This window comes from Schistocerca gregaria, chromosome 7 (assembly GCF_023897955.1).
Source record: "Schistocerca gregaria isolate iqSchGreg1 chromosome 7, iqSchGreg1.2, whole genome shotgun sequence".
Taxonomy (NCBI): Eukaryota; Metazoa; Arthropoda; class Insecta; order Orthoptera; family Acrididae; genus Schistocerca; species Schistocerca gregaria.
In genome coordinates, this window is record NC_064926.1 from 465014009 (window position 1) to 465158187 (window position 144179).

Genomic DNA, 144179 nt, shown 5'->3' on the forward strand with positions numbered 1-144179 from the left:
CCTTCACCAAATGATAGTTCCTTAAGTTAGCATTGCATATTATGTGGTTAACCCCCTCAGACCTACAGCACACTGCAGTGTATGTAAATTTAATATTAAGTAAACTGAGAAGAAATTAATGAATCTTGTGCTGTTTTAGTAATTCTACATTATGGCCAACTGGAAATTGGCAACATCTGTAGGCATTTCTAATATAAAAAGTGACAAATTGTAATAAAAAATCTTTTATACAAAATTTCTATGAGCTCTTTAAAATTACCTCTAAAATTTAGGAGAAGCTACTTTTTTGAAGCTTGCATAACACAACTGTGATATTTTGAAAGGGGGCCTATTGTTGGGCCAATGTTATTTCCCCCATAATGAGAAGAGATCCGTTTACAGAAGACTGAAATGCTTTTAATGATACTACTTACTCCTGTTTGAACCAAACAATTTTCAAATTGCTACAGGCACTTACAGAATGATGTAAATTATTATAACATACAAAAACCAAAAATGGATATTTTAGACATTATAGGACTTTTTGCTTGTACTGATAATTTTACTTTTCTGACAGAAGGTCCCTTTTCCCCTTTCTGTCTCAAAAATAAAGATTTTTACTGCAACAGTGTCTATGTTCATGTTTTAAAATGGTTTTATTAACACAACTTACAATAGGCTTACTGAAGGACCACATAAACACTTTGTCAAAAAACTGCCTTATAATAATTGCAAGTGTTCACATAACAAGTAAATTTCTATGCACTGTGTGCTTTCCTCTTCTTAATAATGCTGCTGATAAAAAACTCTCCTGCCTTGTATGAACTGCGAACCAGTGGACCACTCGCAGTGTACAAGAACCCCATCTCATTTCCCACCCTCTCCCAGTGTTTAAATTTTTCAGGATGAACATACTCCACTACTTTTAGGTGACGTTTTGTTGGCTGCATATATTGTCCAAGAGTGACACAGTCAACTCCCATTGCCCGCAAATCTGGAAACAAACAGCTGGCATTAAAAACTTGCATTTCTGGAAAGCATTTAAGAACTGCTGATTGTTCATTCATTCAGGATTGGGGAATAAATAAAATTACATGTTAGCAGGCAAAAACAACCACTGTTGGCTAATTCTGTTAAGTATACCAGCAACAGAAAATAAGCATTAGTGCTAATTTAAAAAAATGTAATAACTATAGGAACTACATGTAGATTACTTTGTGTGTCTGAGGGGGTAGTACTAAAAGTTTTAATTATCACAATGTAATCAATTTTTTGTTTGTTTGCAGCCCTGGTACAAATTAAATGCTTGCACCAATGACACTGTAACGCATTCCTAGAGGAAACAAAACAAAGTGGAGATTGACCGCAACATTTTGCCTTGGCTCTGCTAGTGGCATGCGATGGTACTGTAGCACTGTGATTTCATTGTGTACAGGGACTGCATTAAGATGATGTGACTTACCAAACAAAAGCACTGACAGGTCGATAGACACACAAAATTTCTTGCTTTCGCAACCAGTGGTTACTTCTTCAGGCAAGAGGGAAAGAGGAAAGGATGTGGGTTTTAAGGGAGAGAGTAAGGAGTCATCCCAATCCCGGGAGCAGAAAGATACACACAAAATTTCGAGCTTTCGCAACCTACCGTTGCTTCGTCAGGAAAGGGGGAAAGACGAAAGTATGTGGGTTTTAAGGGAGAGGGTAAGGAGTCATTCCAATCCCGGGAGCGGAAAGACTTACCTTAGGGGGGGAAAAAGGACAGGTATACACACACACACACACACACACACACACACACACACACACACACACACACACACACACACACACACACACACACACACAAGCAGACATATTTAAAGGCAAAGAGTTTGGGCAGAGATGTCAGTCGAGGTGGAAGTGCAGAGGCAAAGATGTTGTTGAATGACAGGTGAGGTATGAGTGGCGGCAACTTCAAATTAGCGGAGATTGAGGCCTGGTGGATAATGGGAAGAGAGGATATATTGAAGGGCAAGTTCCCATCTCCGGAGTTCGGATAGGTTGGTGTCTGGTCATGACTATAGTGAAAGATGTGGTTAAATTGTTTCAGTACAGAGTAATACTGGTAGTGAAGGCATGCCCTCTCACACTCAGAGATCGAGTGTGGGTGGAAAATTATGGCCATATGTGCAAGGACAAGGCGTCGAGGAAGTCCACCAACTAGGCTGCTTCAATACATTTACAGATTATTATACAACCATTTAGTCTGCAAGAGTGCCTCTATTCAATGGCACCAAATGGCTGTCTTCCATCTTTAAAAAGCTCATATGTGCCCTACACATAATCAGGGTGGAATGACCACATAAACACATTTCTTTTGTTTTGTAAGTTAAATAAATACTGTACTGGTGAGGTAAAATGAGACCACCATCTCATTTGATTATAGTAATTTGATGCAGCCAGTTGTATTTAACATCCTCAATTAGTAATTGAGGGGAATTTTAGGAAACTTAAAAAATTACAGTACAATACCCATATGGTCATTTGGTTCTACTACTATTCATTTAAGGGCAATAAATTGCAGAAATCTAAGATTCCAAGATAAATTAGTGGGTTTGGAAGATGATTTATGTAAGAACAAGGAGTGGGATACAGTAATATTGTCAAAATTGTTGAGATAAAGCAAAGGCCAAATTGAATTAAAATCAAGTCAAACACCAGGGAAGAAATTATGGTCAAATTTATTGCAAACAAGAAAATTAAAAATACTTCTGATAGAACAGTAGCTCACTTTACAAATAAATGCCTACACTCTCAAGCCCCCCTAAGGTGTGTGGTGGAGAGTACTTATGGTAGCACTATCGATTCCCCCCTTCTCTTTTCCATTTGTGGAGACTGAAGAAAGTTGCTTGACTCTTACTGGAATGTACAGACCCAGACTTTCAGTCTACCTCTCTGTGATACACAGTGTCTCTCAAATCCTCTGCCACTAGACATTGTTAGAGGCACTGTATAAGTGCCTCTGTAATGCTCTTTACTTAGTGTGAGATTCAGGTGTGAGGTTATGGGATCATCATGGTAATGTTTGTATGCAGAGGTGATCTCATCCCAGATGACCAAGAGAACCTGAACACCTTAGGTCCAACTCCCCACACTGCACGTCATCCCACAGTGGGTGGGCACAGTGCTCCCACAAAACGAAACTCTGCCTTTGTTGACCAACACCTGTTGTCCTTCATTCCCAGTCTGCATTCAAGACACTGCTGCTTACTTCCTTTACTGCCTATTCACAGTTCCTGTCTCATTACCATCAGAGTCCTTGCTGTTCACTGTGGATATGATGGCCTTTACTTAGTGTGAGATTCAGGTGTGAGGTTATGGGATGACAAAGCTCCTTGAGGTCATGGACTTCTGGCATGGGATCATCATGATAATGTTTGTATGACCCACACCCATGGCCTTGCAGCCGAGAAACACTACTTTCCCAATCCTCCTAACGAATCGCATCCTGACCCACAATTTTTCACTTTCAAAGCCCAAATTTACAAACAAATCTATGGTTCTGCCATGGTTACTAGTGTGGCACTATCTTATGCCATCTTATTTATGAGCCACCTGGAAGAACCCCTCCTACCCTGTCAACATCTGAAACCTCTCATCTGGTTTAGAGATTCATTGATATTTTCATGGATGCATGGTGTGGACAAATTTTGCTCTTTCCTCCATAACCTCAATACCTATTCCCAAAGCTGCTTCACCTCAACTGATCAAACTACCATCCTAGATGTCAGTCTCCATCTGTTACATGGATAGTCTGTCCATATCAAGAACATCAACCAACAACTGCACTTCCACTTTGACAGCTGTCACCCATTCCAGGTCAAAAAGTCTCTTCCTTATAACCTCACCATCTGTGGATGCTGCATCTGCAGAGGAAAACAGGAGTTGTCGAAATACACCAATAACCTTATCAGGGCCTTTACTGACAGACAGCATTCTATCCACCACATATATAAACAAATCTCCCATACAATCTGCTCCTATACTCCAGAAACTTGTTAACCAACCACTGACCAGCACTCCCCTGATCACCCTGACCTTGAAAAGCTCAACTACATGCTCTGCCAGGTGAGTTGTATCCTGCCCACATTCCCCTTCCTGCAGAATATCATTGACCATTCCCTTGTGGTCTACCAGGTGCATGACTGGTTTTATACACCCATACCTTACTTCGTATCACACTCCAGTATCAGTTACAAATGAATGCAGCTATGTAATGTATCAGGTATGCTGTAACTACTACACAACATTCTACTGTGGATATGATAGGTAACCAACTGTACACTCCAATGAAGGGCTGCTGCCAAACTATAGTGAATCAGAAACGTGTTCCCACTGCATCACGTTACATTTTTCTCTTCTGTGCACACCACTCCTCTGTTCAGACTGTGCATTGCCTTCTCTCCACCCCCTCCCCCTCCCATGCAATAATCAAGCATGATTAATCGTCAGCCACAGGAGTTGTGTTGTGTCTGTGTACTTGTGCTACTAGAAACGAAGCTAGTGTGTTTCTGTACTCCACATATAGATCTGCTGTAGGTGAGTGGTTGACTTCCCCTTTTTATTTATAGGATTTTCATCACCAATAGCATGATATAATAGTAATGTTTTTTCCACCTATTTATGCAGTATATGGTGCACTCATTTACATTCAGAGTAAACGACAAGTCCATGAATAAATAATATCAATCTTCCTAAGTATTACTGAATCTCAGCCAGTCATTAAATACTGCAAGCTTCCTACAGACAACAGTGTCATCGAGCTTCTGACCTTTTATTTTGTCCATCAGGTGACAGTGCAGAAGTCTATCAAAAGTAAAGGAGTGGGACATTAACATGGACACCTTCCTGTATGGCACTTTCATGGATAAGACTAGCAAGCTGTATTTAGCAACATCAGTTCATACAGAATCCATGTTGACTTATGTAGAGGAGATTTTTGTTGTCAAAAAGTCAGTTTGAGTATAAAACATTTTATATTTCTAAAACAGACTGACATAACTCATACAGGTCTATGATCATGTGCATCTGTCCGGCAACTCTTCTTGAAAAGGGGACAGATTCTTTTTTCTCACTTGATATCCTTTGTTGCTCCAATGACAAATGAAAGCTATTAGAAGTGGAGCACGTTTATTTGCGTTATCTCACAAGACTCACATTGGATTCCTTTCCACTATGGAAAAAAACTGATTCATTTTTTATTCAGCAAACTTTCTCAACATCTTCCATTTCAGCATTTGTGCAATTGATGAACAGAGAGACCTATTACAGACTGAATTCAATAATTGTCATCTTTTTCATTGACAATATGATCACTGTCTGACTGAATAAATGTTTGATCCATTTACTGACTTCCTATATGACCAAAACTTCTTAGCACTTACTGATTGGTTGGCAAAATTCACCTAAGGCTTCTACCACAGTGGCTCTTTCCCATCCCTCATGACACGTACATTACTAAACGGCTGAAACAGTCATTCAGTAGAAGTTAAATGTTGCCTATATAATGGCTTCCCGAGGCAACATGCAACTTTCAATTTTTCATATAATTATTGGGTGAATGTAAATTGTCTCAAAATCTACTCAGTACAAAATGTATTCTTGTTATAGTTAAACCCCGAGGATACTTGGGCAACTTAAAGTATCTTTGAAAAAATAAAACCCTGCCTGTATCCATTTCAGCACTGATAGTGTTTGGCCACTGGGAGAACATCTGGATTGTTTGTTTTAAGGCACAAAAACAACTAGGGTCATATGTGAATGTGACCACATCAAAACCATAGAACATGAAGACAAAAAAAGGAGTTAAAAGTGTATACATGTTAAGCCCATTCAAAGGAAGGAAAGACAGCTAAAAACAGTGACTTGGAGAAAGGTCCATAAAATATGCTATAGAGACAATGGAGCCCTGAACTACAGATTAAATGTTCATTGCCATTTGAGAGCAGCAGGTGCTACATTTGAAGCACATTTACATTGTGCAGATTTGGATACTGGACAACAAAATGCAGGCTTTCAGACTCTTCATGTATTGTTGAGGCAATTTTTTTTTAAGGAAGGATATAAAGACCCTCAGTTTGACAATGAATTTAGAAGCTCAGAAAGTGAAGAAGAATGTGATATTTCAGTGGAACGAGAATAATACATCCACTGTGCTCAATACACAGAAGCTAAAAAATGACTTCAATTTAGTTGAAGTCCAGTGCACAAGCATACTCAGTTTTATTACTGGCGGTTTTCAAAATTTTTTTATTAACTTATTTTGGAAAAAAATGAACAGTTAATACATCAATTATTAAAGTTAGAAACTGAATATGTATTGAGGCACTGTAAATCGTGGTACGCAAATATCCATTATTTGACAATCCCACTACCCCTCAAAATAAGGAAAGGAAAAGTTTCTTTTGCTTACTAGATGTTCACTGTTCCTGCAGAAAACTTCAGCATCAGGCACAATGTTTTAATTTATTAGGTTTTTACTAATTATGCACAATACATTTTGCAGATACTATCCATATATATAATCTGCAACATTATATCACTGTACGGCATGTAGTTCATGAGAGATGACATCGACATTGAGATGCATGAAAAGCTAGCTTTTCTTTAAACAGAATTCTTTTATACGTACGAGTTTGATTCTTTAAAGAATCAGGGGTGGGGGAGTTACTGGTACTGCTCTACGGCAAATACTTCAATGCTTTTGAATTTTTATCCATGTCTGCACCACATCTTTCCCTCAGACCAGAATGTCAGTTGTGACTACTCAGATACTCTGATATTATTACTAAGCAAACATTTTCCTACCATTCCTCATTACAACCTGTAATCACAGAAGTCCTTGTCTACATTAATCCATTGAAAAATTTCTGTTCTGGTGGTTACTGGGAGGCTTAAGACATTGCCCTCAAGAGTCATTTCTGTTATATCTACTCACTGTAATGTGCGTACATGACAGACTCCCATGAAGCCCTCTCTCTGCCAGCAGTTTTGATTACATGGCTCTCCAATAGCAGGCAAATTTAAGTTACAGTAGCACAATGTGGAGATTTAAAACATGCTTCAGGTTTTCTCTGAAGCACTCTACTCCTACAGCCACTTCCTCAGGCAGGTAATAAAAGTGAAACCCCACTTTTACAATTCTCAAGGGCTTTAAAAAAAAGTAACATTTGGGAAATAACATTTTAAGTGGTAAAAATTACGTATAGGATACCCTCTTGCATTTTTTTTGCACTTATGTATATGTACAAAATATGGATTAAAATACCTGTTAGGAACTTGTTTATTATCCAATAAAGTTTTATTATCTAATAAAAACTGCAGATGTCATTGGACCTAATAACTGGGATTTCATACATCATAATCAATGTTTTTGGAATGCCTGCACTGTCAAAATAGTGAAATAATGCACTAGGTATGTATTTTTTTACTGCTTAACCTGATGCGTATTGAGAATTTTTTCTTGTTGTCAAGTGCAAATAAGTACATAAGTATTTTGTGAGGTGTTTCAGTATGTGTTATTCTGCATCTCTTACACTGTAGTCATCTTTTTGAAGTTATCACATACTGTGCCTCCTCACTTATGCAGAAAACCACCAGGGTTGCCAACTATCCCATATTTTCCCGTGTTCTGGTTATTTTTTGGTCAGATCCCGTGCCCTATATTATTTCAAACTCATCACGTATTTTTCTAACTTTTGCAATGGTCCTCCAAACAATTTTTATTTTGCCTGACACACCACGGCTTTCCCTATCTCCACCCCTGTGGTGAAGAAGTAAAACATTCTTAAAACTGTAATCCCCGTCATTTCTCCATTTCTGCAAAGTGAAGGGAAATTTTAAAGCTCCTTTTTGAATTTTAGATATAGAATGAAGTGAAATTCTCCTATATTTACCAAGCAGACGGCTTTCTTTAACAGGATCAGTTGTCAGAATCATTACAAATTGGGAACCCATTAAAATTCACATGAAAGTATTGATGGTTGTCCCAAAGCTCTGAAGTTTTTCTTTTAAATGATTCTGATAATAGTCAACCTTATACATTTATTCAACTTTTTCCATATTGGTGCAGACATGTGGTCAGTTCCTGTTTTCACCCTCTACCAAGAGATTCACAAACCCACCACTGTCTGTAACTCACCCTCTAGTTAGAATAACATCAGTCAGATGTTACACATCGGAAGACGCAGTGATTTCCAGGAGATTCCTGTGACACCAAAGATGTTGCAGCTTTGGCCATTGGTGCCCCACCTATTGACTATAGTCAATGCAGCTTCCAGCTGTTTCTAGACAGTGGCCAGTTCATTCTACATCTGCACACAAGCACAGGCTTGAACTGCTAAACAAGAAAAACAAAGCTACCTGTGGTGTTTTTCAGATGGCATTGAAATCAACACTACTAACTGGGAAAATGGAAGCTCCTATATGAGACTAACTGAGCATAGCAAACTGCCACAGTTCAATAACTATCAGTAATGGTGGCACACAGTTCAGACTACACTGGTAACTGCAAAAGACACTCTTACAGCGAAACTAATGACTCATCTGAAATCAGATGAACAGTTCAAATTCACTTCTCTCAGAAGCATGTAAAGTAATAATGTGCATGGAATATCTTCTCACTCTATGCATCAATGAGCACTCATTCTGACATGTTCAAAACATCTGATAAGTTAAAATGTGTGTGGATGATACAATTGCATGCGTCTGATTCTGGGCATAACCTCATATGGCGAGAGATGGGAACACACAATGTATCCAGGAACATTATCCAATATGATCATTTTGATGGTCCAGGTTTTAGGTGTCTGGATGAATAATGTTGCAGGGGTGCTCTGATTTCCAAATCTTTGAACATTCACCGGTCAGCATCATTGTGACATTATACTCCCTTCCCCATGTGTATCTCCTCAAGGGTGAACTCAGCCCTGAATTCATTTTTACAAATGACAAAGCATGAGCACATCGAACAGCAAAGGTGAAGGAGCTCTTGGAACGTGAGGATATTCATCGCGTACACCACTGGCCTGCCTGTTGCTCCTCACCCCTCCCCAACTTAAATCCCATCATGTAATGTGTTGGGATAGACTACACCTAAGACAACTGATTTCAAGACAGTGTTGTAAGAACATTAACAGAACTTGGAAGCATTGCTGAAGAAACTAAGTTGCAATTATGGAGGGCTATGACCTACCTTCCCCTGGCTGGGAGTGTGTTTCCACAACTCTTACCTCTTGGCTATGATGAAAAATGGATGAATTGGAAGTCCTGAATATACTGACACCTGGAGTTGGCAGATCAAAAGTCTGTGGGAATAAACCAATCAAAATGGTATTCTGTGCGACTGCGGAGAAGACCAGACTGTGTCCAGCCTCCTGCACAGAACATGATCATCATAGTGAATATAATCCATTGGAAGTGGCAAAGTTTGAGCAAAATTAGTATAGTCATAACTGTATATAATATTATATGTTTCTAGTATGAAATTGTATGTTTCTAGTATGAGAAAAATTGCAGCATGTCCACACTCACCAATGACCATACAGCAGTTGCCAACCGCACAAAGACTGATGGGTGGAACACACTTGCACGAGCACTCCTCACCAACCTTGCAACCAGTAGGGTAGCATGTTGCGGTGCTTGCATTGCCTTTCGTGGTGACCATACACCCCCTTAATGTCATGCAGACCACCACAAATCACAGCGACTTCAGTGTGATTATTATCTTTGAATGGAAGTGTCATTTCTGTTCATCCGTCGCTTATGTCTTTCAGCTGCCTTCTGTAGTATACTGTAGCAGTTTGTTTTATGTATCGTTAAAGTTTCATTCAGCTATGTTACAATGTCACATCATGCAAAAGGTACTTTCAGCCTTGTGTATAAATAGCATCCAAAAACTAAGTGTTGGTTGGTGAGAATTATTAGGAGAGAAGGCAATACAAACAAATGGATCAAGAACCAAACTGAAAAAGGCAGGTAGTATGTGCAGAATTCTTAAGCATAAAGCATTGGTAAGGTCATAAATTACTCAAGACACCATTAAAAAATTATGTTTAACATGGAAAAATGGGAAGGAGGGGAGAGAAACAGTTCAAGAAGAACTTTTTCATAGATTACAATTGTTTACCATGTCGTGCCCCAAATTCACAATATTTCCATCCCTAGTTACTCTTATGCACTAAATAAGCCAAACACATCTTATATCTCAAATCAAAGCTTCATTCTGCCAGCACGTACCTGTTAGAATTGTAAAAGTCCACAGAAGCTGTCCTGCACATATAGCTATACTAGCACACCAGGCAGAAAATTGTAAGTTGCAATGAAACTTGCTGACAGAATGTTACATTACCATTGTTAGATAAGGCAATGGCTATGTAACATAGGGCCTACTTATCATATATGTCTGGATAAATGCAATGTAATAATAAACCAAACATCTTGAAAAATTTTGCAGACCAAAACAAAAAAGTGCAGGTTTGAAAATCACACGGGTAACCAAACCATTCATTTAAACTATCCAAAAAAGTTTTATACCATCCTCATGACTTACATAGTTCATTTTTTATGGAAATGATCTTTCTCAATGCTTTTTGGATGATACAAAATTGCTACACAGCCACCTGTGTAATATAGGTAAATAGTCAAAGATTCTCAGTGCAGTGTGAGCTCTTTCAAATTGTGAACAGGACAATTTGCTTGTGTACATTTTTCTGTCAGCTACCTAAAATAGTCATTTGTAGCTTTGACCATGTGTGATTTTTGTCTTTATGGCAAAAAGGGTTGTTAGTAGGAGACATCACCCGCCTGCCGAATTGGTGTACAGGGCAAAGGTGTTATTCATAGACTCATCACACACAGTTAACAGTATAATCTGATCTCCCTTGACAAGTGCAGAATTTGTCTTACTCCCGATGATCATTACAGAAGAGTGTGGATGTGGTCTGGTCAGGTGCCAATCCACAAGTCAGATACACAGTCCCAAACTTTCAGGCAAAGTGAGAGGTCAGTCATTATTTGAGCCAATGTCATGTATGGATGTTTGACGCCCATCATTGTCAAGGATAATTTTAGGGCTTTGCAGTATTGAGACAGAATCCTTCAAACTATTTAGCCTCTTAGGCAACATTTAGTCAATAAGTTCATCTTTCACGATAATATTTCACACCATGCCCACCTCATGAACACAGGATAAAGTAATAAACCAAATGGAATGGTCTGCAGTAGCTGCTGTCATGAACCCAAATAAGTACACTTGAGATCAATAACAACTTGGCAGTTTGCTATCACAGGACAACTCCTGTCACACTGCATGAGGTACCCCAGAAGGGGCAGCTGTAAAAGAATCATCAGGCTTGAGCCACAACATTTCAACCAGCTTGTGGACAGCATGTCCAGGAGGATCCAACCACATCACAATGCACCGGGTGAAGTAACATGGTATCAAACTTTACCCAGCAGCAGATTATGATTTACAGTTGTTTCATAGTGATACACTGAATTACAATAATTTAAGGCTTATAATTCCTCACCTTCAAGTGTTTTACGAATTTCCTCATCAGTTTCCCCAAGGCCCAACATTATAGATGATTTAGTAATCAGATCTTGTTTTATTTCTTTGGCTGCCTTCAGCACAGTTAATGACTGCCTGTAACAAATAAAAACATCAAGAATTATCTGAGTTGTGGGGGGAGGGGGGGGGGTGAAGAGAGAGCACGCGCGCGCGCGCACACACACACACACACACACACACACACACACACACACACACACACACACACGTTTGTAATGGACAAAGCCACACTCGTTCATTTATGGCACATACGTAGAAAGAGAGTCTTGCCTACCAGTTGTAATGCATATCTCAAAATAAGATACAGAGATGTTTAGCCACCTGTGCAACAGAGTTATTCATTTTAAAATATGCTTTTATTAGAATATTTTATATCAGCATTTTCTGGAAAACACATCTTGTATACTTAATTTTTTTCATACGATTAAAGCTGAGAAACTCTGCAACAGTATGTATAATACCCAATTGCAGCTTTTAGCAAGTGCAGACAACATAAGTACTGTAGATGCATCATTAAAAATTGAAGACAGTAACTGTGTCACATCTAAGATATCTTGTTGTTTACCCTTGTGTGCAGCTGCTGACTGTTGGATGGATGAGGTACACATTTTTAGCAAATAATGCAAGGTTTAAAGGTAACAACTTGCCATACAGTTTTAGTGTTGAGTTTCTGCAAGCACATAAATAAAACTAAAAATCTTGGTGCATTCAGATGAACTGTTCTTCGGAGTTGATAGACTACACTTACTTGCATACACAAGCATGTATGTGTATTCTATTATTTATGAAGTGAGCCTTGTATAAAACCTAGCAATGTTATCATTCCTTGTATATGGCCTGCCAATAACTCAAAGCCTCAACTATATGGTGTGATCATACCTCTACCCCTTCCATTATTTATATTCCACCAAGAACTTTTCATTACCTTACTTACGTATCGAATAAAGACAGTCACACACAACCTTCAGCATTACCTTCCCCCTTATCCAAGTTATCCTTTCTACGAAGGCCTGTAAGGTACCCCTTAACGCAGTGTCAGTATGGTGGAAAAGATACATGAAACAACTGCAGTTCCAACAAAATAGTACATCGTTGTGATCTTCAGTCCTGAGACTGGTTTGATGCAGCTCTCCACGCTACTCTATCCTGTGCAAGCTGCTTCATCTCCTCGTACCTACTGCAACCTACATCCTTTTGAATCTGCTTAGTGTATTCATCTCTTGGTCTCCCTCTACGATTTTTACCCTCCACGCTGCCCTCCAATACTAAATTGGTGATCCTCGATGTCTCAGAACATGTCCTACCAACCGATCCCTTCTTCTAGTCAAGTTGTGCCACAAGCTCCTCTTCTCCCCAATTCTATTCAATACATCCTCATTAGTTATGTGATCTACCCATCTAATCTTCAGCAGCACCACATTTTGAAAGCTTCTATTCTCTTCTTGTCCAAACTATTTACCATCCATGTTTCACTTCCATACATGGCTACACTCCATACAAATACTTTCAGAAATGACTTCCTGACATTTAAATCTGTACTTGATGTTAACAAATTTTTCTTCTTCAGTAACACTTTCCTTGCCGTTGCCAGTCTACATTTTATGTCCTCTCTACTTCGACCATCATCAGTTATTTTGCTCCCCAAATAGCAAAACTCCTTTACTACTTTAAGCGTCTCATTTCCTAATCTAATTCCCTCAGCATCACCCAACTTAATTCGACTACATTCCATTATACTCATTTTCCTTTTGTTGACGTTCATCTTATACCCTCCTTTCAAGACACTGTCCATTCCATTCAACTGCTGTTCCAAGTCCCTTGCTGTCTCTGACAGAATTACAATGTCATCGGCGAACCTCAAAGTTTTTATTTGTTCTCCATGAATTTTAATACCTACTCCAAACTTTTCTTTTGTTTCCTTACTTTTCTTTTGTTTCCTTTACTGCTTGCTCAATATACAGATTGAATAACATCAGGGATAGGCTACAACCCTGTCTCACTCCCTTCCTAACCACTGCTTTCCTTTCATACCCCTTGTCTCTTATAACTGCCATCTGGTTTCTGTACAAATTGTAAATAGCCTTTTGCTCCCTGTATTTTACCCCTGCCACCTTCAGAATTTGAGAGAGAGTATTCCAGTTAACATTGTCAAAAGCTTTTTCTAAGTCTAGAAATACTAGAAACGTAGGTTTGCCTTTTCTTAATCTTTCTTGTAAGATAAGTCGTTAGGTCAGTTTTGCCTCACGTGTTCCCACATTTCTACGGAATCCAAACTGATCTTCCCCCGAGGTCAGCTTCTACCAGTTTTTCCATTCGTCTGTAAAGAATTTGTGTTAGTATTTTGCAGCTGTGACTTATTAAACTGATAGTTCAGTAATTTTCACATCTGTTAACACCTGCTTTCTTTGGGATTGGAATTATTATATTCTTCTATAAGTCTGAAGGTATTTCGCCTGTCTCATACATCTTGCTCACCAGATGGTAGAGTTTTGTCAGGACTGGCTCTCCCAAGGCTGTCAGTAGTTCTAATGGAATGTTGTCTACTCCGGGGGTCTTGTTTCGACTCAGGTCTTTCAATGCTCTATCAAACTCTTCACGCAATATCATATCTCCCATTTCATCTTCATCTGCATCTACATCTTCTTCCCTTTCCATAATATTGTCCTCAAGTACATCACCCTTGTATAGACCCTCTATTTACTCCTTCCACTTTTCTGCTTTCCCCTCTTTGCTTAGAACTGTGTTTCCATCTGAGCTCTTGATATTCATACAAGTGGCTCTCTTTTCTCGAAAGGTCTCTTTAATTTTCCTGTAGGCAGTATCTATCTTACCACTAGTGAGATACGCCTCTACATCCTTACATTTGTCCTCTAGCCGTTCCTGCTTAGCCATTTTGCACTTACTGTTGATCTCATTTTTGAGACGTTTGTATTCCTTTTTGCCTGCTTCATTTACTGCATTTTTATATTTTCTCCTTTCATCAATTAAATTCAATATTCCTTCTGTTACCCAAGGTTTCTACTAGTCATCTTTTTACCTATTTGATCCTCTGTTGCCTTCACTACTTCATCCCTCAAAGCTACCCATTCTTCTTCTACAGTAGTTCTTTCCCCCATTCTTGTCAATCGTTCCCTAATGCTATCCCTGAAACACTCTACAACCTCTGGTTTAGTCAGTTTATCCAGGTCCCATCTCCTTAAATTCCCACCTTTTTGCAGTTTCTTCAGTTTTAATCTACAGTTCATAACCAATAGATTGTGGTCAGAGTCCACATCTGGCCCTGGAAATGTCTTACAATTTAAAACCTGGTTCCATGTATACAGCATTCTGTCATGATTTTCTTTTTAAATTTTCTAACCTATCTGCCCAATTAAGGCGGCGGCGGGGGGGGGGGGGGGGGGGGGGGGGGGGGTAGTATGTCAAAATTTATAAAAAAGCAATTTTTCAAAAATATGCTTATTTTGTAACGCACATCTTCCTGAATAATTTGATGTAAGATACGTAATTTGGTCTTAAGTGTATGAAGGTGCAGCGCCACACCCCTCTGCACAGCATTCTTCTGTCATACCTAAGTGTATTTCGCTCTGTAGAATTCAAATGTAATATTTGTGCCAAAGATAGTCATACGTGAAACAAAGGACTTTCAATATCAATACTTTCTCTGCTGCTATCGACATGCATTGTTTTGATCGCTGGTTTTGTTTGTTCTGTTTTTAAAGGCGTGCAGTGATCTTCAACACAATTTTCATTTTGCTGTGTTGTTTTTTGTTTGTTTGTGGCATATTATGACACAGGATGCTTAGAATTTTTTGCTTCAACCGTAAACAATGTGACCACGGCAACAGATACACAGTAAAGAGTGTTACAACAAATGTTACACCAGTGGCTCAAGACCGCAACCTCTCAGAGTCAGTAAACAATTCATCACCGAGTGCTTCTAGAAGGACTTATTTTTGGTGCTAATGAAAATGGAGGCTGTGAATCCGAAGGTTCATGTAATATTATCGTTGATGTTAACATACTGTCACAATTAATATTGTGACAATGTTATGCGCAAGCATTGCTTTGGTGTTCAGTGTGTTTCTTTGATGGAAGATAAGAGTGCCAGGGAAGGCCTTGCCACAAACTTATCTGTGAAATGCAGCAAATGCAACATTAGTGGGTCTTGCATGACATCGCAAACAACGGTTATGATGTGAATTTGAGGGTAGCATATGGCATGCGCTGTATTGGTAGGGGACAGAAGGTAGTAAGAACACTTTGTGCAGTGAGGAATCTTTCTCCTCCTGCAGCAAATTTTGAGAGGTATTATGGCTTACTGATTGAGGCTGCAAAAGAAGTTGCAGAATCTTCAATGAAAAGTGCTGCAGAAGAATCTATTGTCGAAAATGATGGTGACAGGGAAGTAGTGGCTGCTTTTGATGGTACCTGGCAAAAAAGAGGGCACACTTCATTGAATCGTATTGTAACAGCAACATTTGTTGACACTGGTAAGGTACTAGATGTTGAAGTGCTGAGTAAATTTTGTCATAGTTGTGTGAAAAGGATTGCAGATCATGTATGTAATAAGAACTATAAAGGCTCAACTGGTAGTATGGAAGTGCAGGGAGTTGTAAGCTTGTTTACCGGATCTGTTGCCTCCCGTGGCCTGCGTTATGTGAAGTATCTTGGTGATGGTGACAGTAAACCTTTCCTTGAGGTTCAAAAGTGTGCACCATATGGAGCTGAGACCATTGTGCAGAAGTTAGAATGTGTGGAACATGTACAGAAAAGACTTGTCACTAGACTTAGAAGGCTCAGACAAGATTTGTCAGGAAAAAAATTATCTGATGGGAAGGGAACAAAAGGGAGAGGGCGACTGACGGATGCAGAAATTGACAAACTACGGACATATTATGGTTCGGCAATAAGAAGGAACACAGGGGACTTGAAAAATATGAAGCAAGCAGTTTGGGCCTTATACTTCCACAAAATGTCCACAGACAATAACCCTATCCACAACTTATGCCCAACAGGAAGTGAATCATGGTGTGGCTACCAAAGGTCAATTGCTGATGGTGAAGAATATAATCATAGGAATTCTCTACCAACTGCTGTAATGGAAGCCATCAAACCTATATTCAGGGACCTAGCATATGAAAACTTACTGAAGAAATGCCTTCATGGTGGTACCCAAAACCCAAATGAAAGTTTTAACTAATGTGTATGGGAAAGATTGCCAAAAACCGTTTTTGTGGGAAGAAATGCACTTGCTATTGGTGTTTATGATGCAGTTTCATGTTTTAATGATGGTGTGCAAAGCAGGAAATATGTATTAGAGAAAATGGGAATTAAGCCCGACGTGAACTGTATCAAAGCTTTGTATGCGATAGACAGAGAGCGTGTAGTGAAAGCAGATAAATCATTTTTGGAGGTCATAAAATCAAGAAAAGTGCATCATAGGAATGTGAAAAGGAAGGAAACTGATATATTGAAAATAAAAAAAGAACCTGCTTATGGCACTGGACAGTTCTAAAACTATGCCAATTACAAGCAGAAACTTTAACAGCCATTTTCCGCAAAACACAATTTTCTGTACGTAGGAACATGTAGCATCCAAAATAAATATCCTATTACTATCAAACTTGGTATGCTTATTAAACACAAACTCCTTAATGCAAAACTCTAGAACTTTCCAAAGCTATTAAAAATTGGGATAATTAACTATAAAATGAGTTTTTTCTAAACATTAAGTTTAAAATGTAATAACTCAGTCTTTTTTCATAAACTAAATAAATTCTAGAGTTCCATACTCCGTTAAGTATGATTTGTATGCTGTGGATAATTCATTGAAGACTCTCTCTTACTTATGAAGAAAAGTGTACCTAAAGCAATTAATGCAGCCCATGGTAACGAAAAAATTGGTTGAATTTCACATATAAAACAAATTGCTTTTTCAACATCCACTGCTATCAGTGTGAATCCTGAATACTTCTTGGTCATGCTGACAAATTTTTATGAATTTATTTGTAAAAGTATAGACAGTGGAAATTAAAATGTCCTGAGGTGCCTCTCCTGCTATAAGTCGGCCCGTTTGACGTCCTACCCCCTTAAGGGATCTGACATTCCTTGCTCCGATCCGAAGAACGCCAGTTTTCTTTCTCCCGATAACAACGTCCTCTTGAGTAGTCCCCTCCTGGAGATCCGAATGGGGGACTATTTTACCTCTGGAATATTTTACCCAAGAGGACGCCATCATCATTTAATCATACAGTAAAGCTGCATGCCCTCAGGAAAAATTACGGCTGTAGTTTCCCCTTGCTTTCAGCCATTCACAGTACCAGCACAGCAAGGCCGTTTTGGTTAGTGTTACAAGGCCAGATCAGTCAATCATCCAGACTGTTGCCCCTGCAACTACTGAAAAGGCTGCTGCCCCTCTTCAAGAACCACATGTTTGTCTGGCCTCTCAACAGATACCTCTCCATTGTGGTTGCACCTATGGTGCGGCCACCTGTATCGCTGAGGCACACAAGCCTCTCCACCAACAGCAAGGTCCATGGTTCATGGTGTGTAATACATTTTACTAGTTGTCACAAAGCTCCTTTATAATGTCTGTGGGAAGTGTAGCATGGGTAGTGAATCATGTCTGAAACGACTGAAGATAGCAGCCGGTAATGTACTATAGATTAAATTTTAGTACAATAGTCTTGAGAATTATTTTCACTTTTATTATTAAATACATGGAAAATCTAAGTTATGTAAACTTCTTGATTTTCTTACAAAAATATACAGAAGACTGACTATAGCTGTATATTTATGATGATTAAATTCAACTTCACATGTTGGCAAATGCTTACAAAAAGAAAAGTATTTCCAGCTTGGTTTGCCCTCCCCATGAAGCAACAAACAAGAGAAATTTTTGCTTTCTTACATACAGTTTTATGGTTTAATTCAACAACTTTTATATAAATTCGTTGTAAGCTTCCATTACTATGGTGATGCAACATTGACATCTTTTTATTTTCGACCTTTTCATCCATTAATTTCTGAACAATGGGTACAAATAAATCTATTGGTTCTTGTAAGCACACAACAATCGACCAAGTTAGAGTAATGCTATACTGTGGATGTAAGAGTGAGTTTTCTTTCTTATAATCATTGTAGAAAGAGAGCTTTTGATCCTTGCTTTGCAAGAGTTCTGTTGAAATCATGTTGATACTGATATTCTTAAAGACAGTTTTCAAAATATGTCACACTTAATAAATATTATATACAACATAAGAATGTAAAAAAAATAGAATACGGTACATTTACTCCAAGATTAATATCTGATATCAAATCACAAGTCTACATCTGGAAATTTTCTGCATAACTCCAGATTTCCTATTTTTGCATATTTTTTCACATACATATTTTGTAATTTTCCATCGGCAATTCAATGTTTGTCTTTTTAATTTCTCGGCCCATTATTTGGAAGCTTTAAAATCAAATTTTTCAAATTGACTTTTAACAATTGAAGGCTATTGCTGTAAGTTTCTTGTTGACACATGTTGATTTATTTGTCATGCTTCTATAAAACAATCATATGTCTACAAGTCAAGAACAGTTCCACCACTTTCCTATTTTATCAAATCCTTCACGTGTATTAATCTGAATTCTTTTATGTAATGTTTACAAACTCCAGTTTGTTTGAGATTTGGAACATTAAAATCTTATTTTATAATCAGCTGATATGCTCTCCAGGCTTTTTGACACACTCTCCTGGAAATTGAAATAAGAACACCGTGAATTCATTGTCCCAGGAAGGGGAAACTTTACTGACACATTCCTGGGGTCAGATACATCACATGATCACACTGACAGAACCACAGGCACATAGACACAGGCAACAGAGCATGCACAATGTCGGCACTAGTACAGTGTATATCCACCTTTCGCAGCAATGCAGGCTGCTATTCTCCCATGGAGACGATCGTAGAGATGCTGGATGTAGTCCTGTGAAACGGCTTGCCATGCCATTTCCACCTGGCGCCTCAGTTGGACCAGCGTTCGTGCTGGACGTGCAGACCGCGTGAGACGACGCTTCATCCAGTCCCAAACATGCTCAATGGGGGACAGATCCGGAGATCTTGCTGGCCAGGGTAGTTGACTTACACCTTCTAGAGCATGTTGGGTGGCACGGGATACATGTGGATGTGCATTGTTCTGTTGGAACAGCAAGTTCCCTTGCCGGTCTGGGAATGGTAGAACAATGGGTTCGATGACGGTTTGGATGTACCGTGCACTATTCAGTGTCCCCTCGACGATCACAAGAGGTGTACGGTCAGTGTAGGAGATCGGTCCCCACACCATGATGCCGGGTGTTGGCCCTGTGTGCCTCGGTCGTATGCAGTCCTGATTGTGGCGCTCACCTGCTCGGCGCCAAACACGCATACGACCATCATTGGCACCAAGGCAGAAGCGACTCTCATCGCTGAAGACGACACGTCTCCATTCGTCCCTCCATTCACGCATGTCGCGACACCACTGGAGGCGGGCTGCACGATGTTGGGGCGTGAGCGGAAGACGGCCTAACGGTGTGCGGGACCATAGCCCAGCTTCATGGAGACGGTTGCGAATGGTCCTCGCCGATACCCCAGGAGCAACAGTGTCCCTAATTTGCTGGGAAGTGGCGGTGCGGTCCCCTAAGGCACTGCGTAGGATCCTACGGTCTTGGCGTGCATCCGTGCGTCGCTGCAGTCCGGTCCCAGGTCGATGGGCATGTGCACCTTCCGCCGACCACTGGCGACAACATCGATGTACTGTGGAGACCTCACGCCCCACGTGTTGAGCAATTCGGCGGTACGTCCACCCGGCCTCCCGCATGCCCACTACATGCCCTCTCTCAAAGTCCGTCAGCTGCACATACGGTTCACGTCCACGCTGTCGCGGCATGCTACCAGTGTTAAAGACTGCGGTGGAGCTCCGTATGCCACGGCAAACTGGCGACACTGACGCTGGCGGTGCACAAATGCTGCGCAGCTAGCGCCATTCGACGGCCAACACCGCAGTTCCTGGTGTGTCCGCTGTGCCGTGCGTGTGATCATTGGTTGTACAGCCCTCTCGCAGTGTCCGGAGCAAGTATGGTGGGTCTGACACACCGGTGTCAATGTGTTCTTTTTTCCATTTCCAGGAGTGTATTTCATAATCAGAATCACCTTGTTCGACTTCTGTGAAAATGTTATCAACTTCATCAGTTATAAATTTTTTCAATCATATTTTGTGATGTACAATGAGTGTTCAATAAGTAATGCAACACTTTTTTTTTCTTGGCCAACTATGGTTGAATTTATTTTGAGATGTCGTGGAATATTCCCACTTTAGCCCTTATACTTTCATGAACTTCCGATAGGTGGTTGCACTATACATAGATTTCAAAATGGCATCTATAACAGCATCATTCCAAGCAGAGAGCTGTCATTGAGTTTCTTTTGGCCTAACACCAAAGCATCATGGATACTCACAAGCTTTGGAAGAATGTCTGTGGCAACATGGCAGTGAACAAAAGCACAGTGAGTTGGCTGAGGTGCCTGTCATCATTGCAACAAGATTGCACAAACTTGTCTGATCTCCTGCGTGCCGGATGGCTGCACACAGTTGTTACCCCTGCAATGTTGGAAGATGTGGATCCTCAGTTGAGGCTGAGAATGTTCTACTTCTCCATGACAAGTCTGTGCACCCCAGAACAGCTCGTAAAACTTCACTGGGCTGTTCTTCCCCATCTACCCTACAGCCCAGATCTTGTACCTTCTGACTTCCATCTGTTTGACCCAAGGAAGAATGCGCTCCATGGAAGCAGTACCTCGATAATGGGGAGGTTACTGATGCATCAAGATGTTAGCCCACATATACAGGTCCTCCCAGTAAGTTGGTATATGGCCAGCCCACTGAGCAGAGATTATGTTGAAAAATGGAGTTTTGTAGCCCACAGAGCGGGGAAAAATATGGTGTTCTGGAATCCTGAATAAAGTCAACCTGCTTTTAGAAAAATATGTGCTGCATTACTTATTGAACAGCTCTTGTATGCTGATCAGAATCTTCTGTGAGCATTATCAATATTTCAGTAATTGTTGGAAGAAGTAAAATTTATGACTGGATTGAAGATTTTTTTGGTGGAGAGAGTGCAGCATGTTATCTTTAATGGAGGGGCAGTGTCAGATGCAGAAGTAAATTAGGGTGTGCCCCAGGCAAGTGTGTTGGGACCCTTTCTGTTAATTTTATACACAGGGTGACACACGGGAGACGGACGGTTTTGAACTGTGTAGTACTGAGGGCGCGGTGGTGGGAGGTGGTCGTGGTGGGGATAGTTCTGGACCACACAAGACGCCATTTCATTTACTGTCAGTATGGAGCAGTGGGACTTGCAATGTCGAGTGTTTGTCTATGACAATTTCGTGAAAAGTGGTGAGTCTATTATTGCTACACAGAGATTGCTTCATGCGCGGTTTAATGTCCATCAACATGGAGCCGTTCTGAGCTGTAACACAATACTCAGATGGGTGGAAAACTTCACATCAACTGGAAACATACTGGATAAGAAGCATCCCGGCCCAAGACAGAGTAAAGACACCAGAAAATGTTGAAAGGGTAAGGCAAGCGGCAGTCAGAAGCCCAGGATGGTCAGCTAGACATCATGCTAGTGAGTTACGAATCAATCATGAATTGGTTAGACGAATTTTGCATAAATATTTAAAATTCCATCCCTACAAAATGCTGATTGTCCAACAACTTAAGGAAACTGATTTTGCTATACGAGAAGACTTCACTTACAGAATGCAAGTGATTTTGGGATCAAACGAAAATGAACAACCAAAACCTACCTTACTGGGCTCCAGAGCATCCACACCTTATCCACCAGCGTCGTCTACATTCAGAAAAAGTAACAGTCTGGTGTGCTCTTTGCTCTGTTGGCATTATTGGACCTTTTTTTTTTTAAAAAAAAAAAAAAAAAAAAGAGAATGGGGCCACAGCTACTGTTAATTCGGTGCGTTACATTTGTATGCTTGAAACATTCTTGAAACTAGAACTAAGAAGACGACGAATCCCTTTACAACGCGTTTCGTTCTAGCAGGATGGGGCAATATCGCACACCGCAAACACTTCAATGACAGTTCTTAGATGCATGTTTCCTGGCCGGGTTATCCAACGATTTGGCAATGTTCCTTGCCCTCCTGGTCTCCCGACTTGTCAGTATGAGACTTTTTTCTGTGGGGGTACCTTAAGAACTGTGTCTATAACCACAAACCACAAAATTTGGACGAGTTGAAGAGTGCAATCATTCAAGAAATTGCTACCATCCCTGCAGAGATTTTAGTCCATGTGATGGAGGATTTTGAGAAGAGACTTGAGTCCGGCATTCAAAATGATGGACACATCTTGACGACATTATTTTTCACAAATAACTTTGTTAACTAAAATAGCAAATAATGAGCTTTGCTATTGTGTAAATAAACATGCATTAATTTTAAAGTTGGCTGAGTATTATTTCATTAAAAACTGCCCGTCTCCCGTGTGTCACTCTGTATTAATGACCTTGTAGACAATATTACCAGCAACCTCAGATATTTTGCAGATGATTTAGTTGTCTATAACAAAGTAATGTCTGAAAGAAGTGTATATTTATTCATTCAGATTTTGATAAGATTTCAAAGTGGTGCAACTTATTGACACACTGCACAGGTGCCATTTATGGGCAAATACAACATCACCTGCAGGATTGGCTAGCATTTGCATTTACAGGGTCCTGTCACATCAATGAGATCACCGCCTACGTCTGACATCTCAGAAATCTAAAACTGTGCACTTCATGAAACAAAAAAAAAACATTGTGGATCCTATCACTATTCGTTGAGTCGCAGTTGGAATCAGCCAACTCATACAAATACCTAGGTGTAACACTTTTTAGGGATATGAAATGGAATGATCATATAGGCTAGTAGCAAGTAAAGCAAATAGTAGTCTTCGGCTTATTGATAGAATACTGGTGAGATGCAGTCAGCCTACAAAGGAGATTGCTTTCAAATCACTCTTGTGGCCCATTCTAGAATACTGCTCAAGTGTGTTGGACTCATACCAAAATAAGACTAACAGGAGATATTTTACATAGACAAACCTGTGCCCAAATGGTCGTAGGTTGGTTTGACCTGTGAGAGTGTGACACAGATGCTGAAGAAACTGAACTGGCAGACTCGAAGACAAATGTAAACTATCCCAAGAAAGCTTGCTTATAAAGTTTCCAGAACTGGCCTTAAAATGATGACTCTAGGAATATACTACAAATCCCTATGTATCACTCTTCTCGCATTTCATACGTGAATGGAATGGTGAGAAACCATAGTAACTGGTACAATGGGACGTAACCTTTGTCATACACTTGGCAGTGGTTTGCAGAATATAGATGTAGATACAGCAATGCTAATAATAAGCAATTGTAATTTTTACACACAATGTTAGATTACCTTTGCATGGATTTTATTCAATTCTCTCTCTTCAAACACTTGTGGAATCACATTCATCAACAGATTTCATGTCAACATTATTATTATTATTATTATTATTATTATTATTTATTATTTATATGGATGATAAATAACACGGGGTGGACAAAAATATGGAACCATCACAAACATAACACACTGTCATGCCTAATATGGCACAGAAAAACTGCTGGCATTCCAAACAGCTCTCCCAGTCATCTCAGAATGGATGAATACAGGTCCTGTATGGTTTTTGGGGGTATATTTTACCAATCTTCCTGCAAAAGAGTGAAATGTTTAGGCAATGATGAAGAGATGGAAATCAACCACACCCACTTTTTTTCCAAAGCAGACCACAAAGACTCAAAATATTGGAATGTGGTGACTAGCGAGGGGGGGGGGGGGGGGGGCGGAAGCAAAGTGACAATTCATCCTTGTACTCATAAAATCATAAAACCCATCCTGAACAACGCACACTGCGTGAAAAAATGAGTCTTGTCATCTTGGAACACAGCATTACAATTGCTGAACAAAGGCAGGAAAGGAGTAATTTATCGCATGTACAAGACAAAATGGCACTATCCAAAACTGGCACGAAGCCAACAGTAGTGCCTTAGATGACAAGGGTGAACAACGGCTGTGTATATGAATAAATGGTTCACTCTGAGAAACTGATCATCCAGGTGAACCAAGGGGCTACCTACAGCATCTCTTCAATGACTGTTCAACAAAAGTTGCTGTGTATGGGCCTCTGCAGTAGGCGACAGTTTCATGCAACCATACTGACTGCTTTTCATCAACAACAGGTGGGAGTTTGGATGCTAATACTGTAACTGGATGTCCACTGAGTGGTGGCAGGTGGACTTTTCATACGAATCACATTTCATGCTCCATCTGCATGCAATGTCTGAACACAAGCACCCTGCAACAATGATCAGATGGGCCAAGGTTGAAAGAGGAAGTGCTACCATGCTGTAACGTCTTTGTGACACATTAATCTTTTGAAACTGCCAAATTGAAATAAATTTTCTGGTTGTGCAACTGTTAGCAGAATTTTATTCCAAAATACACACCACAGTGGCTGAGAAAATAACAGCTCTGAATAAATTCTTTTAACCACCTTTTTACTGCACTAGACTGATTTTAAGAGAGAATTTACTTTCTGTCTTCAATTTTTATTGTAGGTCGTATCCAGATGTTTTTCTAAGAGTGTAGCTGACTCAGGTGAGTAAATAAGGAGAGGCACAAAAACCAAGCAATAATAATTAATTTTATGCAGCTTTAAATTTTAATTTAATTTAATTTTATGCAGCACCCCCCCCCCACGAACCATGGACCTTGCCATTGGTGGAGAGGCTTGCATGCCTCAGCGATACAGATAGCAGTATCGTAGGTGCAACAACAACGGAGGGGTATCTGTTCAGAGGCCAGACAAACGTGTGGTTCCTGAAGAGGAGCAGCAGCCTTTTCAGTAGTTGCAGGGGCAACAGTCTGGATGATTGACTGATCTGGCCTTGTAACATTAACCAAAATGGCCTTGCTGTTCTGGTACTGTGAACGGCTGAAAGCAAGGGGAAACTACAGCCGTAATTTTTCCCGAGGGCATGCAGCTTTCCTGTATGGTTAATGATGATGGCGTCCTCTTGGGTAAAATATTCCGGAGGTAAAATAGTCCCCCATTCGGATCTCCGGGCGGGGACTACTGAAGAGGATGTCGTTATCAGGAGAAAGAAAACTGGCATTCTACAGATCGGAGCATGGAATGTCAGATCCCTTAATCGGCCAGGTAGGTTAGAAAATTTAAAAAGGGAAATGGATAGGTTAAAGTTAGATATAGTGAAGTTCGGTGGCAGGAGGAACCTGACTGAGTCAGGCGAATACAGGGTTATAAATACAAAGTCACATAGGGGTAATGCAGGAGTAGGTTTAATAATGACTAAAAAATAGGAATGCGGGTAAGCTACTACAAACAGCTTAGTGAACGCATTATTGTGGCCAAGATAGACACGAAGCCCATGCCTACTACAGTAGTAAAAGTTTATATACCAACTAGCTCTGCAGATGACAAAGAACTTGAAGAAATGTAAGACAAAATAAAAGAAATTATTCAGATAGTGAAGGGAGCCGAAAATTTAATAGTCGTGGGTGACTGGAATTCGGTAGTAGGAAAAGGGAGAGAAGGAAACGTAGTAGGTGAATATGGATTGGGGCTAAGAAATTAAAGAGGGAAAGAGGAAGCCGCCTGGTAGATTTTTGCACACAGCACAACACTTGGTTCAAGAATCATAAAAGAGGGTTGTATACATGGAAGAAGCCTGGAGTTACTGACAGAATTCAGATAGATTATATAATGGTAAGACAGAGATTTAGGAACCAGGTTTTAAATTGTAAGACATTTCCAGGGGCAGATGTGGACTCTGGCCACCTGGATAAACTGACTAAACCAGATGTTGTTCAGAGTTTCAGGGAGAGCATAAGGGAACAATCGACAGGAATGGGGAAAAGAAATACAGTAGAAGAAGAATGGGTAGCTTTGAGGGATGAAATAGTGAAGGCACCAGAGGATCAAGTAGGTAAAGAGACAAGGGCTAGTAGAAATCCTTGGGTAACAGAAGAGATACTGAATTTAATTGATGATAAAAACGCAGTAAATGAAGCAGGCAAAAAGGAATACAAACATCTCAAAAATGAGATCAATGAGATCAACAGTAAGTGCAAAATGGCTAAGCAGGGATGGCTAGAGGATAAATGTAAGGATGTAGAGACTTATCTCACTAGGGGTAAGATAGATACTTTCTACAGGAAAATTAAAGAGACCTTTGGAGAAAAGAGAACCACTTGTATGAATATTAAGAGCTCAGATGGAAACCTAGTTCTAAGAAAAGAAAGGAAAGCAGAAAGGTGGAAGGAGTAAATCGAGGGTCTATACAAGGGCGATGTACTTGAGGACAATATTATGGAAAGGGAAGAGGATGTAGATGAAGATGAAATGGGAGATACGATACTGCGTGAAGAGTTTGACAAAGCACTGAAAGACCTAAGTCAAAACAAGGCCTCGGGAGTAGACAACATTCCATTAGAACTACAGACGGCCTTGGGAGAGCCACTCCTGGCAAAACTCTACCATCTGATGAGCAAGATGTACGAGACAGGCGAAATACCCTCAGACTTCAAGAAGAATATAATAGTTCCAATCCCAAAGAAAGCAGGTGTTAACAGATGTGAAAATTACCAAACTATCAGTTTAATAAGTCACAGATGCAAAATACTAACGCGAATTCTTTACAAATGAATGGAAAAACTAGTAGAAGCCGACCTAGGGGAAGATCAGTTTGGATTCCGTAGAAATGTGGGAACACGTGAGGCAATACTGACCCTATGACTTATCTTGGAAGAAAGATTAAGAAAAGGCTATCCTACGTTTCTAGCATTTGTAGACTTAGAGAAAGCTTTTGACAATGTTGACTGTAATACTCTCTTTCAAATTCTGAAGGTGGCAGGGGTGAAATACAGGGAGCGAAAGGCTATTTACAATTTGTACAGAAACCAGATGGCAGTTATAAGAGTTGACGGGCATGAAAGGGAAGCAGTGGTTGGGAAGGGAGTGAGACAGGTTTGTAGCCTCTCCCCAATGTTATTCAATCTGTATATTGAGCAAGGAAACAAAAGAAAAATTCGGAGTAGGTATTAAAATCCATGGAGAAGAAATAAAAACTTTGAGGTTCGCCAATGACGACAATTCTGTCAGAGACAGCAAAGGACTTGGAAGAGCAGTTGAACGGAATGTATAGTGTATTGAAAGGAGGATATAAGATGAACATCAACAAAAGCGAAGTGAGGGTAATGGAATGTGGTCGAATTAAGTTGGGTGATGCTGAGGGTATTCGATTAGAAAATGAGACACTTAAAGTAGTAAAGGAGTTTTGCTATTTGGGGAGCAAAATAACTGATGATGGTCGAAGTAGAGAGGATATAAAATGTAGACTGGCAATGGTAAGGAAAGCGTTTCTGAAGAAGAGAAATTTGTTAACATCTAATATAGATTTATGTATCAGGAAGTCGTTTCTGGAAGTATTTGTATGGAGTGTAGTCTTGTATGGAAGTGAAACATGGACGATAAATAGTTTAGACAAGAAGAGAACAGAAGCTTTCGAAATGTGGTGCTACAGAAGAATGCTGAAGATTAGATGGGTAGATCACATAACTAATTAGGAGGTGTTGAATAGGATTGGGGAGGAGAGAAATTTGTGGCACAACTTGACTAGCAGAAGGGATCGGTTGGTAAGACATGTTCTGAGGCATCAAGGGAACACCACATTAGTATTGGATGGCAGGGTAGAGGGTAAAAATCATAGAAGGAGACCAAGAGATGAATACACTAAGCAGATTCAGAAGGATGTAGGTTGCTGTAAGTACTGGGAGATGAAGAAGCTTGCACAGGATAGAGTAGCATGGAGAGCTGCATCAGACCAGTCTCAGGACTGAAGACCATAGCAACAATGTAGCATAAGCTTAAAATGCTATGACAATTATACTGAAATATGTAAAATTAAAAGTGAAATATATTGTCGTGTCTAAACCACAATCATGTCCAAACTTGAAGGCAGAATCATCAATGAACTACAATATCTAGCACTGATGGAACATGTTTTTTACCAACACCAACATACATCCACAACAGAAATAACTTCCCGGACACAGTGTGTAGATATGTATATAAACATCAAATATTCCTGAATATACAAGTATTATATACATAAGATATTTTAAGAACCATCCAGAAATGAAACATTAAATAAAAAATACCTGCTGGTTCGAATTGACAACTCACTGGTTACCAACCAGAGATGCTAACCAGTATGCCATAATTCAAGTACCACCTTCTCCTGTAGAAGCAGCGACACGCTGTTTCAGAAGTGCCGACTACAGTACCCTGGATCTAAATCTCATTAATGGTTCTCTGTATATGGTACTGGGGGATCCTCATGTACTGGTTGTGTTGTTAGATCCTCTGCACTATGACGAGCATCGACAGTAGCCCCTCAAGTCGAAGCTTTGCAATTGCACGATGGGTCCTCACTTTCTAACCTCCCATTGTAGGTCTGTACCTATGGACTGTAGTAGGGTTTCAAATGGGGAACATGGACATCTATGCACTTTTGTCTTTTTGCTGAAGGATTATAATCTTCAACTTCGTATACAAGATCCGAGAAATGACCAAGGATGCAATACAGCCCCCAACCCTTCCAGCACTACCAAAAATCAAGTACAAAGTCCCCCCCCCCCCTCCAAAAAAAAAAATCCTTTGATTATATCAATCCTGTCCTGAAATGAGGGCATCTTACCCAATAATTTTCCCACCTCTCCTGAAGTGGTGCTCCATCACTCCCAGCCCCTTGCCACAGCGATCATATCCCTGTGGCTGACCAAGGTTCAATCCAGCCACCCAGTGCCCCTACTCCATTCTTGTCACAGGCTCATCCTGCCCCTTCAGAGGCTGGGCCACCTGCGAAAGCAGCAATGTCATATATTAACTCTACTGCAAATACTGCACAGTCTTTTATGTTGGGATCATGACCAATTAGCTGTCCACCAGGATGAATGGCCACCATCAAATTGTTGTCATGAACAAAGTTGACCACTCAATGACAATATGCAGCTGAGCACAACACGTTCAATTTCAATGGCTGCTTCGCAACACGAGCCATCTGGATCCTTTCTTCCACCACTAGCTTCTCTGAAATGCAGATGGGAATTATCCCTCACTTCTGCAATCATCCTGGCCTCAACTCAGGTAACCGACCATCCCCACACTCTCCACCCAGCAGTTCCCCCTTCCTCTGTCCTGTCACCCTTCCCAATTCCTGTACCCACATCACCTTCACCTTCAGCTTGTGCCACTTCCCATCAGCCGGCCAGCAAACCCGTCTATCTCCAAGCTGTTATTCACCCAACCCCAGTCCCTCTCCCTCCTTCACACCTCTCTCCAGCAACATGTAAGTAGGTGTGTGTATTTGCTTTAATGTGCTTGTAAGAGCTCAAGTCTTTCACAACAATGTTCTCAATTTCTAAACACACCAGAATACATTGTCTAACAATATTAATAAACAATAAATCACACACATTATGGTAATGCTTACTGATAACGTGCTCGGCGATCTCGAACAAATGGAGTAAGTGCTTCCACAGTCTCTATGTTATGAGCGAAAACATCCAGGCCTGACTCCACAATTGTTTTCACAGCATTGAGGTCACCACGGAAATCCGGTACTAGACATTCAACCATTATCTCTGGATTCCTGTGAACATACATAAAATTAAAATGACAGAGAGTGAGAGAAGTTTGCTTATTGCATTACAACTAAAATTGTACCTATAGAAGTTAAAATGCAGAATGAGATTATAACAGCAGCGGGGTGGAACAGAAGGGGACTGTTTACATCTAGGCACCCAATCCATTCTCTCTTCTCACATTTCTGAAGAGTGTAAGTAATCTTTCTAAGTAGAATGCTGACAATATAGGGTAATTGGATAGATAAAAAACCTACTCACCAAGCTTGCATAACTGTAGTACTCTTACCGCCAATTGGTGAGCACATTTTTTACCTTTGCAATTACATTGTATTTTCAAAAACTGACTATTTTCTTTGTAATACTTGACAATGAATAACACTGACATGCTTGCTTGTGTGCAAAATACTGTTTCATAATCTGTTATAGACAGATCAACCAAAACATTATGACCACCGACCTACTATCGATTTAAACTCATCCAGATGATGTGTCACCTGGTGAAGAACGACACACACACACACACACACACACACACACACACACACACACACACACACACACACACACACACACACACACACACAGTGCATGTGATATCAGAGAGCATGCTGTTCATGTGTAGAATATAGAAGGCACACGATCTACCTGAGTTTGACCGAGGGCAGATTGTAATTGCCCAGAGGCTCGGCATGAGCATTTCAGACACTGTCTTGTCAGGTGTTTGAGGAGTGCTGCAGTGAGTGTCTTCAGCATGTAGAAAAACGAAGGTGAAACCATGTCCATATGTCATCGGGTTGGATGGTCATCCCTCATTGAAGGCGTCCGATGCTGTAGGTTAGGCAGACTGGTAAAACATAACAGGCAATGAACTGTGGCAGAGCTATCAGACTTTAATGCTGGGCAGAGTACAAGTGTGTGTGAACACACAGTGCACCCGTCACACCTAATGATGGCCTTCCGCAGCCAACAACTCTTGCATGTCCCAATGTTAACACCACAACATTGGCAACTATGACTGAAATGGGCAAATGACCATCAGCACTGAACATTGGCGTAGTGGCAGAACACTGTATGGTCTGATGACTCCTGATACTTTCTCATGATGCCAGTGGGAGAGAGTGAATCCATTGTCTTCCACGGGAACAGAGCTCCTTGACACCTGTACTGTGGGATGGAGACAAGTTGGCGATGGTTCCATTGTGCTATGGGGAACATGCACGTGGGCAAACATGGGTCCAGTGGAGTTGCGCAAGGCAACAGGATGGCCAAGGAGTATCTTACACTGGTTGCAGACCATATACACCCCTTCATCACAATCATATTTCCCGACGGCAGTGGCATTTTTCCAACAGGATAATATGCCATGTCACAAAGACAGGAGTATGGTGGAGTGGTTCAAGAAACGCAGTGGTGGGTTCTAATTGGTTTGCTGGCCCCCCAACTAGCCAGATCTGAATCCGACCAAACACAGCTGAGATTTGATTGAATGTGGCATCACAACTCCAGATTTTACAGGAATTAAGTAACGTGTGTGCAGATGTGGTGCCAACTCCCTCCAATGACCTACCAAAGCCTCACTGCTTTCATGCCATGATGCGTCACCACTGTTATCCATGCTGAAGGTGGACATACCAGCTATTAGGTAGGTGGTCATAATGTTGTGGCTGATCAGTGTATTGTCCAAGTTCTAAATGTAAGTCTGGAAAATTTCTTACATCAGAGACAGATACTTAAATTTAAAGTTAATAAATGAGGAAAAACATCAAATTACATTAATCTGAGTGACTACGCATTTTTACAAGCATAGGGCCACATTCAGAGGAGAAGAAATTGATGTTCAGATGGTTTCTTCACACCTTAATGCTGAACAGTCTTCTCCAGTTCACGGTATCTATATTACTGCCAATGATTTAAAAACAGACAAGCTGTGCTTAAAAAGTAACAGCAAGTTTTGTTTTTCCTAAAGAATATTTATTTATTCATCAACATCAACTCTGTTCCCTTCTAAGTAATCCCTCTCAGATATAATACACTTGTGCCAGCACTTTTTCCAATCTTTGAATTTATAACAAATAATCAAACTTGTCGGATTTTTTCTGGTCTTAGCTCTTCAGGTTGTTTCCACTGGGATGATTCGGTATTGGTTTCAATGTCATACCCATATATCCACATTTAGTCACCTGTTATAACCTCCTTTACAGGTGCTGAATCTTTGCTGACTTCATTCAGCAAATCCTGAGTAATTTCTATAAGACATCATTTTTGGTTGAAATTCAACAATTTATATGTTTCATGCCCAAATCAAAAAATGCTTGGCAAGAGCCAAAGAATATGCTATCATCATCATTAGCAACCTCTCTGATGGCAACTCAGCAATTTTTCAAAATAATTTTCTTTACCCCTTACAGAATGTCATCAGTAATTTATGTGCCACGGTGTCCAGGGCAGTCATTTTCAACATCATCTCTGCCCTCTTTAAAATTATTATGTAACTCAGAAACCCTTTCTTACTAATAGTATTTCGCCAAAGACCACAGTAAACATTTCAAATTCAGAGTTGCATTTTATTCCATTTTTCAAGCAACATTTAATACACATTCTTTGATACATCTTTTTCAAAAGTGGAAATTCACCAAGCACTCAAACACCTACAACCTTTGATCACACTTCACACGGTAAAGAAAGATAATGACAGGGGGTTGTGAAGACTGATGATGTCACTCTGCAACAAGGAACTTAACCCGAAAAGCAACTAACAAAATCACACAATTCATTCCCAACAGCTCATTTAAACTATTTCCTACACAGGGATGGGCATTTTGCTTTGTACTGCAAGAATTACAAAATGTAAATCAAGGACAGGCAACTATTTGAGCAACATGAGCTTGTTATTTTTCACCTCCAGTACTCCGCTTTTCATTCACACTAACTCATAAAAGGAAGACGACAGCTTACAGGGAGACAACATACTGTCCTCACCATGTATCCTTAGCTGCTGCTACTACTAGCTAATTTTGTTTATATACAGTCTCTGGCCAAAGTATTGGACACACTGCACATTTTTAATGTTATTTGTAATAATTACATATTGAGTACTATACTTAATGTGATTAATCAGAAAATTTATGACAGTTATTGAGGGCACTTATTACAGTGTTGAATTTTGTATCTATTGTTGCTATGTGACATTGTATTGTTGACTTATTGTAGGTATCAATGTGCAGAGTGCAGATTACAGTGTACAGGAAAGGACTTGTTCAGTGGCGTTCTCGCAAGTAACTGGTGTAGCACTTTGTTCGCTTTGATTATCAATTTCGTAATATCGACATCACAATTGATTGTTTAACAGCCAGATATTACTAATTGTGACCTTCAAAAATGTGTAAATGAGGGGACAGTTCACCACACAAAAAAGCTGAGGTCAATGCCCTCGTTAATACGAAAACGTATTCCAATCGGGAAATTTCACAAAGGTTGGAAATGTCAGAAGCTAGTGTGAGGTGCATAAAGAAGAAGATTAATAATTTAGGTGAAGAACTGAGCCCCAGAAGTAAGAATAAATGTGGAAGAAAACCAATTTTCACACTAAGGTCAGTAAGATTTCTCAAAAGAATTTGCCTAGAAAACAGGTGTGCAATAACGAAACAGATAAAATCTCAACTGGAAAAGGCTAATGTGACTGCTTCTGAATGCACTGTTCACAGAATGTGGAAGGATATTGATTTCAAGGCCTGCCGACCCATTAAAAAACCAAAGTTAACAGCCACAATGAAAGCAAAGCGTCTGAAGTTGGCTAAACAGTGGTGTAATAAGGATGTGGACTTCTGGAGCTCAGTAATTTAGCTTTAAAATTATTATTTACGAGATGATATAACCTATGTACATTTATTCATAGTATATTAATATTGTTTCTTGATTTTTATTGGTATGCTTGCGCAATGAAAGCACGTTTGAAATTTTAACTAACACATCTCAGTATGTGCACCATTGAACAAGAGAAAAATTTTATCCTGTCTGCATTATTCAGACCATAAAACACACAACTAAGGTGATGATCTGGACTGTCATCTGTAGCAAGGGTACAAGAAGTCTTTATATGGTTAACGGCATAATGAGGTAAGACCAGTACAAGGAAGTCCTGCAAAAACGGTTAATACCACAACTCAGAGAATGGTTCCCAAATGGGGAATGATTTGTTTTTATGCAGGATGGAGCTCCCTGCCACACAGCCAGGTCAGTTAAATCCTTTCTGAAGGAACAAAGCATCCCTCTGTAAGACTGGCCCAGTAACAGTCCTGACTTGAACCCCATAGAAAATTTATGGGAACTAATGAAGAGGGAGGTGGCAAAAGATGTCATCACAACAAAAACACAGCTTTTAAAGAAGAGCATCTATGTGTGCTATCATCATCCACAAATGCATTGACAGCATATCATTTCTTATTAAGGCTCTCATAGCTGCAAAAAGGTGGTTCAACAAAATATTAAAACTATTGTTTTCACTTTTAATTTTTGTTGTAATTACTGAAATAAAATATTTTCACCAAATACTACATTTCATTTATTTGTTATTTCACCTTGGTTATGAAGCAGACAACAAAATCATTTTATCACAATTTATGTATTAAAAAAAATTGTTAGACATAAATCAAAATTTGCTTAAAACTGTAGTGTATTTAATAAATTGGCCAGGGACTAAGTGTTCCATATTCAGTAGAATTATACTACCTACGCTTCCTTTTTGTTTGTTGGAGGAGGAGGAGGAGGAGGAGGACCTGGATATTTTAAAGAATTTTCTCTGCTGACTACATCTGTTTTGAGCAGTATTATGGAAATCTGAACAATTGAAAAATTTAGTGATCTGAAAGTACTTAACCTGTTTTACTATCTTCGTAACTGCATCCAGCGTGTAACACTAAACATTGTTCACTCATTAGGAAGGCAACAATGAAACTATAATGGGGGATAAAATTCAATAATAAAGGAAGGAGGATTTCAACTTATGTCATATCCCTGTGAATGAGTGAAATTACTGATATCTGAGTAACATTTTTAACTGTCACCATAAACACAGCAGAACAGCAGACCTTCCTAATTTCCCTGTAAAGTATATGCTTTGGGATTTTGATCTGTATTCATTATGTGAGCCACATGCATGGGCAATCATAACTGTTTATAACTGCCAGAGCAGCGATACAGGCCTACAAAGAAGAATATGAACGACCAAGAACTTTCGATATTTTTTATGCATCTTGACTAGCTCCACAAGAACAGTTTAGAGCATCTAAAATACTAGCAGAATAGTGTGGAGTATCTAAAATACTGGCATTTCAAAATCTTACAGGCTCTGGAACTTGGTATAACAAGCCTTTAACATACCGTAGACAGAGAGGCATGTTGAAAGTCTACGCTAATGTCATCTGCAACTCTTAATTAACACTTTTTATTACGTTTTCCACATCAATGATACCAGAAGCTTCCCAAGCTTCTTGAAGAACATTTGTTGTCAAATTCATAATGATTTTGTATATCACATCACCTCTGCTGTAGCTACAAGTACAGTGATTCTTCAGATTTCCCAGAGTAGTAGCCCATGGGTGTGCTGCCAATTATTTCTGCAATCAAACGTGTCACCATTGTCAGGCACACTAATGACAGCAAAATATCTCACCACCGGAATACTGTGTGTGTTGGGCACTTCGAACCAGCAGTACACAGGTGGACTGTTCGATCTGATCTGTGTCATAAGCGTTTATTTCTTGAGACACTTTTCATACATAAGCATTGTGGCCTGATGTAAAACAGCATTTATTAGTGGAAGTAATCTATCTCATGTGCCTCTTACTGCTTTAATAATAATAGTAATAATAATAATTTCAAAAGATTCAACATTTCTTGTGTAGTTAGAAGCAATGTGATTGATAACTGTTTCGTTAAAAAATCAAGTTAGATTTTTGCTGTTGTGAGAGCAACAGAACAGATTTAAGTTATACAAGCTAACAAAACACAAATTAACTGACTGGAAACTACATACATGAGACAGTCTAATACAACAGAAATATCAGGGTAAGACCGAAAGAAATGCCTCCCACTTGCGAGGATTAAAACCATATTTCTTAACTGCCAAAGCAATGGCAACAAAGTGCCAGAGTTCGAAGAGCTCCTGAAACGCAGCAAAGCTCACAGAATACTAGGTACAGAAAGCTGATTGAAACTTGAAACTGATAGCACTGATATTTTTGGGGACAATTTGAATGTATATTGAAAGTATAGGCAAATAGCAAATGGAGGTGGCATATTTGTTGCAAAAGACAAGAAACTCAAACCTTCTGAGATAGAAACTAAAGCTGCATATGAGATTGTTTGGGCAAGACTCAGTATCAGGGGTGGGCATAACATGATAATTGGATCCTTCTGCTGCCTACCACAGTAATTTCCTGATGTAACCAAAAGCTTTAGAGAAAACGTCAGTACACTTCAGTTAATTTGTGAGTAAGATCTCCTATTATACACTTGTATGTAAGTTCCTCTATCTTACTGTAACTATCAGTGGAGACTAATCATTTAACAATGAGTTGGGAAAATTAGTTTCATTAGTGGTTGGCATGATCCACTGAAACATTACTAAATGTCTTCTTTGAAAACCACCTAGAACAGATAGTTAGGAAGCCCACTTGTGACGAAAATATACTGGATCTAATGGTAACAAATACTGTCTACATCGAAACTGGTGTCAGTGACCATGACACGTTTGTGGCAACTATTAAAGTACAGAGGACAACTAAAACAAGCAGAAAGATAGATAAGTTCAGTAAACGAGATAAAAAGTCGGTAGTGTCATATCTCAATGACAAACTTGAAGCTTTCAGCATAGGGCAGGAGCATGTAGAGGAACTATGGCTCAAGTTTAAAAGAATAGTACAGAACTGTACAGAAAGTCCAAAAGAAACAGAGATTACCGCATAATAGGTGTCAAAAAAAACCTACTGTTATTGATAGAGAGATGTTGAATGAAACATGTTTGGCTGCACGATACCTTCAATGACTACCACAGCAGAGTATTGTCAAATGATATTTCACAAAACCCAAAGAAATTCTGGTCATCTGTAAAGGCTGTTACTGGCACCAAAGTTAGTGTCCAGACACTTATGGACAAGACGAATTGAAGTTGACAGCAACAAAGCAAAAGCAGAAAAGCTTAACTCTGTTTTCAAATGTTACTCTCAAATATGACATGTTTTCTGAGTGAGAAATAAATTTTAGAAGCCTTAGAAGAAGAATTGGATGATTCTTGTTCTGAGTGGGAAATGTCTGAATGTGAAGAGATTGAAGAGGATTCAGATACAAGTAAGGAGCTGTCTACTGCAGTATTTCTTCAGTATTATTATTACGACTTATATTGCTCAAGATGCTTCAGTTATCTTGTCTCGTCTATCTTTAACAGAAATATTATGAGCCTGCATCTATGCAGCCAGTGTTTACTGAATAAAGTACATCATCTGCAATACAGCTGTCTGTACCTCCATCAAAGAGGCAACCGAATTTCTGGAAAAAACCCACTGATGCCAAATTACACTGGAAATTTGCTGACAACTAGCATACTGTACCAAAATTTGTAGAGAAAAGTGGAGTAATGGCAGCTGTTCACGAGAATTCCACTTCTCTTAATGTGTTCTTGATCTCTTTCCCCTATTCCATAATGAAACACACAAAATCCGAAACAGATATGCAAAGTCTGTTTAGGACAAACTCAAAGCAGCTTCCAGGGTGAAGCCTCAAAGCTGTTTGTAATCTGTGGGTGGCAGTAAAGCTGCATGAATGTATTTGTTTTTTGGCATATTGATACACATGTATCTTGTGAAAAAACAAAAACTGACATATTACTGGTCTACCAACAATTTTATTTCAACCCCTTTCCCTGGCTCTGTTATGGCCAGAAACAGTTTCAAGGCAATATTATCAAACCTGCATTTCAATGACAATGCAACTTATGTTCCGAAAAGTCAACCTCAGCATGACCCATGCATAAAATCAGGCCAATCCTGGATCATTTCTTATTAGAATTACAAAAATAATTTTACCCATCAGAAAACCTCACTATTGACAAAGGCATGTGTGGTTTTCGTGGAAGAGTGGTATTTTGGGTTTCCATAAAAAATAAACCTTAGAAGTACGGAATCAAGATCTTTATTGTGTGCGATTCCAAAACTGGTTACGTTCTTAGACTGGAGGTATATGCTGGGAAACGAATACAAGACAACTCCATAATACCATTATTTGAGAGGTTGCTAGCAGATTACCTGGGAAAAGGCCACACTGTTTGCATGGAGAGATTTTATAGTTCACCAACCGTATTCGATTTTCTGTGGCAACATAAAACGAAGGCAGTAGGTACATGCATGACTAACCGGAAAGAACTACCAAATGAAATTGTTTCCAAAAAACTGAAAAGGTACGAGTCTGTGTTAATGAGGAGGAATCATCTCCTTTTTTTGAAGTGTAAAGACAATTGATGTACTATGCCTGTCCACTGTGTAAAAAATGACCAGCTCTGACACATCTGTTCATATAAATGAAGGTATCAAAATAAAATCAAAACCAGATGCCATCTTGACTATAATATTTACAAAATGGGGGTTGATAGGAGTGATCAAATGATTTCTTACTATGCATTTAGATGAGGTAGTGGAAGACATTGTACTTCCACATGATTATAATGGCTGCAACAAATGCATTTGTCTTATACCGGGAAACCAGGACTCCTGCTCAAAGAAAGAGTTGCTGATTTCCACTTTTCTACGACAAATTGGAGGAGGACTGATTCACAAGGCTACAAATTTGGCACTAGACAATGTTCCTAGTGAAACTTACAGCAACAGACTTCTAGGACAACACTGCAGGAAAATTCCAGCCACTGAGAAGGAGCATCCAACTGGAGTGTGTAAAGTTTGCTATGAGAAAACAAAAAACCTAGTGGTAAAGCAGGTTGGAAGGAAACCAGCTGGTTGTGACCAGACTGCAATGTACCACTCTGCATGCCAGAGTGCTTCAAAATCTTCCACACTGAATTTATACAAAACTAAAAAACTCATTTTTTGTGAAACTGAAATCAAACACTTTATGTTGTTTGTTATTAATTTTGTCACCAACCAATATGATTAAAATAAACATTAAAGACTGTTCTTTCATAATATGTTTTCTCTTTCAAGATACCTTAAATAAAAATATGCCATTGACATTTCAAAAAACACTAAAAATGGCCGGTCCACTGGACCAGGAGTGTGTCTAAGCTGCCAGTCCTCAAAGTGTTAATAGTAACCCCAGACATTTTTCAGATTATGCAGTTATCTATGATGAAGTACTGTGCAAAAAAATGCTGATAAATATTCAAAAATGAAAAACCATAGTATCCTATGACCATAAATCAGTGTGTCTCTGAGGAATTGGCCAGCTCATACAAATGTCTGGGTGTAACATTTTGTAGCTATATGAAGTTGAAAGGTCACATACACTCAGTTGTGGGTAAAGCAGCAGGTGGTAGACTCTGGTTTATTGGTAGAACACTGGGGAAGTGCAATTAATCTACAAATCACTCATGCAACCAGTACTATAATATTGATCAAGTGAGTGCGACCCTTACCAAATAGGACTAACAAAGAATATTGAATGCACAGGAAGAAGGGCAGCACGAAAGATCAGAGGTTTGTTTGATCCATGGGATAGTGTCACAGAGGTGCTGAAGAAATTGAACTACAACCCCCTACATATGCTCACATAGGGAATATGAGAATAAGATTAGAATAATGACTGCATGCACAGAGGCATTCAAACAATCATTCTTCCCGCACTTGAATGGTGAGAAAACCTAATAAAGTGGTACAATGGGACGAACCTTCTGCCATGTATCTCACAGTGGTTTTCAGAGTATAGATGTAGACTTGAAGCATAGGGATAAATTCATTTACAAGAATTGTTTTGGGCTGTGCACCTACATTACATTTTACATCATAAATTTGTGGAAACAATTAAAAAAATATAGGGATCTCACTTACTTATACTTAATATGATACACCTGATACAATGATCAGCAGTTTGTAAGCATAGAACACAATTCTTCCTAATACCCAACACTCCATGCCCACTGTTACGACAACCACAGAAGCACAGATACATTACGGCAAGAGGACAACTGAATTCACCACTCCATGACATCGAGAACCAGAAGCTAAGCAATAACACAAATTCTGTCCTGTTGGCTGACCTCTGCTCATGATGTGACCTACCACTTTGACCAATGAGTAACATGTTATTGAACTTTTTTTAAAATATGTAACAAATTGGTGTCATTAGGCTACCGTATTTACTCGAATCTATGCCGCACCTGAAAAATGAGACTCAAAATCAAGGAAAAAAAAAAATTCCCGAATCTAAGCCGCATCTGAAATTTGAGACTCGAAATTGGAGGGGAGACAAAGGTTTTAGGCCGCATCTCCAAATCTAAACAAAGTTGGTCCATTGTAATATGAGACACAATTTAGGTCTAATGAATGACGATACAGCTACAGTAGTTTGGTTTGAGTTGTAAGCTTAGCAGTTATGCTTTACCAGGTAGCCATTGCTATGCATCAGGCGCTCCGTCCTTATCTATACGGGTACCCTTCCTTCTTCACGTGCTTTGTCTGGTTTGAATTGATTTCTTATTATTCTTTGATCTGATAGGCACCGTTTTCTTTGTTACAGGTGTTTACGTCACTCTAAGCTGAAAATGCATTACTGTACTGTGTCATGGATTGTTTGTCGCATTCTGACAGTGCGTGTTTACGGCCTGTCACCGCTCGCGGCATGGCTTCCTTTTGTGCACGCTACCGCCACTTTTATAAAAAACAAAGATTCCAAGACTTACCATGCGGGAAAGCGCCAGCAGACAGGCACATGAACAAAAAACACACACACACACACACACACACACACACACACACACAGAATTACTAGCTTTCGCAATCGATGGTTGCTTCTTCAGGAAGGAGAGGGAAAGACGAAAGGATGTGGGTTTTAAGGGAGAGGGTAAGGAGTCATTCCAATCCCGGGAGCGGAAAGACTTCCCTTAGGGGAAAAAAAGGACAGGTGTACACTCGCGCGCGCGCGCCCACACACACACACACACACACACACACACACACACACACACACACACACACACACACACATCCATCCGCACATACACAAGCAGACATATTTAAAGGCAAAATATATATATATTTTAAAAAAAGAGGAATGGTCTCATTAGCGAAACATTGGCAAGAGACTGCTATTTGTTGTTAACTTACACTGCTGCTTTCTTTGCTAATGATCAACAAGAACCAAAAAATAGACTGCGTATGATAGATGTTCTGAAGGAGAGTTCAGCGAAAATTTTTCTCCGTCTGAAAATCTTTGCAGGCGCCTCTTTAGTACATTACATTCTGCACAGAAATTTGTCATCTTAGATTTAAAAATCTAGTCCATTGCCGTGCTTCATTTCTGACTGTATCACTATTAGGCATAAGAATAATACAAATATAAAGATGACATGATATGTATATTCTTCCGCGTTTGCTGTTGTCTCACTCTAGTTTCGTAGTTTTTTAGGCAGACAGGATTTAAATGATATAGCAGCAAACACGAAACAATACATGGGAAAATGTTTATGTTCGTGTTATTCTTATGGTGAAGAGAAGACTGCATGTGATTCACAATTCATAAAAGTTCCTATTAGCAACCATCTCTTCTCACAGTTAGGACAAAAAATTCAGAATGTAGAGTTGGCCATATTGACAAACATACCAAACAGTCTCGCCAGTCGGATTTTCGTTGTACATTGAACTGCTGCTACATTCGAAGATGAACAATACGGAATTTGTTTTTACTTCGTTGGATAATGTACGAAAATGCAGTGGTCGAAACTCGGGGTGGAGAAAATAGCTCGTCTTCCACCTATTTTTAAATTTATTTAATGACGCAAAGGTTTTTGGTGCCAATATTTATCTTTTTGCCTACAAAGCATGCCTATGTAGTGCTACATATATTCGACGACAGAAGTAAGTTGTGGCGGCACCCACCAACATTTTTCAGAACTTGCGCTTGCTTTGCACTCGATTCTAAGTCGCAGCCACTTTTTTGGATTACAAAAACCGGAAAAAAAGTGCGGCTTAGATTCGAGTAAATATGGTACTGTTATTAGTAACACTTGTTCTATATTTTATCGTCAAGTTTTGCCAAAAATTTTTATGTTTCTGCTGTACTTGAATCACGTTATTTAGATTACATACATTATGAGACTAATAAAATACGATTCTTGAGTTCATCAGTCATCCACCTTTTTCTGTCTATTTCTGTCTCCACTGAATGCTGTAAATAACATCTAACAATGTTAGCGCCAGAGATCTTGGTAGCTCTATAATGCTGTTACCACAACTAATCCACTAAGCACAGAAATTATGTGGGATGTTGCATTACACTAATAGTATAGTACAGTACAGCAAAATTCCACTAAGGACACACACTTCATTCTATGTTTAGTGATGAAACATTCTCAAGTTGTTCAACAAATATGTTTAAAAAAGGCAAATAATTGCTCACTGTCAATCATTCCTCTAAAATAACAGAACCTAGAAAAATATCTCAAAGATCATGCTGCACCAAGCACTGATACAGAAAAACCATAAATCTGTTTCCAATGCACCATGTCAATTTTCCTATGAGCAACGAGAATTGTTGTGTGAGATACCTATTTCATCATGTGTAAACATGGTTCTACCTGTAAATACTATTAATGGCTACAACTCCAGTTTGAATCATTATGGGGCATTAAACAAATAAACTTGATGTAGCATATGATGTTGAACCCTCTGATCATAATAGCAGAGACAGATGATGCTAGTGTGAAATAACTGGCAACTAAATTCAATAAACTTTTCCTTTCAGTAGCTGAAAATGGATGCAGGGGAATAAATGGACCATCAAAGATTACTCATTCTATAAGTCATCAGAATATTCACACCTAAATATGCTAATTTACGTTAACACTAACATTGCATTATAAAGGGTTGTAGCTTTTCCAGTATATAGACTGGTGAGAATGTCTTACTATGAAGTTGTATGTACACACACAGCTGCATATGTAAGAAGAGAGGCAGTGGTTTGTTTCAAAGTATCTACATTCCCAGTGACTTACATCTAAAATAAAGTCATACAATATTTAATATACGTAGATTTGCACCAGGACAAAACAATGGTCAGCATAATTTACGTAAGTAACACGCAATGGCTGCTTCTGCCTGGGTGTGTGTGTTTGGATCTGACACATGACCAATTGCGAGGTCATCAGCGCCCTTGCACTTATGAAAATAAATGAATGTGGAGATTAACTAAAAGTGTTGTAATACACACACATGTACTTTAAATGACCAATAGTCACTCTGTATCACATGCACTAAAACCAATTAGGAGGGAAGAAAGCTAACCAAAAACTTAAAACATGGAAAACAAGTCACAGAAGAACTAAAATAAATCTGAGCACTTGAGTAGTCTAACACTGACCGATCACTTACAAAAAACTAGGGTGAGCCAGCCACCCTCTGACACATTTCAAACATCTCCATAAAATCTTGTTAAAAGCTTTGGACAATTCACAAAAGTTTAAAACCTTAATCACATTCATTTCACCATTACATAAAATAGATGGCAGATCCACTGGCAAATCCACCGCAGTCCGCTAGTAAGCAAATAAAATGCAGTCCAATAAAATGTGGCACTCTGTTGTCTGCACGCCACAAGCACCACATATTGGAGGGTCCTCTTGATGGAGTAAGACCCATGTGTCATAGGGCTGTGGTCTATGTGTAGATGAGTAAGAAGGACCTTGTCCCGCTGACATGGCTGGAAGGAAGTACACCACAGCTTAGTTGTGGGCTTGATGACATGGAGCTAGTTATTGGTCACTGCCAGCTAATTCCCATCGACATGACTTTGTACCTCAACAGCAAGGTGATAGCATGCACGGGTATAGCACATCAAAATACCAGAGGATCACGACACGCCTCCTTGGCTGCTCGATCCTCCCTTTCATTCCCTACAATTCCTATGTGCCAAGGAACCCAGCAAAAGACACCTCCTACCCCAGTCGTTGTAGGAGGGCGTCCTGGATATTCTGGGTTACTGTATCTGCTTGGTACTAACACTGGAGAGAGTAAAGAGCACTCAGAGAATCTGAGAACTTGAGAAGTCTAACACCGGGAGAATGTCTCATCTGCTCCAATGCTCGCAAGATCAAAATTAATTCTGCATTGAAGACTGTAAATTGTAGAGGCAGTCTGACCTTGAGGACACAATCCAGGAAAACGACATAGCAACCAACAGTCTCCCTGCTTAGACCCATCCGTGAAAACAGCTACATGGTTGTGGTACTCAGAAAAAATATCACATTAAAAATGGAAGCAGGAGTACTCTGACACACACACACACACACACACACACACACACACACACACACACACACACACACACACACACACTCTCTCACTCTCACATACCACACCAAACCTAAAACCGCTCTGGGCCTCTCCAGTAACTGAAGGAGACACTCCCTGTCCGTTCCCCACGACCTGTGACTAAGGCACTTGATACTGTTCAGTGTCTTCAGCATTCTGGCTTTCAGGTCTTGCAGTTACGGTAACCACAACAACCAGGAGTCAAAAATGAGGCCCTGAAACTGCACTGCGTCTCTAAAATGTAGGTTGGTGTCCTCCATAGTCAAGGCACACAAACTAAAAAGATGATGACAATGAATAAAATAAACACACACACACACTTATCTACAAAAAACTGGAACCCCATCTTTGCAGCCCACTCCTCTACCCTCTACATTGTTAAGTTGCGACTGATGGCCCACTGTTTAAACACTGGAGGAGGAGCAGAAAACAGAAACATCGTCTACAAATAAGGAGCACTGTACAGAACTCCTTACCATCAATGTGATACTGTTGATAGCTATTGAAAGAGGTTAAAACTTACAACACTGCCCTGAGGAACACCATTTTCCTGCTTAAACCAATCAGACAGCGTGTCACCAACTCAGGTCCTAAAAAACAGTCGAGACAGGAAAGACCTTATGAGGATGGGGATGTGGCCACAAAAGCTCCACTGATGCAGTTGATCAACAATACAGTGTCTCCAAGTAGTATCCTATGCCTGACTTATATCGAAGAATATTCCGATACAGTGATGCTTATGGAGGAAAGCCTCCTGAATAGCTGCCTCTAGGAGGGTCAGGTTAGTGACAGTGGACCAAAATCTTCGGAATCCACACTGGGAGCAGCGAAGGAGTCTCCTGGTCTCTAACGACCAGACTGGACAATAGTTAGCCACTTGGTCCAGAGTCTTTCCTACACAGCTCATTAAGGTGATACTCCAATAACTACTGGGACATATGCAGTCCTTTCCTGGTTTGAGGAAAGGGATCAGATAGCCTCCCTCCACGAGTTGGGGAAGTTGCCTGTCTGCCATGTCAGATTAAAACATCCAAGGAGGATTTCCTTAGATGCCATTGGCAATGCCTAAGCATGCAGTGCCAAATTTGGTCATGACCAGGCGCAGTGTCACGGATCTCAGTCAGTGCCAATTCGAGCTCCCACATGGAGAAAATGGAGTTTTGGTCCTCAGAACTGTTGGACCTGAAGTCCAACTTTTCCCTCTATACAATTGTATGATAATGACGAAACACTGGATCTTGGCTTGCACTGGCAGTAGTTTGTGCAAAATGTTCAGCCAGCAACTGATCAACATCTCTGGGTGTCGTTTGGAGGCACCCCTGTTGAGCACCACTGCTACCAGTAAATGGCTGCGCTTACCAAGTATCCTCCAGATGGCTTCCCATACTTTTATAGGAGAAGTGGAACGACTGATGGAGTCCAGGAACTCTTGCCATGACCTTTTCTTACTCTCCCTAATGACGTGTCGAGCCTTGGCCCTCGCGACTCAGCAGACAACCGTAGGGCGTGTTGTTGGTTGGCATTTAAAATGTCGAAGGCCTCTCCTGGTTTGCGGAACAGCACTCATCTGTCCACTAATGTACTGGTTGTCTCCTAACATGACCTGAGTACTGTGGAATGGAGACGTCAGTGACACAATGCATCATTCATGTGATGTGGTCCACCCATCCTTCTTGGATGCTATTGCAGCGTTCAAACACAGCCAGCTGGCTGAAACGCGTCCAGTTAGCCCTGCTGACAATCCATTTTGGGGGATTAACTTTACGTGGTGAGCAATTTAGTAGGTGAAGGCAGATTGGGAAGTGGTCACTGGAATGAAGGTAATCAATGACCTCCCACTGAACATGATCAGCAAGGGCATGAGAACAGAAAGAGAAGTCGATGAATGACCCAGTATAGGAATATAGAAATGAGTGATTACCCATGTTGAGGATGCACAACTCTTAACAAATCACGAGGCCCTCCAAAACCCAACCCCGAGGGCAAGTATTTGTTGAGAGCCACAGAACATGATGAGCATTGAAGTCTCCCAAGAGAAGGAATGGTTGCAGGAGTTGTGCGATAAGATCCGTGAGAGCCTCAGAGTCTAGTGCATCTTGCAGATGTAAATACAGTGAGCAAACAGTGATCCTTTGACACATGAATTTGAACTGCAACTGCTTGCAGGTCAGTAGCCAAGGGGAGAGCAGAGGAGTGGTGTGCATTAGTGACAAACACTGCGACACCTCCCTTGGCCCTTTCTCCCGACAAGTCATCCTTGCAGTATAGTGAATACTGCAATATCGGAGGGACATCTGTATTTTTAAAATGTGCTTCTAGTAAACAAAAGCACAAGGGACATGCCTGTACTGTGAGTTTCAATTCCTCCACGCGAGTCCTGAATCCACTCATGTTCCACTGTGGTATGGAAGTCATATCATCAGTGCAGTTTTAATTTACCGCATCTCTGCACTAGGGAGGTGAAGCACTTTAAGAGCAAGGGGGGGAGTGGAGAGTCTGCATGGATCCAAGCCATCTAACCCGACGATACCCTCCTCATCAGTCAGACGGCAAAGAATGTCATCCAACGGCACTCGGGACAGCTTTTGACGAAAACGTCATGAGCCCTTCCCTGCATCCTGCCCCTTTGAGAATGAAGGGGAAAGCAGGCGTTGAGAGGCACTCTGCTTTTCTTGTACCTTCTGGATGCTCACTGCGGAACTGTTGTTTGTCTTTCCTTGTGCAACTGCCTGGATTGCTTTGTCCTTACTCTTTTTCCCTTGACATGCACACATGCATGTACAGGTGCTTGTGGTGGTTACAGGCACACTAGGCTTCATCTGTTTTGAAGTGTCCGCCTTGGGAATAGGATTCAACACCATGGAAAAATATGAGGTGGCAAAGAGAGGCGTTTTGATGCCTTATATTCTTTTTTGCTTCAGTGTAGGGGATCTACTTGGTCACTTTTATCTCCTGTATTTTGCATTCTTCAGCAAAAACAGGGCAGCCTCGACTCCAGACTGGGTGGTTCCCAGAGCAGATGATGCAGAACACCGGAGACAGTCAGTCAATCCCAGCGTCATGAGCGGCTTTTCCACAGTTCCTGCAGATTGCTTCACCTCCACAACTCATGGCTGTTTGGCCAAAATGCTGGCATTTATAGCACCGCATAGGATTCGGAAACTAAGGCCAAACATTAAGTCAAAGGAACCCCACCATAAGATGTTCAGGCAGTGTCGGAGAACTGAATGTAACAATGAAAGGGGCAGTCTTTTCAGTTGCTCCATTATTCCTGCACTTTTTTTGCTCCACAACAACTATTCCCTGGGCATTCACTCTTGCTTCAGTTCTGCCATGTCCACGCTATCTTGACATGTGACAATATCCTTACTGGAGTTGAGAGAGGTGTGCATCTCAACAATGATATCATAGTCGCCCAGTTTTTGCGATTTCTTAAGAAGGTCTATCTGCAGTGATCTGTTAGTTTGGACAACACTGAGCCATTGCATAATCGTTTTTTAGATTTCAATGTTCCAGCAAGGCCTTCCAAACCCTTATGGATATAAAAGGGGGACACTTTTTCACATGTCCCTTCCTTCCTCTTTATCATCAGAAACACATTGTTACTCATGACTCCATGAGCCCTACTACGCAATCCAAAGTATTCTTATTATCAGGAGGTCTAGCTGCTCTCATTCTTTTGGATGAATGGGTGTGAATACACCCAGGCGGTGCACCCTTCCCACTGGGAGGAGAAGATGATGATTTCGAGGGTTCCATCTCGGTCCCACGAGCAGCTAGAGAAATAAGGGTCCACTCAGACAGAGCCCCACATGCCCGAGTAAGCCTTATACAACTGAGGTGGGCCAAGTTCCCCACAGGCTGCCCGCTAGTGACTGTTCCACCTCAACAGCCATGCATCTCATCAGTGCAAAGCACACCTTGAGATTGAAGGTTTTTTTTTTTTTTTTTTTTTTTTTTTTTTTTTTTTTTTTGGAGGTTTACCCTGTTAGTCAAGCCAAGATCCCCATCCCCTTAGACACACATCGTTCCACCGCCACACCACGTGGTGGTCACTGAAGCAGCCGCAGCGCTTACAGAGACTGGGGATTGGCAGCGCTTACCAGTTCCGAACTCAAGAACACCGGAGTTGCCAAGCCCGTACCTGGCAAATCAATGCTGAGCCCCTGAGGGCTTCTGCCTGTTAATGTATAGCTTGAAACGTTTCTCATCCCTGAACAATGGGGTGTATGGAACACAGTGTGTGTGTGTGTGTGTGTGTGTGTGTGTGTGTGTGTGTGTGTGTGTGTGTGTGTGTGTGTGTGCGTGACCAAATTTAAGCTTGCAGCCTTGTATCCAGTAGGGCAAAGTACAATGAATAAAAGGTTACTGCATGTAATTTTCGATCATCCTCAAGCTCGTGAAACATCACACATGTAGAAACTCTTAACACGCTAATTACTGTTCCTACACATTTTGTTGAACTTTGCATTCAATTGAAAATGCACACTGGCAGCCTGTGACACTGACTCATACACTAACTGTTCACAACAGGACAACAATCGAGTTATCAGTAAATTCAAATTCAACTGCGGATTTCCTGGCATCAAAGATATTCAGAGCAAAGAATATATGTATATTTAAAAAGAAAGAAGGGCTAGCCAGTACTTCAGAAGGTAAAATCCTAAATACTGCTGACAGACACCCAAACCTGTATCTCAGCGAGAAAAGAGGAGGCAGGGCACACAGACTACCCAAACAACAACATCTGTAACTTCAATTTAGTCTCCCCTCATCCTCAGAACACGGTAGGTCTCTCTCATCCTCCTTTCCTCCCAGAGGAAGGATCTAACAGTTCTGAAAGCTATTTGAAATAAAATCAACGCTTTTGCTTCAAATGACCATTTCTATCAGCTCTCAGAACATCAAACTTTCCTCCTATGCCTTCCAGAAGTCTTCCTAATTGCTTCCCATACAACTGTTCCCATAATGGAGTGGTTGATGGAGTTCAGAAACTGAAATACAAAATGGTACTTTGCCCTCACTATCTCCCTAGATGGTGTGTTCTCGAAGCCCCACAGAGCCACTCACCTGTTACCGATTGCACAGCTGCACATACAGTCAGTCTTTACTGCTCTGCCGGAGATTCTGGATTAGATGCATCAATGGCACTGTTGGATGTGATCCATCCATCCCTGGACACTGACTTTAAATACAACCATATGTTTGTAGACCCACCTCAGTTTTTTCAGGCACTGCTCTGTCTGGTGTATAGAGGGTGGTCCATTGATAGTGACCGAGCAAAATATCTCACAAAATAAGCATCAAACGAGAAAACTACAAAGAACAAAACTCATCTAGCTTGAAGGGGGAAGCCAGATGGCACTTTGGTTGGCCCACTAGATGGCACTGCCATAGGTCAAACGGATATCAACTGCATTTCTTAAAAATAGGAACCCTCATTTTTTATTACATATTCGTGTAGTAGGTAAAGAAATATAGTATACGGTGCTGTAAGAGTCACAAACGTGTAAGTACGTGGTATCATGTAACATTGCGAACGGTATTTGGTCCGTGATACATTACCCATGTTAAAATGGACCGTTTACCAATTGCGGAAAAAATCGATATCGTGTTGATGTATGGCTATCGTTATCAAAATGCCCAACGGGCGTCTGTTATGTATGCTACTCGGTATCCTGGACGACATCGTCCAAGTGTCTGGACCGTTCACCGGATAGTTATGTTATTTAAGGAAACTGGAAGTATTAAGCCACATGTGAAATGTCAACCATAACCTGCAACAAATGATGATGCACAAGTACGTGTTTTACCTGCTGTCGCAGCTAATCCGCACATCAGTAGCAGACAAATTGCGCGAGAATCAGGAATCTCAAAAACATTGGTGTTGAGAATGCTACATCAACATTGATTGCACCCGTATCATATTTCTATGCACCAGGAATTGCATGGCGACGACTTTGAACGTCGTGTACAGTTCTGCCACTGGGCACAAGAGAAATTACGGGACGATGACAGATTTTTTGCACACATTCTATATAGCGACGAAGCGTCCTTCACCAACAGCGGTAACGTAAACCGGCATCATATGCACTATTGGGCAACGGAAAATCAACGGTGGATGCAACAAGTGGAACATCAGCGACCTTGGTGGGTTAATGCATGGTGTCGCATTATGGAAGGAAGGATAATTGGCCCCCATTTTATCGATGGCAATCTAAATGGTGCAATGTATGCTGATTTCCTACGTAGTGTTCTACCGATGTTACTACAGGATGTTTCACTGCATGACAGAATGGCAATGTACTTCCAACATGATGGATGTCCGGCACATAGCTCGCATGCGGTTGAAGCAGTATTGAATAGCATAATTCATGACAGGTGGATTGGTCATCGAAGCTCCATACCATGGCCCGCACATTCACTGAATCTGACGTCCCCAGATTTCTTTCTGTGGGGAAAGTTACAGGGTATTTGCTATCGTGATCCACCAACAACACCTGACAACATGCGTCAGCACATTGTCAATGCACGTGTGAACATTACGGAAAGCGAACTACTCGCTGTTGAGAAGAATGTCGTTACACGTATTGCCAAATGCATTGACGTTGACGGGCGTTTTGAGCATTTATTGTATTAATGTGGTATTTACAGGTAATCACATTGTAACAGCATGCATTCTCAGAAATGATAAGTTCACAAAGGTACATGTATCACACTGCAACAACCGAAATAGAATGTTCAAACGTACCTAGATTCTGTATTTTAATTAAAAAACCTACCTGTTATTAACTATTCGTCTAAAATTGTGAGCCATATGTTTGTGACTATTACAGTGCCATCTATCACAAAGTGGAAAAAAATGGTCCAACTAAAACATTCATATTTCTTTACGTATGATATGAATATGCAATAAAATATGGGGGTTCCTATTTTAAAAAATGTAGCTGATATCCGTTTGACCTATGGCAGCGCCATCTAGCGGGCCAACAATAGCGCCATCTGGTTTCCCCCTTCAAGCTAGACAAGTTTCGTTCTTTGTAGTTTTTTCGTTTGGCGCTTATTTCGTGAGATATTTGGCCTGGTCATGATCAATGGACCACCCTGTATATCCAGATCACAAAGTGATTATTGGATTTCAGATCATCTACCACTTCCCACGAAGTGCAAGTGAGAGTTGGAATTCATAAGTTTAGCTATATGCAGAGAACAACCCTGTAGCAGTACTGACGCATGCTTTGCCCAATATTCATAAGACGCCGATCTTCTATCAACAAGGGACTGAACAGCTCAATCATCAAACCAATAGTAGTGCAGCCCCACTGTTTTGTCTTTTTTGTTTTGTTTTGTTTTGTTTTGTTTTAGGGCATAAAAACAACTAGAGTCATATGTGCCCATGTCAAACCACTGGAACATGAAGACGAAGAGAGGAGTTAAAAACGACTACACATCAATTCCAACTGACTGAAGTAGACAGCTAAAAACAGGGACGTGGAGAAAGGTCTATAAAATATGCCATGGAGAAATGGAGGTCCAGAACGAAAAAGTAAATGGCCTTTGCCGTATTGCTTCAACGGATAAAAAGTAAAATGCAGTTGGAGCCCATGTGTCATTCAAAAAAATGGCTGATAACTCAAACCGCTAACACAAACCACAATGTAAGCGGTTAAAAACAAGGGCATTCTGTCAGGTAAAGACAGACAATCAAAAGTCTGGTGCAATATGCACAAAGTGGTGGAGGAGCACCACTTAACAAATGGCAATAACTGAAGACTGTGCCCGATGTGCAATCCAGCTAAAATCATCTCACGGCAAGAGGGCCAATAGGAGATCGTCCAAGCTGCTGGGAGAGGCTTAATAACCCGAGCTCGTTCCCATAAAGAGCCAAAGTGACACCACCTGCTGTCAGATGGCAACACAAATCATCGGAGGGAATGTGAGAACTAGCGAGCTGAGGTACGAAGACTATAGGCTCGGCAGCAGTGTCAGCAGCTTTTTGGATTGGATTGTTTGGGGGAAGAGACCAAACAGCGAGGTCATCAGTCTCATCAGATTAGGGAAGGACAGGGAAGGAAGTCGGCCGTGCCCTTTCAAGGAACCATCCCGGCATTTGCCTGGAGTGATTTAGGGAAATCACGGAAAACCTAAATCGGGATGGCCGGACTGCGGGATTGAGCTGTCGTCCTCCCGAATGCGAGTCCCGTGTGCTAACCACTGCGCCACCTTGCTCTGTGTGTCAGCAGCCTCGTTACCTGTCAGACCGGCGTCACCAGGAACCTACGCAAATATCAAGGTGGCTCCATCAAGAGTGAGCAAGTGACAGCTTTCCTGGACCCACTGCACTACGGGATGGAAGGTGTACAGCACGCCATAGGCTTTGAAGGACAAAGAGTCAGAGCAGATGACACAATTGAAAAGCTTATGTTGCCCGATGCACTGCATGGCCTGATACAGGGCGAAGAGCTCTTCTGTTCCATAAGTTGGTACCGAAAAACGTAAGTGCCAATGATGAAGGCACACCAAGACACCACGGTCAGCCGAAAGGCACTATCGCGAAGTTCCATGTGAAGGTTGTGAAACTGAAGTGGATGGAGCAAGGCTGGAGTAGTGTCCTCAGGAAGCGAATAAAGGCCAAGATGAAAACGGGCCGTCACATGAGGCCAAGGTGGTGAAAGATTCACACCCATCGGGAAAGTAAGTTGCAGATAGCAGGAAGTTAAGCTGCCAGAGCAAGAGCCAAAAGCAAACTCCAGGACGTAACAGAGAGGAGGAATGAACCCATACTGGCAATCAAAGCAGTCTTTGAAGGAGCCCTAGGATGGGTGGTCACACACAGCAGAAGACAAACGGCATGCATATCTACTGAGGAGAAAGTCATGGCGGTAGGACAGCGGTAGTTCAGCAGCTTCTGCATACAGACCCTAACTGGGCTAGTGTAAAAGGTGACCGTGACCAAATTGATGCCACGATAGTAGATAGTATTGAGATGACGTCAGAGGGACAGACATGAAGATATGTAGACAAAACACCCATAGTCTACTTTAGAACGAACAAGGGGCCAGTACAAATGGAGGAGGATGGCTCGATCTGCACCCCAGGAAGTACCATTGAGGACACAAAGGACACTGAGGGACTGAATACAGTGGACTGCCAGGTAGGACTCGTGGGAGGACCAAGAGTGTTTCCTATTGAGTACGAGTCCCAGGAATTTTGTAGTTTCAATGAATGGAAGAGCAATGGGCCCATGACATAAGATGGTGGAAGAAACCAACTGCACTGCCAGAAATTCATACAAGCAGTTTTGCCGGTGAAAAAACGAAAGCCATTGTCTATGCTCCGCGAGTAAAGATGATTGACGCATTGCTGAGGACATTGCTCAGTGATACATATCCGTGGATAACTGCAACATATGGCAAAACTGTCAACGAAAAGTGAGCTGGAGATGCCCAACAGGAGACCTGCCATTATAGGGTTAATGGCGACAGCAAAGAGGACGATGCTCAGGACAGAATGCTGAGGCACACCGTTTTCCTGGATGAAAGGCTCTGACAAGGCATAACCAACACATACCTTAAAAACTCTGTCTATTAAAAATTCCTGAACGAAACGATGCATGTGGCCACAGAAGCCCCACGTGTAGAGTGTACAGATAATACCAGTCCTCCAGCAGGTGTCAGAGGCTTTCTCCAAACTGAAAAGCATGGCCACAGTCTACAATTTCCACAAAAAGCATTCACGACATGAGTGGACAAAGAAATTTTACAGTTACACTTTGTTTTATTTTATTTCTACTTCTATTCGTTACCACTAGCTTTGGAGTCACAGCCCCATTATCAAGCACTATTGCATAAAAATTATACAAAAAGAGTATGTTTCAAAAGTAATTTTGACTGACATTTCAGATGATGCACTGTTTGTAATCTATGGAATTACAGATTTCTCTAAGAAACCAACAAACCCCTCATCCTCTCAACAGTGTAGACTCACCAAAAGTGCAGAGACAAAAAGACAAAGAATAACCTCACTGTTAAAATGGTTACCATATTTCAGTAGAACATTACTGACTTCAGAAAACATGGAAGAATTAAGAGACTTTGCACAGGGAAAACACCTGTGTCTTTATCTACATGGGACCCATTTTAAAGAGGCTGACACCCCTACTCTAAGGGGTTGTAACCTCCACAGAAAATTAATCCCTACAATGCATACAATGTAGTTTCAGCGACAAATAGTTACATAACCTACAAGCAAAGAGCTCTACTACGTTTTAATCTCTGTAGGGATTAATTCCAAAACAAATATGTTATCAGCTACAGATCCACAAATACAGGTCTCCTTCAAAAATAACGGAGAAGATCATGAAATATAAACTTAGTATGGTTCCAGCCAGGTTTCCTGGCCCTGTGACTTTCTGTTTTGTGTTTCTCATTTGAAACTGGCAGCTTGATAGCTGTAATTTCTTTGTCTTGGTTTTCCACATGTGCTTCTGTGGAAGACAAGTTACTAAACAGTTCACTACTGAGTTGTATATTTGCAGGCTCGAAAAACATGACTGACTTTAACAAAATGGTGTGTTTGCAAAAGCACTCATGAACAGAGTTGCCAGTTCCAGTTTACAGTGTTGTGAGGGTAAAATGATTTCCTCATCTCTACTAATTTCTCAGTCTCAGTGGCAATGAGATAGCAAACACCGGTGGATTCCTAACACTTATAAGCTTTATTGCTTTGGCATATAGGATTCTGTTCATACCTTGACTGCCAGGATTTTTTACCTTCAATGAATGTTCGTGACTCCAGACTGTGTGATTCCCAGTGCAGTTTATTCATAATAGTGGTGATGAGCAGAATACTCCAAGTTCATTTGCCACATGTAAGCTATGTAATTTAAGGTGGTGTGCCCATAGTGTTATCATTTGTAACACTTCATTGAGTTTAATGTGCAATGCCATCTTAAAACACATAAATATAGCATTGCCATATTCTAGTAAGACTAGTGTGTTGGAGTCACAGCTGTTTTCTCAAGTTACATATTGTGACAATATAACGATATTCCCAGTTGTGTCAACTCTTTAGATATCCATCCCCATTACACCTCCACATGAGCACAACACCAGAATTTGAAGATTTTGTGAAGCTCCATACATATTTGTTACTTGCCAAGTAATTTTGCCTTTTGTAATTGAATAACTTGCGAAGAAGCACAAGTTTCTAAGCCACCTTACTGATCTAAGGGTTTCTTTGATACACTCAACATCTTTTTGAATATAAAAGGATGAGATATTTTCAAAAGACCGCATATCACATTTAATATCATGAACATATTCTCATCCCAGACATCACCAGCAAACAATTGTAGCACTTCAAGAGTCATCCACTTCACTGCCATATAGCATACATCGATGTTTCTGAAGTTTATATCATCCTCAAACCCAAATGTTCAAGTGAAGAACTATGCTTCCTATGACACAATGTTTCACCATTGCTCTCCACAATGATTAATGAAGCATTCACAGAGCTTATAGTTACAGAGGATTGGCAGTATTCACAATTACCAAGATCAGCACCCACATGTTGTTAGGCATACTGCTATCTTTGCTGTCATAACTTATCGACACAGTACTCCTTACTTAACAGCTGGCTGCTGGAACTTTTGGAACCAAGAACACTTTCTCTGTGAAAGCACTGTCTTGCTGTATAATGACAATGCCACAGTGCTAGGAGTCATACACAGTCTTGGCGTGGGGAATGGAATCAGTGCTGAGCTACTGCACAGAGCTATCAAATGCATTAGGAAGTGCAATTAATAGTTAGTAGAAGAAAGGTGTTTCAGTTAATCTGTGTAATGGCACAAGGGATTAATTATGGGGTGTACATATGGATAATGAAAAAAATTCCCAGATTTTCCAGTAAAAATATATTTTTTCCTTGCTGAAAATGCACTATGCCCCTACTGAAAGCAAATTTTTTCTGTGTTAAGTAACAATATACCTTCCCTCAGAGCTATAAAACTTATTAACCCTTCAAATGCTGAAGGTTTCATACAACAGCATAGAACTTGCAAACATTATGGAAATGAAACCCAGCAAAAAACAATGTGTTATGAAAAGATCTTTGATGCACAGCAATATTTACAATGTATAAATAGGAATTCCACCAACTACAGCACAGTAGATTCCGAAGCACTGAAACTGAAACTTTTGTGAGCTTTTGTCAGCTATTATAGCTCATGTCATGTGATCTTGCCAGCCAATGACAGCAGATGTTGAGAGCATAGGACACATGCTGTTGTCAGCCAACAGCAATGTCACTGTTAAATAGTGGAAACACCCAAGGAGGAAAAGTTAATGGCTTAAATTAATATACATACAGCATAGCTACAACAAAAGCTAAGCTTTCATACACAACACTGGTCACAATTTTTTTGCGGGTGTGATTGGGCAGGGTCCTAAGAACATGGCTTAAATTGCAGCAGCTGAATATTTCTGACAAGCCTGATTATAAATTTCACTGCTGTGCACAGGACATTTTGTGGGTTACCTGGCTGAATACATGTTCTGTTGAGCACTTCAACCTTTGCGTAGGAAACCCAATTACATGTGCAACTTCTCACGAGCTTGCTTCACACTTTTTTTAAAGGATAATTATACTTTTGCCTCATTACTGCACAATTTGTAATCCATGAAAGAACTAAAATAAACATGAAAAACTAACCTTGAAACTTGACCTTTTCTAGCACGTGGTACCCTTTAAGATATATCAAACACAAATGTGTCAGTAAAATATTAAATAATAGCATATATGATTCATCTTCTGGGCCTGAAACTTTTCTTTGTGGTTGGTTCTCAATGTTAAATTCTAAATGAGAGTCTAAAGCTCATTGCTTTAAGAAACTCATCACACATTCTCACATGTAGCATAATTCATCTTGCATAAAAATAAATTTACTTTGATAGTAATGTTTCTCAGTCCACCGTTCGCAATGTTTTCCTGCAGCAATGTGCAAATGTAGATGTCGCACTCATCAAAACTAGACCCTTGAGAAAGGCACTTTGAAAGCACAATGTTGTTACAGATACTTGTGCGTGGATTGTGTCACACAGTGTCTTGTTGTTGTAAATGACACGTTTTTCCTTGAAACTAAAATTTTACTTTGGTGTTATTCTCTCGTTTATGCCTTATTGCTGCAGTATTATTCTGCAGTAGTGGGCTAAAATAAAGTACTTTGTTAGAGTTATCTGTTTTAACTAAAAACTAAAATAATGAAAAATTCCTGGGTTTTTCTAGCTGTCCGGGGCATATACACCCTGAATTATGGTTGATACTGGGTCATGTTTAAGATTCAGTAGTTATTATGGTGGAAACACACAGAGTAAAACATATATGAAGAGGCATCCATGATCAGTGATTATTTGTTTAACTAATGTGGAAATGCAACAACATGTGAATATAAAACAAACATAATTGTTAACTACACTGGACAAACATAGGCATTTTTAGCACAGTGTGCTACATCGAGGAACAATACAGAGTACTTTGAATTGTACTGTTATTACTTCAATTCAACTTCAATATATGAAAAGTGTAAGAGACACATATTGATAGTAGGCACCTAGTCAGGTTATTTTGATAATCAAGTGTGATTTCATGTAAAGCTCCATATATTCTAGTCCGATAGCCACAAAATAAACATAAAAAGATATTAATTCAAAGGACTGTGGGGCTTCACAAGGTTCACCACACTTGTATGCAGCCAACAAAGACTGAGCTCTCTGAGGCACCAGCCATTTGCCATGATCCACCATGCAGAAGGTTCATGTGGGTTAGTGAATGCCAGTGATGTAGCTAACAATGTCCACACCCTATTTTCAAAGACATACTATTTCTAATATAAGAACAAAACATACCACACACTTATCTGCCAGATGAAAGATCAATAGTCTTTACTGTGACTATGGCCAATGGCCCTGCCGCAGTGGTAACACCAGTTCCCACCAGATCACTGAAGTTAAGCGCTGTCCGGCTGGGCCAACACTTAGATGGGTGACCATCCAGTCTGCCGAGCGCTATTGGCAAGCGGAGTGCACTCAGCCCTTGCGAGACAAACTGACAAGCTACATGACTGAGAAGTAGCGGCTCTGGTTTTTTTAAACTGACATACTGCTGGGAGAATGGTGTGCTGACCACATGCCCCTCCATATCAGCATCCAATGATAACTGTGAGCCGGGGATGACACGGCGGCTGGTCGGTACCGACGGGCCTTCATGGCCTGTTCAGACAGAGTTTAGTTTAGATTTTTACTGTGACTATAACCAACGAGCAGGCATCAATGATTAAGTCTAAATGCTTTTACAGGGTTGAATGTGGCTTGTGTGTGATGGCACATGTGAATACGATACATTTTGTATGTACTTCAGCACTGTTCACTGTTATCACATCAATTAGTTTATTTGCAAATATTGTAATTACACAAGAAACAGCAAATTATTATTTTATTTCATAGAATAGGCAAGAGACTAGATCCCACTGATTTATAGAACTGCTCCTGTAGCATGGGAAGGAATGGTACATTACCAGATGTTTCTACTCCTGTCACTATCTACCCAATACCCTGCATACATCCTTTGAATTCTTCAGTGAATTTAGAAATACCTGGTATAAGAGATACTTTGTTATCAAACTTACAATAAAACCGAGTTCCCAATATTTAATCCAGAAGACAAAAGAATGACAGGCAATTCCAGACTGGTTGGCTTTACAAATAATGTACTTACTGCTTTTTTAATTCCATCACAGTCGTGGCAAAATGGTAGGAACCACCATCTGGGAGATCTAACACAGAGAAATGTTCATGTAAAGTACTGAAGAATAGATATTTCAACAGTTCATGATAAGAAAGAAACAGAGTAATAAAAAGGGACAGTGTACAAGAAAACTAGAACTTCACTGGGAGTATTTCGAAATTAAAAATGCTTCTTTAGAAGTTTCTCATTCACTCCATTTAACAAAAGATTTCTCACTAAATACTTTATTCAGTAAATGTATGTGATATTCAACTCTCACACACAGAACTGTTGTTATTGGGGTTAGCACAACTCTTCAGCTGATGAACTAGTCACATGAGGACTGTTAAGGAAATGGGTTTCACAAAAATGAATTTACTACTAATACTAGAACAGCGTCACATAGTATCTATACAATATACTTCCTACTCACACAACTATTATGGAAGAGTTTGGAATATGGATAAATCATACATATGTTACGTAGTATCATAATGCTGACAAATATTTTGAGCCCTTTTGGTGACTAGTTTCGCTGCATTCAGTTAGTACACCACCCATCTCCCTGCCCAGCCCTATGAAAAGGAAACAGCAGCAGCTGTAAAGAACACTTGGGCATGTCAACCAGTTATGATACAGCATCTGAAAACGTAATGGCAGCTGTTTCTTCGCATATACACAAACCTGCCAGTACATTGCTGCTAGTGCAGACATTTCACTGCTTGCCAAAAGCATTTACCCCGTAGCTGTTCAGATCACTATCCGAGTGCATTTCCTACAGTGATGTGCTACAAAGACCATGCCCTATGCATTGTCTGCCATCAGTGACAGAGGTTCATTAAAGATAAAAATGTAGTTATTGGCAAGAAGAAAGAAGAGAGACAGCATATGCCTTTGAATGCAGGACATCCACTCCATGCATACTTTCACTAGTTCTATCTCCTGCTCATAATTCTCCAGAGATATTTTTTAACCAGTTATGTATGTCACAACAAACTTTTCACATTTTAAGTACACCTGAATCAAAAACAGTTGAACAGATAAAGTTACAACATAACACTGCTAACATAATTTCTGTCCGTTTGTTTTTGGGGGCAAAAACAACTAGTGTCATATGCGCCCTTGTCAAAACTGTAGTACACAAAGACAAAGAGAGGAGTTAAAAACGACTACACGTTAAACCCAGTTGATGGAAGAGAAGACAGCTAAAAACAAGGACCTGGAGAAAGATCTATAAAATATGTCATAGAGAAATGGAGGTCCAGAACTAAAAGTTAAATGGCCTTCACCGTATTGCTACGACAAATAAAAAGTGAAACATGGTCAACACCCTATGTGTCATTCACTAAAGCGCTGATAACTCAGAATACAAACACAAATGAGAACGTAAGCGGTTAAAAAAAAGGGTGTTCTGTCAGGAAATTGAAGACCATCAAAGGCTGAGTGCAATGAGCACAAATTGGTGAGGGAGCACCACTTACCAAATGGTGATGGCTACAAAGACTGCCCGATACGCAACCTAGCTAAAATGATCTCCTCATGGCAAGAGGACCGAGAAGAGGTCGTCCAAGTCGCTGCGAGAGGCTTAATAACCCAGAGCTTGTTCCTATCTGACAGGCGGCAACACAGAGGCCATTGGAGGGAATGTAAGAACTAGTGGGCTGAGGTACAAGAACTGTAGCCTTGGCAGCAGCGTCACCAACCTCGTTTCGGCCGACGTGACCAGGAACCCATATAAGCATCATGGTGGCTCCAGCATGAGTGACCATGCTGCACTAAGGGATGGACGGTGTATAGCACACAGAGGCTTTGAAGAGCACCAAGAGAATCAGAGCGGATGATGCAATAGAAAAGCCTGTGTCGCCAGATGAACTGTATGGCCTGATACAGGACGAAGAGTTCTGCTGCAAATAATCAGCAGTGTTCCGGAAGCTAATACCAAAAAAGTCTTTGCCAATGACGAATGCACACCCGACACCATGGTCAGCCCATGAGCCATCAGTACACACAAAGGTATAATCACTAAGTTCCACGCAAAGGTCATGAAACAAAGTGACAGAGCGAGGCTGGAATAGTGTCCTTAGAAAGCCAACAAAGACCAAGCAGAAAACGAGCCACCACACGAACCCAAGGTTGTGAAGGATCCACACCCACTGCGAAAGTTGCAGGTAACATGAAGTTAAGCTGCTGGAGCAGGAGCTGAAAATGAACTCAAGGAGGTAACAGAGGGATGCACCTCATACATCATCAACGTAGGACGAGTAGTATGACATGGCAGACAAAAGGCATGCATATCTGCTGAAGAGAACAACATGCCAGTATGACAACAGTAATTTGGCAGTTTCTGTATACAGACTCAACTGGGATGCCACGATGGTAGATTGAATTTAGATGGCGTAAGATGGATGGACATGCAGACACACAAAAGTTTCAAAAGGACAAGGGATCAGTGCAAATGGAAGAGGGTGCGACATTGAGGGATCAAGTGCAGTGGGCGGCTAGGTAAGACACACGGGAGGACCAAGAAAGTTTTCTATCAAGCACAATCCCCAGGAATTTTGTGGTTTCAGCAAATGAAAGAGCAAAAGGCCAAAGATTTAAAGATGGTTGAAGAAACTCATTGCGCCACCATAAATTGAAAATACCGTTTTGTCAGTGGGAAAGGAAAAGCCATTGTTGATGCTCCACAGTTAAAGACAATCAAGAAATTGCTGAAGACACTGCTCTCAAGGAGACAAATCCACAGAACTGCAATAGATCACAAAATCATCGACAAAAAGGAAGTCTGAGATGTGTGGCGAGAGAGGGAGCATAATAGAGTTAATGGCTACAGCAAAGAGGATGACGCTCAGGACGGAGCCCTGAGGCACACCGTTTTCCTGGATAAAGGTGTACAACAAAGCAGAACTCACACATACATTGAAAACTGCATTTTAAAAACTACTGGAGGGAATGAGACAGGCAGCCTCTGAACCCCCCAGAATTTTTTTAACAGACCTCTTACACATTAGACAATGAACAAAAACATAAAAAGAAAACAGGGTATGAAGTGTTTTCCTGATTACAAAACTTTATTTCTAAGGAACTATGATAAATACAGGCTTGCTCTCACTCACTCACACACACACACACACACACACACACACACACACTCACACAGTAGGTAGCACAATTTAGAAGCACTGTTGTCACAATGCCACCTATGCAGCAGAAAGCGCAATAACTTCAAATGAAAGTATGAAAAGTTAAGAGATACTGGCAATGTTGATGGTAAGGCAAGAATCTGTAACTGGAGAGTTTATACCACGCATACAGCATTTCGAAACCGTCCATGGAAACTGATATGCCATGTTTCCGTTGAAACATGCATACTTCAGAGTATTCTGGTGAAGATTTAATACAAAAATGCTGCACATCCATGCATACAAGTGCTACTCTTGAAAGCCTTGTAGCCAGATGATAGGACTAGACCTATTGAGTTTACTAGGAATATACTGGAACGAATCGGTGCAGACAAAGACTGCTTTATTAAGTTTGTTTTCTGACAAAATGACTTCACATTTCCAGGAAAGTAAACAGACACAATGTCTGGATCTTGGGGTCAGAGAACCCATATATCATGGTACACCACATAAGGGAGAGCCCAAAAGAGTGCTTAATGCACAACACAATTATTGGACTGTATGGTTTTTTTTTTCCACTGAGCTTAACATTATGGTAACAGTTTACCTAGACATGCTGGAACTGTTTGTTGCACCTCAGTTGTGTAGCGTTTCAACAAGATGGTGTACCACCACATCAAGGGTGACCTGATTGTTAGTTTGTGGCTGAAATCTTTGTGGGCACATGAACTGGCAGAGACAGTCCAACATTATGGCCATTACACTAACCAGACATATGCCTTCTGTTACTTTTTTGAGGTTACATTAAGGATAAAGTGTTCAGTTCCTGATGTGCAAACTCTTACAATACTGCAAAAACAGTGACAGCAACTATGTTGGCAAAGACATGGAGAGAAACCGAGTATCGCCTAGACACTCTAAAGGCAGCAAACGAAGTATGAGTGGGAGTGAGAGAACCTTACGATGTAAGTTACCATTTGCATCAAACTGTATACCTGTATCCAGCATAGTTTTGTATCAAATTTTTGCAATCAAGGAAAGTCTTTAAGTCCACCCTGTATAATGTGGATCCCTTTCATTCTGAAGTTTGAGTGACCTACCCTTCCTTTTTAAGCTTCTCTGACCAATCCCCCTCTCTTTACCAAGGAGAGAATAGTAGTACCACCAGATAGCGTATTTTCTTATGTGCTTATCAACAATACTGATAATTCACATACTTAAGGTAGGTACTGGCCTGCATTTCTCTGTATCATAATTTTATATTTTTCTCCGGTGAATTTTCCTTGATACAGAAAGTATAATGTATCAACAAAAAAAATCAGTTTTTGGAAATACAAAGTAACTGCACAGATAAAAAATCTACTCACCCAGCGATGGCAGGAGAACACACATATAAAAGGTATTAGTATGCAAGCCTCTGGAGCCAGTGGCTCCTCCTCCTCCTGGCAGAATGGTTGAAATAGAAGGAAGAGGAATTAGGAAAAGTCACCCCGACCCACAGGTCAGTGGGGACTTAGCAGGCAGGATGAGAAGGCTGATCGGAATCTGGTGGGAGCTTTCAAAGGTAGCAGTCTTGTCCGTAATATGTGCTCACTTATGTGAATGCGTATGTGGTTTCTTTGCCGAAGAAGGCTTTGGCCAAAAGCTGTAATGTGTAACAGTCTTTCCATCGCACTGGCCTACAGCTCAACAGGTTATCTTCATGATGAGTAGCAATCTATCCTTTTCCTAATATTCTTGATATTCCAACTTATGAGTTTCCATTTTTAGACACACAAGAAAGTTTTCCAGCATATATCAACAATATTTTCCATCCAGTTGAGGTGTTCATCCCATGTCACATCCATGTTTTTCACTGGTTTTTGATAATGTATTGGAATACCATAGAGAAGAACAGGAGGGAACTGTTCACAGAACTCAGAAAGTTTTTATTTCTAATGATATTCTAAAATTATTAGGGACTTTTTCATATTTATCTAAGTCCCAGGTTTTGCATACATCTTACTACTGAGAAAGATTATCCTTCATATGGACAGTAGCAGTGTTGACATCTTCAGTTCTTGCACTTGGGTAAAGCTGGATGTACAACTTAGAAACAATACTTGCAGGATGACAGAAGTAACAATACATCATTGACTTATGAATACAATATAAACAATGGCGGACCTCCTGAGGGAACAAGAGTCCAGAACAACTTCACATTCCCAAAGACAACATGTTGCTGTCTGTTTTTCAAGTAGATTTCAGACCACTTCAGCATACTATCTGACAATTTTAGCTGTTGCATTTTTCTGAGCAATATCAAATGCTTTGCTGCAGTCTATTAGTTCCATATGGTAGCCTCGCAATTGTCCATGGCCTATTTCATTTCATCAGTTACCTTAATGCAGTGTTTGTACTATGGTGTTTACAAATTCCAGATTGATTTTGTAATATAAGTAGTCCATAATTTGTTAATACACAATCCCTTGGCTTAGAGTATAGCTGATAAGATACTGACTGGTCGGCAATCACAAAGTTATAATGTTTTCATTCTTAAGGATAGGTTGGACTGTGGTTTCCCAAGACTGGTATATTTTCTATTCACAAGAGAAAAATTAAATTTGTCTAATGACAAGTAAGACAGGAATTCAGCTACCTGAAACATTTTTGTTCTTCGTTACACTGATACTTTTGTTTATTGCTTCAGAAGAGATTCTGATTCTCACTTGCGTTTACCACAATGAGTTTTAGTGAGGACATGCTGTAGTTATGTATGTAGAGCAGGGATTCTTTAGGGCAATAGCTCTATCCAGCACTGGCTTTAACTAGTGTTGAGAAAAATTCATTCTATTTGTCAAATGATACCTGAAAAATCAGTTGCTACTTTTTCTTTTCAAACATTTAAGCAACAGAGATTCTTCCAGAGAATCTCAGGCATCATATAATGTATTCCAGCTTTGGAACATCTGTGAGAAGAACTATTGATCATCATTTGATGTAAGTCAATTGTCAGCCAAGGATCAGGAGTGTCCAGATTTTTTCCTTTTACATACTATGAACTGTACATATAGGACTGTTTTTGTCATACAAAGTTTTGAGCTATCACTAACTTCTTGCATCTTGCAACCAAATGTGAGTGCTCTCATCCTTTGAGGCCACTGGCTTTGAGGAGTCAGCTTTCAAAGATTTCCAATCACTATCTTTAATGTTCCTACAATTTATGCGACACAATTTGAGCGTTGGGGACTGTGAGGAGTAGACCAGGAATATTACACCATGTGCTGAGAGGCCTAGAGCCAAGGTGTACAAAACATACCACTCCAATTGAGTAATATGTATCACAGTTTATTCTTACCTTTGAGTGATATAACAAAAGCTGTTTACATGGTAAGACTCTTCAGCATGCGATGACAGTCGCAGCTACTTAGCAAGTGGAAATTCCTGCTGAAGCAGAAATAAGTATTTCATAGATCCCCATCCTGCCCTGGAGTTGGGCAGAATTCCCAAGAACTCTTACATAACCAACAGAAAACTTGTGACGGAAGTGAGATGACCTTTTAGAGTTAATTACTAATCTTGTATTAGGAAGAATTAAGCTGTTCAATTTGTATCAGATAATGATGTATTTAAAGAGGAGGAAAATACATCTCATTTTATGCTTCAAATAGTATGGAAAGTTAACTCATAATATGTAGCATAAAAGAGATTATATTTTTAATTTTAAATGCATTATTACAATCTTTGTGAAGAAGTCAAAAATATCAACAAGGGAGATACATGGTCAAACTACTGTTATACAAACTCATCACATGTTCAAAGAGCTCAACTATAAAGGTTTCTCCTATACTTCTTACTTTGACTATCTTTTTCATTGCAAATTATACCCTTAAGGTAACTGGAGAATACTCACGTTATTGCAGATAATCGATCTTTTAAAGTTTATTGGGAAAGTAGTGTCTTTCAACAAATATGTTCTTGTCTCCCTTTTCAATGAAATATTCATGTCAACACTGAAGTGAATAATTTTGATGAAGGAAGTCACCAAGATAAGTTTTGGAAGCTTATAGACAAGACCAGTTAAACTTCTGGCTTTGTAGACTTATTTCAATGAAGGTGAATTCCACCCATCTTTCTTCATTAGTGTTCCACGTGCTCACAACTTTGGGCTTTCGGTCAGATCGCATACCAATATAAGCAACAACACCCAAGCAGCATTTGTCCAATCTGCCAGCCCTTCAGAAGAGACACTTAATGGCCAGTTATTACCTTTCTCATACTTTTATATTTTTCTCCAGTGGAATATTAACGTATGCAAATTATATACACAGTTTTAGACAAGTTCCAGACAGTTTGATTGTGTGAAAGTTTTGTTGGTGGAAAAGAAGGCCCAGTTCTTCACGATGTGCAGATATGGATTGCAAATTACAATGTGCTACAAACAGCTATGCCAAGTGCTTCTAGGGAGCCTTCAGGAGGCCATCTGACGAGTCTGCCTCTACCTGAAGTGATGGACACTGACCCACATCGTTCAGGGTTGACCACAATATCACACACCTCATTTGTGATCTCTGAAGGAGAGAAGATCATAGAGCTAAAGTTTTCTGAGATTCGAGATATAAGGTAAATAGGAGGAATATTCACTGGGAGAAGATATGGGTAAAATAGTGACACGTGTGAAATAATTAACCCTCTGTCATACATTGTACAGCTTAGCATGGCAAGAAAAAGTAGGACAATTTACAGGGCCAATTGCACAAGCAGAGAAAAGTATATTTCACAACTATAAGACTGCATAAAAAGCTACAAATCAATTAGAAATCCATTTAATTAGACTGGTTGTAATTTTTCTCATTAGGAGTTAACATAGCTAATAAAGAAGGTGAGAGTAATGTAAGAAAGCATCAGCAATAATCACAGTCTTACTATTACAAACAGCCTGATGATTTTAAAGAAAAAGAAAAATAGAGACATTAGCAGTAAGTAATAGTAAGAAATAATTACAAATAAGACTAATGTAGACAATAGGAAGCTGTATGCTGAGAATCTTGTTTCCTGCAGGGCATCGCCAACCACTGGATATGATGTTATTACATTCAGCACAGTGGCGGAAGTGGTTATTGCAGTTCCATCAGATAATCACTGCGAGTTATCAGGGGGAAGGGGAGGGTGAAAATGGCAAATATTTATATCACATTTCAATGTAAGCTGATAGCACTTGGGATTGTAGCCAATCTTATTTACATTTGTGATATTCAAGAATCTGAAGTCCTTAGTGTTACCAGATCAATTTGTCCCTTTCTTTCCTTCTTTCTTTAAACTTTGTACCTTGTTTTCTTCTTCTTTTCTCAGAGTTTTAGTTTCAGTTAACCCTTTATTTGGAAAATATAAAAGATGTAGAGAAAAAAAAATCCTGGTTTGTCCTCATTACATAGACTTAGAATAATGATGATAAATGTTTTAATTGTAATATTTATTCATTACATAAAAAATACAGAATGTTGCTTGAGAGCAACATTGCCAAAGAGTGAGACTGATATACTGAAATTTGAAGGCAATCTACTTTCTGCTTCACTTCAGTTCATTTGTGAGAATTGTGTCCATAACCAACTTATTGTCTTTATACATGAGAATATCAGTCTCCTGATACATACAACAACTGGAAACGAAGATTACCAGTGATGGATAATTTCCCATAATTTCACATATCAATTACATTTTGTATGAAAAGCTTTGAAACAATTTCTTCCAGGCACAAATCACAGAATTATACTGCACTTGGAACACAAGACTTGAGTAGCCTCTTGGGCAATAATGACAATGACCCTTTCATCCACAAATGGGCCAGTGATCAAGGCCATCGAACCTCACATCTTGTACAGGCACTGGAATCTTGATTGGTTCGTATGTAAAGTAGTAGCTGTTGGTCAAACCTTGTCTCTCAGAATAGCGCAACAAATTTTTTAGCCACTTTTGACGCTTGTGTCTATACTTAGATGTGGCTAAATCCTTAATTTTTGCCATGGTGCGATTCAGCATAAAAATGTGTTGATATCTATTAAAGCAAATCCTAGCAAACTTGGCACATTTGCACCTTCGTATTTATTGCTAAGACGAGTAGCCTCTCTTGAAAAGCCCTTAAAGATTCAACCACTGAAGGTACTGGACTGAAATTTGGTACACAAACATCAAAGGCCATATAGAACCTTCACACAAAATTTAATTAGATTTGGAGACAGCTGAGTGGGAACCCCTGGTCACCTTGATGTGGAATGACCCATTGATGGAGTTGTACTTGATCTGTCAAGTAAGATAATGTATGCTGCCAGCATTGACATTTCCCATTTGACAGGCCCAGTTTGCCTTTGGCCAGTTCCATGACAGAGCATGGCTATTGCTGCTGCTATCCGTGATCGTAACTGCGCCTTGTAGCATATTAAGCAGCACATGGCCTCTGCGGTCTTAATTACCTTTAAATGTCTCTGCACCCAAGCCTGTTACTTAATCAAAGAGAGCAAATGGGTATGTTGGGAAAGCTTCGTCTCCTCGTTGGGTTCTTCTGTCTCTTCATCACTGGTGTGGGCTAAACTGTGTACCCTCCAAGGTTGTCAGCGGCGATCTTCCATTCTGGACCTTGCCCTTCCAGGTGGTCTTTGTGTACAGATCCATCAGTTTTCGCATAACACCTCATGATCCATTTTACAACAGCATTAGTGTCAGCCTCCTATTGTGCTGCCTTCCTCCTCTGGAAGCAGCGGGCTGGAGCTTCCTGCTTATGTTTTGCCCCTTGTCGGGTTGAATGGGAGCTTCATCTGGCACTCTCTTCTTCCCATGATCAGCTCCTGGCCCTGGTTCCATCCATAACCAATTGCTTCCACATCTCAGTTCTCTGCAAGATCAATATTTCCTTCAGGCGTTCAACTATATTTGGCTCCAAGGCATTTTCCCCTCTCAGTGGAGAAACCGTTTTGTGGTTCCCGTCCTTAAGTCTGGCAAGGGTCTGTTGTCCCTTGATAGTTAAGAGCCCATCAGCCTGAACAATGTTCCCTTTAAGTTATTCAAATGGATGGTGGCTCTTCGGCTCAGTTGGGTCCTTGACTCTTGGGATCTTTCATCTCTCTATCAGTGTGGCTTTCGGGAGCGATGATCTCCGATTGATAATCTGCTTCATTTAGAAACCACAGTTCAGCAGGCCTTTACTCAGTGCTGCCATTTGATTATCTTGTTGCCGTTTTCTTTGATCTTCATAAAGTCTATGACACAACTTGGCACCATCACATCCACTTTTATGCTCAGTGGATGGGGTCTGTGGGGACCCCTACTGATTCGCCAGTTCCTGTCCCACTGGTTGTTCCGAGTTCGGATTGGCACTGTTCTCAGCTCTCTGTGGACTTAGGAGAGTTGCGTTCTACAGGGCTCAGTATTAAGTGTCCTTTTTCTAATCGCTATTAGTGGACTTGTGGACTCTGCGGGATTGTTCGTCACACTAGTTCTGTATAGGGGTGATTTCTGTATTTGGGATAGCTTCCATTCGGTGGCCTCTGCAGAGCAGCAGCTCCAGTGTGCTATTCGGCGCAATTCCACGTGGACACATACACATGCGGTTTTCAGATCTCTCCCCGTAAGTCGAGGGAGGTACATTTGTTGCTGTACTACTACAGTCCATCCTGATCCACAGCTCTACATCAATGCCCAACACCTGACCATGGTTCCCCAGTTCCATTTCTTAGGTTTTCTTTTTGACAAGCTTACTTGATTGCCCCTTATCCGTCATTTGGAGGTTGGCTGTTTGTCTAAACTCAATGGCCTTGGCTTCCTTACCCACATGTGACCCTTCTCTGCCTTTACCAGGCATTAATTCTGTCCTGTCTGGACTATGGCTGTAAAGTTTATGGATCAGCTACCCCTTCCACATTGCTCCTCTTAGACCTGGTTCACCATTGTGGTCTCTGTTTAGTCACTGGTAATTTTCACCCTAGCTCTGTCGATAGTCTTCTGGTTCGTGCTGGTGTCCTTCCTCTTTCAATTTGGTGCTCCCACCTGCTGGTTTCATATGCCATCAGTGTCTAATCTTCCCCTGCTCACCCTTCCTAGTCTATTCTTTTTTCAGCTTTAGGCCATCACCTGCCAGCTGCTTGCCCTCGGGTGGGCTTACCAGTTGGGTTCTGCCTCTCTCTCTCTCTCTCCACCGTAACTTCCATCTCCCCTGCTTGCCCTCTTCCACATGTTCTCTCTTGCCCCCCCTCCCCTGCTTAGTTCCTCAGCCAGGGATTCAGATGAACCTTTTCCGGGGCATGAAAGCTTCTATTGCTCCAATGCTGTTCCATTGTTTGTTTCGAACACTCGTATGGGAGTTTCAGGATGCCATCGTTTTTTTTTACACTGTTGGCTCTAAATCTGTTAATCATGTTGGATATGCCTTCATGTCTTCTGTTGGCACAGAACACCATCTCTTGCATGCTGCATGTTGGGCGTTTAGTGCAGAATTGATGGTCATCTATCGGGCCCTAGTTTTATTAAACAGTCCTCCCTCAGCTGAGTTTTGGCATGTATGGACTCAGTTAGTAGCCTTCAGGCTCTCGCTCAGTTTTCCCCTCCACCCCTCAGCCTCTGCCATCCACAACCCCCTCGCTGATCTTGCTGAAGCTACTTGTTTATTTGATTTCCTTTGGGTTCCTGGCCACGTAGGTATCTCATCAGACAACGAACTTGCTGATCGTCTGGCTGGAGGGGGGGTTGAGGGGGGGGGGGGGAGGCACCTATGCCCTGTTCTCCGTGACCCCTCCGGGGGTGGATTTACGGCTTTACATCAAATTCCTTTTTTCTCGGTTGTGGGCTGACTCTTGGGAGACTAACTCCTTGTCTAGTAAACTTCATGCAATCAAGGAGACTTCAACCATGTGATGGTCTTACCTCTGTCTCTACTGGCAGAAATCTACCATCCTCTGCAGTCTTCGTATTGCCCGTACTAGGTTGACACATGGTCTTTTTTACTCTGCAAGAGCCATTTGGCAAGGCGGCCATTGCCGGAAGTTCCAATGCTCCAAAATGACAAGCAACCACTCCTAGGCATACAGGTGGAGGCAACAGCTCAGGTGCCAGAAGTGTAAACCCTGTGTTTTAACGGAACTCAGCCTGACGAGTTCGTAACAGCCTCACCACACAGACTGACTACAATACTGGTGACTTAGCAGGATCAAAGGGGCTACAGTGGGGAAGGAAGGTGGGGGGGGGGGGGGGGGGGAGGGACAGAAGAATCAGAAGATGCTAGGGAGAAAGTTCTTCCCCAAATAGCTCACATTAAAGACAGAAAATTTAGAAGTGGAGGCCAAACACCAAGGTGGAACCAAAAATGTCAAACACGATGAAAGAGAACAGGCAAGAACAACAAAACTGTAAGGAATATGCGAAACCAGGTGGTTAGCCAGGTCAACATAATTAAGAACACTGAGAGGAGAGGAAGAGGTGAGAGTGGGTAAGGAGCGAGGACGGGGGAGGGAGGAGCACAGGGAAGGAAATGCAGCACGGGAAGAGAGAATAGGCAGCAATAGCTCAAGACCCCAAGGGTGCCATGCACGAACTCACAAAAGAACCGTGACCCATTGGGGGAAGGGGGTAATTGTGGGAGTGGGTCTATAGTTAGAGTGTAGCCACCCCCCCCCCCCCCCCAATCACCACTTCCAACAGATTTTTTATGGAGGATACCATTCTGCTCTATGAAAGGAGGCAGAAGTCGTCAGCGTAGAAGTAGTAGGATTAGTGGGCGACAATCTTTTTTTCCAGAACTGAAATGCTTGGCAGGCCACCAGGACCTATTATTGAGGATGGAGAGTGTGTGCACACTTTAGCTACATTTAGTACATTGAATGTTACAGAAGTCCATTTTTTTTTATTTTTTATTTTTTTTTTTATTGGTATAGGATGTATGGATCTTGAATTTTTTCTGAGATTGGAAGTACATTAATCATTTGGAGATTGTGTGCTTGTGTTTTGCATTGCTTCTTAAAGACCTGCAAGTCAGTAAGTTACAGTTAATGCAAAGTGATTTCTCTCCATACAGAGCACCCTCTCAAAATGATAAGGCTACAATCTCCACAGATTGGTTGTTTACATAACAAGACAACATGTGGTCAAAGTGCAAGCCTTTGAAACATCACTTACAGTTTTATGTTACATTTGCAGACCATACCTTTACAGGCCAGAATAAATGCTCCAGTGTTTATCCTGTTATCTTTCAGGACTCATTGGACATGGTACATGAAATGAACTTCCTGTTGTTTTTCTAAACTGGTTTTTATTTTATCAACTTGGAGTGCAAGGATGGAAAGAAAAATTATACCTTGCACTGGGTTGAAGTTCTTACAAGATGTGACTGTTACCTAGATGATAACAAGCAGACTTCACATGAACTGGTGCTCTTTGATTTTCTTCGTCTTATATAATTCAAAAGTCACTGTCCAGACATGAGTTTCCGTAAGTAGTATGACTGTTCTCTCCCAGGTCCCCATCCCCAACTTAAAAAGTAAAATCATCTCTGAAGAATAGAAGATTTCCAAGAGCTGTTAAGTAGAACACACTTGTTACTTAATTGTCAGTAGATCACAGTGTAGAATAGTGGTCTTGTAATTGTAAAGCCAGTGGTTTCACTCTTGCTAGTAGACTTATTTAAATCCCATATTTACTAGCAATAAAGAATGTTCATTTTAAAATAATCATGAACTTAGAGCTCTAGAAATAATAATTTTTTAAACCTGTTTGACATTTTGCATTTCAGCAACATATTTTAATTTATTGCTAATACTGGCATTTTCATGCCAATAGTAATTAAAACCAAAATGGAATTTTTATTAAAAATTATGATTCACTATGAGTTGATTAGCATTTATATTTGTTTATATTTCTATTTATTATAAATATCAAATTTAAATAGAAGTACAAAAATTATACTACTAGCAACTTTTGAACCAACTACTTTATGATCACAAGACATGCGCTCTGCCACCTGAAGTTTTTTAAAAAGGTTACAAATGTCATACTTAAGAACACTTGGAAGTCTTCTGACCTCTCAAGGTGACTTTTTTTAAGAATTATACACTTTGGTAAGTATGAAGAAAGTCAAAGATGGCCAGCCCATAAGGCCCCCTTGTGAAATGGAAACACATAACTCTGAAATACAGAAGCGTCCGATCCCGCCTATCTGCTTTGACCCATGACGTCACAATTATGGCGGAAACGACCATAAACAATGATTCCAATATGGCGCATACAAAGTCGTTATGTACACGTTATGAGGATGATAATACATCGAAAAACAAACATACAAACGTTCCACAAAAAGCCTAATGATACTAACGAGCCAAGTGCGGGAAATAGGAGGGTGTTTTGATGGGGACAAACTAAATATAAACAAATTTAGACACCCAGCCCCACACAAAACGACGAAAAAACTGAGATTACAAATCTCCCCAAATACCACTAAACACAATATCATCTGGAATTGGACACTTCCCTTGACCTATATAGCTCAACAGCACCTCCCGATCCCATAAATTGGGATCGAACACTTCCCTTGACCTATATAGCTCAACAGCAGCTTGAGATCCCATAAATTAGGACCTAACACTTCCCTTGACCTATATAGGTCAAAAACACCTCCCAATACCAATACCAACATTCTCAGCCACACATTGGGACCAAACACTTCCCTTGACCTGTTATCCTTACGACATCTCCACATACAGCTGTACCTGGTCCGAGATGCCAGAACTTTTAAGTAAGCCTTATTCTTCACGACATACTGAACACTTCATGACTTCATCCAAAAATCCGAATAGTTGAAGAAATTTTATTAGAGACAACGCACTGTCCCCCATCATAGCTGACAACCGCAAACTGTTGACCCTGTCAGTCATACCTATACCTACCAAAGACATAAAAAAAGCAATTTACCAAAATTCACACGCGACGCCTCACTCACAAACTAAACCAAAAACATCGCCTAACACTCCACTAGAGAGCACCGCCGATCGCATCAAAACGACAGCTACAAACGCAACACTCTCACGAACTAAATTCCGTGCTGTCATGACGTCACACACCACAACAGCCTTATGTCACGAGTCAAAGCCAACAGGTGGGATCGGACGCTTCGGTCGACCCTACAACTCGCACCCATGAAACAGAAATTAACTATGTTAACTCTAAATTGACATGTTAATCATTGTTAAAAACTGTCATTAAACCTGTCTATGAAAAATGTAATTAGCTGAGTATGTCCACAGTTACTACAAAAAATTACACTTAACATACCATCCCTGTCAACTGAAGTTAGAACCACATAATCCAATCCCCATGATGCAATAGCTGTAGCAGTATGTAACGGTTCATTTGGATCTGGTGGTGGAGGTGTTCTTGATGTTTTCACCGAGCAAAATCTACAGCCTCGTGTGCAGGTATCACCCAACAACTGTAAACAAATACATTTATTCCATATGAGAAATATTTACACTGCCTTAGATTTCAGTTAAAAAATTGTCAGATTATTAACTTATAGTTTCAATACAATGAGCAAATATTAATATTAAAGCTGGTATCCTCCACAAATAAATATTAATTGACAGAAACCACAGACAGATACAAAACAGATATATAATCTACTGTTGTTTGGTCATACCAATGTATGTTCAGTAAACTATGGATAAAAGTACATTCTCAAGAACTGTAAACATTAAAGTTGGTAGTTTTCTGTCTGGACAGTGCTGTTACAGTGTTCCTCGGTGTTGTAAAAAGGCGAAGTGACCGAGTATTAGAATTTTATATGCAAGAAAGCATTAGTAGTATTTAAAGCGTACAAGAAATACTGGCAAAAAATGTGTGAGGTGAACAGCAAAATTAGCATCAATAGTTCAGCCAGTAATAGTACTGCCCATGAAAAGCAAGGGTCTACCAATGGAATGTCAGCAGGTGTAAATCTCAAACTGGTATTCAATCCGCAGCAAAGTGAAAAGTTCATTCTTTGCCACCAAACTTTATTTCTCCAAACCTACTTGCATCTTCTGAAAGAGTAATTTAACACCCCATCAATTTGGAGCTCTAGTTTTCTACAGAAACATTACGTGTTTTAGTTAAAAGGTTGTATCACAAGGAAGAATGGGGTAGACGAATTGATAAAAACAACCATCAACCATAGCTTAGGAGGAACAGCATCATTTTAAATCAAATATACAGTAAAATTACCATTATTGTTGCCGTAGCGGTTCCATGTGTACCACCGCCCCAGCATTCCCCTATGTTGGGGCATCTTGCTTCTTCACATACGGTATGTAAATTCAATTGACGTAATTGGTCTTTTATCTTACTAAAATTTTTGCCGGTTGGAATGTTAGTTTTCAACCATGGTGGCAATCTTAATCGTTCAGATTCACCTTTCTCGCGTTTCAATTTTCCATCGTAATGACTCCAGTCCCTCTCAGGTTCTTGCAAAAATTCTTCTAACCCAGGGCCACTGGCAAGTTTCTTCTTAATTTTTTCCGGCAACGTATACTTCGTCCGATGACCCTACAAATTAAAGTCATACAGTCACAGCCGTAAACACATCACAATGGTACATACAAACAGAGTAAATACCAGCAATACTTCGAACGAAGAACGACTCCCAAATAGGCAGTACTTCTGTGACTGAATCAGCCGATTTAATCTCATTGCTTCTCAAATTACATTAAACGATGTGACACTTTTCAGTACGCAATAACAGATCCGTTTGCAACACACATTAATTTGTATAACTCTAGACTGCACTAGCAGACATCACGCTCAACTACGCAATTCCCTCACGACACTTCAAAGATAGTGGTTCCACATTTACGACAATAAACCCGCCCTCCCACAGGCATCAAACACTTGCACGTAGGGCAGACTCGTTCTAGCCCCTGACGTGTAACTACGCCTTCAGACGCATGAAGTGAGCCGAGTTTAGGCGAGGAATACGAACTTCACTGATTTTTGTGTGGTGCGCCACATGAAGTCAACTTGATCCTTACAGCTGACAGGTATACTGTATTACCGGTGAAAGAATTTATTAATACACTGAAATTAAACGCATTTACAAAGAAAAAGGTTTTCACTCTAGATGTTATATCACGTTCTTGTTCTTTGGTGGTGACAGGTTTATTTATTTATTTATTTATTTTATCGCGAGTTCTGTTGATCCTGATAGCAATGGAGTTGCAAGAATATGGAATGAGTCAGAATTTTTACAATGTTAACAATACAGCAGCACACAATATGGTTAATTCATGACAAGACTCATGGTAACAACATGGAACACTAACAGAAATAAAAACATATTACATACATTAGAATTAATACTTATGTGTTCACATTCAAATTAACAATATCAAAGTATCTCTTCAAGCTTTCCCGGCGAATGAGTTGTAAATAGTCTTCACGGGGCAGGCGCGGAAGAGCCACGCTGCGATTTTCAGCAGAGGAAGTTTGAATGTGGCAAATCATTGCGCATGCACGATTTCCGCGGCTGCGCATTCTTCGCGCGCGTGTTTCAGAAACGGGGCGTCGATGTGCAGATACTGTCAGTCGTACCTAACCACCAGCAAGGTTGAACCACCTGAAGATGTCAGACAGTTGCTCTAAGGAAATATTGTGGAATTTGCACAACGTGGTCCGGCGGCAAACCCGTGAAGACTGTTTACAATATCAAAGTATATTGAGCAACAATATAAAACTACAGCAACAAATAGTTTACATTTATGCTCACACTGAATGGCTAACTCAGTTGTATAATAAAAACTTGTCCCTATGTTCTAAAAAATTCACTAATTCAACAGAATGGCTTTTGTATTAGGTATTCTTTCAGTTGCATCTTGAACTTTGGTGTTTCAGAAGCAAGACTTTGGATGACGTGGGGAAGAGCATTGTAAATTTTGATACCTGTATAATTTACTCGTTTCTGTATAAGGGTATAGTTCGACTAGTTGCTATAGAAGTCCTCATTTGACCTTGTGTTGTGACTATGATATTCACTACTGGTGTTGAAGAGAGAGCCGTTTTTATTAATGAAACATACAATGGAGTATATGTTGAGATATCATTGTAAATACCTGTAGTTTCCTGAACAGATTCCTTCATGAGCACCTTTGTTGTACACCACTCATGATGCATATTGCTCTCTTCTGAGCAATAAAAACTTTTTTTCCAAGGGCTGCTTGCCCCAAAAGATGATTCTGTAAGACAAAAGTGCATGGAAGTTTCCGAAATAAGCAGCCCTTATGGCATCCTTATGTGTGGTTAATGTAATTATGCATAAGGCAAATGTTGCAGAATGTAGCCTTTACTTTTTTAGATCTAGAATATGCTTGGACCAAATCAGTATGCAATCTATGTACACATCCATGAATTTAGCCGAGTCAGCTTGCTTTATTTGTTGTCCATTACATTCTATAGTTATATTCCCCAATTCTTTATGTGCCATATGAAATTGTGCATAATTAGTTTTTTTTATATATTTAGAGAGGGACCATTACAGTTAAACCATTTCAGAATGTCATCAAATGCGTTGTTCACAGATGTTTCCCGGTTGTTCCCTATTGCTTTATCAACTTGGATAAAGCTGGGATCCCGTTACTGTCAATAACTATTACCCTTTGTTTCCTATCTGAAAAGTAGGGTTTAATTCATGTCCCCATTATTTCACTTAACGCATCACATAGGATTCAGATTGTTAAGAGATTCGAGAATTTGATCGGTGAAACAGGCCTTGCCAGAAACGAAATAGACATTGACTGAGAATGTTATGGCTGTTCAGGTGATTAACAGATCTCCTGAACACCAGTTTTTCGAGGACCATTGAAAAACTTGTTAGCAGGGATATTTGGTGATGGATTGTTACATCAGTTTTTTCACTTTTCTTGAAGAGTGGTTTCACACAGACACATTTAACCTAAGTGGAACAATACCTTGTTTCAGGGATTCAATAAAAATGTGACAAGACTGAATTTAAATAGCCAAGACAGTGCTTAAGTATCTCAGTTGAAATATTATCAACCCCACAAGAGTTTTTTGACTTCATGTCTGTGATTATCTTATTGATCTCGCTAATTGTTATGGGGATTATCTGCATCTGGCAAACTCTGGCATTGTTAGCTTTATGCAGAAGACCTGTTGCATCACACACTGACCCTTTGCAACCAATTTTTTCAGCAGCTGTTAAAAAATGTTTATTGAAGATACTAGCAACTTCCTCAGTATTTTTTATGATATTTCCATCCTGAATTAATTCTGTGTCAGTCATGTACTGTACTTTTTTACCACTCTCCATTTTTATAGCTTGCCAGATGGTTAGTTATTTGTTATTTGAGTTACCAATTTCAGATGCTATGTCTATAGTTTTGGATTTTTTATTACCCTTTTTAAAATATTACAGTGCAATCTATAGTCCTGCTTTTCGATGGAATCATTAAAGAGCCTTAGGGATTCATATATATATGTTCTACAGGAAATTCTGATCCCTTTAATAACCTAGGGTTTCCATTTAGTGGCCTGAGGGTTGTTTCTCAAGATTATTTTTGGGAATATAGCTTCAAATAATGATACAAACTCATTAGAGAACAGATTAAATTTTTCGTTTATATTCCTCTCCATAAATACAAGGGTCCAGTCGATCTGCTGTAAGGGTGAGGGAAGGTTGAAGAGTTCTATGATAGCATCATTGACTGGCCTGACTGTTTTAAAGAATTGGTTTAGTTTAACACACAGTTTGATATCATTTACTGTAAGTAGCTGACCACTGTGATCTAACAGACCATTGAGAATTTGGCTTACAACAATACTGCCACTTCTGTATCTGTGCAGGAATAAATTGTTAATTATGTTCTTACTAGTACTAGTCACTTGAGTGGGAAACTTAACTTCTGAAATTAGATTAAATGATTCCATCAGATTCTCTAGTTCTCTTCTGCTGTTATTTGTAGTTACGATGTTAATGTTAAAATCACCCATGATAATTAAATCTTTGTGTTTTGAATATATTTGGTACAAACGTTGTTCCTTATGGTTTAGAAATATATATATTTTCCCTGCAGGAGCCTTGTAAACTGCAAAAACTATAACTCACTCATTATTTGTAGTAATTTCTGTTTCACAGGCTTCAAAATGAGAATCTACACTGTAATTACTTATGTCTAGGGATTTATATTTTACATTGGTTTTAATGTACATTGCAGTCTTTTCTTTGTCCTTTATAGTTCTACAATAGCTGGCTGATAATGAGTATCCATCAATTTGAGGCATTACAGTTCCACTTGTCACATGGTGTTCTGTAAGACATATTACTTTTGCATGGTTTACAGATTCAGCGTCAGTAATGTCAAGATTTGGAAGCTCCAGTTTGCTTCTGAGACCACTGATATTTTGGTGTAACACACAGAATTTACTGCTACTGGTAATTCTTGCTTCGTTGCTACATTTCGATAGCTTAATATTCCCCACAATCTTTGACTGTTTGGCAAATTATTACACCTTGGATTATCACCAGGAGCTGATTCAAAAATTAAGCTAGATGAAGTCACTTCTTCCTTCATGTCTCTGACACTCAAGTAGCTTAATATCATTTTACCATATTAATTATGAGAGCAACAGAAAAAACGACTTTCAACAAACAGAAAAAACACAACACTGTGCTACAGAGAGCAGAGCATAAATTAAAGTTCTTCATAAGTAATAGCTTGTCCCTCTTGCACAAGACTTCTCACGATATAATACACTTCAGCTTCTCTTTCCTCCTATGTAATTTTCATATATATATATATATATTTCTCTTGTGCATAGTCACTGTGTTACTGTATGCCATGAACAATACACTGTGTTCTGTGGTTCTTCTGTCTTTGAAAGACAAGCATTGTAAAATGTTTCATTTAAATCTGACACACACATCCGAAGCTATATTTTCCTACTTTGGTCCTTGATTCATCAAAAAACAGGTATGGAACTTCTTGACCTGATCTGTTCGAAGTATAAATGAAAACCTTATCTCACATAGTCAAGCACGAGGATCTAAATTAATTCAAAACCCTAATCATTGGTTTCATCGACGTAAATAACGTTGCTGTGACACCTTTTTAAGCATTTCATTAAGAGCTTATCCATAATAGTAATAATAACACTAACAACAATAATAGCAAAGTCTTCTCTTCTCAGGAGTGATTGCCTTACATCTTGTGGCTTGTAGAACAACACACAGCAGTTAGCACAGTCTAACATATACAGTCGTGACACCCGCTGCTGTGAAAACTGTTACCATCTGACAATTGATGTGATGCTAGCGCCCCATGTGGCGAGAAAGCAGCTATAAAATTAAAGTTTGTTTTTCATCATTTTCCTTGTCAATTAGTGAAATTGTTATTAAATTTTTGTGTTACTAAATATTCAAGACACATAAATGATCATGAAATATATGTAAAAGCAGCCAAATCTCCCTCATTCAGTGCTCTAAGCTACAACTTAATGATGAAAAAATACTTTCGAATATGTGTATATTACAGGTTACTCCACTGAAAACAAGAGAATATAAACACATATTTCATGCATGAGAAGAATATATATTTTTTTGTTTCCTGTTCTTATTATGACAGGCACTTTCCTCTGACACATAACAACTTTTTGGGGAGCCTAATGTTACACACAGTCTTACACTTTACTCCACTTTCTAATACATAAATATTTTAGTAAATGTAATTACTTTTGTTTCAGAACTGAGTGTGTTGAAGGTTCTTATCCTCTGTGGCTCAAATGCAGCAAAAATTGTGGAACTGGTTTCTCCTGTGTTGGGAAACAGTTTTATTGTTTTTATTCTTTTATTATCACGTCTTGGTGGTTTTTCCTTCGGCTACAATTGTGGTAGCTTATCTGTAAAGTTAAAAAAATGTAGGTACTGCATTCCATACACCTTATCTATCTGCCACACTCACTGATTTGGCTGGAAGTGTGGTGAAGAAAACTTCACGTTTTTGAGTAGATATATGATGCCTTTCTGTAAAAGGTCAGGTCCTCTGCAGTTTATTAGCAGTTTTTCCCTTAAAGAACACGACGCTCTCGAGCAAATATTTGTAGGCTACAAGAAAATCGTAAATAGACTGTTCTGTAATGTAGCAGTTCATTGCTCCTAGGGTCGTTAGGAAACCTGAAAAAAGACAAATGAGGTGCCTTCTTCTTGTTTTTGCTGCAATTTATTGCTCTACAACGCTCCTGTTTGTAAAAATCATTCTTCGCACCAACATAACAATTACAATTCGTTTTCACTTTCACAAGATATCGTCTGACTCAACAGTATACCTTCCTGGCCACTTGGGGCGCTGCAGTCACATTGGGTACAAAAATGAGACAGTGTTTTGCAACTGTTGTGTTAGACAGTGGTAGTTAGCGCTAGTATTGATCTCATTAACCCACACTTATGCACTTGTACCTATGTTTTTATGTGATATTCAAGTGAATCTAAGTGGTCTCCTACATCATAATACTGTTTGAACGTAAATTATGTTATTTCTCAATGTTACATAAACCTTTTTTGTTACCAAAAGTATTCGCTTTAAATTGGGATCAGACAGAGGTCCTCTTATTTTGTTGTATATTGCAGGAACTGAATTCTGTTCACAATGTCAGAAGCTATCATTTTTTTCTGTTTCTGTCAAGCCTAAATTAATTTTAATATTCTGATGACCTACATAAGTAGTCAAGTAATTGATTTTGCAGCTACCATCTCCAGTCTTGATCATTTCAGTGCCAGGAAAGCAGACATCTGGAACTTCGTTACTTGTCCTGTGACATTAATCTAAAGTATAATAAGATCCACACATTTCATTTGTGAACTAATACCTCGTTCTAATCTATTTGTATTTCTTTCAAAGCACATAAAATTACGATCCTGGTTAAAATGTTTACCACATAAACTAAAGAAATATTTATAAAATATTTGTACCCTTCAAATGATGAGCAATACGCTCAACTTTTTCCATTGTTCCAGTAATACGTTTTTCTTCGAACTCTTGTTATAATCCGAGCCTTTTCCGCACTCTGAACATCGGATATCAAGCCACTTATCAAGCCACTTAAGCCAGTCTGCTGTTTCGCAGAAGTTTCGGCTCTTCCCATAAGATATAGAACCTGTGGATCTGTAGTCGCACAGCAGGAGCTAGACACAAGCCAGGGTGTTACAGAGAGGGTGGCGGGATGGGCCCCCTGTCGAGGCACCTGCATCACCAGAGGCACAGATAAAAAAGCAACAAATAAGGACGTGTGATAGCGTAACATCTCTGATTTTGTAAATGTGGATCGCTGCCCCGCGAGGCTGGGGAGTTAATGTGCTCTACACACTCCTAACGCTTACAACTGTTATGTGTATGTTCTTACTAATAAATAGTGTGTAAATCGTACCACTACATTGTGTCACTATTCCACTGTCACACCGCAGGTACCCCACTTCCCACAGTGGAAGCCCTGAATTTTCGCGTCGCACGGCGATTTTGCTGTCAAGTCGAAAATCTCCTGCGCTGGTTGCACAAACGAGAATGCTGCCGTTACAAACGGTACAACCTCACCGTTTCTGCGGCAATGTCGATAAGCGGTCGTGAATTCCATGAACATCCTGTGTGAAAAATTGATAATTACCAGCAAAGGGCCGGTGGTTGTAGCCGAGCGGTTCTAGGCGCTTCAGTACGGAACCGCGCTGCTGCTACGGTCGTAGGTTCGAATCCTGCCTCGGCCATGGATGTGTGTAATGTCCTTAGGTTCGTTAGGTTCAAGTAGTTCTAAGTCTAGGGAACTGATGACCTCAAATGTTAAGTACCATAGTGTTTAGAGCCATTTGAATCATCCAAGGCTTGGACAAACTACAGTGCCGAACGATATAGTGACAGTACCTTCATTATACGCCACATCTTCGGAACAAACTCCCATTGCCGCCGATGCCAAGCAGCGTATTGTGCCACGACGAGTGTCGAATTTACCGAGTGACTTCACGATAAACATTCCAGATTTGACACCAAATAAATCTATTCCTGGCATTCCAGACAAAAGTGCAGCAGAGATTCACAATAAACAATGGTCGCCCAACTCTATAAAAATGTTAAACTAAGTGCCTTCAACTTATGCACAGGACAAAACATGAGTGTTATGACACTCGCATTACGACCTGAACCATATGGACGCCTCACGCAGTGCCGTTATGGTTCAACAACAATGGTCCACGCCACACCACTCTGTCGTTTTGTTGCGTCAACAGTTTGCAACGGATCAAGGTTTACGTCACCTTTCAGTGATGCATTCCGTTTTCCAAATCCTCTTCTGATTGTTGCGACTAAGTGCGAGTTCCGCAAACTATGACGTCACTCATATCCCAACTGTGTTGGGCATCATAATCGACTCGCTTCCATTCCAGCACCATGCTTCGCATTTGCATCACCTGCACCCAACACCAAAACCAACATGGGCTATAAGAACGCTTTTTTCACGATCTCATCACGGCAAGGTCAGATACCGCTGCCTCCCAGTTTGAGAGAAGTCACACCCGTGTCAGCCACGTCGTGATGACTGCACATTCGCACGAACTCCAAGAGACACACACAGTACTGCTGGATAATAAATGGACTATGCCTTCCTTCTTTACGGTGCTGGGACCTCATGCCCAGTCTCAGATACATTTTCTGCTGTCTCAGACATCTTTCCCTGGAAATGTCATACCTACTGTGTCGACCCTGAATTTCACTCATATACGCAGCTGTCTTCCAAACAGCCACGCTAGTTCTACCCATATCGCTGCATGACGCCTACGCCACCCGTATCAAGACTTGACCTGCTTCATTACATACCCCCCTACGGCGAGTTGCATTTCCTGCCAGTCTTGTGCAACAACGCTCCAACGCCTCCTACTGTACCACGCCCACCTCGCGATGGTGTCTTACAACCAAACCTAGCTTCCAAAACTACTGATGTTCCATGCTGATTTTTCCTGTGATGTGATTTGCCCTCAGCGATTGTTTGATGTGGGCCAGTGGCATCAATGGGGACAACGAAAGTTCGCCACTCTCTTTAACCATCTTGGAGACAGTGTGGATCTTATTAGCGACTTGCCTTTGAACATTAAGGCTTCTCAGAAATACGAAACTGCCAAGAACTACTGCTACGACGCCTAACATGCACGCCTTAGCAGCAGCTACAACTCGTCATCAACAAGACTACTTTGGGCAACAGCACGTTGCCTTTGCTCTGGTGAAGCCTGAGAACTCTAACCAAATGCTCCTGTCTGAGCACATGCTATTGACGCTTTAACGCCTAAAACTGACAGAAAGTATCCAAACAGCAATGTTAGCGCATCATGAAGCACCGCCGGAGATTAAACTTCGACACGCTGATAGAATGCAGACACTATAACACCACTGATTTCTAACCAACAACCGATAGCGCTAAAATACATTCGACCCCAGTATGCATGCACCAAAACCGATTTTGCACGGTCCTGGCCGAGCTGTCCCGACGTTCCGCACAACTGCAGACTGCCCGACGAAGGCTGGATCGACCCGACCCAAGCTGTGTGCCCCACTTCTACATCTCGAACCCAATTGTGTACAAACAAAAGCAATACCAACCAAATGCATCTTCTGTTTCCACAACAGACACACGACAATGTTACTGCTGGTTTCACACTAGATTTGGGCAGGGCGTATTACATCTCTTAAAAAAAATAATGTAACTATTTATTTAGAGGAAACACTCTCCTAGTAAATTTGTTTGTCCTTTGATTTATCGGATATGTTACTGATTTTTAGTGAAGTTAGTTTATACGTTAAGCTTTCAAAAAAATACCAAAGCGATATAATAAGCAAAATAATGAATTTCGTAGGTTGCAAATTACGTATTGTATCTGGTTTTACCGAGCGCCAGGCTCCCTACAAATTACTGTAAATGCAATAGCGTAGTATTACTCAGCTCCAGTTCACCATGACAGAAAATAGACAAGTTTTAATAAAATTATTTCACTGGATTCCTTCAATTAATCTCACTGAATATTTTTGCATAATTTCTTCCGCTCCAGCTATCAGACATTGTGCTATGAAAAAATATTTTTAAATGTGCCGCGTAATGGCGGCTAATTGTTAACAGTCAGAGATCACTGTTACTCGCTCTGCAGCAGCTGGAAACATGCTAAATAATTTTCATTAAATATTCTTTTCATAAGATAAATGTAGCGTAGGTTCTTGAAATAACACACGGAGATCACTTTATACTAATATATTCTTACTAGGACATAGTTTACACCATTAAATATTTGCAATTATGTTACGACAGAAACAAATGCTAGCGCAGCACAATAGCTTGCATACCTTATTCCAGCTAACACCAGAACGAACGGAACAAAACAGACTAGACAGAAGAATGAGCACTGCATTGTATTTTATACTCTCACAAAGATAATAGTACTTCTTTTAATTACTTACACATTATAATCTCATACACTAAAAATGACTTTTCAGCATCTATCGATCTAAATTGTATATTTTTACAGTTAGAGTTATTACCTTTCGCAGGTAAGTCGATGTTTGCAATTCATTTTGAGTCACATACAGTCATTTTTATTTATGTTTCACCTCGATAATGGTGAATATTGCGAAAGGGACACTTCACGGCCCCCTGGGCTACAAGGAACACACTACTTAATGTTTGGTCCTTGTAGACCACGAGTGTCACTTTTCTTTCGTTCGTTGGTCACATTCAGTTCACTTTACCGTGTATTAGGTCATGGGTACACATTCATTTTGAGTCTTTTTACATAACATGGCTGGGGACAGTTACAATATAACAAGCTCTTAGCTCTTCCATTTGGACGAGGGCCTCAGGGAAACCTCAGAAAAACCTCGATAGAGCTGATAGATTTAATCCTTTGTGTTACTTACATAAGTTGGTTCTACATGTTTTGGTATTACAAGTATTTATATCAGATATAAAATTTTCTGAAAAAGAAACAAACATATAGTTTTTATATAAGTGTTGATCAAATTTTTAAAAATGTGTTGGTAATATTTTGAGGTTTTTCTTATTTTTGTCGGCGCATTTCTCGTCGTGTGGTGTGGATGACGCTCGTTAAAGTTTTCAGCACAGGAGAGGGTGTTGACTTGTCCAAATCATGAAACAAATGCACATATGTTATAGAACGGACATTATAAGATGTTATACCTGTGGGTAAGAATTGATTAGTGAACATTATTGCATCATCGAGGCACAGGCTCAGTTACTTGGTATTTTCGTGTTCGTTTGCACGTACTGGTGCTGAATGATGCAGGAGATATGATGCTGAAGTAAGCACTGCACATCCCTGTTGTCATCACATCGTATGGAATATTTATGTTTCACAGTTTTTGTTTGACAGCTTTCCACCCTAGTTGCCATTGCAGTAACGTCCTACTACGTGGTCTGTGACGTTATATTAATTGTTGGCGCACAGGAGGTAGCGTCCAAACTAAAAATGTAGTCTGTACAGTTTCGAATGCACACTGATCACAGTTTTGTGTTTTCGGTCACTGCACACAGATATGTTTTGTTAATGTTTGTACCTCACGTTTTTTTTAGTTGTACAGCACATAAGTGTTCACTGTCCAAATTTATCACTAATACAGTTCTCAACGTTCACACTTCCTCCGCAAATACCAACACACTATTATAGTTCCTGTTAGTATTGCTTACAGCATGACTTTGATACAATTGTATCACATGATTACTGTTGTTTTATATCACATAGTGACACAGATGTCTGTTCGTTTACACAATATGTTACAATGAAAATTCACAGATTAAAAGCACTTTTGTTCTGTTATTGCATACAATTAAGTGTTACATCATACATGCAACGGATTCTGGCCTGACTTGCAATACTTTTATATTTGAGCATTAATAAATTTGTCATAGGGTATATTCATTTGGGGATTAGGACCGCTGCGCATGTGCTTGCTCCATAAGCTGTTAGCGTAATCGCGTATCCTATAAAAGGTTTGCAACTGTCAAGAACAGGCTCTAAATTGGAGCTCTCATTTAATCTCAAATATTGTGGCTAGATGCTTATACTTTCTCTTTTATGGTCAAAGCACAGCATCACAGATGTCACATGGTATGTGCACAGACTTTTGCATACACCTTTCTGTTCATTTTTCACGTGACAGATCAGAATATTTAGTGCATTCTTTAAATGAACATTTATCACACAGCATAATAAAATTTATAGTTACTAACTTTAATAACCACTGAAAAACATCTTACACTTTATGTTTCTAAACAATTTCTATCATTGGACTGATGGTCCTTTAGGTTCTTTTTACTCATTTTTGAAGGCTGATGTGTAAATCATTCCTAGTTGTAAAGACAAAACATCTTACATATTAAGCACAAACATAACACCAGAATCTTACAACTACACAAAAATATATATTGAAGTCTGTGCAAAACCTACATATTACACAAAAATACGGTAAACCATTCATGTCCTATTGTCAGGTACCACAAATTTATTTAAGTCCTTATAGGGATTCAATCCTTTGATCTTCCTGCTCATCACATCAGCTATAAGGTAGATACAACCATGCATTATTTGTATAATTTTAAAAGGTTCATTATACAGCATTTGCCATTTCTTGTTCTTCTTTGCTATGAGTGACGAATTAGGATGGTTTCTTATCAAAACTAAGTCGTTTATCTGATATGGGACTGTTCGTTTTATTGACTTGTCATATCGACTCTTTCGTTGGGATTCAGTTAGATAACATGATTCTTGTGCGTTGTTGTTAAGGGTTTCGGTCCAGCGAAGCGTTTCGTTGTGAGCTACATCCGAATAATATTCTCCCTGGCCCCTTAAATTGCTGCTTAATTGAAATATGGGCTTCTCTTCGCTTTTTACTAGTACGCTCTGGTAATCTTTACCGGGTGTACTTACTGTTCGTGTTAAATTCAGTACAATCTGCTTATCAGATTCAGAAGGGAGATCTTCCCGCTGGAGAAATCAATTTTTGCTTTCTTTTCACTCAGGAAACCTCTCCCCAGGATGCAGGTTACTCTCAATCCTTTGACTACGAGAAAGATACATTTTACGTTATCTTTCCCCAAGCATAAATCTACCAGCACATGATACTGAACGTTTCGTGCTTGTGCTCCCATGACTCTAATGACACAGCACTTTTGTGCAGGAAATGTCGGTAAGTTACGGTTTTGAATAGTTCATAGCTCATAACATTAGTAGTGGCACCTGTATCTATGTATATTTCTACTGGCAATTCATTAATTCTACCTTTTATGATGGTTTGTACTTTGGTTATTTCTTTTTTGTCACATTGGTTTGATTCCATAAGTAAATCATGTTGTGTACTGTTTCCATCTTGGTACCTCAGTAATAATATATTATCTTGTGTATTGTTTATAGGTGTGCTCCCTGTTTTTTCGCCGACCATCAATTGGGAGCTTATTGAGGCCGTTGTTCGTTTGACGGTCTTGCACTATGGTGGTTTCTGCCAGTGGGCATTTCTACTATCCTTACGCTGCTATTCGAGTCTGTCCATGTTTGTGGTATTGCATTAGTATTCTGCATAGAATTCCTATTGTCACACTGGCACTGGTTACCGTTAGGAGGCGGTGGTGGTACATGGAAGTTTGCATCCACTGCACCGGGTAGTGCGGTTGTTGGCACTACTGCTTTGTTGCCGCCATTGACCTTCATTTCGGCGATTGTTATTGTAATTATTATTACTGTTACTGTAGCCGGGATGTCCTCTATCTTCCCACCTACGTTTTTGATTGTAAAATGGTTGACCGTTTCCGTTCTTCCTGTTTTGTTCTGCGGATTGATCTTCCTTTCCATTTTCGTTGCTTCCAAAATTGGAATTGTTGTTGCCATTTTTAAACTTGCATGGTGAACCATTACTGTACTCTCGGTCTTTATTTATCCTATTTTCTTCCTGGGAGAGATCGAGTTCGTCCAGCACAGACAAGTACCGTTCCAGGTCATTTGCGAGTACATTTATTAATTTGTCTCGTATATAACCGGGCAATCGTAATTTTAAGATTCTGATCACATCACGGGCTGATATAGGGTCATACCAATATCTAGTTTTGCTGATATATTTGTCAAAATATTTACGGAGTGCACCCTGTTTGTGATTGTACATTTGCGGGCTGTATACTTCAGTCCTCAGGCGTTCTTGAATAGCCTTAGCCCAGTATCTGCCTAGAAAAGATTTTTCAAATTGTGCCAGGCTATGTCAATTTTCTATGACTTCATTTGCCCATAGGCTGCATCGCCTTGTACGTGTGCGATTATGAACTGAATTTTTTGGCGTTCATTCCAGGCATTCGGTAATACATTTCGGAATCCTTTTATGAAGATTACCGAATGCACTGCCTTCTTTTCCGCGTTAAACACTTGGAATTGTCTGTGTTTTATTAAGCTTTCATCAATGTTATTGCTTGTGGAAGGAGAAGCTGCCCCTGCGGGGCTATGAACAGGAATGCTTCCTGTGAATTGTATATTTTCTCTTTCCGAATCGCTTTTTTGTTGGTATGAATTGTACGGAATGTTCTCGTTACCGCACACGTTCCTAACAGGCGTGCCACAGTTGTTGTTGGCATTTGCAAATGTGCACGTTCGAGTTCAGTAACTCTGTATGTCATTTCTTGCTGTTAATTCGGTACTGGCAATTTGTATCTCGCTTCGCTTTTTTCACCTGCGAGTGGTAGCGAGGCCTCTGTGTGTTGTTTACATACAGCTGCTTCGTTAGTTACGTTTTGCAGAGCAGACTGTATTTTTCTTTCTACACGTTCTGTGATCTGGCTTTCTTTTTCAGTGAGCCAGGCATGGAACTCTTTTTCTACTTTCTGGGCTTGATCATTTAAATGCGTTTCTATGATTTCTTTTTGTGTCATTTCTAAATTGTCCATTCGGTTCGCAAGCTGTTCTACTTCGTCCCGGATGACTGTGTGTGCCGTCTGAAGCGTTAGCACATCTTGTGCTATGTTGCTTACAATGTCCGACAGTTCGGCATGGGCTTTCTTTATTTCTATCATTTCTGAATGTATCTTTTCGAACATTGTACCTATACTTTCGATTAAGACCTTTTCTCTTTCTTCGTTTTGTTCCCTTATCTGATTGACTATCTGGCGATTCCTCTCTTCCCTCAATCTCTCTCTTTCTTCGTTTTGTTCCCTTATCTGATTGACTTGCTGTTGATTCCTCTCTTCCTCAATCTCTCTCTTTCTTCGTTTTGTTCCCTTATCTGATTGACTAGCTGTTCGTTCGTTTTAACTAATTTCCGTAAAAATTGAGCAAATGGATGTATTGGTGAGCATACCGGTGTGGTAGTTGTTCTAATCATTGGAAAATTATCACTAGCCCTACTAGTAGCACCTATCGGTTTTACTGTTTTAGTCTGCTGGCTACTTCCTGGCAAAGCACCGGAAACTACATTGTTTACATTTTCTCCCCCCCCCCCCCCCCATCACTATTAATATTTAGTAAGTCAGTGTCACTATCGATATCGCTTAATAATTGCACATTATTTGTAACATTGGACACATATCTGGTTGCAATTCTAACCCACGTCCAACTTTTACCATAATGACGATAACTTTCACTGGGATAACTACAAAAGTTGTTCCAAACTACAAATATGGACTAATTTCACAAGTCAAACTGCTTATTGTTTCCAAAATCACAAAATATTAATATCTACACCACTGTACACCATGTACCATTATGATACTATACTTTGATGATACAGGCCTATGTAGCAAGCTTTTATGCATAGTGGTCCTTATCTTGATTTCTTTTTTCTTTTTGCTATCTCGTCCTCTCAGGGTTTATACAGTTCTTCTCCACTTTCCTCGTTCAAGTTTATACATGAAATGGAATTTGATAGACATTAGAATACATACAATACATCTTAACAAATACAAACCCTAAAAAAATATTTTATCTCTTCGGGCCCCACGTAACAGGGGGCTATTTATTATATCTCTTAAAAAATAGTGTAACTATTTATTTAGAGGAAACACTCTCCTAGTAAATTTGTTTGTCCTTTGATTTATCGGATATGTCACTGACTTTTAGCGAAGTTAGTTTTTACGTTTAGCTTTCAAAAAAATACCAAAGCGATATAATATGCAAAATAATGAATTTCGTAGGTTTCAAATTACGTATTGTATCTGGTTTTACCGAGCGCCAGGCTCCCTACAAATTATTGTAAATGCAATAGCGTAGTATTACTCAGCTCCAGTTCACCATGACAGAAAATAGACAAGTTTTAATAAAATTATTTCACTGGATTCCTTTAATTAATCTCACTGAATATTCTTACATAATTTCTTCCGCTCCAGCTATCAGACATTGTGCTATGAAAAAATATTTTTAAATGTACCGCGTAATGGCGGCTAATTGTTAACAATCAGAGATCACTGTTACTCGCTCCGCAGCTGCTGGAAACATGCTAAATAATTTTCATTAAATATTCTTTTCATAAGATAAATGTAGCGTAGGTTCTTGAAATAACACACGGAGATCACTTTATACTAATATATTTTTACTAGGACACAGTTTACACCATTAGATATTTGCAATTATGTTACGATAGAAACAAATGCTAGCGCAGCACAATAGCTTATTCCAGCTAACACCAGAACGAACAGAACAAAACAGACCGGACAGAAGAATGAGCACTGCATTGTATTTTATACTCTTACAAAGATAACAATACTTCTTTTAATTGCTTACACATTATAATCTCATGCACTAAAAATGTCTTTCTGCATCTATCAATCTATATTGTATATTTTTACAGTTAGAGTTTTTACCTTTCGCAGATAAATCGATGTTTGCAATTCATTTTGAATCACATACAGTCATTTTTATTTATGTTTCACCTCGATAATGGTGAATATTGCAAAAGGGACACTACAGACGCACAGTGCTGCAGACAATACCGCAACTACCCATACTAGTACAGCAACCTGATGGAGACACTCCTGTCCACATCATAACAAAGCAGCACCCCTACTCCATTCACCAGAACAAGAGACATACCGTAAACACCGCAAGGCGTGTGACCACTGTGCTGCCGTCGAGGGGTGTACAAGGCAGGGGCGTAAGAAATTAATAAATGAAAGTCTTGTTTTTTATAATTTGGCACCTGGACATGGTAAAGTGATCCGAGAACTACTTTCTGACACCTTTTTCTTACACTACATTAACATTTATTGACACTGAAAAAGAGAAATATTTAAGCTATCAGGAAAAGTTGTTTTTTTCGTGTTACTCTAAATTTATCACGTCATATCTCCTAAACTGTGTGTCGCACAGCAAAATAATTTTAGACTTGTCTTTAGTACTACATGTTGATGACGTCTGCAAATTTTCTGCCCAATAGAGTCAGTAATAGTGAAGTAATAAATTAAAATCTCACTTCTTATGCAGAACTTTTACCAAATCATCATCTAAAATATAGTAAGCGACAAACTTTTCCCCTTTAAATTTTTTTGTGGGGGTGTAAGCGAGAAAAGTTTCAGAAAGGTTTGAATTTAATTTTGTAGTTTGTTCGAATGCGATGGGTGCAACCGTTTGTCCTTTATGAGCGATGCATTGTGCGGTTCGCAGGCGCGGCGCTCAGTCAGTGTGGCAGTGTCAGTTGCAGGTGTGAGTTCGTTAGTGGGTGTTGTACAGCGGCGATTTCAGGATGTCTTAAGTTCATCTGTAAAGACGATTGAAAGACTAGTTGTTGATTATTAGAGTCATAATATGTGTTTGTAGTCACGCTGAGCATTCACTGTTTATGTACGCATCCAATACCATCGCATGGCTTCTTATTTTATATATTCATTTATTTCATTAGCATCACATACGGCTGTCCTCATTATGTCATCCACGGATTCAGCGAGCGAGGTCGACATGTCAGTTCCGAGTCCACCAAAGAAGCGAGCAAAGAAGAAATCATTAAGTTCTTCTGAGAAGCACATGGTGCTTAATGTGTATAAAACGGAACTGTTACATCCAGAACAGTCGATGAGTGACATTGTTTCGAAAACAGCTGCAGGGACAGGTGTTGGATGTTCTTCAGTGTATCGTGTGATTAGTGAGTACAAGGCCACACACTCTTTGAAGTCTCCCAAGAAAGGAAACTTACGACAGAAACTTTCTGAAAATATTGATGACTTCGATAGAAATGCGATACGAAGGAAAGTAAACGAATTTTTACAGTCGTGAACAAAGATGCAGATCTGAGCAATTTTCGAAGAACTACATTTTGTAAGTTATTGAGAGAAATGAATTTCAGATATGTCTGGCGTGGGTGCGATAGCATGCTAATAGACAGGGATGACATCATTTTATGGAGGCTGCGTTATCTTCGAACCATTAAACAGCTGAGAGATGAAGGCAGACCCATTTACTATTTGGACGAGACGTGGGTGAACGCAGGACATACCCGAAGTTACGTCTGGGTAGATGACACTACAGATTCCTCAAAACAAGCGTTTCTGTTCGGATTATCCACCGGAAGCAAGGGCCCATCAGGTAAAGGGAAACGTTTCATTATCGCACACATTGGCAGCAAAGCAGGGTTCGTTGAAGGATGTTTGTGGACTTTCGAATCCAAGAAAAGTGGAGATTATCATGAGGAGATGTGCCCTGAAGCCTTCGAGAAGTGGTTACAAGATGTTCTTCCTCGACTCCAGGAAAATGCATTTATTGTTCTTGATAACGCGCCATACCATTCTCGGAGAAAAGAAAAAGTTCCCAATGCGAATTCCAATAAGCACAAAATATCAGAGTGGCTAAAATAAAAAAAAAAGGTTTCGAAGACGGTATGTTGAAGAAAGAACTGTTAGATATAGTTAAAAATCACAGAACAGGGCACAACATATACACAGTAGAAGAAATGGCGAAGAATGCAGGGAAAACTGTTCTCATAATTCCTCCGTACCACTGTGAATTAAACGTCATTGAGTTAGTGTTGGCCAGAATCAAAGGCTATGTTGCAGCGAAAAGCAAAACATACAAAATGCCGGAAGTTAAAGTGTTGCTAGAAGAATCAGTAAGAACAGTGACTGCACAGGATTGAAACAAGTGCGTCCTCTATGTCGTAGAAAAAGTGGAAACTCAAATGTGGAAATTAGACTGCATTATAGAGGAGAGAGAGGAGTGGTTTGGTATAAACCTCAATGAAAACAGTTCAAGTTCGACAGAGTGAACCTTGTTTCGTTCATTATCATTATTATTACTGGTATTGTTATTAAAATTAACAATTAATTGTGTTTGAATGGAGCGTTTTGTTAGCAACCTGAATGAAAATAAATGTGCTTCGACAGAATGAACTCAGTTTAACATTATTGTTAAATTTATTTCGTACATTGTTACCCAGGTTTCTCACGGTCCACTGTGACAGCTCGGTACCCAGCCGAACGCCGTCAGCTGCAAAGCGTGCACCAAGGATTTTCCACAACTCTACATATCACGTGAACACCGAATGCTTTCTCTGGAAACGAGCATAGGCGCTCACGTGACACTGTTTATGTTTCGTCCCAGCTCTCGGTGAATAGACTTTACCCAGGGTTTCAAAGGTCAGATGGTCACCACCTATTTGCCCATGACAGGTGCCTGTACACATACTTCCTCGTTGATACTGGGGCTGATATGAGCACACTACCGCCTGCTACACTGACGCCGTCGCAACTGCAATTCCATGCGGCCAATGACACTGTAATCACAGTTGCTGTGACTGCACACAACACTCTCGACCTTGTCATAGGTTCGCAAATACTTGGACATTCCTAGTATGAGAGGCAGCTGAACCAGTCCTGGAAGCTGACTTCCTCCAACACTACCAACTACCACCAGATTTAAACCGCGCCCTCCTATTACAATGGGATGGCCAGCAGTCGATCCATGTTATGGTCAACGATACACTACCTGCGGGTACTGCAACATGCTCAGTCACACAGCCACTGCTCGATACCTCTACTCGATCTGAAGCTACAAAGTGAAGTACTGTTCAACCAGCTCTGCTTAAAGGTAACTGAGTACTCATCGTTGCTTCATGACAACCAGGTCACGCTGCTCACCCATGAAGAATTACAGAGACGAATCATGGACGCCACGGCAGCACTAAATGCAGGTCAACAGTATCTCGATGACTTTCGTCATCTCGACCCGATCATTACCGTGCCGCCGTTACTACAGACACTACACAGGTTGGTGAAGCGTCATAACTCTGCTTGGATGCACTCCTGAGACAATGCAGTGTAACATTAACAGTGACAACGAATCGCGTCGCGCGTCGCTTCCTGGACTGACTCCTTTTTCCCCCATTAGACAGCATACAATCTGTGCCACGTGGGACAACGAACTATAATTGGCGCCTGTGCAGTATCTGCCACTACCTCAATGCCCTTACAATCATTGGCAGATACCCATGCCGAAATAGCACGATTTTTGCCACGTCTTGACCGGGACAAAAATTTTCAGCGTCACTGATTGCGAAACAGCGTATCTGCAAATTCCAGTGGCAGCTGAAGGCTTACCAAAAACTGTGATAATCAAGCCATCCGGTGTCTCTGAGTTCCACTTCATGCTGTGTAGACTAAAAAGCGTTGCACAGACATAGAAAAGGTTTAATGATAGCGTACTGTTCATTTTGCCTTTTGTTAGGCATATTTTCGAGAAACGAGCAAGACCACAACAACCACCTCCATGTCGTCCATGACAAGTTGCCTCTCGTGGGGTCTTGATAAACGATGAAAAGTGCCAAATTCGACAACCTTTGTTGGACACCAGATCGATCCATCTGGTGTGCGTCCTACTCCAGAGAAAACTGATCAGATAAACCTCCGATGAAAAGTGCCATATTCGACAACCTTTGTTGGACACCAGATCGATGCATCTGGTGTGCGTCCTACTCCCGAGAAAACTGACCAGATAAACCTCCGATGAAAAGTACTATATTGGACAACCTTTGTTGGACACCAGATCGATGCGTCTGGTGTGCGTCCTACTCCCGAGAAAACTGACCAGATAAACCTCCGATGAAAAGTACTATATTCGACAACCTTTGTTGGACACCAGATCGATGCATCTGGTGTGCGTCCTACTCTAGAGAAAACTTACCAGATAAACCTCCTCCTCCTAGTTCCAACAACTATCGAATCAACTGCCACACGCCGCTGAAGCTTTCTATCACTCACCAGAGTAAGGCATGGCAAGAAAACATCTGCTAAAAGATGCCTCTGTTGGACACTGCAAATACAGGTGCCTGTGACAAAATAAAAGAATACCTGTTGCACACGACAACCCTCTCTCACCCATCGTCCGATACACACCTATTTATTGTGTCTGATGCTAGCGATCATGTGATCGGGCTGCTTTACAGCAAGAGATTGGTGGAATCACTCAGTTGCTCAGTTTTTTCTTAAGCAAACATACCGACACACGGAAAAAACGGTCCACTTTTGACCACGAACTACTTAGCCATATATGAAACAGATCGTCACTTTCAAGATGATGTTGAGGGTGACTCCTTACATATCTACAACCAATCGCCCATTGGCAGACGAATTCCGCATCACGTCAGCAGATTCTGCACCCAGGAGATTCCACCACCTAGATTTCGTAGCACACTTCACAACTAACATTTATATGTTAAAAGTACATTACATTAAAAGGTAGCAATAACATTGTGGTGGACTGTCTTTCGTGTATTGCAGCTACCTCCACCCAGTTGGGTCAAATGGTTCAAATGGCTCTGAGCACTATGAGACTCAACATCTGAGGTCATCAGTCCCCTAGAACTTAGAACAACTTAAACCTAACTAACCTAAAGACATCACACACATCCACGCCCGAGCAGGATTCGAACCTGCGACCGCAGCCGTCTCCACTCAGTTGGAAACTGATAGAATCGCCGATACACGAGCTACAGATGCCGATCTCCACTGCTTGTTGAACAAACCAGACCTTTGACACCAATTGCAAAAACGCACGCTACCTGGCGTGACCAAACAAGTTTGATGTGATGTTTCGAATAGATGGATCCGACTAGTCGTCCAGAGCAGTATCATAACACAATTTGAACTTCTTCACAACCTTGCACATCTGGTCGCGCGCCCTACTGTATGTCACAACATGGATGGTATGTCTGGTCTCACATTGAAAAGGATTGTGTCACGTGGACCACATTGACATTGTAGGGCCACTCTCTGAATCCCATGGTTACCGTTACATTCTGTCAATGACAGATCACATGACATGATGGATGGAGGCCACGCCAATTTCCGACGTATCACTGGAGACAGTAGCAAAAACTTTCATTAACAGTTGGAGACCCAGATTCGGCTGCCCAGCCTCCTTAACGTCGGACTAGGCACGATAGTTTGAATCCCAACAGTTCACTGATTTATGTCATCTATGCAGATACTACCACAAAACCGCCTACCACCCACAATCCAACGGTCTTCTGGAACAGAGACATCGGATGATGAAAGCTGCTCTTATGTGCCACTCAGAATGGTGGATGGAGGCCCTTCTATGTGTTATCCTAGGCATTCGCATGGGACATAAAAACGTCATTGATGAGTCGGGCGCCGAAATACTATACAGTGAGCCCCTCTCTCTACCCACTGAATTCATAGCGCGTGAAATGGTTCCCACGGGCCAGGACTTACCAGACTTACTCAGGTGGATGTGCACAAGTATACAAAACATCTGTGTGCCACCTCACACTTCTTTCACATGATCAACGAATTTTTATTCATAAAGGTTGGGGGTTGTTTGGAGGGAGAGACCAAATAGCGAGGTCATCGGTCTCATCGGATTAGGGAGGGACAGGGAAGGAAGTCGGCCGTGCCCTTTCCAAGGAACCATCCCGGCATTTGCCTGGAGTGATTTAGGGAAATCACGGAAAACCTAAATCAGGATGGCCGGACGCGGGATTGAACCGTCGTCCTCCCGAATACGAGTCCAGTGTGCTAACTATTCATAAAGACCTGGCCAAGTGTTCTCATGTGACGCAACGTATAGATGCAATAAGAGCCGCCCTACAACAGCCATTTACTGGACCGATACGTACACGTTTGACATCATAATTGCTACCAAACAAACAACGATGTCAGTGAACAGGCTTAAATGGGCGTGGACTTTAGCGTACCTGTCAGAACATACAGTCCCCACCTCCTATGCACCCATTAGTCAATTTTCCAAGTCTATGTGAATCTCCACGATTTCCTGCCTGACGACATATCAGTCACAGTACGCAATACCGGCTTCATGACTACCGCTACCTACTTGGACAGAATGTCGAGTGCAAGCTCTGTCACACTCACTTTCGTGCACACCTCTTCTGTACCACCAGAAGTGGGGCTCACTTCCCATTTTTCAGCAGACAGTACACTCGCCATCACCATTCCAGCTTACACCATCGCCGGCTTCAAAACGCCTCCTATGCACGCAACAATACATGGCAACGCCGCCAAAATGCCTACCTCTTGAAATGCCGCCTCCGAGCCAGCAACAATTAAAAGACTCTGCCGAGATTGCTTCCTCATCTGCTAACGCTACCCGTTAACCCGTTCGTTAACGGCGAAAACCCGTTCGTTGCACAACCTATGTCGTGCTTTGAGCTCGCCCTGCGTTCCCCAGCGCACCTTGCTGCCTACGACATGTATTCCAGCACAGCCGCCTACATCACATCAAACAGATGACATTCCACCACAGACTCTCCTCACGTGCTCCACACTGCAAGGGTGAGGGGCTCTGTGACGACTTTATATCTCTGACTCTATAAATGAAGGGGATTGATGCCCCGCGAGGCTGTACGCTTGTAATGCTTGCATATGTTATGTATATGTGCTTACTAATAAATAGTGTGGAAATCGTATCCCTCTGTTACCACATCACTGATTCCCCACTTCCCAAAGGCAGTTAAAGAATTTACTACGGAAGGTACAAGAGTTCTCGTACCTCACATGTTGCAGTCTTATGCCTAAGACAAGAAGCTAATCCCTAAGTCAACGACCATAAATGCATATTGTTGTCACTGTGCCAGTTCTACAGTATCATTACGTCGAAGTAGCATGATAAAGAAACGACTACTACCAAACAGACATCCACTGCTAAAATGATTTTTAGTTCACGCAAACTTCCACCCACCCAGCTCACTCATATCAACAATATAGTTCTCGTTGTTACCTCGATACAGTAATGTATGACATCAAGGGTTGCCGAGGTAGTGCTAAATAAAATACGCTATTTGATCGAAATGTTCCAGTTCTTGACCAGTTCTACCAGCTGTGGATTGGAGTCAGATTGTTTGAGCCTGAGTTCTTCAAAGTATCTGACAGAACAGTAAGTGAAATGGGAAACGTATACCTCATATATCACACCATTTCAAATTACATTAACCATCAGTCAGGAAATGCTTTAACCGAAAGCCCTGTTTTCTATACTGATAAATGTGCATCTGATTTTGGCGCAAAATGTAGCAGATATTGATACAGATTAAGTAGTTAATGAAACAGCTACTTTCAACTTTTTGGTGACAGAGCTGCTGAAGAGAGTGGATACTGTGTCCCATTTGGATATTTATAAAGTTTTCCAAGGTATAGATGTGGAGATGCTTATCCAAAAATCAGAATAACTTTGACGATGTTTATGACAATTCCAATGATAATACAATTTTGGTATGTCAGTCACAGATAATTGAGGGTGACAAGAAACTATTTAAAATTTATTTGGGGCGAAAGCAGACTGTAAAATTTAGGTACGTTGTTGACAGATCAAACACAGCTAAAACTAGATTTCAGTGATTTGGTTTGTTCAAAGCAAGGGAATACAAGGAGAGTTCAAAAAACTAACTTTGCTTACAATATTCTTATTGCTTATTGCACAAATTTTCAAACATTGCCCCCTCAAAATAGTCCCATTCACCAGAAATACATAGTTCCTAAAGTATCTTCAGTTTTTGGAAAGCCTCCTGGTATGCACTTTTTGGACAGATCTCTTGTCGCATTGTCCTGAATCTCCTCTATAGGATGGAAACGACGTTTGTTCAAAGTGAAATGTATTCACAGTTGCGAATATGTACAATCATCAGGTATGTTGTGGAATAACAACAGTGAAAATTTGTGCCAGACTGGAACTCGAACCACGATTTCTCTCTTTAGCGAGTGGTCGCCTTACCATTTGCCTGTCTGAGTACGACTCACAGCTGTTATGATGAGGCAACATCCAAGTTTGATTTTTCCGCAATTCAGGCCTCTTCCTGTGCACAGATTCCCTTAAATGTGCTAAAATTCTCTGATAAACTTCCTTGTTTACTGTCTGACCGGGTGGTACAAACTCCTAATAAATAACAACTTCGCAGTCAAAAAACCAAACACAACCTGCCATCCAAGCTCACCTTGGTCATTAATCTACCCATCTGTGCTTTTTCTTCACAAAGAGACCCTCTTTGATTTCAGCTATAACAACTGTCTAAACATTCGAATGTCTGAGTAAAAGATTTTTCAGATTGGTAGCAAAACTTGACACACACACACATTATTCTTCAAGTTCTTTCATTGTCACTTTGTCACTAATCAGATGAAAAGCTTGTGCACATGCTCACATCAGCGCCTGTAACTTTGCAACTAACAGTCACACTGAAACGAGCCTCACTCCACCTTGTTGTTAAACTTACCACAAAGGTGTGCTCAGTAGCTGCAGCTTGCTTTCACTGCAGGTTGAGGTGCTATTTAAAGAGTTCAGTCCTTTTTTGAACACCTCACATACAAAGTAAAATTATAATAAAATCACAATTCCTGGAAAGGGATATTTTCCAACTCTTAATTACAGCACTTAAAAATATTTTTCATTTAATAATTCATGCACTGTTAATAATTTATGATGATCAGATATAATGTTGTGCCATTAACAATAAGATATACATTCATTTTTTTAGAAAGGATAGACAAATTGTATATTTTACTGTAATGATAGCATTTACTTGTCATATGTCATTTTTCATCTATATAGTTCATTTACATAATACTGTGCAATAATGATTCATTTTTATTTAACTCACTTACAAGACTAAAAAAAATGATAGATTTGCGAGGAAGGTAGCTTTATTTGGAAGAGGGGTACACCTTTGGCAGTTCTCCCAGAGGTTCAGCATCACTCCAGTACAATTCTGCTTGCATATGCACCATGTACTCAATATTTACTGGAAACGATAATGTAGTGCACAACACCCTAGTACAGTTTTATTCACTGGTAAGAAAATTTGTTTCCAAAGTATTTGGAACTTAGCAGCTGTAATACTAAAGGATTGAGGGTTAATTACTTTTCTGTGTCTTTTAGATGTACCTCTGGGCTAAGCAGCGTCTTTGACTGCTAATTCAAAACGTCATGGTTCCCAGGTTCGAGCATCACCATTGCTTAAATGTTGAATAAAAATCAGCAGCAATGGCAGCCAAAGGCTTCCAGCATAAGAAGTCACCCTCATTGTGTCAGTGGCCCGGTCAAAGTGGGTGGAGGAGTGCACAGAGGTCCAGGGTGCTCTCCTGCCTTTGGAGTGGGAAACTGCCCCTAAAAGGCAGGAGAATCAGCAATGATCAACGGCGTGAGAAGGCAGAAGGCAATGGAAACCACTACATTGAAGACACATGATGTGTATCCACCCAACATGTGGCCTGTAATTGAAAAGTGTTTTGATGATCTCTCCAATGGAAAAAACATTACAGATTACCTCCCATTTGGAACTCCAGCAGGGGACTGCCAAGAGGGAGATGACTATGAGAAAAAGACTGAACAACCAAAGAAAGGGAAAGGTTCTAAAAGTTAGGGCATGAAATGTCAGAAGTTTGAACATTGTAGAGAAACAAGATAATCTGAAAAACGAAATGCTAAGGTTCAATCTAGAAATAATGCGGGTCAGTGAAGTGAAATGAAAATAAGACAAACATTTCTGGTCAAACGGCTACAGGGTAAGTTCAATAGGAGCGTAAAATGGTATGATGGCGTTAGAATTCGCCATGAAAGGGAAGTAGGGGAGAGTGTGAATTACTGTGAATAGTTCAGTGATAGATATGGTTGTTCTCATCAGAATAGACAGCAAACCAATGCCGACAACAGTGGTTCAGGTACACATGCTGATGTTTCAAAGGATGAAGAGACAGAGAAAGTATATGAGGATATTGAAAGGGGTAAATCAGTACTTAAGGAGATGAAAATCTAATAGTCATGAGAGACTGGAATGCAGTTGTAGGGGAAGGAGTAGAAGAAATTGTTATGGGAGAATATCGGCTTAGTATTAGGAGCGAGAGAGGAGAAAGACTTACTGATATCTGCAATAAATTTCGCATGGTACTCTGTAGAAGAGTCACAAGGGGAGGAAAAAACAGATAAACTGAAGGTTCCAGCTGGATTACATCATTGTCAGGCAGAGATTCCGAAATCTGATATTGGATTGTAAGGCATATCCAGGAGCAGATGTAAACTCTGATCACAATTCAGTAATGATGTTTAAGAGACTAGCCAGGAAGAATCAATGCACAAAAAACTGGGATACAGCAGTACCAAGAAATGTAGATGTGCTTGAACTTCTCCAAGACTACAGCTGCTGTGATAATGAATAGCTCAGTGGGCAGTTCAGTTGAAGAAGAATGGGCATGTCTAGAAAATGCAATCACAAAAGTTGGATAGAAAAGCATAATCACCAGGAAAGTAACTGTGAAGAAACCATAGGTAACAGAAGAAATACTCCAGTTCATCAAGAACAGAAGGAAGTACAAATATATTCAGGAATACAAGTCACTTAGGAACGAAATAAATAGGAAGTGCAGAAAAGCTAAGGCGAAATGGCTGCATGAAAAATGCGGAAACGTCGAAAAAGAAATGATTGTCAGAACGACTGACTCAGCACATAGTAAATTCGAAACTACCTACGGTGAAATAAAAAGTAAGGGCAGTAGCATTAACAGTGCAATGGGGATCCCACTGTTCAAAGCAGAGGAGAGACTCGATAGGTGAAAAGAGCTCAACTAAGCATTGCATGGCAAGAATACATCTGGCAAACTATGCCTCTTCTGGACACTGCAAATACAGGCAGTCATCGACAGAATAAAAGAACAGCTCTTACACGCCAAGACTCTCGCCCAACCATCGCGCGACGCACAACTAATTATTGAGTCTGATATTAGCGATCACGTGTTCGGGACATCTTTACAGCAAGAGATCTGTGGAATCACTCAGCTGCTCAAGTTTTCCTTAGGCAAACATATCGACACAAAGACGTTTACTCATGAACTACTAGCCATGTATGAAACAGTTCGTCGTTTTCAGATCGTCGCCCATTGACAGATATATTCCGCACCCAAGAGATTGCGCCACCTAGATTCCGAAGCACAGTTCACAACCGACATGCTACACATCAAAGGTGACGATAATATTGTGACAGACTATCTTTCCCATATTTCAACTATCTCTACCCAGTTGGACTTTGATAGAATGGCAGATGCACGAACGATAGATGCCGATCGCCACAACTTGTTCAACAAACCATACTCCGGACTCAAATTGTAACAACGCACTCTATCTGGCGCGGCAAAATAAGTTTGGTGTGATGTTTTTAATGGACATGTCCGACTAGTCGTCCCAGAGCCGTATCACAGGACAATTTTTGACCATGTCCACAACCTTGCACATCCAACTGTGTGCCCTGCTGTATACCTTATCACCTAACGATTTGTCTGGCCTAACATTAAAAAGGATTGTGTCCCCTGGACCAGGACTTGCATCCCGTGCCAGCATGCTAAAACTGGCTGCCACGCACAGCCACCCTTTGATAAATTCCTGATTCCAATGGGACGGTTCCAGCACTCTACAATGATATTGTAGGGCCATTCTCTGAATTAAATTAGAATTATATTAATACCTTCAGCCGCTGAGGGGCGTTGATATATATCAATGGGGACAGGTGAAAATGTGTCCCCCGACCGGGACTCGAACCCGGGATCTCCTGCTTACATGGCAGACACTCTATCCATCTGAGCACCGAGGGCACAGAGGATAGTGTGACTGCAGGGACTATTTCGCTCACGCTTCCCACTAGACCCACATTCTCGCCTTCTATGTCCATGCTCTATATTCATAGTGTCCCACCCCAACACACTCATTACTCATGGAAGACATTCTTACCAAGTCCCATAAGAGTTCGGGGAATATGTGTGCATCTGCACACAAGAAGAAGGTCATGGCCGGTATTGCCAGACATGTTCGAAAGAACACACACCTTATCCATATAAGTATAAAGTTCTCTAATTTGGATAATTACCGCTACATTCTGTCAATGATATGTCATATGCCATGATGGATGCAGGCCACGCCCATTTCCAAGATGTCAGCAGAGAGTAGCAAAAACTTCCAGCAACAATTAGATTGACAGATTCGACTGCCCAACCTCTTTAATGACGGGTCAGCCTCGGCACTTTGAATCGCAACTGTTCAATTATTATGCAACTAATGCAGATCCCACTAGTTCCACACAACGGCCTACCATCCACAATCCAATGGCCTCTTGGAACGGTTGCATCTAATGATGAAAGCTGTTCTCATGTGGCACTCAGAATCGTGGGTGGAGGCCCTTCCACAGGTTCCCCTGGGCATTTGCATGGCACATAAAGACGACCTCGATGCTTCGCTTGCCGCAATACTAAACGGCAAGCCCCTCTCTCTACCCGCTGAATTTGTAGCACATGAAACTGTCCCTACTGATCAGGACTTACCATACATAGTCACAGGGGTGCACACATATATACGAAACATCCATGTGTCACTGCCCTCCTATCACGCGATACAACGAATTTTTATTCATAAAGACCTGGAAACGTGTTCTCATGTTATGCTATGTACAAATGCAGTTAAACCATCGAGTGATGGAACATGATACAAACACTTTTGATATTGTAGGTGTTGAAAAACAAGCAACAGTGTCTGGGTAAAGGCTTAAACTAATGTGGACTTAAGCGGACCTGTCACAATAGACACTTCCCGCCCCACCGCCTCCTATGCACTCATTAGTCAATTTCCAAGTGTGCATGAATCTCCACGATTTTCTGCCTGACAATGGTTTACCAAGATTACCAGTACCTACATGGTCAGATGGTCAGATGCTAGCACTGTCACACAGTTTCGTGCAGACCACTCCTGTTCCACCAGAAGTCGACATGGTAGGACTCACCTCCTATTTTTCAGCAGACAGTATACTCACCATCATCGCCCCATCTTACACCACCATTGGCCTCACAATGGCACCTGTGGAAGCAACAATGCAAGGCAACGCCGCCAATACGTCTCCCTCTTCAAACGCCGCCGCTGAGTCACCAACAATTAAAGACTCTGCCAAGAATACTTCCTTATCTGCTAACGCTGCCGGCGGCAACATGATAGTTGCAGCACTGATAATTCATTTTGGGTATGCCCTGTGTCCCCTACACACCTTTCTGCCTACGAAGTGTCTTCCATAGCATCCACAGTCGGACAGCTGTCTACATCACTTCAGACAGAGGGCCGCCCCCCACAGCCTCTCGTCACGTGCTCCACCCTAGGTTAGGGTGGGGGATAGGCTCCATGGCTGTGTAACATCTGGGACTCTGTAAATGCAGATCACCGCCCCGCAATGCTGGAGAGTCTTTATTGCTGAGTTTTTGTCTGTGTTAACTTGACTAGATTTTATATTAATGCTAATAAGTTAACTCAATTATTTACACGATTCTCTGGTTTTTTAGGTTCTTGTGTTCCTTTTTCTCCAAAAAGTTGAAAGCCCAAACACTACTCACATGTTTGTCAATTAAACTTGGGCTGGTCTTTTGAACAAATCATAGCACAACCGTCACTGTTACTTAAGCCTACACAATCACAGTGGAACGATTTCCACAATCCACACATTATAAATATTTTCGTGCTTGTAATTGCTTTTTGCGCTTTAACATTATTTACTATGGTCACTCGCTGAAACTTGGACACAGACTAATAAGTACAGAATATTAACTGACAGAAAATCGAAGAAAGTTGGAAGTAATGAGAAGAAGTAGATATGAGAACAGCAAGGAAGTTAACATCAGAACTGGGGGTTCTGAAATAGACGAAGTTAAGAATTCTGCTATGTAAGCAGCAAAAAACCCATGATGGGCAGAGCAAGGACATAAACAGCAACCTAGCCCTTGTAAAGAGGGTCTTCCTTGCCAAGAGAAGTCTTGTAGCATCGAACAAAGGCCTTAATTTCAGGAAGAAATTTCTGAGAATCTACATTTGGGGCACAGCATTGTAATGTTGGTGAAACATTGACATTGGGGAATCTGGAATAGGGGAGAGTAGAAGAATTTGATTTGTGGTGCTACAGAAGAATGTTGAAAATTAGGTGGACTGATAAGACAAGAAATGAGGAAGTTCTCCACAGAATCGGCGAGGAAAGGAATATATTGAAAACATTGACAAGAACAAAAGACAGGATGATAAGACATCTGTTATGACACTAGGCAACAATGTCTATGCAATTAGAGGGAGCTGTAGAGGGTAAACTTGTAGAGGAAGATAGAGCCTGGAATACATTCAGAAATTACAAGTGCTGATCTGAGATGAAAGGGTTGGCACAGCAGAGGAATTTGGGGTGTTACATGAAAACTGTCAGAACACTGTTGACTCAGAAACAAGTTTTTTTGATATATATATATATATATATATATATATATATATATATATATATATATATATATATATATATATATATCTGTGTGTGTGTGTGTGTGTTCTCCATATAATTTTAATAGTGATGTGGTAATTACTCTGTGTGCTCATTTGTTTCTTGTCTAAGTATGTAGTATGTGAATAAGTTTATTCCCTTAAATATCACCAAATAGTTATTATCACTGAAACCAGAATTTATCAAGAGGTTAAAATTGAACACATAACTATTCGACAGTTTTTATGAAGGAGCACAGTAACAGGTTATTGACACATTGTGTATCAGCAAATAGTCCCAAGTAGAGTCAGCCGACAAGTTACTGTCAGAAAGCGAAAGCCACGAAAACTTTTTTAATTGTCAGACAAAGTATAATCAGAAAAGGCGTTAAGTACTTTAAGCTTATGAGATAGAGATATAGGGCTGTGTTGCTGACATATACTGATAAGCCAGAACATTATGTCCACCAACATAATAGCTGGTATATCCAACTTTGGCTTGGATAACAGCAGCAATGCGTTATGACACAGAAGCAATGAGGCTTTGGTAGGTTGCTGAAGGGAGTTGGCACCACAGCTGCACACTTAATTCATGTAAATTCTGGGGAGAGTGTCGATAAACTCTGACACCACATTCAATCACATCCCAAATGTGTTGGATCGGATTCAGATCTGGCGAGTTGAGGGAACTCGCCACTGTGTTCCTCGAACCACTCTATCAAACTCTTGGCCTTGTGACAAGGCGCATTATCCTGTTGAAAAATGCCACTGTCGTCAGGAAACATGATTGTCATGAGGGGGCATATGTGGTCTGCAGCGATTGCTTTGTAGGTTGGTTTGTGGGAGGGGAATAAACAGTGACATCGGCGGTCCCATCGGATTAGGAAAAGATGGAGAAGTAAGTTGGGCATGCCGGGAACCATCCCACTATTTGCCTGAAACGATTTATGGAAATTACGGAAGACCTAAATCAGGATGGCCGGACGTGTGTTTGAACCATCATACTGCTGAATGGGAGTCCAGTGTGCTAAGCAATGCGCCACCTTGCCTGGTGGTCTGCAACGAGTGTACGATACTGTTTGGCCCTCATGGTACCCTGCACAAGCTCCCCTGGACCCATGGATGACCACGTGAATGTTCCCCAGAGCATAACGGAGCCACCACCAGCTTGTCTTTATCCTGCCGTACATATGTCAAGCAATTCTGTTCCCCTGGAATACGACGCATTCACACTCTCTCATCAGCATGATAAAGAAGGTATCGGGATTCATCACATCACACAAAACTCCGCCAATGCGACGACGTCCAGCGCCAATGGTCATGTAACCATCTCAGTCCTAGTTGCCAATGTCACAGTGTTAACATCGGCACATGCATGGGTCGTCAGCTGTGAAGGCCCATTGTTAGAAGTGTTCAGTGCATTGTGTGTTCATACACACTTGTACTTTGCCCCGCATTAAAGTCTGATGTTAGTTCCACCACAGTTCTCTGCCTCTCCTGTTTTAGCAGTCTGCTCAGCCTAAAGCATCCAACATCTGTATGGGTGGTGGCCACCTGACCCCGAGACATCTGGATGTGGTTTCACCTTGGTTTCGCCATGTGTTGAAGACTTTCACCACAGCACTCCTCAGACACCTGTAAGTCGTGTAGTTTCTGAAATGCTCATGCCGAGCTTCCCAACCATTCCAATCTGCCCTCAGTCAAACTCAGACAGATTGTGTGCCTTCCCCATTCTATACATGTACAGCACACTCTCTGATACTGCCAGCAACATGCAAGTGTCGGACCAGCTGGCATTCCTCACCAAGTACTGCTGGTATCGCCTGTGTGGGTTTAAATCGGCGAGGGTTTAAATCGATAGTAGGTAGGTGGTCTAATGTTTTGCTGATCGGTGTATATAAACATAATATTAACCCTGCAGAAAATAGAAGTTAGTATTCTCCATAGGGCACAGAGACTCATGCAGGGAAATCTTTGTCCTTCATAAATAGCTCATATTGTACCCACTGTATCGTGACAAATTAAATATATTTTTTGTCATACATTAAAACAATGCAACTAAGAGCTGTGATATTCATATATATAGTACAAGGAAGAAAGACAGCAACTAGAGATGAACAAACTAAACTGAAAACAATAGACCATAGTCAATGCATTAATGACCAGATATGGTATAACAAACTGCCGAGCTCTGTAAGGTGTCAGAAAGGGGGCTTATTCAAAAAGATTAGTGCTTACACTCTTTGAATGAATATTAATATTAAACTAAACTGAAATCTTCGTATATTCTGTTATGTAAAACCTGAAGATTTGTAATAATTATAATTTGACAACCAATTCTGTTGTCTTACTAAGTACACTGATATTTGTAACATGTATATATTATTATTTACGCATGTGTATAATGTATCTGCTCTCTGCATGTACAAAAGTTGTAAATTCTGTTGTCTTACTAAGTACACTGATATTTGTACCACTTATTTGGATATAAAATCCATACACTCTCTTTGCTTAGAACTTGTGAAGGATTGAAACTTCCTGGCAGATTAAAACTGTGTGCCGGAACGAGACTCGAACTCGAGACCTTTGCCTTTCGCGGACAAGTGCTCTACCAACTGAGCTACTTAAGCACAACTCACGTCCCGTCCTCACAGCTTTACTTCTGCCAGTACCTCATCTCCTACCTACCTAGTTCTGCAAGGTTCGCAGGAGAGCTTCTGTAAAGTTTGGAAGGTAGGAGACAAGGTACTGACAGAAGTAAAGCTGTGAGGATGGGGCGTGAGTCATGCTTGGGTAGCTCAGTTGGTGGAGCACTTGCCCGCGAAAGGCAAAGGTCTCGTGTTCGAGTCTCGGTCTGGCACACAGTTTTAATCTGCCAGGAAGTTTCATATCAGCGCACACTCCGCTGCAGAGGGTAAATTTCATTCTTCTAAAGGATTGTTATGACCTTTGCAAAAGTCATCAGTTGGTCTTCCATGCAAAAAACAACAAGTAAAAGTTCACCAACAGCAAATTTGTCTGTTATCAGCGAATTCTGTTAAGTCACAAATGGGAATGTTGTCAGAGGATCATCATGGAAATGCCAGTTATGTCTCTGGGTGTTTTGAACTAGACTTAGCAACTGAAAGGTATATACATGCAGTAAATTAATTAAAGTTTTGTAAGAAAATATTATATTGACCAGAGATGGTCAAATGTAGAATCGTTTGTGCAGTAGCGTAGTTGCTCAGTAGCAATTGCTGATTAAAGATGTTATGGGTAATCTTTTAGAGTTACTTTAGATCGAGGGATGTATGGAGGACTCTCAAGTACAAAGACATGTCGTATCTGATGTGTGCTGAATATAAACGTACTCTCTATCAGCTGTAATGATTTTATCATTTGCAAGATACTACGATGTTTTCTAACTGTAAAAGGAATATCAACAGAAGTTGGAAATAATTAAGATAAAGAAAGTTGTTTTGTTACTGATGCAATGCGTGTATTCATAAATGATGATTATACGAATGTATAGTACTCACATCCAATGATTTAGTAAAGCTAATTGTTAATTTATAATGAGTTTATTGAGTGTGTTAATTGTGATCATTATTAATTTGCAAAGAGTCAAAATACGAGTTTTAAAGTTAGTGCCATATTGTTACTTACCCCAAGTCAATACCAGTTCTCAGATGCATGTCATTTTTAATTAACTGTTTTTCTAAAGAAGTTACTGTCTCAGTCATATTTGATAAAATTAAAATGCCTGCTAAGCAACAGCCTTACACAGTAGCTGCCTGCTAACTACACAATTTAAAGTACAGGTACTAACAGAGAGCAGTGTGAAGAGCATTGTCATTGCACAGACAAAGGATTGAAATATTATTATGTCAAGAATAGCATTCATTAAGCACAGGTTCCTTTTTTTTTCAAATTGCTCAAGTTTTGTGTTATTACCAGGGTCAATTTCAAATCAATAACCTTGCATCAGATTCGGTTTTTCTGTTACGTAAATTAAAGTTATTGACAGCTTACGTTCTCACAGCTAAATTAAATTTAAATTCTTGCAGTTAGGAAAGTGCATAAGCAATGAGATACAATACACATTTACCTACCATTCCCATTCTTCCAGTTGTGTTTCAGACTGCTGCCAGTTACATAATTTCAGTCATATTTGAAATGTACATGTTTCACAATAAAGCCAGAGAAGTTGAATTCAGTAGCAGCTGCACAGCAAATTAAACTAGCAGGAGGCGAAACTGAGATTGAGAATGATCTTGAGGCACAAATTTTTATGGGTTCGAATGTCTGAAGCAACATGACCCCAAAAACAGCAAGTTGTTAGTCTGCTAGTTAGGTCCTTAAAATATTAGAAATTTATTTATTTATTTATTCTTTTGGCATATACAAGGCAATCATTTTTACATTAATTACAATGTATATGTGCAATTGTGGTAACAGTGCTCTTTACAGGTGCTCTTATAATACTATACAACGTTAAAACTACTCTCGAGTCACTTATATAGCAAGAAATCGGATTCAACAATTGATGGTTTGCAGAGAAAATTCTTCACTTACAAATATGGTACTAGTAAGCCATCTATTCAAATATGTATGTAGACACAATGAAACCTCCCCTTAGAAAAATTTATGAATGACTGAGCTGTGCATTTGCACCGGGAGCATTCGTATTTTGAAAAGCAGAAAATGTGTCTTGACTTAACTGAGAAAAAGGTGAGGACGCAAAACCTGAATCTACACTATTTGCAAAATTTGGTCCTATCATTTCAGATTCCTGAGGTGAGCTGTTGCCGACCCATCGATCGACAATGCTTCCCTGTTCTCTAATTGTTTCACTGTCTACACCATTCTTTATTGCCTAGTCGATTTCCGTATGCACAGTTACCAAATTACTATTGTGAATATTTGTTGATTCATTACACGGTGGCGCTAACACACTACTTTCGTCTTCATTGTCATTTCTCAACTTACTTTGCAGCCTAGTGTTACGTTTTTCAAACGCCATAATAGTCACAATATTTCACACAGTAACACAGAAAAGCACTATTTGAAGAGCAAAAATAGAAAACACATTAAAATAGCACTCAAAATAATATCCAACTAACTGAAAGTGCGGCTGCGAAATACTTGGTGCAAATCTACATGCATGTCACAACTGTTTTACACTACAACAGTGAAAAAGCTACAACTACAAAGAAAATTCTCTCTACAATTACGCGCTAGCAATAAACAATATCTACACTACTTACTCAAACTACAAGAAAAAGATCAGAAGATTCCAGAGAGGTATCCTCGGCTAAGGGTCGCTGTATGAAACCTCCACTTAGGAAAACTTATCAATGATTGAGCTGATAAACCCCTTACGTTATTTGATTTTCAAACAGCTGAGCAAAACTGAAGGTACTCAAATATTCACTAAACTGACAAAAAATATTTTTTTAGCGCAACGCAATCTGACTTTCAATTTTCCCTACAAAAGAACGGCCCTGACTAACAATAACCTATACCTTTCATAAATCACTTACCTCACAAAAATCTTCGTTACTCAAACTACTTCAATACAGCGTCCACCAATACTGCCAGCTGAATAAAAGATCCTAACTACTGAAGGCAATAACTACTGATAGGCATAGTTAGCAAATGACAGATTTTGATAGAGAACAAACAATGTATTTACCTTAATAGTGTTCAAAAGTCACTCCCAGAAATTGAAATAAGAACACCGTGAATTCATTGTCCCAGGAGGGGAAACTTTATTGACACATTCCTGGGGTCAGATACATCACATGATCACACTGACAGAACCACAGGCACATAGACACAGGCAACAGAGCATGCACAATGTCGGCACTAGTACAGTGTATATCCACCTTTCGCAGCAATGCAGGCTGCTATTCTCCCATGGAGACGATCGTAGAGATGCTGGATGTAGTCCTGTGGAACGGCTTGCCATGCCATTTCCACCTGGCGCCTCAGTTGGGCCAGCGTTCGTGCTGGACGTGCAGACCGCGTGAGACGACGCTTCATCCAGTCCCAAACATGCTCAATGGGGGACAGATCTGGAGATCTTGCTGGCCAGGGTAGTTGACTTACACCTTCTAGAGCACGTTGGGTGGCGGACGTGCATTGTCCTGTTGGAACAGCAAGTTCCCTTGCCGGTCTAGGAATGGTAGAACGATGGGTTCGATGACGGTTTGGATGTACCGTGCACTATTCAGTGTCCCCTCCCTCGACGATCACAAGAGGTGTACAGCCAGTGTAGGAGATCGCTCCCCACACCATGATGCCGGGTGTCGGCCCTGTGTGCCTCGGTCGTATGCAGTCCTGATTGTGGCGCTCACCTGCGCGGCGCCAAACACGCATACGACCATCAATGGCACCAAGGCAGAAGCGACTCTCATCGCTGAAGACGACACGTCTCCATTCGTCCCTCCATTCACGCCTGTCGCGACCCCACTGGAGGCGGGCTGCCCGATGTTGGGGCGTGAGCGGAAGACGGCCTAACGGTGTGCGGGACTGTAGCCCAGCTTCATGGAGACGGTTGCGAATGGTCCTCGCCAATACCCCAGGAGCAACAGTGTCCCTAATTTGCTGGGAAGTGGCGGTGTGGTCCCCTACGACACTGCGTAGGATCCTACGGTCTTGGCGTGCATCCGTGCGTCGCTGCGGTCCGGTCCCAGGTCGACGGGCACGTGCACCTTCCGCCGATAACTGGCGACAACATCGATGTACTGTGGAGACCTCACGCCCCACGTGTTGAGCAATTCGGCGGTACGTCCACCCGGCCTCCCGCATGCCCACTATACGCCCTCGCTCAAAGTCCGTCAACTACGGTTCACGTCCACGCTGTCGCGGCATGCTACCAGTGTTAAAGACTGCGATGGAGCTCTGTATGCCACTGCAAACTGGCTGACACTGACGGCGGCGGTGCACAAATGCTGCGCAGCTAGCGCCATTCGACGGCCAACACCGCGGTTCCTGGTGTGTCCGCTGTGCCGTGCGTGTGATCATTGCTTGTACAGCCCTCTTGCAGTGTCCGGAGCAAGTATGGTGGGTCTGACACACCGGTGTCAATGTGTTCTTTTTTCCATTTCCAGGAGTATATATATATATATATATATATATATATATATATATATATATATATATATATATCAGTTCATGACATCCAGTCTTACAAATTTACTGTCTCTCATGGACACACGTCCAGATCATCCGCTCTCAAAACTCCGCCATCTCTCGCCCTACATCCACCACTGCTGGCGGCTCACCTCCAACTGCGCAACGCTACACACTGTTCACATCCAACTGCCCAACACTACAATAGCGACTATTCCAACAATGCCAACCAGCCACAGACTGCACACAGCACAGTCAGTGATTTTCATACCAATATAAAAACCTAAACAGCCTACTTACATCAAGAATACACAAAAGATTTAGCAGTAGACGACATAGAGCTGGATTATATCTCGAATTCTTGGAATGTTATTACCGATGCTTCACCACTTCTGTACTACATCGAATAACATAGCAGAAGCTGACAAAAATCATGACACATTATTTTAGCATTTACATCTGGAACTAAAGAGATTCATTTAATACGAGGTAAAACACTCAAACATGTTCCAAAATTCTTTCATCTCAAAACAAGATAAACTTTTCATCGCCGGCTGTGGTGGCCGAGCGGTTCTAGGCGCTACAATGTGGAACCGAGCGACCACTACAGTCGCAGGTTCGAATCCTGCCTCGGGCATGGATGTGTGAGATGTCCTTAGGTTAGTTAGGTTTAATTAGTTCTAAGTTCTAGGGGACCACAGAAGTTAAGTCCCATAGTGCTCAGAGCCCTTTGAACCAAACTCTTCATCAAAACAAGCCAGCAGGGAAAGTCTACAGTTCTTTGTTTCAAATGCAAAAAACCAGGCATGTGAAGAAACTCTGGAGGAAAAACCCACGTGCAAAATGTATTTATCATGTTGCAGAGAAAATTATTTGTGTAACAACTGCAAACCAAAGGGCCAATTTGCCAGGGAATATCCAAATGCAGAATTAGACAGAAATGAGATAAGTGAAAAACCCCGAAAGTAAAGAATCAAAAGCTTTCAACAGTAAAGCAATAGACTGTTGGATTATCTATTCCCAATAAAAAGACACAAATTTGCAATCTGATTGAGAAAACATTTAGAACCAAAATTGTGGCACCAAGTAGTACATTACATTTAGAAGGGAAAGGTCAACAAATTATGTAAAATAAAATCAGTGTACATAAAAAGTGTTGCTAGGTAATGCTAATCACTTAGGAGCAACTGGAGTGGAAGATGTCGAATTAGAGGATTTTGATAGAACACAACAGTACGACATAGTTCTGGAGAACATGTTACATGTACCAAATATAAACTTTAATTTATTTTCTGTTACTCAAGTCTTAGATAAAAGCGATGTTCAGACTCCAAATGAGGACATCTCATTTTTCAATACTGCTGACAGTCTGGAAACTGTAACAATAGGCAGATATGAACAACAGCTAAGCAAAATGATACATTGTATAAAAGAATCCAACAAATGTATGTTGGTAATCTCAATAAAACGTGGCTTCAACAGCTAGCTCGTCATAATGTTGATTATGACATACTAAAAAGGAATGAGATTGATAACTGGATTTAATATGTTAGTTGTTTTTACAGTACACAAATCTCATCCGAAGAATCGGTTCTTGAAAATACTCCTGTTGTATTTCATGTTGACTTATTTGAAATCAATCTTATGTCATTTGGAACAGCAAAGTATTTTTTTGTTTAAAGATGATTTCCTCTCATTTCTGAACAGTTTGTTTTCTGAAGACGAAAGGTGAAGCTGTTTCCAAATTAGAAATTTTTGTGAAAGTAGTAGAAAATCAGTTTGGGAAGAAAGTAAAATGTTTAAAGTTAGACTATGGGAAAGAAATCAAGAATGCTCTCTCTAAAGACCGTCTACATGAACGTGGAGTTTTTTACACAAAGATTAATGCATACACACTTCAACAAAATGGAAAAACTGAAAGAGAAGTGTGCACAGTTGTTCAGTCAGCATGCTCAGCTATATGTGCATGGAACCTGAATGAGAATATGTGGGTTGAAGGAATGAATTTTACAGTCTTTATCCCAAATCAAACTGTAAGAAGCTCAATAAAATGAAAAAGTCACACTGAATTGTGGCATGGACAGAAATAGGCCTTATGAAGTGGAGAAATTTTGGATATGCCTGCTATGTTCTGAAAATAAATCAAAGAAAGGAACCCTTCTCGGGTATGATTTGGATTTGCCCTGCTACAGAATCTATTTAGAAGACGAAAAGGACAGTGCTACCTCTGATAATGTTACTTTTGAAAAAATAATAGAAAATAAAGAAGAAGCAACTGTAGAAGAACTTTCAAAAGAAAAAGAACCAGATATCTGTGATGTCTCTGAAGACAGGGTGTCAACTGACTGTGTAACACAACATTGACTCCCACCACCGACAAAACCTTAAGCTGCCTGTCAGATTTACAGACTGCAAGACAGATTCTGTACAATGCAATAATGCAAAATTGGCATGATAGGCGAAGTTGAAGACATTTATACTTCAAATACCATGAAAGACAAAAACCGATATAGGACAGTGTCTGCTAAATACAAATCCCTAATTAAGTTGAATATTTGGAGTCTTATAGAATTTCCAAAAAATCTAAAACCTTTAATCTGTTTTTGGACGTTGTATAAAAAAATGAGTTAAGCTACCTTTTAAAAATGTAGCCTTAACTTACATTTTCTATCTGTTATCCCATTTTTCAGTTCTGGCTCACAAAAAATTATAAAAAATATGAATTATATTATGAAATTCGTTTAAATTAAGAGGAAATAAAAAGTTAATCAGAGATAAATAATTATAGTTAGTAAATTTATTCATGTTTTCCTAAAATTTTCCCTTTGATACCATTGTATGTGTTTTAGACTCCTCTGACACTAAGTACAGGGCACTACACGAAGACTAACTTCTGAATTGAGATGCTACTAGCTATGTAGGCGAGGGTGTTGTTTATTTTAGATAATGTCAGCTCTCTCTAAACATTACTTTGACCAGTAATGTGCATTCCCTTCAGTCAACATATGTAGTAGAATTTGGCTGAAGTAAAGAATCTTGAACGTTGTGTATATAGCTGGAATTTGAGTGATTTAAATTAAGTCATTTTCAACCGTTTATTTTGTGTGCTAATAAATTATTTTTTCACGTTATTTTATTTTATTTGAAGAGAATAAATGTGAACAACATGTAATGTCAATACTCAAGTTAACATTAAACAAAGAATAATATCTGTTTAAAATGATGTACATTCCTCTATTAATTCAAATGATGATTATCTCAATGCAGTCTGTTAACAGATTTTCACACCAATATATCTCAGACTCTTTCAGAGATGCAAAATTAAAAAGTGCATGCAATTTGTTTTGCTGTAACATCTTTATGTTTGCAGCTAAATGAATTCTGATTGCAATTTGGATAGGACCCTCACCCCTGTAAAAACCTGTACCTGCAATTCATGTAAATAATTTTGGTTGTATAACAATTCAGTGGCAAATGGTAAAATCTGTGTTGTTTATTTCTCAGCTAATTATCAACTGACTTTAAAAAGTCTAAATACTGACATAATGTACATAATAAAGGTCTAACCAAAAAAATATAATAAATAAAATCAGATATCATCTCTAATTAAAATTTTCAGTAAGTATTCTGTGTTGAGAACCCCATGTCGAATTTTCTAACTTCACATGACTATATAGAGATGTGTGTATTTTGGTATCTTATTATTACATATACCCACAAATTCTATTGTTGCCTTTTGACTTGTAACAATAGTCTGATATGCAACAAAATAAAATAAGGCATATCGAATTCTACTGAGTCATACTAATTCATTAGGTCTAGTTTGAAATGTTTCTTGTTCTCTAAACCAATAACTTCTACAGTTTGAGAACTGTAGGATGCAATTCGAATTTTAGGATTTTTCAGTACATTTTCTCGTTGTTCAGACTAATAATTTTATTAAATATTCAATGGGATACAGCACTTTATTTTTCTAATTCTTTACTTTATCATTATTGAGGATGCGTCCTTCCAGATTTAGTATGCCATTAAGAGATGAAGGCCAATACAATAAAATTGATGATGAAATAAAGTAATGCTCCATTCTAGAGATAACATTATTTCCTTCCTTCACTGTAGTAAAATCAAATAGCTTTGCCACATAATTATCAATTAATTTTTGTTTTTCGAAATACATTGAATAATCTGTACCATCAGTTCCAACAACACTAAAGCTCATCTACAACACACCATAATTAGGATGAATCCACCCATCTCCTACCTTTATGATAATTTCTATACCCTTGTTAGGAATACTAGATTACGTTTTGATTTCTCATTCACAGGGAATGAATAGAACTGATGGCTCTCAGTCTTGTCCAGTGAATAAGGAAAAATTCTATTAAGAGATTTCTAAAACAAGTGTCACACAAACTCCATTGCAGTCAATTAAATTTTCATTTTCATTAGTTACAGTCCTGTATAGTATCAAAAATAGGAATATATACGATAAAGTTGTTCATGACTTATTCGTCCACCAAATTCAGCATAGGCTTCAATGAAGTAATAAAATTAGTTTCATGATGAGAATGATCAGTACGTTTCACAAACATTCCAGTAGCTATATTTAAATTTACATTGAGTAATTCAAATGGAATACATTTAGTAACATCATTAACAACTTCTTTTTCATTCACCTCAGTAGTCTGATTGCTGAACGCAAACACACTTTCGATAGTATCTTTTATTTCCCCATATGATACTCAGTAAAAATTCTATTTAAATTCTCACCTGTGTGAATATGAAAATTAGATTAAATATATAAATAGACGCGATAAAGAGTTTGTCGTTTATCATGGGCCAAATTTTCATAAAAATTTAACGAATGTATGAAAGAAGAGTTTGAAGAAATTATAATAATTTATTGTGAAATTGAAGAAATTACACCTTTAACAACAGATGAAAAAACAAGTGATTCAAAATGAAAATTTTGTTCATTGTGTAGATGTCTATGTACACAAACAAAACAAAGAAGTTCATCATGATGACTGGAGAATATATAAATCCACTACATAATCATTGCAATTTAAAACTAAAACACCCAAATATTGTGCTTGTTTGTCTTCATAATTTGTCTGGATATCATTCTTATTTGTTTGTAAAAGAACTTGGTTATGATAGAAAGGATATAGATTTACTACCGTATAATGAAGATAGAGATATTAGTATTTGGGAGAAGATTTGAAATTTAAAGACCGGTTTACTGACACATTTAGATTTATGGATTCAAGTCTCGAGAAACTTTCATCAAGTTTGAATAGTCAAATGAAAAATATTAAAATTTTTTTTGCAAAACCAAGTAAATCAACTAGTCATGAAGTGTGTCTAGTCTTATGAGTGGGTGGGCAGTTGGAAGAAATTTGAAAAAAAAATGTCTTCCACCAAGACAAGATATTTACAATAAATTGTATGACTGCCAAATACCTGATGAAGATTATTATCATGCACAGACTGGAAAAAATTTAATAGCAAAATCTTGGTGAATGTCATGATTTATATCCTAAGACTGATGTTCCATTACTGGCGGATGAATTGCAAAATTTGAGAAAAACGTTTGTAAAAGCTTATGATTTAGATCCATCTTGGTATTATACTACACATAGTTTCCCTTTTGATGGCATTCCAAAAACTGTATGAACAACCACTTGGATCATTGTGGAGCTGCAAAATAATTTTAGTGATTGAAAAAGGAATAAGGGTCGGTATATCCCAATATCGTAAAAGATATATGAAAGCAAATAAAAAAAATGTATGGAAGATTATGATGTAAAAAGATATCGAATTTTTTCGAATATTTACGTGCAAATAATTAATATGGTTGGGATGTAAGTTAATATTTTCTATATGGATGGTTTGAATGGGATGATCCAAATTCATTTACGATTATGAAAATAAGTGAAATGTGTCATGCATCATCAATTAGATAATATTTACATTACAACCAGTATATTCAAAAAATTTACATAATTTACATAAATATTTTCCATTACCTGGCAATAAAGAAAACAAGTTATTGACAACTCATGAAGACAAGAATAATTAAGAAGTTCACTATAATAATCTTATCTGTCTTTAAGAATAAAGATAAACAAATACACAAGGTTTCAAAATTTAAACAATCCAATTGCTTAAAGAAATATGTAGACTTGAACACAGAAACGAGAATTAAGCCAAAGAATGATTTTGAAAAAATTTCTACAAACTGATGAATAATTCAGTATTTGGAAGAACGATAGAAAATATAAGAAATGGTGTAGATATAAGTTTATTTTGAGATGGAGCAAAATGTGATAAACTTGTATGAAAGCCAAAATTTAAATGTAGAACTATATTTAATGGAAATCTTCGTTCTACCCATACAAATAAAACAAAAATTATATTTAATAAGCTAATCTGTACTGCAATGAGTGTGGTTGATTTATTTAAACAACTAATGTACGATTTTCACTACAGAGTAATGAAACCAAAATATGAAAATAATAAAACTGAGTTGTGTAATCCAGATACAATAGATACATATACAACATACAGAATAAAGGTTTCTACGTTGACATGAAATCGACGATTTATAAATTTGATAGTAATGACTAACCAACAGATATTATGTACAATATTCCCCAAGTAAACAAGAGAGTTTTAGAAAGAAATGAAAGATGAATGTAATGGAAAATAATGGAAGAATTTTGTGGTTTGAGAACAAGAGTATGTTTATAAAGTGAAGGCAAAATAGAAAAAAAACTCGAAACGTTCCAAGAAAAGTACTGTTGAACATAAAGTAAGCTTAGGAGTTTATAAAGATTGTTTAACAATAAGGAACAATACAGAACTATGAATTCAATGCAAACCATTAAGCATGATATTTATTCAGTTGAGATAAATAAAAAGGCACTGAGCACCCAACATGATAAGGAAAGATTTATTTTGGAACAAAGGATAAATACACTATCATACAGACATTATGTATTAGTGTCAGAAGTATAAAAATAGAAATATATTGCAAAAAATTGTATCCTTATCAATGAAGGTTCTACTCAAACTACTCAAAAATGCTAGCAATACTAAATTGTTTAAAAAAATTTGTGACCTACAAGTAAATGTTTTACACAACATTGTTGGTTGCAAATATTTGAATGCTAGACAAGGAGACAAAATATGTTTCGAAATTATAAATATAAAATTCCTTTACCAGATAATTATTTGAAAATAATTAGTGGCTCAGATTTTCAGTTTTTTGAAGATGGTAATATTAAATTGAGAAACAAGGGAATGAAGTAACTTAAAAATAAAGATAAAGAATTTCATGACAGAATTTTTAGTTTGAAATTTTTAGCAATTCTGAAAAGTTTTCAATTTTTTTTTAATTCACGATAATCTTGTAGTGGATTCTTATCCTCTTGATGCACCAAAATGAATGAAATCTAAAATATTAATGGTAATAATATAGCAGAAGCAATGTAAAGTGCTTTTTTTACTTTGTTTTAATTTTAGGTAAATGTGAATAATTTTTTTGCTGTTTTTTACCTTTTCTCCTCAAACTCTGCTTTTTCTGAAAAAGGGAATGTAGGAGGGAAAAATATACTGCTCATTTTTTTGCTTAATTTTATACATATTATATAAGAAAATTTTAGGGAAATGTGAACAACTGTAATTATGCAAATTTACTATAATTATTTACTTGGGTTTATCTTCATTATTTTCTATTAAATTTATACAATTTTGATAGTAAAATTTATATTTTTGATATTTTCATATGAAAAAAATTGAGCCAGAAATGAAAAAATGGTACAGGAGTTAGAAAATATTGGTTTACGTTAATTTTTTAAAGGCGAGCTTAACTTTTAATAAGATAAAACAATTAAAGATTTTTTGATCTGATAAAAAAGTGAGCTAGCTATTAAAAAGTGAGTCCACACCTACATTTTGTAGCTACTATGATACAAATATATTTCATAAGCTGAAGAAGAGTTTATGTAGCCTAAAGCAAGCTCCAAGTATTTGATGGTATTACGGTTTGTTAACACTTATACTGATTCTTATATCTATTATAATGAAGACAGAAGTATCATTATAGTATTATTTGTTGATGTTGGACTAGTTATCGGAAGAAGAGTGCGTCAAATAATTCAGTGTGTATAGTTTCCTCACCTCACTGAACTGTTGACTAATACTATTCTTGAAATCGTTAAACATCTGATTTTGCTATGTAAGCCGTTGTCCTATATTTTCCTGATGTTTTGTGAACTGCTGTGTAAACTGTTGTCCTATATTATGTATTGTGAACTGGTGTGTAAACTATTGTGTTATTAGTTGCACGACTTGTGTCAAATTGTATGCCTCACCAGTATTTACATTGCTCTAATGAACTGTTTCCTATTCTTCGTTCGCGACGTCATGTGCAAATAATCAAAGGAATTTTCGTTGTCACATGCTTCAGTTTCACTATTTGGAAGAATGTTTCCCAGTGAGAACTTAAGACTTGTCTCATTGGGCGTCATAATAGTAACATCATGATTACTAGTGCCATCATTTTTGATAGTGGGATCCTAACCACGTTGTTTTGGTTGCCAACGGCCAGTTTATGAGTTGGCATGTTACCTTCAACTGTTGCCAAGCTCGGATTTCAGACATCATGGCATATTGGACTTTGTAATGAATTTTCAACAATGGCCAATTCCCTTGACTCCATTGTGAATAGTTTTTAACAAATTTATGAAAAAAATTTTCAAAAATGAAATTTTGTCTTTGTCAGTACTTTTCAATTAAAGTATCATTTAGCTGCATATTCACTAATAAACTTGATCATTATCTGATGCAGTCTTATAGGATATGATGATTTATCTTTCACTTTAATGATGACTTTATACAAATTTTCGTCTTTTCTTTAGAAATGCACTTTCTGTAAAGGATTTTAAATGGAAGGTTATACAAGTTTTCGCCTTTTCTTTAGAAATGCACTTTCAGTAAGAGATGATAATTTGAAGGATAGGAGATTATCTACTGCCAGAGAAACAGGCGCCAAGTGCGGCCACATAACAATATGATGTAGTAGTTTCCTTCCTTCTCCACTGAAATCACCATTCCTGTCACATCCCCTTTGTAGCTGGAATTTAATTTTAATTTGTTCCTTCGATGTTTTTCTTATTCCTAATCTCATGGAAATGTAACAAATACAGCGAAAGTTTCATTAGATTCTTGTAACATTAAAATGAATCATTTATCTCAAAAAAATTTAATATTTGAAAGGTCTGCTCATAGTTTGTTCGATGCTGTCCTGTCACAGTTGCATTGAATAGTTGCAGAATAGGCCGGCAGATAAATAATGGAAACTGGTTACTAATTGCGACTTGAATACTTAAAAAAATAATTGGAAAGCATAATTGGAAGAAATTGTAAGGTACACATATCCTGGGTGAACTTTAAGTGGTACTAAAATCAACTGACCTTCAATGTCAATACAATTAAGATCAATATTCACCTTTCAAGTTCAGTACTTCTTCACATTAAAGCACTGTGCATAATCCTAATTACAACAATGCTCCTTCGCTGCTAGCACAAATTCCTCTTGTCTGCTCCAAAACTCTTCAAGCAGGATTTTCGACATGGGCAAAATGATAAACAGATAGGTGTGGTCGATGTTAATATGTGAATAAAACGTTACTTTCTCGGTGACTTTTTCCAACACTTTTAATGTGCACTTAAACTATGCATTTTAAACAATACAGGTACGACGGATCTCGTCATACATTCGACCGCTATCACTTATACATACAAACAAGTGGAGGTACAGAAATTAATGAATTGAAGAGCGTATCTCTTCTCTTTTTTTGTATCGAAAAATTATCTCTGCCACAAAGCAAACTTTGTCTTATATATATATATATATATATATATATATATATATATATATATATATATATATATATATATATATATATATAAATGGGAAAGAACGAAGAAAGAAAAAAATAATATGATCCATTGTAGGTTACAGTTGACTAGTGTACGTTCTGTTGTTTCCGATGGCATTTAGGACGAAAAAATGTTGTATCTTGTTCATTACATCGTCCCCATATCTGTGTACTTGTGGAAAGGGGAAATCCTGTCCAACATTACAGGGACAAAAATTTGAAGAGAGATTTTGTCTTTCAAAAGAAGCAGTGTGGTGATTATTAGGCCAAATCTACTATACACTGGAATTTGTTTCCTATCGAAACAACACTTTCCCATCTTTAATGACATTAAGGGCATAATTATGCAACTGGTGCTCTTAATATATTAATCGGTGATAGTGCTAATGCACATACTACAGTAGTACAAAAAATTATCATTGTTGTACTGTGCACCATAGTGGCAATGTCTCCTCAATACATAAAGTTTCCTTTTCGAGCAGAATTACACTCTGTGATGAATGGTTTCAACATACTGGCTGGATTTCTTGGAGCAAGTGATGCAGTGAAATGTACTCACTTAAGGGTTCAGTCTCCTGGGGGATATAAAACGGAAATTTTCTACAACGGAATATCATATTTTTCATGTCACTGATAAACTGTCAGTGACAAAAGTTTAATAATTTAAGACACTGTGGTTCAATAGCCTGGGTGTTTGTAGGACAGTACAATATTTCTCAGCTGCACTCTCAGAGCCTAGTTTCAGAATGGGGGAATACTAACAGGTCACTTACAAGGACATAGTGGCTATGTGTGCAGAACGTATCTATTGACTCCACTTTGAATTCTGCAAAGCGAAACGGAACACCAACACAACAGGTCTCATGTCAGAGCTAGGAACAATGTGGAGAAACAGTATTGTTTATGTAATGGGAGCTTCTCCATTTTATCCACAGGGAATGAGGTGTAATCCACAAAAAACAATATCAATTATAGTGATTACATCTGTCTTGTACAATATAGCAAGGAGCATGACCAAGTTCTGGAAATTGTGCTGCTGCTGAGGCTGTTGCGTAGTGACAGAGGTCCCAACATCGACGATAACGGACCAGTGCTTCCTGGTCAACAAATGTATAGTGATGACACCTTGCAGGATGAGCAGTGTGTCGCTTTATAATTAATGAACATTTTTCACTGAGGTAACTGTTAATTAATACATTAAAAACACGTAATTATTTTTATACCACACTATTATCTTGCACAAATAACAAAATATTGAAGCAAACACTGAAAGCAAAGTAAAATTATCAGAATCACTAATTTTATTAGTAATGACATGGGATGCAGAGTACAACTCAATTACTAAATTAAAAATGAGAAAGATAGTGAAGTGACAAAATTTTAAAAATTACACATTTGCATTTATCCGCTTCCAGTATTTTACTTTATCTTTCACTGCCAAAATTATTAAATTTTCAATCCTTTTTTCCTTAAGACACTCTGCTCTCATCATTTCCAGCTGTTCCTGAAGTATTTCAGCTCTCTTCTGCAACACACTGCCCAATGAAGATGATGAAGTTGCCTTAGGTTTTTTGAGGGCATTCTTCCCTGATCTCAAGTGGACGATGTGGCTGCACTTGTTGAAACTTGGGGAGCTTAAGGATACCCATAATAATTTCAGCTGCAGTGACGTTTCCTGCTGCTTCAGAATTAATTACAGTACTGTGATTGGGAGTACTGTTGTCACCTCCAACTGCTGAGTCTCCAGTCATATCTACATTTAGATCTATTATCACACTGTTTTGTGGGTTCAAAACAAATCGGTTGTTAAGGAACTTCAAGGGTGACACAACTATTTCAAGCAGCTTTGCCTTGTGTGGATTTGTTTTCTTTTTACTGCCTTCCCTCTGTCTGTCTTACACACTTGCGCCTACTGCTCTGCCAAGTTCTCCCTCAGTCTTTCTTTCACGTTTTCTTATCACGTTTATAGTCTTTCAGGTGTTCTGTTTGTTACACCTGAAATGAATACGTTTGGTAGTTGCTAGTATTACTTTTGGGTAAAAATTTACTTATAGTGTTGGCGACATTTGCTTGGTGTGATCGTGATGGAAACAACTGTTGAATGTTTGCAATTGATGTCAATATTCTTTGTAAAACATAACCACATAGTATGTAGGGAACAGTTTTTTGTGTTGTCCATAAAATAAATAATTATTGTGTTAGTTGCCAATAGGAGGTTGCCAATAGGAGCACACACGAAAATGCTGCCAATATTGTAAGTAAAATGTAACCCATTTTTGTATTCTATGAATCTTGAATTGTTATTGTTATACTGATCCAAGTGCCATGAAAAATAACATAAATTTTAATCTTGCCTAGATTGGAATCAAACTTCGTCACTATATTTGATGAGGCAACAGTTTTCTGCCTAAGAGTACAACTAGTTGATTTTTTAAAGTTCGAATACCGTTGCGTTACAGGCAGTTAGCTTCAGAAGGCTATCAAGTTCAAATTTAGAAAAATTCTGCCCCCTTTTCTTGCACACTATGGTCTCTATAACACAGGCACAATAAGCACCTTATGAAACCAATCTGAAAAGCATGTGCGTAACTACTACATACCAAAAAGGTTACAATAGTTTAACCTCCTTGCCATAGACAGACAGTGATTATCATTAACTCTGTGTGTATAATGGGCACTTTCCTTTATAACATCCACAGTTAAATGCTGTCAAATTCCCAGTTACCTGAATGCCTTTTGATAACTGGCGTTTAACTTTGCTGCAGTGCAGGGACTGCTTAATCACAACTGATTTCTAACTGTGATCATGGGACACAGTACTTTTTAATCATGGTTGGTCCAGTCAGCCACATGGTTTCAAACTTACGCCATTTGCACTATGTAGCTCTCCACCCTATTTCCAGCATATGATGTACAACCTGCTTCTTTTCTTTATAAATGTTACAGGGATCATTCACTCTATAAATCCTAATGCTATGGAACAAGTCATTTTGCATCTGTATTGAAAATTTATTTGTAAATACGGCTGCATGCTGAACATTTATAAGATTTTCAAGTTTTATTCATCTATTTTTTAACTATTAAATAAATAGATGCAATGTATTAATCCTGCCTCCCATATTTTACATATTACAATAATAGAAGTTCTTCTACAAAATAGAAGAAATTTTCAAGGAGAAACTTTTTCAGTTTGTTTTCAAATTTTGCTTTGCTGTCTGTCAGACATGGTATATCACTGGATAAGTTATCAAAAATTTTATTTGCAGCGTTGTCCACCACTTTCTGCACTAAAGGCAATCTTAATGTGGAGAGATGAATGTCTTTTTCCTATTGGTATTGCAATTATATAAATTATTTTTTATGTTGAACTGCAAGAAATTATTTATAACATACTTCGTGAGTGAATTACTGTGAAGCAGAGATCAAAATGACACTCCTTAAACACATGTCTACAAGATGGTCATGGGTGAGCAGCACATATTATTCTTACAGTACATTATTGAGCAATCAAGATTTTGTTTCTCAAAGATGAGTTACCCCAGAACATTATTCCACATGGCATTATTATATGAAAATATGCAGTATATGACAACTTAATGATTAGTCTCTCATCAATATCTTGCAGTGATTCTAAGTGAAAATGTGACTCTACTAAGTTTTTTTAAGAGTTCCAAAATGTGTTTTTCCAGTGTAAATTCTCATCCATATGGAAACCTAAAAATTTTGAAGTTTTCCACCTTATTTATTATTTCCTGGTCATGTGTTCCACTTATAATTGGTGTAGTACTTTTATATGAACAGAACTGAATATGTTGTGTCTCTTTAAAATTGAGGGTGAGACCATTCGCAGAAAACCAGTTAATCATACTTTAAATAACACTGTTTACTATTTCTCTGTTTCTGTGTGTATGATTGGGTTGATTACGATATTAGTGTCATTTGCGATAAGAATTAATTCTGTTTGTTTTGTATGAGATAGAAGGTCATTTACATGTATGAGGAACAATAGTGGTGATAAGATTGAGCCTTGTGGAACCCTATGTAATTTCTCCTCAATCAAAATAATAACCACAGTCTATATTGACTGACCCCCCATGAACCATGGACCTTGCCGTTGGTGGGGAGGCTTGCGTGCCTCAGCGATACAGATGGCCGTACCGTAGGTGCAACCACAACGGAGGGGTATCTGTTGAGAGGCCAGACAAACGTGTGGTTCCTGAAGAGGGGCAGCAGCCTTTTCAGTAGTTGCAGGGGCAACAGTCTGGATGATTGACTGATCTGGCCTTGCAACATTAACCAAAACGGCGTTGCTGTGCTGGTACTGCGAACGGCTGAAAGCAAGGGGAAACTACAGCCGTAATTTTTCCCGAGGACATGCAGCTTTACTGTATGATTAAATGATGATGGCATCCTCTTGGGTAAAATATTCCGGAGGTAAAATAGTCCCCCATTCGGATCTCCGGGTGGGGACTACTCAGGAGGATGTCGTTATCAGGAGAAAGAAAACTGGCATTCTACGGATCGGAGCGTGGAATGTCAGATCCCTTAATCGAGCAGGTAGGTTAGAAAATTTAAAAAGGGAAATGGATAGGTTAAAGTTAGATATAGTGGGAATTAGTGAAGTTCGGTGGCAGGAGGAACAAGACTTCTGGTCAGGTGATTACAGGGTTATAAACACAAAATCAAATAGGGGTAATGCAGGAGTAGGTTTAATAATGAATAGGAAAATAGGAATGCGGGTAAGCTACTACAAACAGCATAGTGAACGCATTATTGTGGCCAAGATAGATACGAAGCCCACACCTACTACAGTAGTACAAGTTTATATGCCAACTAGCTCTGCAGATGACGAAGAAATTGAAGAAATGTACGATGAAATAAAAGAAATTATTCAGATAGTGAAGGGAGACGAAAATTTAATAGTAATGGGTGACTGGAATTCGAGTGTAGGAAAAGGGAGAGAAGGAAACATAGTAGGTGAATATGGATTGGGGCTAAGAAATGAAAGAGGAAGCCACCTAGTAGAATTTTGTACAGAGCACAACTTAGTCATAGGTAACACTTGGTTTAAGAATCATGAAAGAAGGTTGTATACGTGGAAGAACCCTGGAGAAACTAAAAGGTATCAGATAGATTATATAATGGTAAGACAGAGATTTAGGAACCAGGTTTTAAGTTGTAAGACATTTCCAGGGGCAGATGTGGACTCTGACCACAATCTATTGGTTATGACCTGTAGATTAAAACGGAAGAAACTGCAAAAATGTGGGAAATTAAGGAGATGGGACCTGGATAAACTGAAAGAACCAGAGGTTGTACAGAGTTTCAGGGAGAGCATAAGGGAACAATTGACAGGAATAGGGGAAAGAAATACAGTAGAAGAAGAATGGGTAGCTCTGAGGGATGAAGTAGTGAAGGCAGCAGAGGATAAAGTAGGTAAAAAGACGAGGGCTGCTAGAAATCCTTGGGTAACAGAAGAAATATTGAATTTAATTGATGAAAGGAGAAAATATAAAAATGCAGTAAATGAAGCAGGCAAAAAGGAATACAAACGTCTCAAAAATGAGATCGAGAGGAAGTGCAAAATGGCTAAACAGGGATGGCTAGAGGATAAATGTAAGGATGTAGAGGCTTATCTCACTAGGGGTAAGATAGATACTGCCTACAGGAAAATTAAAGAGACCTTCGGAGAGAAGAGAACCACGTGTATGAATATCAAGAACTCAGATGGCAACCCAGTTCTAAGCAAAGAAGGGAAGGCAGAAAGGTGGAAGGAGTATATAGAAGGTTTATACAAGGGTGATGTACTTGAGGACAATATTATGGAAATGGAAGAGGATGTAGATGAAGACGAAATGGGTGATACGATATTGTGTGAAGAGTTTGACAGAGCACTGAAAGACCTGAGTCGGAACAAGGCCCCCGGAGTAGACAACATTCCATTAGAACTACTGACGGCCTTGGGAGAGCCAGTCATGACAAAACTCTACCAGCTGGTGAGCAAGATGTACGAGACAGGCCAAATACCCTCAGACTTCAAGACGAATATAATAATTCCAATCCCAAAGAAAGCAGGTGCTGACAGATGTGAAAATTACCGAACTATCAGTTTAATAAGTCACAGCTGCAAAATACTAACGCGAATTCTTTACAGACGAATGGAAAAACTGGTAGACGCGGACCTCGGGGAGGATCAGTTTGGATTCCGTCGAAATGTTGGAACACGTGAGGCAATACTGACCTTACGACTTATCTTAGAAGAAAGATTAAGAAAAGGCAAACCTACGTTTCTAGCATTTGTAGACTTAGAGAAAGCTTTTGACAATGTTGACTGGAATACTCTTTTTCAAATTCTAAAGGTGGCAGGGGTAAAATACAGGGAGCAAAAGGCTATTTACAATTTGTACAGAAACCAGATGGCAGTCATAAGAGTCGAGGGGCATGAAAGGGAAGCAGTGGTTGGGAAAGGAGTGAGACAGGGTTGTAGCCTCTCCCCGATGTTATTCAATCTGTATATTGAGCAAGCAGTAAAGGAAACAAAAGAAAAATTTGGAGTAGGTATTAAAATTCATGGAGACGAAGTAAAAACTTTGAGGTTCGCCGATGACATTGTAATTCTGTCAGAGACGGCAAAGGACTTGGAAGAGCAGTTGAACGGAATGGACAGTGTCTTGAAAGGAGGATATAAGATGAACATCAACAAAAGTAAAACGAGGATAATGGAATGTAGTCAAATTAAATCGGGTGATGCTGAGGGAATTAGATTAGGAAATGAGACACTTAAAGTAGTAAAGGAGTTTTGCTATTTAGGAAGTAAAATAACTGATGATGGTCGAAGTAGAGAGGATATAAAATGTAGACTGGCAATGGCAAGGAAAGCGTTTCTGAAGAAGAGAAATTTGTTAACATCGAATATAGATTTAAGTGTCAGGAAGTCATTTCTGAAAATATTTGTTTGGAGTGTAGCCATGTATGGAAGTGAAACATGGACGATAACTAGTTTGGACAAGAAGAGAATAGAAGCTTTCGAAATGTGGTGCTACAGAAGAATACTGAAGATAAGGTGGATAGATCACGTAACTAATGAGGAGGTATTGAATAGGATTGGGTAGAAGAGAAGTTTGTGGCACAACTTGACTAGAAGAAGGGATCGGTTGGTAGGACATGTTTTGAGGCATCAAGGGATCACAAATTTAGCATTGGAGGGCAGTGTGGAGGGTAAAAATCGTAGAGGGAGACCGAGAGATGAGTACACTAAGCAGATTCAGAAGGATGTAGGTTGCAGTAGGTACTGGGAGATGAAGAAGCTTGCACAGGATAGAGTAGCATGGAGAGCTGCATCAAACCAGTCTCAGGACTGAAGACCACAACAACAACAACAACAACATATTGACTGAGTTACTAAGTACACCTTTCAGCCTTCTATTGATTAGCTAAGATATTATCCATTGATTGGCTATACTATGAGTCTCATAAACCCTCTGTTTATCTTTGAGACTACTGTGATTAACACAGTAAAATGCCTCAGATATATTGCAGAACGTACCAACCATCGATATTTTGTTATTTAATGGTTGTAAAATAACACCCTAAATAGGTAATGTCTCTTTGTTACCGGAATGGAATTACCATTTTTCGAAAGTATTTGAAGAACATCTCAGCTACCTGACAACCATGTCACATATCTCGAAACAAGTCACCTTTTCTGAACCTAGCTGCTACATTAAAATTACAAATTGATTTTAGTCACTCCCTACGCATCTTGCAACTGATTCAATTTCTACAGGAAGAGTATGTCAAGTCATAAGAATGGTACTGATGTTTCTATTTTCAGAGCCATAGCCATCAACATGGTGTATTTCTGATACTTCGCTCATTGTCGAATGTCATTCAACTGAGAATACGATCGTAACATTTAATTGCAAGTACAGGGATGAAATATATATGTGACCGATTTCTTAGGATGATTGATTCTACCTGTGCATGCTCGGCCTGCAGCCCCAGTGACCTGTGAGGGGGTGATTTCACGTTTTCCTTGAATGATAGGAGCTGTCAGAATGGAGAGGCCTGTTGGAGTGTAGGCATGCAGATGAATTAAGGTATTGTCCTCTAGACTACCGAATAGCGAACTAATACTTAGTATGTGCTGAATAGCCTCATGATTGCATGGAAATTTGAGAATAAATATGGAGGTGCGTTTGTGTTGGACCATTATCCCCTCCCATGTAAATTGTTTGATGGCTTTATTTAGTTGAGAGTAGATCGATTGTGGGTTGTGCATCTAGCAAGTGGAAGACATGTTTGCCGGTTCTCTAGACATGGGAAACACCTTAGTTGACCCTGTAAATTATAGGGATGATTTCGAATCTATTACAACACTTATATTGGTATTCGTGGGTGGAGATATCATTTTTCGTCTGTTTGTTTCTAGTTACTCAGTGGTCTCAAGCATGCTCAACCTAGCTAAAATTTCGGGTTTATATAGAAATAATTCTTAGTCTATATCTTCGGAATTATGTTGCATGAGTGATTGGTAGGATACTGCTGTGTGTGAACCACGAGAAATTAGATATATATTCTTGTAATCCCAGAGCAGAAGCAGTAACGCGTTTGTATCAAGGGCTGAGGGCACTTTCCCGCCAAAAGTCGCCATCTTGGATAATGGTACTTGCATCATCAGCTGACGTAATGGCCGCCATCTTGGATGATATCATCGCCATCATATTGGAAGACGTCATCGCCGCCATCTTGGATAATGGTGCATCAGAACATACATTGTCCATGTAACGCAGGTCACGTCAACGAATTTGCAGACCGCACTGACGATGCATGTGGTGGACATGTGACTGCCTAAGTTTGGCCGAACGCACAGCACTCACCCGAAGGCATATCTAAAGAATTTAGACACGTATCTGGATGTGAAAGGAGTGGCAGAATGTGACGGTTTACTTGTTGCACGCCAGGTGCTCGATCAGGTGGAGGCTGTCTGGTCTGACATTACAATTTGCGAGAACAGTAGTTACAAGGATTTCTGCACTAAGTTTCTGGCAATGTAATGGAAACTTCCTGCACAGGAGAGTGCAAACGTGAGTATATATCAGGGACAGTACGTCCCACAGTCACGCCAATCCATGGCAACATACGCTGCTCACTTTGCCGTTCTGGCGGGATACTTGGAGGGAAAATGTCAGATGAGAAATTGTGCAGAGCGATGCGCTCACGTTTTCCTGCTCATGTGCAACTTGCACGAGTAGGGGCACTGTCTACAGAACAGTTCCTCGATATTTTAAGGTCCTTGAACGAAATCGAAGAGAAGAAGAAGCAAAGGACAGCAAATGGACACGCAATTAGGAGAGAAAATAGGACGCCGCAAGGGTTTGTGCACGCAATGACAGACAGAATTGGAGCAGTAACGGACGAAGGAGAGAAGAGGGGAATTGGCGACAGCGAGATATGCTTCATGGTCCACACTATGGAGAACAAGGCAGGAACGAAGTGCCAAACCAAAGACGCTATGAGAACTGTGTGCAAGCGTCGCATTATGGGAGAGAGCTTGAAAATAATGCAGGTTCACCACCTCTGACCCCACCTCAGGCACAGGAGCGGGAGATCACACAAATGAACAATCAGAGAAAATGAGATATTGCAGGGGACCACACGGTAGAGATGGGCCATCACATAAGCAATGTGCGGTACTGGCAATTACAAGCGCAAGACGACATTGACCACAGAGTTACTAGAAAAAGCGGACAATTGGAGTCCCCTAATTGAAATAACTGTGGAAGGAATTAAGACGAAAGCATGTCTGGATTCTGGGTCGGAAGTGATAGCACTTTCAACGTCTTTTTACTCAAAGCTGGTAGAAAGTGGTACTAAATTAGTTGAGATGCCTGTAAAACGAATCTCACCTATCCCCGCTTTCAGGGTGAAAAGAAAGAAGGTAGAGAAGCAGGTCTTGGTTTCGTTAAGCGACGGAAGAAGTACCTTGTCATCTGAGGGTTGTCGCTCGATTTTATAATCGGGAATGACATACTCTCGAGTAGAGCGGCGGTCACAGATTGGACCACTACAGCCATGGTCGGTTTGTTCGAAGATCCGATCGCTTGGGGTGCAGAGGACACCAAGGGCACAGTTAATTTAGTAAAATGTAGGGAGAACGAGAAAATTTTCGTAGATGGTCCACGGGAGCTAAAAGATAATTTAGAGGGAACAGGGGTTCAGATGGAGTCAGTTTCCCGTCCGCAAGTCGTGTCGAGAATTTCACGAACACAGCCGACGAAAGTGAAGCTGATGGACATAATGCGACTGGTCGTGGGTTAGAGACCCTCGCACATATACTGCTAGGGTTTAGAGGACCAGAGGACGTAAATGAGTACGCTCTCGTGATACACCAAGCCGCCCATGCGATTACTGATGACATGCTAAAAAGGGAACATGATAATATACAGAGCGAGAGCACAATCAAATGCCGTGACGATGGGCGCGCCGAGAAATTGAAAAAGGTTGAAGGTGAAGCCCCAATAGCAACAGAGAAGCTCATGTGGAGCGCAGATTGCAAAATCGAATGCCAAGTGGCAGAGGCGCACTGTGAAGTGCGCCACAGAAGTACTAATGCCCACTCGCCCGCAGTAGAAAATGATTTTGTTCCCTCCACGGTCGCGAAATTTGAAAAAAGTCAGACGGTTTTAGGAGGACCGCAACTGTTTCCATGTTTTTGCAAGTGGCGAGAAAAACTGACGTCTCGCTCGGAAGCAGGGGAAAATGCAGACAACAACGATTTCTTATGCTATTTATGTTTGTGAGCGAGTTTGGGATTTTTAACGCCCGCAGCCTGAGAGCGTACGGTGACTCAGTATTGTAGGGCAGTAGCGGTATTAAAAACATTGTAGATGTCTATTAACAGCACGCTGTATTTTGTGAATAGACTTTCTGCTGTAGTAATTGCTACTTATGTATTGTGCTTACTATAGAAAGTCATTTTATGAGTACCTGACGCTTGGGACACCTAGTGTGAATGTGGAGAGATGATATGACGGTGTGTGCCTGCGTTCCGAGCGCCGTAGCAACGCGCAGCGCAAGGCTGAGACGATCCGTTCTCATATGACAGAATGATATTCCCATAGCGCGGGATTATCATGCAATTCACGCAAGCGCATTGCCATTTCCGTGTCATTCAATTTTTGTTTGTTTATTTGTTGTATATATTTAATTGTAATGCACTGCGATGGATATATGTTTTATTGTATTACCATGCGAGATGTTCAGTGTAATGACTCTAGCATGAAAGGTGAAAACCAGACATGCACTAATATTTGATGAGATTTCCGTTGCAGCGTGAAGAGGCAACCCTTAAGTACCTTGCGGTTGGCAGAGAAGACATTTTACCTTTGCAAAGTGGTGTATGAAACGTTGATAGAAGCGTGTTAGGCTTATTTTACATGTTAGAATTTAAGGGTTGGACAAAATATCGCGAGTGTACAAAGAAAGGTACACAGAAGATTTCTTTTTAGATTAGTGACAGTCAAGGCGTCGGCAACGACTCATACAGCTGACACTATCGAATTTAATCAAAAAAAATATGCATGCTTAAGTTAAGGGAATAGGAAGTTAAGAAGTACACAAATAATGGTTTTTCTTTGACAGTAGAATTAGTCCACGCAGCTGGCACAGTTGACACTATGAAACCTAGGAAACCAGAAGGAGGTCTCCCAAAGATAAGTGATGAGTACTTTATACTTACTGTTTGTGGGTTGTGCGAAAGGAGAAAGGGTACATATCTTATTTTTGTACATCTTATAAGGTAACAAAGCATGTGCACAGTTGACGAAAAAATGAGGATGCTACCCATCTCATCCTATCTATCATATCCTTATCAATTCAATACAGTGTCTCATTGCCAAACTTAATGCTTCGTGTCATCAGATGTTTGAACTGACATCTATTCTGTATCGATCTTATAGAGCTCTTCGATGAGCAATGTTGCTTAAGGTCAACTCTTATGTCACTTACCTTAATTCTGTCTTGTGTAATTTCCATATTGGCATTACTGACAAATAAACATTATTGCTGTGTAAATGGCACTTTTGTTTCACTTGTCTTAAGTCTATGTCTTGTCTGGATGTCCAGTATTCTCATTAATGAAGTGATGAACTTATGGGATTCTGGATACGGATCGTAATATATGTAATAAACAGTTCCCAAGTTTCCTATATACACATATATTTTACCATAAAGACTGATACACATGAACACTGCATGAAGTACAAAGGCAGACTGAATTAAACAAGGCCACTCGTCAGAGTAGTTAATGTTCCAAAGATTGTCATTTGTATGGTCAATGTGACTTATTGATGCCACAGACTGTATTATTGTAACTGATTTATTTTTTACTAACACTCACTTAGAATACATGTTTATTTTGCATACATCTTGTGTACAACTGTGACGTTTTGATCATGTACATTTTATTCATTGTTATTTGTGATACTCATGTACTGTTTCCTTGTTTTGATCTTAATTCATTTGTGCGTGTTTTGTCTAATGTATATATGCGATGCTATCATCACATTCAATGTAAAGGTGTTGTTTATGAACAATTTACTCGTAAGGAGATTGATTTATCTGTACATGTCTTGTACCTCTTTGCTAAGGGCAACCATATTTGTAAATGGTCGACTGGGCTTGACACGCTAGGGCACAATTGGAAACATAATATCCCCACAGTATCGCACATCAGTGAATAAAGTGTTAGTATGACTATTAGGGAATGAAGATTTTTGTTTTCTTTTGAAGTGTGTGTGCGACAGGCCAAGCCAACACAGATGGGCCACTTTGCCATGGCTTTCATCCTTCTGTATCAGAAGCTTAATAGTCATGGCAAGAAGCTGTGTAATACGTCTGACCGCAGCCACCAACTCGGCGCGATTGGCCGAGGAAAAAGAGGGAGCAGGACACCCTGGGGCGATCCCCTGAAGAAAGGACACTGCAGTCATTCTGCAAGCACTCAGTGGGAAGCCAGGTGGACATCCGCCCCTCACTCAAGGAGAGACACGCTGCGAAGGTCCTGTCTGACAACGAGCAGCGTGCCGAGAACTGATGGATACCTGTAGCCCTAAGGACGGAATGCCAAGAATGTAAGTGCGAAAGTCTCTGAAATCTTCTGTCCTGACGGCAGTCATTTTACCTGCCTTAGAGAGAAGGGATGTGCTGACAATTCTAGCACCCCATAGGGAGGAATGTACAAAAAGCGCGGGGAATTGGCGCAGGGAGGCGTGTGAAAGAAGCCAGCAACCTTAAGAAGATGTTTTTCTCGATAGTGAGAACATTCTCTACAAATCACGGGCGCCAGCAGATTTTGAGACAGAGCCCAAACATGAGTCAGCCCAGAGTTCACACAGAGAGAACAATTATAAAGAAGTGTTGTGTAGCTGCTCTCCCAACAGCCTCAGAATGCAGGAAAACATCTTAAGAATGTGAAATCGTGAGAAAGATACCAATTCACAAGGCAAACTCCTGTCTCTGCCAGATAGGAAATTTCCACCCCAGACGGAGAGGAGTGGCGATGAAACGGCGTTCTGTCATTAGGCTGCATTGAAAATTTCGTCCGCCAATTACAATGCCGAAAGGAAGAATATTTCGAAGAGGAGTTGAGCTGAGAGGTGGATGAGAAATGAGAAGGTAGTTGTGGAGATACCACCGAAGCGACTGAGCATGGGCGCTCTTTCACTCATCGCCAACATCCGCCTTCCGACACAGTGGAAAGACCACTTGGGCCCTGCAACCGACAACAGGCAGACAACGCAGGGATCGTACCTATGCCCCGCTGCAAAGCCGTAATTGCTGATGAGGTCAGCTGACTCGCGCCTCACAGCTCTGAGGTGACGTGATGAACCGACACAGCGCCCACTCCCAACAACTGTATACAACGAACGATATAGAAGAATGGTAAAATGATACGTTCCGTCCTCCTTTCCCTTAATAACTGAGTCATGTCCACGCCCAGTCTAATCGGCTCTGCGATTTATAATTTTGTTTTGGTTTGTGTAAACAGGAAGAAAATAATTACATTTATTTCATGTTTTGATCCCATGAGCAATCTTTTATATTATACATGAACCCCTTAATTTGGTATACATTTTGTTTGATTTCATTTAATTATTGATATCAGTTAGTTATCGGCTCCTAACGTGGGGCTCTCTCATCATTCATCTGCTCGTCATTTGACGTCTGAGAGCAGAGAGAAGAATTCACAGTTCACTATATTTTTGGCGCCCAGCGTGCCGCGACCTGATTGGTAATTTTCATAGTATCTGATGTCACAAAATAATTTCTCGAATTCACTACAGTATCACAGATTATGTACTTTGTTGTTTATGATCTGAATTCCTTTTTGATATTGCCCATTATTGTACCATAACTGTTTGATTGTTCTTTTTAGTTTGAGAAAGTTTGCACGGGGTGTATCTCGATTTTGTTATCGCAGACCAGCTGAAAGGTGTCAAACACATCAGCCTCCGCTTCCAAACAAACGAATGAACTCCCCCAGCGCCTTGGACGAAAATTGGTCACTGTGTATCGACGACCATATCGTGTGCTGACTCTATACGTATATACTGCTATTGCCACTGTCTTCTGCTGTTGTGGTCAGAACTTGTTGTATCTGAACGTCATATTCCGACATAGCTTATACCTTTACTGCCAGTTCTCTTTATGAATTATTCAGATACCTCTTTCTTGTTGTTAAAGCTTATAGCAGTTTTGTGATGATATTGACTTTAGCTGCCCCTGTTACTGTCATCATGATTGGAGTCCAGTCATTTAATCTCTCAAGCAGCTCACTGATTTCTTCTACCAAATCCCACACAGGAAACAGATATCCCTGCTGTTTACTATATTACTGCAATTTCACAAATTCATTTTGCATATAGTAAGCAATTAATATTAAAATATTAGCAATTCAAAATGTCTCCAACTTTGTAATGGCTCACTCACAACAGTGTCATCTTGTGCTCAGCATCCACCATACCTAAAATCTGTTGCACAGTACAACTTTTCAGTCATAAAAAATAATTACAGAATGAGATTTTCACTCTGCAGCAGAGTGTGCACTAATATGAGACTTCCTGGCTGATTAAACCTGTGTGCTGGACCAAGACTCGAACTCGGGAACTTTGCCTTTCGCAGGCAAGTGCTCTACTGTCTGAGCTTGGGTAGCTCAGATGGTAGAGCACTTGCTTGCGAAAGGCAAGCATCCTAAGTTCGAGTCTCGATCTGGCACACAGTTTTAATCTGCCAGGAAGTTTCAAGAAATGATTATTTTTAAGACATCACATGTACTACCATAATTACATCTGCTATTAACTTTCTGTTGATTCTGCTATAAATTGGAGGTGTAACTCATGTATCTTTATTCTAACAATGGTCAACTCTTTGATAATTGTTATTGCTTCTTACCTTCTTTGGCGATCCATTTAGCTATTACTTTTTATGTGGTTGCCAATTAGTTTCATTGGTCTCACTTAAATTCATAGTCATTATAATAAAAATCATTTCTAATTAAAAAAACATATTATAGATCTACAGTTTCAGAGATTCAGAAGGCCTTGCCTATATCACCAAATATAATGTATAATTTTTCTGCTGAGGTGGCTGCTGCTCATATACCTTAACAGATACAAAACTGAATTATTGTTGCTATAAGTAATACAGGCAATCTATATTTAATAACTTTTCTGCTACAATTAAAATTTTGCTTCTTGACTTGCATTCACTTTACAAGATTATCTAGGAAGATTGAGAGATTTTTCTGCTCTCCTTTGTTCTATCCTTGGCAGAAGGGGATGGGGGGTTCTAGGTGACAAGTAAAAATGACTGGTAGAAGTGGTAAATTTCTGATCAACTTCAAAAGATATGAAATGAAAAACTATGAACTATATATATTGGTCTCTGCCACTACCATGGAGGATGTATAATGTGGCATACTGAAAGATCAGTTTTATAAATCATGGTTTCAAAATACTAACTTGAATTATCAATAGTAAATGGGATGACTGATAGATGCTTACCTTGGGGAAAGTCATTTTGAGTTCTGGAGAACTGTGGAAACATGCAAAGTAATTCTGATCCTAAGACTTATCTTAGAAGGTGGGCTGATGATAAAACCCCCATTTAGAGCATCTGAATATTTAGAAAAATCTTTTGACTGTGGTGATGGACCATTATGTACAATTTGTACAGAAACTACACAGGATGTCATAAGAGTTAAAGTGTGTGAAAGAACAGTAATAGTTGAGAAACGATCGAGACAATGTTACATCCTATCTCTTGCATTATTCAACCAGTGAAGAAAACTAAGAGAAAAAATGGAAAAGAAATTAAAGGTGAGGAAGCAGAAAAACTGTAAGAGGCGCTTTTTTAGGCTAAGATCAGTGTCCAATGATTTAACATTGAATGAAATTAATTAATGAGTAGCTCAGACAGGCAGGCATTAGAGATGTTAAAATATCCCAAGATTCTCATACATGAACAATGAAAAACAAGAATATCAGGGGATTAAAAAACAAAGCAGATGAGCTTGTTGTTTGTTTACAAGACTTAGAAACTGAGGGAGTAATAGATGTACTATGCCTGCCTGAACATCACATAGTCACAGATATGGAAAAGGTGAATATAGGTGGGTATAAACTTCGAGCACATGTGAGTAGAGATTCTATGGAGAGAGGAGGAGTTTCCATATATGTTAAAATTTATCATAATGTGAAAAATTTAGAAACTAAAAATTTATTGTAGAGCAATGTACAGAAGCATGTGCATGTGAGCTAAAGCTAACTAAGTGTACTTTTATAATTGTACCTGTACAAAGGACCTAGTTGAGCAGTTTTCAGATATTTTTGAAAAAATTGGGTTCCTAGTTGCGCTATCTGTCAGACAGAAGAAAGCAAATTATTGTTCAAAGTACTTACGGACATTCAGCCAGGTTGAATTTTCGACAACTGCCGATATTTCGGCGGATGCACCCTCCACCATTTTCAAGGCTTAACTGCAACGACCAGACGAAGTGCAGAAAACACGAGAGCTCGGTTCTGCGAGTCTAACAGAAAAGATAACACACACCTAAACAAAAGCCACCAAAGATGAACCAAGTCAGAGCTATCGATAGTAAGAAACTATGGACTGGTAGTTGAGGAAACGTTAACTCTGTCCCTATGTTTCTTAACAAGTGAAAGAGCAGGATTCCAGGCCGAGTTTAAACAAAAGCCTCCAACCCTATTCACAAGGTTGCTAGCCAATTTAATTTCAACAGACTCCTTAATCACACTATCCCAATAGCCGGACGTGCATGCTAATATCTCGGTATTATTATACTACATGGGGTGACCAGTGTCCAAACAATGTTCGGCAATAGCAGATTTGCTAGGCTGCTGTAGTCGCGTGTGCCGTTTATGTTCAATACACCGGTTCTCCACGGTCCTGATGGTCTGACCAATGTATGCCATGCCACAGCTACATGGAATGCGATAAACACCTGCCTTACGTAAACCAAGATCATCCTTAACAGACCCCAAAAGCGCTTTAATCTTAGATGGAGGTCGGAAAACACATTTCACATTGTATTTCCGTAAAATACGACCTATCTTGTTTGAAGTGCTTCCTATGTAGGGCAAAAAGGCAATAGTTTTAGGAGTCAACTGAGAATTATCATCAGTCACCTGCCGCACAGTTGGTTGATATCGCAACGCCCGTTCAATCTGTCTTTCACTATACCCATCGTGGCGGAAGGTAGCCTCAAGATGGGCCAGCTCAGCAGGCAAAGTCTCAACGTCGGAGATGACATGTGCCCCGGTGTACCAGGGTACGAAGTACCCCTTCACGTTGGGCCGGATGATGACAACTGTCCGCCTGCAGATACAAGTCAGTGTGAGTACGCTTCCTATAAACTGCATGTCCCAACGATCCATCCACCTTCCTCCTAACCAAAACGTCAAGAAAGGGAAGGCAACCATCCTCTTCCACCTCCATGGTAAAACGAATGTTGGGGTGGATCGAGTTTAGATGTTCTAAAAAGGCATTCAAATTCTCCCTGCCATGCGGCCAAACAACAAAAGTATCGTCAACGTATCTGAAAAAACAGGCAGGTTTCAATGGCGCCGACTCCAATGCACGCTCCTCGAAGTCTTCCATGAACAGATTTGCAATCACAGGAGATAACGGGCTACCCATCGCAACTCCATCTGTCTGCTCGTAATACTGGTCATTGAATAAGAAATACGTGGACGTCAACACATGTCGAAACAAATTAGTTAGTTCCAATCCAAACGTCACTTCAATTAACCGCAACGAATCAGACAAAGGAACACGAGTAAAGAGGAAGACCACATCAAAACTTACTAACATATCAGAGTCATTCAACTGCATTCCCTCCAAACGCCGTAAGAAGTCAGCTGAGTTCTTAATATGATGTTCACAACGTCCAACTTGTGGACTTAACATTGAAGCAAGGTGCTTAGCCACACGATATGTTGGAGCACCGATATTGCTGACAATGGGGCGGAGAGGGACCCCCTCCTTATGTAGTTTCGGAAGGCCATATAACCTGGGGGGAACAGCACTATAGGTGTTAAGACTCTTCATAGTGTCCTGGGGTCTGTTAAGGATGATCTTGGTTTACGTAAGGCAGGTGTTTATCGCATTCCTTGTAGCTGTGGCATGGCATACATTGGTCAGACCATCAGGACCGTGGAGAACCGGTGTATTGAACATAAACGGCACACGCGACTACAGCAGCCTAGCAAATCTGCTATTGCCGAACATTGTTTGGACACTGGTCACCCCATGTGGTATAATAATACCGAGATATTAGCATGCATGTCCGGCTATTGGGATAGTGTGATTAAGGAGTCTGTTGAAATTAAATTGGCTAGCAACCTTGTGAATAGGGTTGGAGGCTTTTGTTTAAACTCGGCCTGGAATCCTACTCTTTCACTTGTTAAGAAACATAGGGACAGAGTTAACGTTTCCTCAACTACCAGTCCATAGTTTCTTACTATCGATAGCTCTGACTTGGTTCATCTTTGGTGGCTTTTGTTTAGGTGTGTGTTATCTTTTCTGTTAGACTCGCAGAACCGAGCTCCCGTGTTTTCTGCACTTCGTCTGGTCGTTGCAGTTAAGCCTTGAAAATGGTGGAGGATGCATCCGCCGAAATATCGGCAGTTGTCGAAAATTCAACCTGGCTGAATGCCCGTAAGTACTTTGAACATAGTTTACGCCAGGAGAAGCTCAGGCCACACAAAGCAAATTATTGTTTGTGGGGATTTCAGTGTAGATTTTGTGAAAAAGTCCAATGAAAGCTTGACCCTGAAGCATTACTTGGTTTTTCAATTTTGTTACTTGGGCAGTACAGGAAAGCAGCACACTGATGGATAATGTTTTTATAAACCAAGACAAATTTGATCAATTTAAAACTTTTCCCATTAAGAATGGTTTGTCCGATCATAATGCACAGCTGGTTACTGTCTATTACATAGCTCCAGACAGTAAT

General features: G+C 39.8%; 1 protein-coding gene across 2 annotated transcripts; it reads right to left on the reverse strand.

Moving 5' to 3' along the window:
• Positions 1-612: 612 nt before the first annotated feature.
• LOC126281488 (lipoyl synthase, mitochondrial) lies at positions 613-76741 on the reverse strand. Of its 2 annotated transcripts, none has more exons than XM_049980489.1 (7): positions 76418-76741; positions 76019-76339; positions 75092-75248; positions 59673-59730; positions 30219-30377; positions 11544-11659; positions 613-973 (listed from the first exon to the last, which is right to left on the reverse strand). In XM_049980489.1, exons 1-7 carry the CDS (start codon positions 76481-76483, stop codon positions 738-740), a joined length of 1113 nt encoding a protein of 370 aa, XP_049836446.1. In that variant the 5' UTR covers positions 76484-76741; the 3' UTR covers positions 613-737. The 2 variants fall into 2 exon arrangements, with proteins under 2 accessions (XP_049836446.1, XP_049836445.1); XM_049980488.1 differs by having other exon boundaries at positions 76409-76734.
• Between the last annotated feature and the right edge of the window lie 67438 nt (positions 76742-144179).

What these genes read in the sequence shown, in the direction of transcription:
- LOC126281488 (XM_049980488.1), bottom strand. Translation starts at nt 76,483, where the DNA reads ATGAGATTAAATCGGCTGATTCAGTCACAGAAGTACTGCCTATTTGGG. An exon ending in CTTCGTTCGAAGTATTGCTG is followed by an intron (nt 76,340 to 76,408) that starts GTATTTACTCTG and finishes TTTAATTTGTAG; the next exon opens with GGTCATCGGACGAAGTATAC. An exon ending in GTGATGGAATTAAAAAAGCA is followed by an intron (nt 30,378 to 59,672) that starts GTAAGTACATTA and finishes GTATGTTCACAG; the next exon opens with GAATCCAGAGATAATGGTTG.